At 53.2% G+C, this 130920-nt stretch overlaps 36 protein-coding genes and 1 non-coding gene across 37 annotated transcripts in view; 24 read left to right on the top strand and 13 right to left on the bottom strand.

The window, feature by feature from the left end:
* Nucleotides 1-11396: 11396 nt before the first annotated feature.
* SODALDRAFT_352189 (cytidylyltransferase) lies at nt 11397-13171 on the bottom strand. The gene has a single exon (XM_028613582.1). It carries the CDS (start codon nt 12909-12911, stop codon nt 11616-11618), a length of 1296 nt encoding a protein of 431 aa, XP_028464789.1. The 5' UTR covers nt 12912-13171; the 3' UTR covers nt 11397-11615.
* A 356-nt stretch (nt 13172-13527) lies between these two features.
* On the top strand, nt 13528-14884 carry SODALDRAFT_335200 (phosphoribosylglycinamide formyltransferase). The gene is made up of 3 exons (XM_028612393.1): nt 13528-14381; nt 14462-14483; nt 14538-14884. The coding sequence occupies exons 1-3, from the start codon at nt 13937-13939 to the stop codon at nt 14782-14784; spliced, it is 714 nt and encodes a 237-aa protein (XP_028464788.1). The 5' UTR covers nt 13528-13936; the 3' UTR covers nt 14785-14884.
* A 13-nt stretch (nt 14885-14897) lies between these two features.
* Nucleotides 14898-15419, top strand: SODALDRAFT_335199 (hypothetical protein). The gene has a single exon (XM_028612392.1). It carries the CDS (start codon nt 14935-14937, stop codon nt 15145-15147), a length of 213 nt encoding a protein of 70 aa, XP_028464787.1. The 5' UTR covers nt 14898-14934; the 3' UTR covers nt 15148-15419.
* On the bottom strand, nt 15364-18888 carry SODALDRAFT_212271 (AMP deaminase). The gene is made up of 4 exons (XM_028607286.1): nt 18764-18888; nt 17059-18593; nt 15862-16982; nt 15364-15797 (listed from the first exon to the last, which is right to left on the bottom strand). The coding sequence occupies exons 1-4, from the start codon at nt 18768-18770 to the stop codon at nt 15689-15691; spliced, it is 2772 nt and encodes a 923-aa protein (XP_028464786.1). The 5' UTR covers nt 18771-18888; the 3' UTR covers nt 15364-15688.
* Nucleotides 18889-19200: 312 nt separating this feature from the next.
* Nucleotides 19201-21736, top strand: SODALDRAFT_212205 (cation efflux family protein). Its single transcript, XM_028607285.1, has 4 exons — nt 19201-19228; nt 19340-20739; nt 20827-21131; nt 21258-21736. The coding sequence occupies exons 2-4, from the start codon at nt 19520-19522 to the stop codon at nt 21500-21502; spliced, it is 1770 nt and encodes a 589-aa protein (XP_028464785.1). The 5' UTR covers nt 19201-19228; nt 19340-19519; the 3' UTR covers nt 21503-21736.
* A 234-nt stretch (nt 21737-21970) lies between these two features.
* Nucleotides 21971-28154, bottom strand: SODALDRAFT_281380 (phosphatidylinositol 3; the record flags this gene model as incomplete). The annotated part of the gene is made up of 7 exons (XM_028608283.1): nt 21971-23167; nt 23232-23519; nt 23589-23795; nt 23853-24477; nt 24529-26234; nt 26298-27908; nt 27966-28154. The coding sequence occupies 7 exons, from the start codon at nt 28152-28154 to the stop codon at nt 21971-21973; spliced, it is 5823 nt and encodes a 1940-aa protein (XP_028464784.1).
* Nucleotides 28155-28448: 294 nt separating this feature from the next.
* Nucleotides 28449-29720, top strand: SODALDRAFT_298714 (proteasome component C5). Its single transcript, XM_028608849.1, has 2 exons — nt 28449-28692; nt 28750-29720. Exons 1-2 carry the CDS (start codon nt 28586-28588, stop codon nt 29435-29437), a joined length of 795 nt encoding a protein of 264 aa, XP_028464783.1. The 5' UTR covers nt 28449-28585; the 3' UTR covers nt 29438-29720.
* A 2232-nt stretch (nt 29721-31952) lies between these two features.
* Nucleotides 31953-33842, top strand: SODALDRAFT_361824 (hypothetical protein; the record flags this gene model as incomplete). The annotated part of the gene is made up of 6 exons (XM_028614414.1): nt 31953-31971; nt 32052-32111; nt 33165-33252; nt 33294-33430; nt 33537-33672; nt 33779-33842. 6 exons carry the CDS (start codon nt 31953-31955, stop codon nt 33840-33842), a joined length of 504 nt encoding a protein of 167 aa, XP_028464782.1.
* A 1230-nt stretch (nt 33843-35072) lies between these two features.
* On the top strand, nt 35073-36939 carry SODALDRAFT_280695 (hypothetical protein; the record flags this gene model as incomplete). The annotated part of the gene is made up of 4 exons (XM_028608251.1): nt 35073-35589; nt 35644-35703; nt 35767-36293; nt 36355-36939. 4 exons carry the CDS (start codon nt 35073-35075, stop codon nt 36937-36939), a joined length of 1689 nt encoding a protein of 562 aa, XP_028464781.1.
* Nucleotides 36940-37961: 1022 nt separating this feature from the next.
* On the top strand, nt 37962-39320 carry SODALDRAFT_335193 (HSP20-like chaperone). Its single transcript, XM_028612391.1, has one exon. The coding sequence runs from the start codon at nt 38351-38353 to the stop codon at nt 38966-38968; it is 618 nt and encodes a 205-aa protein (XP_028464780.1). The 5' UTR covers nt 37962-38350; the 3' UTR covers nt 38969-39320.
* A 222-nt stretch (nt 39321-39542) lies between these two features.
* Nucleotides 39543-39655, top strand: SODALDRAFT_t153. Its single transcript has one exon. It is a non-coding gene; the product is annotated as a tRNA-Tyr (tRNA).
* Nucleotides 39656-41779: 2124 nt separating this feature from the next.
* On the top strand, nt 41780-45918 carry SODALDRAFT_314701 (hypothetical protein). The gene is made up of 3 exons (XM_028609265.1): nt 41780-42514; nt 42579-44636; nt 44725-45918. Exons 1-3 carry the CDS (start codon nt 41854-41856, stop codon nt 45561-45563), a joined length of 3558 nt encoding a protein of 1185 aa, XP_028464779.1. The 5' UTR covers nt 41780-41853; the 3' UTR covers nt 45564-45918.
* SODALDRAFT_335189 (vacuolar protein sorting-associated protein 26) lies at nt 45559-47252 on the bottom strand. Its single transcript, XM_028612390.1, has 4 exons — nt 46875-47252; nt 46314-46786; nt 46063-46204; nt 45559-45995 (listed from the first exon to the last, which is right to left on the bottom strand). Exons 1-4 carry the CDS (start codon nt 47089-47091, stop codon nt 45862-45864), a joined length of 966 nt encoding a protein of 321 aa, XP_028464778.1. The 5' UTR covers nt 47092-47252; the 3' UTR covers nt 45559-45861.
* A 630-nt stretch (nt 47253-47882) lies between these two features.
* On the top strand, nt 47883-48724 carry SODALDRAFT_280655 (ribosomal protein L6; the record flags this gene model as incomplete). The annotated part of the gene is made up of 3 exons (XM_028608248.1): nt 47883-47958; nt 48166-48599; nt 48674-48724. The coding sequence occupies 3 exons, from the start codon at nt 47883-47885 to the stop codon at nt 48722-48724; spliced, it is 561 nt and encodes a 186-aa protein (XP_028464777.1).
* A 464-nt stretch (nt 48725-49188) lies between these two features.
* On the top strand, nt 49189-49866 carry SODALDRAFT_211974 (hypothetical protein). Its single transcript, XM_028607283.1, has one exon. The coding sequence runs from the start codon at nt 49354-49356 to the stop codon at nt 49810-49812; it is 459 nt and encodes a 152-aa protein (XP_028464776.1). The 5' UTR covers nt 49189-49353; the 3' UTR covers nt 49813-49866.
* Nucleotides 49867-49920: 54 nt separating this feature from the next.
* On the bottom strand, nt 49921-51183 carry SODALDRAFT_325522 (hypothetical protein; the record flags this gene model as incomplete). Its single annotated transcript, XM_028609993.1, has 2 exons — nt 49921-49988; nt 50043-51183. 2 exons carry the CDS (start codon nt 51181-51183, stop codon nt 49921-49923), a joined length of 1209 nt encoding a protein of 402 aa, XP_028464775.1.
* A 1784-nt stretch (nt 51184-52967) lies between these two features.
* On the top strand, nt 52968-55338 carry SODALDRAFT_335188 (vacuolar ATP synthase subunit H). The gene is made up of 3 exons (XM_028612389.1): nt 52968-53512; nt 53695-54223; nt 54384-55338. Exons 1-3 carry the CDS (start codon nt 53221-53223, stop codon nt 54994-54996), a joined length of 1434 nt encoding a protein of 477 aa, XP_028464774.1. The 5' UTR covers nt 52968-53220; the 3' UTR covers nt 54997-55338.
* Nucleotides 55339-55745: 407 nt separating this feature from the next.
* On the top strand, nt 55746-57805 carry SODALDRAFT_335187 (aminomethyltransferase). Its single transcript, XM_028612388.1, has one exon. It carries the CDS (start codon nt 55852-55854, stop codon nt 57334-57336), a length of 1485 nt encoding a protein of 494 aa, XP_028464773.1. The 5' UTR covers nt 55746-55851; the 3' UTR covers nt 57337-57805.
* Nucleotides 57806-59242: 1437 nt separating this feature from the next.
* Nucleotides 59243-61889, top strand: SODALDRAFT_211907 (Endopolyphosphatase). The gene is made up of 2 exons (XM_028607282.1): nt 59243-59689; nt 59810-61889. Exons 1-2 carry the CDS (start codon nt 59422-59424, stop codon nt 61852-61854), a joined length of 2313 nt encoding a protein of 770 aa, XP_028464772.1. The 5' UTR covers nt 59243-59421; the 3' UTR covers nt 61855-61889.
* On the bottom strand, nt 61890-62248 carry SODALDRAFT_211902 (hypothetical protein). The gene has a single exon (XM_028607281.1). It carries the CDS (start codon nt 62165-62167, stop codon nt 61925-61927), a length of 243 nt encoding a protein of 80 aa, XP_028464771.1. The 5' UTR covers nt 62168-62248; the 3' UTR covers nt 61890-61924.
* A 64-nt stretch (nt 62249-62312) lies between these two features.
* Nucleotides 62313-64863, bottom strand: SODALDRAFT_352174 (hypothetical protein). The gene is made up of 2 exons (XM_028613581.1): nt 64551-64863; nt 62313-64476 (listed from the first exon to the last, which is right to left on the bottom strand). The coding sequence occupies exons 1-2, from the start codon at nt 64630-64632 to the stop codon at nt 62330-62332; spliced, it is 2229 nt and encodes a 742-aa protein (XP_028464770.1). The 5' UTR covers nt 64633-64863; the 3' UTR covers nt 62313-62329.
* A 1243-nt stretch (nt 64864-66106) lies between these two features.
* SODALDRAFT_281347 (MAP kinase) lies at nt 66107-70420 on the top strand (the record flags this gene model as incomplete). Its single annotated transcript, XM_028608280.1, has 2 exons — nt 66107-69698; nt 69879-70420. The coding sequence occupies 2 exons, from the start codon at nt 66107-66109 to the stop codon at nt 70418-70420; spliced, it is 4134 nt and encodes a 1377-aa protein (XP_028464769.1).
* Nucleotides 70421-70673: 253 nt separating this feature from the next.
* Nucleotides 70674-71446, top strand: SODALDRAFT_211890 (hypothetical protein). The gene has a single exon (XM_028607280.1). The coding sequence runs from the start codon at nt 70927-70929 to the stop codon at nt 71404-71406; it is 480 nt and encodes a 159-aa protein (XP_028464768.1). The 5' UTR covers nt 70674-70926; the 3' UTR covers nt 71407-71446.
* Nucleotides 71447-73219: 1773 nt separating this feature from the next.
* SODALDRAFT_325516 (hypothetical protein) lies at nt 73220-75127 on the bottom strand (the record flags this gene model as incomplete). Its single annotated transcript, XM_028609992.1, has 2 exons — nt 73220-74752; nt 74837-75127. 2 exons carry the CDS (start codon nt 75125-75127, stop codon nt 73220-73222), a joined length of 1824 nt encoding a protein of 607 aa, XP_028464767.1.
* A 5627-nt stretch (nt 75128-80754) lies between these two features.
* Nucleotides 80755-81445, top strand: SODALDRAFT_361807 (hypothetical protein; the record flags this gene model as incomplete). Its single annotated transcript, XM_028614413.1, has 4 exons — nt 80755-80892; nt 80975-81030; nt 81130-81351; nt 81394-81445. 4 exons carry the CDS (start codon nt 80755-80757, stop codon nt 81443-81445), a joined length of 468 nt encoding a protein of 155 aa, XP_028464766.1.
* A 2565-nt stretch (nt 81446-84010) lies between these two features.
* SODALDRAFT_335181 (haloacid dehalogenase-like hydrolase) lies at nt 84011-85721 on the bottom strand. The gene is made up of 3 exons (XM_028612387.1): nt 85292-85721; nt 84952-85061; nt 84011-84600 (listed from the first exon to the last, which is right to left on the bottom strand). Exons 1-3 carry the CDS (start codon nt 85423-85425, stop codon nt 84098-84100), a joined length of 747 nt encoding a protein of 248 aa, XP_028464765.1. The 5' UTR covers nt 85426-85721; the 3' UTR covers nt 84011-84097.
* Nucleotides 85722-85971: 250 nt separating this feature from the next.
* Nucleotides 85972-88118, top strand: SODALDRAFT_298678 (hypothetical protein). Its single transcript, XM_028608848.1, has 2 exons — nt 85972-86080; nt 86170-88118. Exons 1-2 carry the CDS (start codon nt 86053-86055, stop codon nt 87816-87818), a joined length of 1677 nt encoding a protein of 558 aa, XP_028464764.1. The 5' UTR covers nt 85972-86052; the 3' UTR covers nt 87819-88118.
* On the bottom strand, nt 87820-91170 carry SODALDRAFT_352169 (mitotic control protein dis3). Its single transcript, XM_028613580.1, has 2 exons — nt 90945-91170; nt 87820-90882 (listed from the first exon to the last, which is right to left on the bottom strand). Exons 1-2 carry the CDS (start codon nt 91138-91140, stop codon nt 88124-88126), a joined length of 2955 nt encoding a protein of 984 aa, XP_028464763.1. The 5' UTR covers nt 91141-91170; the 3' UTR covers nt 87820-88123.
* An 8263-nt stretch (nt 91171-99433) lies between these two features.
* SODALDRAFT_341087 (hypothetical protein) lies at nt 99434-101773 on the top strand (the record flags this gene model as incomplete). Its single annotated transcript, XM_028613015.1, has 3 exons — nt 99434-99500; nt 99753-99833; nt 99996-101773. 3 exons carry the CDS (start codon nt 99434-99436, stop codon nt 101771-101773), a joined length of 1926 nt encoding a protein of 641 aa, XP_028464762.1.
* A 1684-nt stretch (nt 101774-103457) lies between these two features.
* SODALDRAFT_352167 (hypothetical protein) lies at nt 103458-105618 on the bottom strand. The gene is made up of 4 exons (XM_028613579.1): nt 104882-105618; nt 104677-104810; nt 104416-104534; nt 103458-104289 (listed from the first exon to the last, which is right to left on the bottom strand). Exons 1-4 carry the CDS (start codon nt 105173-105175, stop codon nt 103682-103684), a joined length of 1155 nt encoding a protein of 384 aa, XP_028464761.1. The 5' UTR covers nt 105176-105618; the 3' UTR covers nt 103458-103681.
* A 1308-nt stretch (nt 105619-106926) lies between these two features.
* SODALDRAFT_325510 (hypothetical protein) lies at nt 106927-107916 on the bottom strand (the record flags this gene model as incomplete). The annotated part of the gene is made up of 1 exon (XM_028609991.1): nt 106927-107916. The coding sequence occupies one exon, from the start codon at nt 107914-107916 to the stop codon at nt 106927-106929; it is 990 nt and encodes a 329-aa protein (XP_028464760.1).
* Nucleotides 107917-109141: 1225 nt separating this feature from the next.
* Nucleotides 109142-109948, top strand: SODALDRAFT_211647 (hypothetical protein). Its single transcript, XM_028607279.1, has one exon. The coding sequence runs from the start codon at nt 109380-109382 to the stop codon at nt 109908-109910; it is 531 nt and encodes a 176-aa protein (XP_028464759.1). The 5' UTR covers nt 109142-109379; the 3' UTR covers nt 109911-109948.
* Nucleotides 109949-114336: 4388 nt separating this feature from the next.
* On the top strand, nt 114337-117817 carry SODALDRAFT_335169 (hypothetical protein). Its single transcript, XM_028612386.1, has 5 exons — nt 114337-114662; nt 114730-115476; nt 115536-116263; nt 116320-116873; nt 116933-117817. The coding sequence occupies exons 1-5, from the start codon at nt 114480-114482 to the stop codon at nt 117490-117492; spliced, it is 2772 nt and encodes a 923-aa protein (XP_028464758.1). The 5' UTR covers nt 114337-114479; the 3' UTR covers nt 117493-117817.
* Nucleotides 117548-120248, bottom strand: SODALDRAFT_335168 (hypothetical protein). Its single transcript, XM_028612385.1, has 2 exons — nt 119605-120248; nt 117548-119540 (listed from the first exon to the last, which is right to left on the bottom strand). The coding sequence occupies exons 1-2, from the start codon at nt 119789-119791 to the stop codon at nt 117817-117819; spliced, it is 1911 nt and encodes a 636-aa protein (XP_028464757.1). The 5' UTR covers nt 119792-120248; the 3' UTR covers nt 117548-117816.
* A 417-nt stretch (nt 120249-120665) lies between these two features.
* SODALDRAFT_401887 (hypothetical protein) lies at nt 120666-124043 on the top strand (the record flags this gene model as incomplete). Its single annotated transcript, XM_028615334.1, has 7 exons — nt 120666-120806; nt 120905-121053; nt 121122-122163; nt 122242-122358; nt 122419-122977; nt 123113-123321; nt 123384-124043. 7 exons carry the CDS (start codon nt 120666-120668, stop codon nt 123627-123629), a joined length of 2463 nt encoding a protein of 820 aa, XP_028464756.1. The 3' UTR covers nt 123630-124043.
* A 1251-nt stretch (nt 124044-125294) lies between these two features.
* On the top strand, nt 125295-125855 carry SODALDRAFT_280794 (hypothetical protein; the record flags this gene model as incomplete). Its single annotated transcript, XM_028608257.1, has 1 exon — nt 125295-125855. One exon carries the CDS (start codon nt 125295-125297, stop codon nt 125853-125855), a length of 561 nt encoding a protein of 186 aa, XP_028464755.1.
* Nucleotides 125856-129296: 3441 nt separating this feature from the next.
* SODALDRAFT_281589 (SNF2 family domain-containing protein) overlaps nt 129297-130920 on the top strand; it is a gene marked incomplete at both ends in the record, with an annotated part of 5227 nt that continues 3603 nt past the window's right edge. Inside the window, 4 exons of the mRNA XM_028608295.1 lie at nt 129297-129725; nt 129786-129812; nt 130002-130089; nt 130192-130920. The exon at nt 130192-130920 is cut by the window's right edge and continues 3358 nt beyond it. Coding sequence (XP_028464754.1) covers nt 129297-129725; nt 129786-129812; nt 130002-130089; nt 130192-130920 — 1273 coding nt within the window. The remainder of the gene's footprint in view (nt 129726-129785; nt 129813-130001; nt 130090-130191) is intronic.

Here is a 130920-nt window from a genome sequence, read left to right as displayed (position 1 = left end):
GGATACCACGATCTAAAAACCAGGTATCCAGCTTCTTCTATAGTGCTCTCTCTCCGTTAAGTCTAATTATACTAATAAGTAGCCTATACTGCCTCTATAAGAAGAGTTCGAAGTTAGTTATCGAGGATAGTATATATTTATACCCTGGTATCGTTCTAGTCACGTTTTTATACGTGCAGGGATTATAGAATAGGGTAATAGTATCATCGCCGTTAGCGGTAGGATCTATAGAAAACAGATCCACGTTAATCCTCTAAAAAGGCCTTATTAGCCTATAGGTGGGTGGACGTCGCGATATAATTCTTTTTGCCTTACTAATAGCGTAAGCCTCGTAGTCTACCACTAAAGGTGCCGCTCTTCCTTTTAAAGCCACGATGTCTCCCACGCACCCTTTTAACAGCTATGCTAATACTTAAGAGTTAGCGTGCCCTAGCCTCTTATACTATAAACGGGCGTCGGCCACGCTTATAGGCTTTAGTTCCCTTAAGCTATTAAAATAGCTCTGCTATTACTGCTATAAGCGCTATAGCGTGCTATCGGTCGGTTTAAGGGTATATTAGCCGTTAACGTTAATTAACGGCAGGCAGGTATATCGGTCTATTACTAAGATATCTCTGTCAGTTATAAAAACAGCGTTCTGATCCTTCTATAACCTACGCGTTACTAGTAGCATTATAGGGTATCTATCTATAAACGCCACGCTCTTTAGTATAAGGGTATAAGGATATCCTTTTATATCTTTAACCTAAAGACGTAGGGTGCTATACCCCTTTACTGGATTAGAGGTGCCGCCACCTATCTAGAATCTGACGATAGTGGTGGTAGGCTAGAAGTCCTCGAGTAGGTGGCGTTAATTAGTTATATACCTTAGGGACCCCGAATCGATTAATAATTAATTAAAGAGGTTATTATTAACTACCTATTTAGTGTATAGAAGCGAGAAAACCGACGATAAAGCTACTACTTCTCCTATAAAATTAGAGGTAAAATATATATCGTAAGAGCTATCGTTAGAATCCTCTTCCCTATTATTAACGAAATTAGATACTTCCTTAGACTAATCTTTCTCTAGTGACTTAGCTTTAGTCCCTTTTACCATATTTTTCGCCTTATTAATATCCTTTTTAATATACTCCCTAAACTTCTTTGACTTAGAAGCACTCTAGCTCTTAATAATACGATTATAGCGTTCCACTACCTTCTTTATTGGCGTAAAGCCTTTTTAGCGGCGCGTCGGATGAATATTCGGGCAGGTACTCTACGGGTAATAGTAGCGTTTAGCTCTTCCTATCTTAACGTAATTGTAGATATATTCCCTTACCGAAGAATCCTCTTTTCTCTATTACTACTAACCTTCCTAATTCATAGGCTACTATCTACTATCTTTATCCTTTCCTAGGAATATCGTCGTATAAAACGATAACGCTATAGGCTTCTTATTAAGCCTATAAGGATATCTATAGCGTAACTAAACCGTATATTCGTTTATAACCTCTTCGATAATAGGTTAGTTTTCTTTATCTTCCCTTAAAATCTCTATAAAACGCGTCTTTAACTACTCTAGAGCTATAGTACCGATAGTCCTAAAAAACGCGTCGAGTTAATTGTTAAATGGGTAGTCGTAAAGAGTGAAAAGGTAGGGTTAAGTAAGGAACCAGGTATAATCACGATAGGATTATAATAGGGTTAGAACGTGGGTATAGCTGAAGAGTTAGATTAATCGCTGGCCTCCCTCTTCTAAGGGGAGGCTCCTCCGCTCCTTAAGACTATACTCCGCTACTCCTCGAGGACTACTTTATTTACTTCTTTAAGGGCTACCGTATTTACTACGAGGGACTATTCTATCTGCTAGTGTGATAACTGCTTTGTTTATGCCTTGAGGGGTCTTAGACTAGGCACGCCTGGACTCCTATGGGTTTACACTGGGGACTTATTATGACTACTGCTATAGGCACCTAATATAGCGACCTTCCCCGGATACTCTTATCCTTAGGAGCGCCCGATCCGTGCCGGCCTCCCGGCTCCTCTAAAACCTAGTGCCCAAATCCGTCCTCTAAGTCCCCCAGTGCCCCGAACTAGAGCCCTCCACGATAGGACCCTGATAGGTCCCCGCCTAGTTCCTATATAGAGCCTTTTAGGCCGTGGCTCTAACCCGGGTATATACTCCCTCTCCTTATTCTATCGATAAAACCACTAAAGATAATACCCTACCCGGGACCCCGATAGGTTCCCGGCCGGTTCCTCTACTAGCCCCCCAGTATATTCTTTTATCCTTTTAGGCTATCCCTTTAATTTATCTATAAAGACTCCTAGAGCCGGTGTTATATAGGGTCCGTTATTACTCCTTCCGTGGATTCGTAGCTCCCTTCTTTATACTAAAAATAGGTGCCTATATAACTGCTTTTTAGGGATATCTCGTAACCTATTATTATTCTCTCTTCCTATTCTTTTCTTCCTCTCCTATACTTAATTTTCCGATTATACTATTCTTCGTGAGTTTTCCCCTAATCTAAGATACTATATACTAACATCTTATAGTCTTCTATTAATTAACTACTATCTTATAAGTGCTTTTATACGTCTCTGATCTATAATACTAGTTAACCGCGCGGTATAGCGTAGTTACTATACCTTCCTAGGGAGATAATAACGATAATAATAAGCGCGCCGCTACTCCTACGAGTATAACGCGAGCCTCTAAGAGGCTTAAGACCACGGCTACGGCGTTATCCTCGTAGTCCGTTAGGTAGTCTACCCCGTAGTCGGTTACTTAACCTGCCTTATTATAGGTTATTACCCTAACTACGCTAGAGCCTCTTACTCCTACCGCGGCTACGTTATCGTCGACTACTACGCTACCGGTCGCTCCACGCTAAAGGGTAATAGATATCGGTATAGGCAGGGATCTAAGGACCCCCTGTATACGTTATACAGGTAAGTTAGTAACGATTAACTTTAAGGAAAAGACGTATACTATTAAAGCCGTAACCTGCCGATACGCCGATAACGGTCGGCGGACGAATAAGTGCCACTATTACTCTAAGTAAAATAGCCTAAAGTGCCGCGTTCCTTAAAGAGGCTCTAGGTTAAGCGACGCTAGAGGTTAACCGGTCGTTTACCGAGGAAGCTATAGCTACTCGGCGTTAAGCTAAGGAAGTTACCGACGCCCGCTAGAAAACAGCAGAAGATATCTATAAGAGGCTTAGTAGTATAGAGTCGCTCCTTATGTAATTCGTCGGGTTATAGTAGTAGCGTCTTACCGTTAAGTAGTAGCGGCTTAATATCGAGTAGTAACGCCTAACGATATATTAGCGCGACCTCGCGGCCTAGGAATATACGGCCACTGCCTTTAAGTAGATAGCTGCCCTTAACCTAGCCTAGGCTTAGGCCTAGGAAGACCTGTCTACGCCCTTAGGGTCTGCCTTAGCCCCCGCGGGGGTTAGCTTTATAGGTGATAATATATTTAGTGATAGTAGTGGCCCCGTGTAACCTTAAGGCTTTATACCGTAAGGTCCTTAGGGTCCCCTGGATCCTTATAAAGTGCCCGACGATAACGATATAGTGCTGACCTCGTTAGTGAAGAAGGGGAAAAAGGCTTTAACGCCCTCGACTCCTTTATTAGGGAAGAAGAAGAAGAAGTAGTAGAAGGCGAAAACGCCTTTATCTTTTCGGCCTTTAATACTATCCGCGGGTGGTGGGTAAAAGGGGGTAACGGTTACTGCTATGGGGTAGAGCTAAGTATATATAGAGGATAATAACGGTGAGGTGGCTAGGCGGGAGCCTACCCCTTTAGACGATGAATTAGTGGGATTTAAGGACGCCCTAAAGGGGCCGTGATAGTATATATAGAGGAATAGGTTTTTTTTTTTTAGGTTTTTTACTAGCCTTCGAGTTAGGTTTTTTCTTTTTTTTTTAACTAGCTTTAGGGTATTCCTATTATAACCCTAACGGTTCTAACTATAATCCAGCGTGATATATCGTTTTAATCGTGATATTCGTAAAGGGGAGGGATAAGGTATAAGGAGTAGGGATTATACCCCGGTTAGTATATTCGCAGGTCCCGATTAATATAGATAGATATATAGATAAGGTCGTAAGGGGCTATTAGCACGTAATAAAGAAAAACAGAGATTAAAAGCAGAACGCTTAAAAAAGAAGAATAGAGGTCGAGAGTAAAATACTCTAAGGAAGAAAATAGTAACCGATCAAGTACGCCTATATAGTCCCTATCTAGATTAAGGGGGGGTCCCTGCCTAAGAATTTTATCTCCACGACCCACTAAAGGGTTTTACTAGGTTAATATAGCCGATACATGCCCCGTGTCCTTATTAAGTTCCCTATAGGAATAATATATAAACCTATTAGGTTCCTAGTAAGTCTTATCATCCCTAAGGAAAAGAAAGGATAGGATAACGTCCTTATATCATGTCTATAGAGTCTTCCGTGGGAATAGTGTGTAAACCCGTTTAGGTCCCCGTAGGGATATTATAGGAACCTATATAGTCCCCGGATAGTCTCGCCTTAAAGTAAGCGTCGATAAGTTTATCGGGAATGTTCCGCTTTAGCTTTTAGGTATTCTCCTCGTCGCTATACCCTGCCTATTTAATTAGGTATTAACGTTGCTTACCTTAATATCAGTAGGCTAGGATAGCTCCGACCTCGTACTTATCTGAGTCCGGTTCGATATCGACTATAGGTGGTAGCCCCGGCTATAACCTATCGCGGGACCTTTATAGTTTTAGCAGAGAACCCGGAAAGACGTTATAAATCCTTATACCCTTCGGTAGTTCTAGTTAGTAAGCTAGCCTATACGTGCCGACGATTTTAGTTATCTTATATAGGCCGATAAACTTATCGCTAAGCTTTTTCGAAGGCCTTTTCTGCCGGATATTCTTCGTGGATAGCAGGATATACTCGTCGACCTTAAAAGAACGCTAGGCACGACTATTATTATAATACTATTCGTAGGAGGCCTACGCCCTTTTAATAAGGTCCGAGATAGATCGGCGCTAGGCTATAAGGTACTCCGCACGACGCTTTACTTTAGCGGCACGGACCTCGTCTGCCCTTAGGAGCTATACTTCGTTAGGGCCTTAAGGGTTATAGCCTATTAGGGTATCGGATAGGGTATAACGTATCGTAGAGTGCTACGCTATATTATAGGTGAATTCTGCGAGCGGTAGTCGGTTAACCTAGTTATCCTGTTCCTATAAGCAGAAAACGCGAAGATAGTACTTAAGGTTTTAGTTCTACCGCTCTATCTATCTATCCGTCTACGGGTGCTACGCTATAGATAAGCGTCGCGCGGTGCCGAGGCACCGATATAAGGTTACCTAAAAGCGACTTATAAATAGCGAGCCTTGGTCTGAGATAATACCGTTAAGTAGGCCGAAAGTGCGGAAAACGTAATACTATAGCGACTTAGTAAGTCCTTCTGCTATTAGGCCACTACTTAAGGGGATATAAATCGAGTACTTTATTAGGCGGTATACTACTATAAGAATAGTATCCCGCTTCCTATCTATAGTCGCGCTATAAGCCGGCGGTAGACCTATAATAAAGTTAATAGATATCTTTATAAAGGGGCACTAAGGTATTAGAAGACTCGCTAGTTCGCTATATAGCTTATAGTGCCGCGGCTTAGTATGCTAATAGATAGTATAGGTGGGCATAAACTACCGGATATCCCTGGGTAAATAATCCTAAAAGTAGAAGGCCGAAATCCTCTTAATAGTCCTTGTAACCCTATAGTAACCCACGCTAGGTCTATTATAGAAATACTATAGGACCTTTTAACGGAGGCTAGAGTAGTCTAGTATAAAAACACGATTCTTAAAATAAAGAATACTACTACTCCTAGACTACTATCCGTACGTGGTATCGTCGCTATGGGCTTCTCGCTAACGGGCGTAAAAAGGGTCTTCCGCTTACGTCTCTACTATCTCTTCTAATAGGGTAGGGGAATTAAGAGTAGGGATAATAGGGTTAGACTCGGGGTTAGTACGGGAACCACGCTAGTTCCCGATAAGGCCTAAAATAAAACGCCTCGATAAGGGCTCTAAAGAAAGATTATCCGCTTACGTCTTAACTATCTTTTCCAGTAAGGTAGGAGGAGCGGGAATAGCGCGGGTACTATACTAGGTTCTATATAGGCCTAAGATAAAACGCTTTAAAGCAGACTCTATAGAGGGAGAAAGGTTATCCGCTTATATCTTAACTACTAAGGTGGGAGGAGCGGGTTCTAAAAAAAGGTTATCCGCTTACGTCTTAACCACTAAGATGGGAGGAGCGGGAAAATTATAACCGGGGCTATTACGGGAATTACCCTGGTTTCCGATATAGCCTATAAAACGCTTAGAAAAAGACTCTACCGCCTTAGCCCGGTCGGTAACCAGGGCGCGCTTATAGGGCGTATATTAGGGCTTCCTGGATAACCTATCCGCGGGGTTTAATATCCCCGGGCGGTGCCGAATCTTAAAATTAAATGGGGCGAGCTCCTTAAGCTACTGCGCGTGCTACCCCTTAAGCTTCGGCTTATCAAGTAGGTGTTAATGGTTTAGGTGGTCTGTTAGGACTACTATAGGGCTCTAACTATAGGCCACGTAATGCCGCCACGTCCGAAAAGACTTAATAATAGCTATAAGCTTAGAATCGGGTGTGCTATAATTAAGCTCGGCGTCGCGGAGCTTACGAGATATAAATGTAACGGGTCTTTAGAGCCTATCCTCGGGCTAACTAATAACGGCCCTAATTATAAAAGTAGAAGCGTCGGGCTTAATATATATTAGCAGAGCGGGGTTAAAATACCGTAAGACCGGCGCTTTCTGGAATAGTAGCTTTATCTCCTTAAACGCGGACTAAGCCTGCGGGGATAATACTATAATCCCGGCGTGGCCCCTAGTGGGTCCCCCTTTAAGATAGTCTATAAAAGGGGCGGCTACCTTAAAGTAATTCTTAATAAAACGCCTATAAAAACCCGTAAAGCCTAGGAAGACCTATATCTTCTTAACACTGTTAGGGAGTTCCTAGTCGCGGATAGCCTTAATGCGGGCCGGGTCTATATATACCTTATCTAGACTATAGATAAACCCGAGGAATTTAACGTCTTTAGTCTTAAACTTATACTTATTAGGGTTAGTATATAGGGACCACTGCCTAAGCCTCGTAAGGACCTCGCGAACGTGCACACGGTAGGTAACTAAGTCCTTACTATAAATAAGGATATCGTTAAGGTTGACTATATAGATAGTATCGATAAGGCCCGTTAACGCCTAGTTAATATACCGTTAAAAGCTCGCGGGGGCATTAGTTAACCCGAATAGTATAATAAGGTATTCGTAGTAGCCGTATTTTATCCGGAATACCGTTTTCTACTCGTCGCCCTCCCGAATCCGTGACCGATAATACGTATCTTTAAGATCTAGCTTAGTATAGTATTACGCTAACGATAACCGATCTAGGATTTCGTGGATTAGGGGCAGGGAGGTATAGTCCTTAACGGTTACCTTATTTAACCCTCTATAGTTAATATAGAGGCGTAGCTTACCACCCTTTTTAGGGACGAATAGGATAGGCACGCCGGCCGGACTAGTAGACGGTCTAATCCACTCTTTTGTAACGGTATCCTATAGATACTAGCGTAGTACCTTTAATTTCTGCGCGGCGAGAGGGTAAATCGGTCCGTAGGGGGGCTTCTTCCCTTCCTCGATTTCAACGGCGTGGTCCTATTACTAGTGCGTTAGTAGCCGCCCGGCGTTTTCGACGTTAAAAACATTAGCGAAATCTTAATACTATTCCGGTAGCGTGGGGGTGGCTACTAGGTCCTCGTCTAGGCTAGGGTAGACCCCGTTTAAGAATATATCTTTATATCCCACTAAAGGGTTTTCTAGGCCGTTAAGGCCGATATAGCCGATACGTGGAACCCGCGTAGAACCTATATAGGTTAGAGTAAGAATAGACTTAGCTTATCTAACTGCCCTACGTAGTTCTCTCGGTAACGTGACTATACTAAGCTCTACGTAGGTTAAGGGATAGGTCTACGTGCTATATTACTAATTAACGTTAGGGTTAACGGCTATAAGCCATAGCCTCCCTAAGATAATCTTTACGCCCTAGGGATCGAGGTCTATAACGTGAAACTCGACGCGCTATATTTTCTTCCGATCCTAATAGTCGGTAGTAGTGATAATCCTATAGAGGGACTTAAGAGTTATCTTCGTTTATCCTTCCGTAATCCAGGATAACGGGATCGGGGATCCCTCGGGGACCTAACTAGGTCCTAGGAGGGACCGATCTAGTACGTTAATATCGGCGCCTTTACCGAGGAGGGCTAACGTCTACACCTATCCCCTACCTCGGCGAAGGGATACGTGTGTCTTTACTAGTATAGTAATAGGGGTAGTCCGAGGTGGGTATAGTTCCTAAGGCACCTTACCCGTGATATAGCTAACTGTGGGGCGGGATATAGATACCGGTTAGGTATTCGGGTTATTATTACTCGAACGCTATACCCGAGGGCTAGAGTATATAGTAGCGTAGTGCCCCTTTTAGTTATAGTTATAGTAAGTAATAGAGTCGAGGTACGATAATAGTCTAGGGCGTATAGGGTAGCTAGGAGTAGAGGTTAGAGCAGGCGTAGGGGTAAATATAGGGGTAGACGCGGGGACACTAGTAAAACCGTAGGTGGCCGTTTAGGTACTCTGTCCTAGGGCGCGCGAACGGAAACGACGTTATTAGGTAGTGGACTAGAAGTCTGCTCGAGTAACGGCCAGCCCGGCGTTAACAGTTAAAGCCTTAGCCCTACGGTAGGCCGGGGCCAGGTCTTAGTAGTCCTTAGGAACCCCTATAGATACTATATAGTCCTGGATAGGTAGGAAGACCCTTATTAGTACTATCTAAATCCTCTATTAGTCCGGGAGCTCGCCCAGTAGTTCTAACTCTAGGGCTTCCTACTGCTATATAAACTTAGCATAGGACTCGCCCTCTCTTTAAGATAAGATAGACTCGCTCTGGATCTATACCGCTACCTCCTATAAGCGGGTATTATTATCGTTAATCTAACAGAATAACTAAGCCTATAGTACGGCCTAGCTAACCCTATTAGAGTCGCTATCGTACTTATATCGTAGTTTAGCCTACTAGCGTTCCTTAAGGTGGTGGGGGAAGCACGATGTAATAAAGTAGTTCTTTATAGTGTCCGTGGGGAAGGACTAAGAGTCTAGGTTAAACCGTTAATTCGTTTCTTAGATAAACGTACGATACTTAGCCTAGGATACGCTATCTTATTTAGGTAAGGGGAAATTAAACTTAGCCTATATAGCGGACCCGTGTATAGAAGACGTTGTGGATATATTATAGGTATACTAGGATCCTATTAGGGTTATGATAATACGATATTAAGGTTTAGCTATACGATAGTGGATAATATCGGCCTAGTAGGAATCGATAGCGGGATTAATAGAGGCGGTAGCGGTAGTAGCGATAGTAGTAGTATCCGTTTCTAGCTTAGTAAGATAAGTAAGCTTACGTTTACAGTGGTTCTATGCCTTTATCTATTTAACGCGTTCGTCTAGTTATTTATCCGTTAGTATAGCTGGGTTAACGTCTACGTGCGGGGGCAGGTTAGGATCCTATATAGGTCCCGTCGTAGTTATAGGAGGAACGGGGACGGTGATAGGAGTAAAGGTAGTAGTAGAGGTAGTGCTAGCGATAGGAGTAGGTGTAGGGGCAGGAATAGGTGCCGGTACGGTGGTAAAGGTAGGAGTAATAGGAGTAGTATTGGTTCCCGGCGTGTTCCCGTCGTGTTCCTCGTCGGCGTCCTCTATAAAGGCGGTTTCGCTATCGCGTAGCTATCGCTTAAACTAGCTAGTAGCCTTATCGAAATCGAAGGTAGGATCGTTTATTTCGTGATAGTTAGATATCTTAGTAACTCTCCTTAACGGTCTTCGCGCCCTTAGAGGGTAGAGCGATTAAAATATTAAATAGGTAGTCGTAGAGAGTGAAAAGGTAGGGTTAAGTAAGGAACCAGGTATAATCACAATAGGATTATAATAGGGTTAGAACGTGGGTGTAGCTAAAGAGTTAGATTAATCGCTGGCCTCCCTCTTCTAAGGGGAGGCTCCTCCGCTCCTTAAGACTATACTCCGTTACTCCTCGAGGACTGCTTTATTTACTTCCTCGAGGGCTGCCTTATTTACTTCAAGGGACTATTCTGTTTACTAGTATAATAACTGCTTTATTTATGCCTCGAGGGGTCTTAGACTAGGCACGCCTGGACCCCTATAGGTTTATACTGGGGACCTATTATGACCACTACTGCAGGCACCTAACATTAATCCTCTATAGTATTGAAAGATCTAACGCTATAGGTCTTCGAATCTCGGTATAGCGATATAAAGTCCTAAAGCTAGCGCTTATAGGGTATTCTCCGTATATTTTATATATATTCTTCCTATCTCTTCTTAACTAAGGACTTCTAGGCAGCGTTAGTAGGTTTAAGATAGTCCTTTAGGGCGATTAGAATATCTTTAACCTCCTTCTTCCCCGTATACTAATCTTTAAGGTTAGGATTAACTATCTTCGCGATATAGTCGTGAAGAGTAGCTAAACCTTATTACTATTACTAATATTTATTCTTTTTTACGTTCCACAGCTTAAACTTACGATCCTAGGCATTATCTTCGTCACTTTCTTCTAGCTCTAGAGGTTCCGAGGATTCAAGCTATTAAGGACGTTTAGATTTCTTAAGGTCTAGATTAATAAGGTTAGAGACCTAGTTAGCGTAGGCCATCTGTATAATAGCCTTAATCTAATAACGCTATTCTTTTAGTAAGGTGAGAATCGTATAGCCTATTATAGGTAACGCCGTAGTTAAGGCTATCGTCTAACTAACTAGGACTATAGGGAAATAAACTATCGAAACCGACTATAATAGACCGATTAAATAAGGAGCGATAGAACGATATAGGACTTAAGCGAGTTAAGCAATTTAAATAAGAGGGGATTAAGCGATTTTTAAATAACGAAATAACGGTTATAATAAAGTAGGCGGACATAGCTAATAATACTAAACTAACCGCTATAGACTTAAGGTTATTTTGACTGCCTTAAAGCTACAGGATCTATTGGAATAGCTTCGTTTATTAGAACGCCGGGCTTATAACTGTTAGCATATAAATAAGGTACATAAAAGATATATATATGCATTAAAGAAGAGTAAAAGATACTCTGCGGAAATATCTAACTATAAGGTAAAAGGAGGGGAAATCGATATGGATACATCGGTCGGAAGTACTCTATCCGAGTACATAAATGGCGTAAGTCACACCCCGATAAGTGTGTGGTGGCATCTGACAATATCAATGCCGGTATAATAACGGGCACGGAGAACGGCGTATAATAACTAATTATAATATAACACAGTCTGCCAAGTTGCTTTGAATCGTTGCCGAAGACGGCAGTTCAGTGACCACCAAATGACTGGCTCAAGGGATGATGCCCAGACTCATGGATACGATACCTCGCCTAGAATATGGACTTGTCAGTGAATTCAAGATATTATACCCGTTGAAATTCGCTGGCTGAAACTGTCACCATCCCGCCAACAGTCAGCCTAGTTATCCCTTGGCCGCGGCGGTATCGGCCCTTCGTTGTCGCAGCGCCGTGCTGCTAATCTTGGACGAATAGTCCTGCCGATTCCGGGGTTCGACCTCGTCAAAAGCCTCCTGCGCATCCAGCACGTCAACCTCGTACACTTCCAGCTCCTTCCAGCCGAGACCTTTCCTCCTGTCATTGACCGCCTGTCCTCCGGCCCTCGTCTCCCCCGAGACCACCAGCGACTCGACGCGCTCGTCCGTAATCGTGGGCCCGAACGCGTCCTGGATCTCCACGCACTCCAACTTGACCCTCCCTTCCCTGAACTCGGCCTCCATACGACCCGGTTCCCTCCGCGTTACCGACCTGACCGGTCCCGTCCGGCCCCAGGTCTCACCCCACCCTTCGTCCCGGAGCTCGAGGAGCGAGGAGACGAAGTCCACCACCGCCGATGCCCGCTCGTCCCATGCCTGGACGTACTCGGCGAATTTCTTGTTCTTGAGCAGCGCGTCCCCCGTGATCCCCACAATGAAGCGGCTGCTCCTCCTCGTCGCCCCATGCTCCGGGATCCGCAGGAGGAGCGTCCCCGCAGTGAGCAGCAGCTTGTGACCCGGGTGCAGGTAGTCGAACGTGCCCCCGAGACACACCGTCTCGTAGCTCTGCGGCGTTCCCTGATTTCCCTGAGCCGACGCATTGTCGGTATTCGTGGCTGCCGGTGTGCCCGTCGCCTTGTCGTTCATGGTCAGGCCGCTCGCAACCGCGACGAGTTGGCTCCGTAGCATGGTCTGCCGCCCCTCGGCGCACTTGAGAAACGAAGCCCGGACTCGGTAGGCCGCCTCTCCTTCGGGGTAGAATATCAAGTTCCATGGTTGGTAGGCGCAGGCGAATGTCGCCAAATCGACCACGGCGGTGTTGTTGCCCACAGCAACGAGTCCCTGTGTCTTGTTCTCGGCCTCCCCGTGTCCTGCCTCCGGCTCATGGTCATCGACGAGGATGATGCGCGCGTCCACGGACCCGGGTCCGCCTCCCATTTCGCAGGGGATGCCAGCGTCTGCGCATAGAGCCGCAATGAGACTATAAAGCCCAGCTAAGAGGCTCTGAGCATGGAACCAAGAAAGATTCTTGTTCCGCGGACCGGCCCCGCTCAATACCGGGCTTACCACCGCAATGAATAACGTAGCTGGGCGGGCCTCATCTCTGGTTTTCGCCAGAGCGGCTTGTAATGAAGGTTGGTACGCTGCACTGAGTGAAGCCCGCGAAGCCGGCGCTGGGGGTGGAGGGAGAAGGAGCAACGAGGGGAGCTCTTCTCGGGAACTCATGGTCAATGGTGAGTTTTTCTTTCGATCTTTCAATACTGTTTGTTATGCGAGGCCGGCGCCTAAAGGCTGGTGAGACACGAGATGGACTTGTAGTGCGCTAGGGAACTCGCCGATGAAAGGTGCGAATGAGAAAGGGCTAAAGAACGCCTATGCATCTGTTGGTAGATCACAAGTCAAGCCCAGTCTACACGTGTAGAGAGTCAGATAGTGACACTCAAATACACCACCCGCCTTGTCCTACGTATACTGACATCGGGACGATGTGTCGTCACCGGCCGTAACCTGGTGGATTACCCCATCGCAGTGGTTAATCAAGCGTGCGGGGAGAGATGGAATAAGCACTTACTAATCAACAAATCTATCCAAGCAACCAACTCGATCTCTCTCACTCTGAGGCCAGAATGAGTGAGATTGAATGACATACCTTATTTTCTTTCTTATCCATTCAAAGTGAGACGATGAAACATCAACATAAAACACGCATACTCGTACATTATTCATGATCCCTTCCCCCGGTCAGAATTCGGCGACGTTGTTGGGGGGGGAAGAATGAACCGAAAGTCGGACAATCTTCCTCATACCTGGAGGTTGTTCAGGATCATTTTCAACCCCACTACGTGAGACCATGCATCGTGTAGAAAAAAGGGCCTGGGATAAGGTACCTAATGAGTTCTATCCCTGCCTGTAGTTTATGCTTATTGTTCGCAAAAAGCAAAACACAAAAACAAACTTAGACGCACCAAGTGAAGTGAGCTCAAGAGATGTACGGATACTTCGTAGGGTCGTTTTAGATTCAGTCATGTAGCAGCTACTGCGCTCTTAAAAAAAGCTTTTTCATGCCCCGCCTTGAAAGTCCCAACTTTCCCTCACCACCCCGCCTTGCTCTAAGCATCTAACCATCGACATAGGACACACAGGGCGCTACTTGGGACTTGGGCCAGGGGAGAAAAGAAGAAGGAAAAAAAAAACTGTGTTTACTTTTGAAAAAAGACCACCAATATTCGGAGCTCTCGGGCACTCACCACATGTCCAACCCTGACGTCAGCAGCGCCGGCACCGGCGCCGACGCCGACGCCGAATGCCGCCTGACCGTCCTCTGCAGCGGAAACGGAACCAACCTGCAAGCCCTGATCGACGCCGTGGCGTCCGGCGAGATCCCCAGGAGCCGCATCACGAAGGTCTTCATAAACCGCAAGACCGCCTACGCCGCGACCAGGGCCCACCAGGCCGGCATCCCGTCCGAGTACTTCAACCTGGTCTCCGGCGGGTTCCAGCAGAAAGGCGAAAAGGACGAGGCCAAGCTGAGAGAATCCCGAGCTCGTTATGATGCTGCCCTTGCCCAGAAGGTCCTCCAGGACAAGCCGGACCTGATCGTGCTGGCTGGCTGGATGCATGTCTTTGGCGAGCCTTTCTTGACGCCGGTCGGTGCTGCCGGGGTCCCGGTTATCAACCTCCATCCGGCTCTTCCTGGTATGACTGGCCCCTGAGAAGGCAGCCTCCTTGGGCTCTTGTCAATTAGATGCTAATCCTGCCGCTCTTCTGTTTCTTAGGCAAATATGACGGCGCAAATGCGTAGGTCTCTCTCTTCCCCCTTTTCCGGACGTTAATGCTGACTGGCCCCTTTAGAATCGAAAGAGCATACCAGGACTTCCAGTCCGGTAAGCTCGAGAACAACCACACGGGCATCATGATCCACTACGTCACCATCGAGGTGGACAGAGGCGAGCCCATCATGACCCAGACGGTCGAGTGCCGCCAGGGCGACAGTCTGGACGATCTCGAGAACCGCATCCATGCCGCCGAGCATGGTTTGCTTGTGCGGGCCACTGCGAAGGTGGTGGGCGATGTCCTGAGCAAGAAGTCCTCGAGTTGATAGTCTGAAAACAAGACAGACACCTTTGAAGACCATGTTGAACTTTTTATGGCGCTCAGCTGCTTTGCTGCTCCTCCTTCGATGCTTTTTACCCCCCCCCCCCCCCCCCCCCCCGGGGGATCTAGCTTGTGCCCTTGTGAATTCTCTACCATGCCAAGCGAATATTCGCTTTGCAAGGAAGATTTGTTTCTACCTGGAAGAGAAAGGAAGACCGAGAAAGTATGGGATGTGCGATGGCATGCTTCTGGCATCATTCTTGTCCGTCGTCATGCTATTGTGCTTTCTTTAACCACTGGGCTGATGGCCTTTTGCCATTATGGCCACTTAGTATCCAAGGCAACCAGCATCGGTATGCTTGGATGACTAGAGACACATGAGCAGCTCGATGGTGATCAGTGGCTATCTAGGTAACTAGGGGGTATGGGTAGAGAGACCATGGAAAAGCAGCTTGAAATGAGAGTTCACAAAACTGGACTAAAGACGTGGAACTAAAGACGTGAAACGTGCATATGAGGGCTGGTTCCTCCATTCTCATCCAGACTCTGGCAGAGCTTCGTTACTGGCTCTCCATTGCGCCTCACTGTTCAAATCTCCCGGACTGTTTTCTTGTCTGCTCAAGCCCAGCGAATCGAGATGGATAGAAACACATCTACTGCCAGTGCCACGTTTGTCTGCTTCATCCCTACTACGTGTCTGGTCATAAAATACGACTGTTCAGGGCTGGTACGCCAACTTCACTTATCGTGAAACCGATATCCATTACCCTCTAGCTGCGCGCAGAAAACCAGGCACAACTCTACATCGATACTCATACTCACACCCGCATGCCATAAAATGGTTCCGACAAGGACGCAAAACTACACGCCAGATGACAGAGATTCTAATCAGACCAGTCTCATGTCCCTCAACGGCCACTCTGTTCAGGGGCACTTTGACCCGTGCTGAGTTGCACAGGCGGCGGACTTCGAGGCTCGCTGGTGCCCGCGAGGTTATGGTTGGCGTATCGCTCGATCCTGTTTCCGAGAGTAAGCACGACATAAATAAACACGTACCCAGCAGCCGAGAGATTCCACCTACAGGGAGCGTTCGTCCTGAAGCGTCCGGTACCGGAACTCTTCTCTACGATCGGGGACGTTGGTCTTTACCATCCTGTTCCCCGCCTTGCCCGGGAGGTGAAAGTCGGGCCCTAGCCACTGTTCCTTGATCGACCTCTCATAGCCGCTCTGCTTGACCGAATTCTTGGCCAACTCGCACATGTCGACCGAGCTCAGTTTGTAAATCTGGGCGGCAACGGCATATTCCTCCATAAGGGGTTCCTTCGTGAAGGCAAACTGCAGGGGGTCGTCGGTAGAGAGCGAGACGTTGAGGCCCCTCCTGAAGTACTGGTAGAACGGATTCCGCTCATACGCCAGGAAGAGCGCGTTGTTGCTCAGGGGCGACATGGCGATGCCGATCTGCTCGAGGTAGTACACGTATTGCAGCAGCGGGACCTTGCGAAGCAACAGCCCATGGCTGATGCTGTGGCAGCAGAGCGCGGCAACGGCGAGGTGCTCGCTATCGCCGGCCTCGCCGCAATGCGGCCGCAGAACAAACGTGTTGAGTCCCCTGTGCCTTCGCAGTGCGTTGAGCGAGCCCATGTTGGCGAAGAGGTAGTAGATCCAGTAGCTGTAAGGGGGGTTCTGTTTAAAATCCCACGCCTTGGGCACCGGGAACTTCTTGAACAGACGCCGCTCGACCTTGCTCTCGTCATCCACACTGTCGAACCCGATGACCCTCTGGAGGAAAATGTGAAGCTTGGGATGGCTCGACGGGTCCTGGGAGACTTCAAACAGAGGCAGGAACACGTTCTTGACAACCGACTCGAAGTTGTCCATGAGACCGGTTGCCTTGTACACGTCGTACAGCCGGGGAATCTGGATCAGCCATCGCACATTGTGTGAATAGAGTTTGTTGTCAATAACCCATTCCGCAAGCTTATCCCACTCATCAAGCGACTTGCCGTAAATCGATATCCGCCACTCCACCATCTGGTATTTGCTGGACTCCAGGTCGGAGATGACTTCTTTTGTGATCTCGGCTAGGTAACGCCCATTTATGTAGTTGTCCGTCTTGAGGAAGATGGTTCGAAGCCGTGATTCACCTATGGGGTTGTACTTGAGGTTGAACTTGTCGAAGCGATGAAACGAGTCCGTATGGGCCTGCCGCTGCTTATTAGCGCCCAGTCTCCAATCGAGACGCACCCATGGTGAAGAAGTTCATTATTTTCAGACTTACATGCATGTCCAGCGTGTCGATACTCAGGTCGTAGGCAGTCAGGTTGATACTCTGAAATACCTCCGCAAGGGTAAGGTGACGGCCGTCCCGGAACAGCACGACCTCATCCGGGGACTTCTTCATCTTACTTTTGATGAACCGCAAGAGATGCTTCTGATTCATGCAAGCCGAGTGGTGCACGTGGGTATCGACTTTGCGAACGTTGTAGAAGTCGCGGTGCGGGACCTTTTTGCTATCCGCCGCCTCGAGTTGCACATTGAGAAGCGAGTAGAGGTTAAACCTGGCCTCGAGGTATTGTAGTCGGCGGAAAGCGAAGCTTTTGCTGGGACCGTCCGAGGATATGAGGAGGAGCCGGTCAAGATCCATGTAGTATTCCCTAATCGTGGGGACCTGGAAAGCGGGGAGATCCTCGCTCTCTGCATCTGCGTCTTCGTAGACTTGATACACACCGCACTCATCGAGCTTGAAGGTCATGGCCGTGGGTCTAGGGACGGGAAGGACGTCCTCCAGTACGAAGTCCTCCCCGACATCGTGCCCGGGCTTCCGTTTCTTGTGTTTGCGTTTCGAGGATCCCGTGTCAGGTTCGGTCGAAGACTGGGGGGACATAGCAGAGGGTGCTGCGAGGATGGCACTGTTTTGTAGGCTGTTCAGGGCGCTGTTGCCTGGAGTCGTCCCGTCCTTGTACATAGCATGCTGATGAGCCCAGGCCGGTTCCGGCGGAGGTGGGTAGATATCCCACGATGGGTCGTCTTTGGGGTTGTCGTCCGGGCCTTGAAACGAAGACGCGATATATCTCCGCCGCAGATCCAAAATGTCCTGCACATTCTTCGAAATAGATGCGAGTTCGGCCGTTACGTCGGGATCGGTATTCGCATCGTAGAGGCCTTCGGTGAGAGGGTCCGAGGCGGAAAAGGTGTCGCCGACTGGCACGACGATGTTGCGAGAGCCTCCAGCTCTGTCAGCCTGCGCTAGAAGATCTTGGGTACTTGATGACGTTGCTAAGCCCTGCCCTTCCATGCTCGTAGGGTACACTGAAGGCGAAACGCCGCCCGGCTGAGGCTGTGTCGAGCCCGTGGAAGGACCAGGCAACGACGTCCATGTAGAGACCTCGGCATCATGTTCGATGCTCCGCAGAGAAGGCGCACCGTCGCGAGATGCTGACATCGAGGTGTTCAAGACGGGACTTCCGCTCGGCGTTGTTAGAGGCCAAGTGCTGCTAGCGCCCGGCCTCTGTCCGATATGATTTCGCTGGTAGTACAACTTGGCATCCTCTTGGTTCATCCGGCGTTCGTCCACCGGGTCGTAAAAGGCGGTGCGTTTCGGCATATCGCGCGGTAGCATGCCTTCTTGCAACTCGCCCTCGTGCGGTAGGTCGCGAGAGGTCTCAACTACCAGAATTAAATCGTCCGCCTGTCCATCTGTCCCTTCCGACTCTGTGTCACCTCGAACGTTCATGTTGTCCTCGTCGTCTGACTCCGGGTCGGGATCCGGAAATAGAGCCCCCTGCTTGGGAGACGTAGAAGTAGAATGTGGATCTTCGTTTTTCGTCTGTACAACGAGACTTGTCAGCACCGTTTTTGATGTGGCTGTCCAATACCTTAGAGAGGATATGCGGAAGTAGGAGAGAAGACGTACCAATACCAATTAAACGTTACACACAACTTTCTCCGAGACGAAGAGAAAAAGGGGGAGGGCTTGGACCTACCAACCATGATGAACCTCCTCTGTACCAAATTTCAAGATTCCTCAGTAAACACGTGAAATGTCGGTGTATAGCAACAAAGGAGTACGTTGTACTCTGGAACGTTGGCAGTTGGTATAAGGGATTGGGTCCGACTTTGGGGCTTTGGGCTGACGAGAGCCAAATGCGTCAACCCCAACGATAAAGCTACCTACTTGGAGTACATATAGGGTTGGGAAAATATTAGCTCCCTACTCCGTACCGAGTAATGCTTACCTTATGCAGGGGACTGGTGACTCAACGCGGTGAGATCACATTGCCTAGGTACCTTACCTTCCTGGGTTCGCAGTTAGGTGCGTGCGATGTACGTAAGGATGGGAATCAACTTAGCTTATGTACACCGGCTACCCCACCCTTAGGCCGTTGCTTCCCGGCCCCCACCAGCCCCCACGTCTCGCACAGACCTTTTGAACAGTGCGTGTACACTAGGTACGCGTACCTTATGTACCTTACCTTACAAAGTAAGGTACCCCATTGTTCAGATAAGCATTAATCATATCGGAGTGGGGCTAGAATGACTCGCTAAAACTTACCGCCAAGCAAAAACATGCCCCTGTCGTCTCAATTCACCTGCACCACGCCGTCATTGCTCCCAATTGCATGTCACCCACGGTTCTTTTCAGGGGAAGGCTCAATTGACATCCTCTGGCCTCTGAAGTCCTCCAAATTCCTTGAAATCGGCTGGTGCGAAGCGGTGTTCGTCCGCCTCGAGAAGGCAGGATGAGCTCCCCCAGAGCCTCGTCGCAGCGTAGGCTCTCTTCTGTACTCCATCCCGACCCCGATCCTTACCCCTACCCCCTGGCTACTCACGGAAGTGGCACCCTTACGACGCTCATCCGTAACCGATCAAACGCGAGTATAAAGAGTATACGAGATGCCCAGACGGCCGGCAGAGCCCTTCACTTACATGCACCCGATGCCCTTCGTGGGCACGACGTCAACAGGGACCAAAATGGGGACGACACCGACGACACCACGCCCTTTCTTTGGTTCAGGAGCAGAGATCATGACATGGACGATGTCCATCCCCACCGTCCGACTTCCGAGGAGCGCCGCCTGAGCCAGCTTATTTTCAGCCCGCAGATGAGGAGCATGCGCCTTATCGGAAACAGCAACCCCCGGTATCAGTGGGAGAGATACTGGAAAACCCAGGACCAGCTCAAGGCCATGTCGAATCCCCTGCGGAAGTACTACGAGCGCAACAACGACCTCATCCGCATGTACCTGTATATCGACCAGTTGCTGGACTCCTCCGTACCTCACGAGCTCTTGAACGAGTACTCCCAATCCCTGGACGCGTCAGCGTTCCGCCATGTAGACGTTCCTCACACCATCTCCGAAGAATCCCGTCTGGCGGACAACGCAACTAGAGCTTCAGACGGAGGTGATGGGTCCAGTGCCACGGGTGTTGTCTCGCCGAGCGGCTCGTCCAACAACAAACTCAAAAGGAATCCGAAAGACATCTTCCGCTCTACTGAGACAACCCCCCTGCTTGTCGCTACGGATCGCGACCAGGCAGTCTGGGACGAAGAGGAAGGTCGAGCCAATGGCGATTATCCTAAGCCCGAAATTCCGTGGCTCGAAGGTGCCGGCCTGAACAGCAGCGATCCCATCGTGACCTTGGCGATCTGGGTCAATATGATTGCCAATGCCGTCCTTTTGGTGGCTAAAATCTTCGTTGTGGTTTCCGTCCCCTCCGTCTCCGTCCTTGCTAGTCTCGTCGACGCCGCTCTCGATTTTCTGAGCACTGCCATCGTCTGGATAACCACACGCCTTATAGCCGCGAGCCAGAATGACCAATTTCGATATCCCGTCGGCCGGGGTCGCCTCGAACCCATAGGTGTCCTTGTCTTCTCTATAGTCATGGTCACTTCCTTTTGCCAGGTTGCCTTGGAGGCTATTCAACGGCTCGCATCGTCCGATCACTCCATAATTCAACTGTTAGTGGTTGCTCACTTGTTTCCGCGCGATTCTTATTCCGGGTGGGGGGCATCCATAATGACATGCTAATCCCTGGAATCAAATAGTGGCGTCCCTGCTATAGGTATCATGATTGGCACTGTCGTTATCAAGGCTGCCTGCTGGCTCTGGTGCCGCCTCGTGAAGAACTCGAGCGTCCGCGCCTTGGGCGACGACGCCATGACCGACGTGATCTTCAACACCGGCTCCATCTTCTTCCCCATCGTCGGCTTCTACGCCCGCATCTGGTGGTTTGACGCCCTTGGCGGTCTCCTCCTCTCTCTGATCGTCATCATCAACTGGAGTCAGACTTCAATGCACCACGTCCGCAATTTGACGGGCTTCTCTGCTACTCCCGACGAGCGCAACCTACGTAAGTGAATTGGGTAACCCTCCTCTATATTTCAGCGGCGCCGAAACGTACTCCAGGCTTTATTTGGGGTTTTTTTTTTCTTCTTCTTTCTTCTTTTTCTTTTTCTGACATGAACGTACCCTCTAGTGTTGTATCTCACCATGCGCTTCTCGACTGCCATCAAGCAAATCCAGAATCTGCGCGCTTATCACGCCGGCGACAAGCTGTTCGTCGAGGTCGATATCGTCTTGTCGGCCAACATGCCTCTCAAAGATAGTCACGATCTCAGCGAGGTTATCACCTACTTCCTCGAATCCGTACCAATCGTCGATCGAGCCTTTGTGCACGTCGATTATGCCACTTATAACTTTCAAACTCACATCAACACGTAACAGGAGGACCCGCAGTGCCCTGGAGTTTGAATCCGACCAATGGACTTTGACTTCGACACTTACTATCATTGCCCTTTTTTTCTTTTTTTTCCCCCTCCCCTGGACAGAAAGCCCTAGAGGCGAGTTACTTTGCAAAAGACATTTCAAAGAAGGTATCCAGAGGCCACATGGCGCAGGCGCTTGCTAATTTGTAGATTAGAATGAGGGGTATTTGCACGGTGTCCGTACGTAGGTCTGAAATTAAAGTGACATGGCTAGTTGGGTGTTGTTTGGTGCATTATTTCCTGGAGTAAGGGGCAGTTTGCGTCTATGAGGTCTGAAAGGGATATGTTTTTGAACGGGTTACTCAAATGTAAGAGAGGGAGAAGAAAATAGAAACAGACAGAAGGAATGGGAGAAGGTGTTGGTAATCCTAAGCTGGTCTTCACCTGTCGCATTTTAGAATGGATCAGGGTTGACGCGACATGCTTAATAGGGAATCCCGTTGGTGAGAAGTTGGAACTGGTCGTAAATACCAGTCCAGTAGTTGTCGGCACTCTTCCGGATGAGGTCCCTGATGAACCCAGCGGCTTCACGCTCGCTGCGCTCCAAGACGAAGCGCTCCTTGAAGTGCTTGACGCTCTCCGGCTTGAAGCACGGCAGCCCACTGCCCATCATGAGCAGGACGATCTGACTCAGCTTCTCGCAGTACTGGCGGCTCGCAAGGAACGCCTTCACGCAGAGCTCCTCGAACCACTGGAAGGTCTGGTGATCTGTGGAGCCGCCCATGACGGCCATCATCTCGGCGGTGAGCTTGAAGGGAGCCCGCTCGAACTTGATGCCGCCGGGCGCAATGTCGAAGCAGAACCCAAAGTCAATGTGGACGATGTGACCGGCGTCGTCGATCATGATGTTGCCGTTGTGACGGTCCTTGAACTGCAGCAAGAAGGAGATGATCGAGTAGGCGGCCATGCTTTTGACGAAGTTGTTGCGGGCCTTTTGGAATCGGAGGGAGTCCTCGTTGCCATACTTGGAGATGAAGTAGTCGTATAGACCGTTTACGGCTTCCCTGCCGAGCATGTCGCGGGAGATGGAGTTGGGCAGCACCTCGATGACACCGCACCCCGGAGCAGTGGCCGTGACCCGGTACGGGTACACAAACACCTCCAGCCCGACGTTATGGAAAATGCCCCGGAATGCGCTGATCATCTGCAAGACGAGAACGTCCTGCCGACAATCGTCGCCGACCTTGAAGATGGCCGACTGCCAAACCTCGATCGTCTGGTCGTCCTTGGGCTGATTGCCGCTCTTCCCTGCCTCTTCCAGCATGTTCTCACCCTGTGCCGAACCTGCTTTATTCTTCTTGACCCGGAAGGTCGCCATGTACGGCGCCTTGGCGTGGCTCTGTAGTGGTTTGCCGGATTTGCGGTCGATACCGATGACAACGCCATCCGAGCTGATAGGCAGGTAGACTCCAACCTCTACCTTGATCTTGCGCAGCTCCTCCTCGATTTTCTGTTTCTTCTCGGGCTTCGGTCGCTTGATGAAGGGCTTCAGCTTTCCTGAAATACTTGTCACTTCATCAAAGAAGGCAAACTCTCGTTCGTAGAAGTCTCGGTCAACATCACTAAAGCTCGACACCATCTTTTCCATGACGGTATCCAGGGTCGGTTTTATGTCATCCGGCTGTCTTACTGTCAGTATCATGTAGGCCTAAAGATGGCAACGCGGTTTGGGGGTCTAGTCTCACGATTGTCCCATCGTCGTCCCTGTAGGCGTTCGCCTTCATATTCCAAATGATCTGGTGCGCAAACAACTGCGAAAACTGGGCCGTCTCCAGAATGTATCGTTCGACATATCCCAGTGCATCATAGCGAAGCGTCTGCACAATTTGAGGGACGTAAAAGAAGGCCACGTCGGTGGAATGGCTCTCTAACGCCCTCATCGCGTATTGTATCATGTACGGATTATTCCGGTAGGCCGGCAGAAAGTACGTTGCCGCCGTGGCTGGGTTTACAGGAGCCCAGAATAGCAAGTACTGTCCTTGTCAGCCTGGTCTTGGTGTGTGTGTGTGTGTGTGTGTGTGTGTAGTTGGTGGATGGCTTACCTTCAACTGAAAGCTGACATCTTCAGGCAGCGCGCCGTCTAAGAGAATGGGCAGGGCTTCTGGGTCGGACACTGCTATCGCGGGAAAATTCAAAAGCAGCCAGCGAACTTCCTTATGGATGCGTGGCATCTGGAATATCGTTGCCAGTTCAATAGCGATCGCTGGATCTTCTGCCCAAGCAGTCCTGACGAGAGGAGCGATAGCATTCTACGTCGAGTCAGCAGCAAACTTCTCGAAAAGACAATAGGAGCTAGCTAGCCTTACCTCTACTGAGGTCTTATGAGGGTTGTGACCGAGCGTGTGGGCTTTGTGAGGTTCCAGGGGGTGAACCCAAACGGAGAGACGATTGTACTCGTTCTCAATGAGCAGTTGCAAAAGCTGTTCCCTGGCCTGGAGAGAACGAGTATTGCCGGTGCTGTCCGTCGCAATATGCGAGACCTGTTTCAGTGCGGCCGCAACGTCCGAAAGAAGTCGAAGTTCAGTTTTCAGTTGAAGATTGTTGCTGCCATATGACCATCTCGGCGCGGCTTTGAACCAGCTGAGGCCGGCGGAGAGAAGCTGATCCTTCAGCCGCAACTGAGCAACCAATCCAATCGTAGTACAGAAACGGAGGACCTTCAGTCCGAAGAGAACGATCTGATACCTCAACTCTCTAGCCATGGGATGCGACGTTGACGTCCGAATTGCTTGGAGGGTAAAATCGAGCAGTCGGAGGAAGATCCGCTGGATGTCGGGACTCCCCAGACGCGTGGCATTGAAATGGCTACCGAAGAACTGGATTAGGCGCATATGGGGGGATAAGACGTCGTGGACGTGCTGCTTGTGCCTCGCAATCCCCTCGAGATCGCTAGGAGCTAATTCCTTGCGGAGGTAAAACGGATCGGGATGTCTGCCCAAGTTAGTTCGAGTGTCTCATGAAGCAAACGGCCGGGAAACCTACGCTAACTCTCGACTAAATAGTCCAAGCCCTCGTTGTATCGTGAATTCCCACTGTTGTGCAATTTCAGACAGGAGTCTTGGCTCCAGCCGCGGATTTTCATTGATGACACCGAGCCACAGCGAGACTCCCAGTTTGACAGACTCCCTGGTGAACATGGTAAACGGAATGCTCACGAGGTAGTGAGCCACATCAGACTCATCACGGTTAGTGCGACATAGGAGAGCAGCGGCACGCCGCAGTATGTCGCGGACCTCGCCGAGGCCCGCAGCTTTCTTGCTTTTCAGGCGTGCTTCAACGTGAGCAAGCGCTGTGGCTGCGTTGGTACTCTCTGAAGCCGATGATACGGATGACTGGGTGAACGATGCGCTGCGATTCAAGTGCATGAAGCTCACCAGCTCGGTGCCACGGTCAGGCAGCGTCTCGCCATATCGATATTCTTGGCGTGTCGTATACTGAGCGACGAAATCTGAAGCATCGTTGATGTTGCAACTCCCGACGGGATCCAAGGACTGCATCTTGTGGTCCGTAAATGGAATGAGTGACGCCAGCTCGAGCGCAAAGGATCTCCCAAGGGAGATATGCCCGTAAGCCCCCCCGTCGTTGAACTCAGACAGGTACGTCTGAAGGAGTCCCTTGACATCAAGGGGGGCGGTGGCGATAACACCCGATACCCATTGTTTGGCCTTGCGGTACAGGGCATCGAGCGTATGACGGCGGAAGTCGTAATCGTCGGAGAGAGCGACCCACACATCGCCCAAGGTGGACGTAAAGTTGGAGCGCGGAGAATACATATCCGTCTCAGCCTCTACGCAACTAGACCACATAAGAGACAGCAGCTCCAGAAGTGCAAAGAGGGAAGATCGATGGCACAGAGCGGATGGCACTTCCTTGATAATGCGGTCTGCACAGACGAACGCCGCTTGCTGCACTCGCTCAATCCGATGGCAACAATTGCAGAAAATGGTGGCCAGTTGAGCTGCAGCGTACTGTGCCGAAAAGCTCGAGTCGTTCCCTGCAAGCGTCTTGCGGAGATACCTATCAACCACAGCGGCCGCTACTTCTTCCATGGTGTTGTGGACATCATTCCGGTGCATGCTCGGCTCCAAGAAGTACGACATCACTTTTGTACAGTCTCCCGAATCCGCGCGTAGGCTTTCGACAAGGTAGGCCGATTGCAAGAAGATGACCTTGCGGTAGCTTAGCCCTTTTATGTCTCCAGCTTTGGTAGGAACCAAATTGATGAGTTGCTTCTTCTGCAAGGCCTCTCTCTCGGAACTCATCCCGCGACGGAGAACAGTGTTGAGCTCAATATCGCTTTCAATCTGCTCACCACGCTGCTCCGTAACCAGGGGCGGCGAGTGGATAGCCATCAGACGAAGTTCGTCGAGATATTGCCTCCCAAGGTCGGTCTGCGCGGCGAGACCGTGAACAACGATGTTGAACCAGACGTCCCTGAGCATCGCATGAGACTCGTCATCCGAAGATGAGTTGAAGGCGAGGTCGTTTGTTGACATAAGGACAGCCAGCGGCCGAAGCAGCTGAGCAATCTCCTGGGCAGCAAGTTGGAGGTCGGATTCTTTAATCTGATGAGACCGATGAACGTCGCCGATCGAGAGGATGCTCTCTAGGAGATGTTCCCAGTAGATATCGTAGAGAGGCGATCCTCTCCGAAGATTCGTGGACAGACGAACCCGGGCTTTCATCACCTAGCTCACAAGTCAGCTCCCATCCATCTGGGATTAGAATGAACAGTAAAGAGTCGCGCTTACGGCATCGAGAAGAAATGTCCTGTTTTCAACAACACCAGTGTGAGACATCTTGGAGTACAGTTTCAAGAGGGAGCGGAACTCAAGTTGCCCGCCCTTTAAAGCAAGCGCAGCCGCGCCAGTGATAATGCGGGCATCGATAGCAGGGTCAATCTTGTCAAGCTTCTGCAGCAGCATGGACTGCGCCAGGGCCGTGATCATCTCGTCGTCACATGCAGCGGCGATGCCACATACGGCTTGGATGACGTTTTTCCAGACGACAGAGGTCTCTTCTTTGCCATGGACCTGGAGGGAGATGCTGCTACCAGCCGAATGCCTCCCGAGATACACCGCACCCAGGCCGTCTGCGGTCATATCGCCCCCGTTGGCGCCGCTTGTCAGAGTCCTGTCTGAGCCGGGGCTCAAAACGTTGCCGAGTGTATACAGCGTAGTGATGACCGCATCGTGAGAAAGCCTCTGCAGAACGTGAGCGAGACATTTGGACGCAATGGCAACTGTCTCCGAGTCGGGGCCGGCTTGGACGATAAACCTGGGTAAAAGACGGCTGACAGATGTAGCATAAGTCGGCGAGATGACACAAATCAGAGCCAACGTCTTCAGAATAACAGAAGCTAGGACCCCATCGGCCATCTGGAGTGGATCTCCCAATGCCTCTTCTAGCCATGTCATGAGCAGGTCCGCATCGGCTGCATCTTCGTTTAGCAATAGGCAGTTGAGGTAGCTGATCAAGGCAGCTGACTTGACGGTAAAGGCGAGTTTCTGGTCCAAGGGCGACCCGAGTTTAATGAAATCAGCGCTAGCCTCAAGGTAGTTCATCTGGTCCATGGCCATAGTAGCATAGAAATCCAGCGAGCGCAAGTCCACGTCACGGTTACGGGGTGAAGAGGGTCGAAGGTCCTTTTTCCCTGTCAAGAGGAGGTCGAGGATGTGCGTCTTCTTGAGCAAGGTTGGCTCTGTGACCAGGAGCGAGGTGCCGGCGACAAGGAGCCACATGACGCTCCTCTGGAGGAGCATAGCTCCAAGAGGCCGTCCACTGGCGGAGTAATGGCGGACATATCTCTTCCACTCCTTAGTCTGGCGATCCGTGCTATGCGCATGCCGTATGGTTGAAAATGCCGTCTCGACGGCTATTAGAAACGGCTCTGACAGCAGTCCACTGATTCTCTGGATCAAAGCCAGCCTGCCACCCGCTTTCCAAAAGTCAGCCTGTGCTGAGGCAGCGTCGAGAAAGCCAATGAGGGAGACGGCAAGAGTCGCCGTTTGTATCGCATCTTCCAGGCTAGGGTCTTCGCTGTCGTCGGAATTGGCCGGCAATACGGCACCAGCTAGATGGCCCCATGCATTAATAAAAGCCCAAATACTATCCGAGACCGACTCCTCCAAGTCATGGAAGTTGGAGCCGAGGGACAACAAGGCAGCAGTGACATGGAAGGCGAAGGCTTCGGTCGGAGACGGCTCGACTTTCTTAAAGAACGGCGACGGTACAAAGACCTGAACGTGCGCTTCGCGGATATACGGTGCTAACTGGTGGGCCAGTCTTTGGGCACTTTGACCGGTCCTGACGGCGGGGGCAGCCTTGCAGAGAGCCAGGAGGACTTCGAATTCGCGAATAGTCTATGGGGGGTTCATCAGTCTAAGTTGGGTAAATATCGGAATAATGATACTATTCACCATTGGCACCCTGCCAAGTGAAGACGATTGCTTTGAACAGTGTCCATTGGTTACAGGCGAAAGCCTGCTTGTTGTATGGCATGCGCGGGCCAAACGGTCAAGGTCGGATCGGTCGAAAGATGTGGTAGAGCTGGCAGCAGACAACGCGGCGATCTTCTGCAGCGCTCGCTGCCGAATGTCGCGTGACATGGCGAAGTCAATCTTAAGGCGAATACATAAAGAGAAAGGAGAACAAGGTAAGACCACGAGGACGCGAGAGAATCAAAAGAAGACGACGCGTCCTACGGATCGACTCTACCACGGGCTGTCCTCAGAAGCTACGGGTGATCAAGGCGTCCAAACCCGTTTCCGGGTTGCTCGGTAGGTATCCACTTTTTAAGATTAGTCATATGGGCTACCCCCGGTCTTTCCCAGTCAGCCCATTACCTTACCTTATGGAGTACTCCGTACATTGCAAGGCTCCCAGCTTGACGACGCGTTTGCGTTGCAGCCTCACCAACCTCATCATCAACCAGACTCCGACTCCCCAACGATACCATCCCCCATTACGGCCACCACCTTTTGATTAATTGTACAGACACGAGAGTTGCACAGAGGATTCCGAAGAGTACGCCGCAAAGATGGCCGCCATGTTCAGCCAGAACCCCGTGATGAACGGGCCAAACTACTCATTCTCCGATGCGCCCAGGACTGCCAACGGCGAATTCAGAGAACACCGTTTCAACCCGTAAGCTTGAGCGTACTCTGTTTACGATGGCAAATTACCTAACACACACTTCCTCAGCTACTCCGACAACGGCGGTTCGACCCTGGCGATCGCGGGCGCCGACTTCACCATCGTCGCCGGCGATACCCGTAGTACCTCCGGCTACAGCATCAACTCAAGATACACTCCCAAGGTGTTCAAGATCGGCGGAACAACTTCTTCCCAGGACGATGCTACCATTCTTCTCTCCGTGGTAGGGTTCGCCGCCGACGGCGAGGCTCTGAGGGATCGCCTCGACGCCATCTGCAAGATTTACCGGTATCGCCATGGCAAGCCCATGAGCGTAACCGCCTGCGCGAAGCGTCTATCGACTATCCTATACCAGAAGCGCTTCTTTCCGTACTACGTCCATGCGATCCTGGGCGGTCTGGACGAAGAAGGCAAGGGCGCCGTCTTCTCGTACGACCCCGTTGGCAGCTACGAGCGAGAGCAATGCCGCGCTGGCGGTGCCGCAGCCAGTCTTATCACTCCTTTCCTCGATAACCAAGTCAACTTCAAGAACCAATACGTTCCCGGCAGCGGCACCGGTCATGATCTCAAGGAGCGCGAAGTCGTCCCGTTGGTACGCCGGGATGCTGAGATTCTAGTCAAGGACGCGTTTGATGGCGCAGTGGAGCGCCATATTGAGGTTGGTGATGGGCTGCAGATGATGACAATTACCAAAGACGGTATCGAGGAGGTGCTTCTGCCGCTGAAGAGGGATTAGAGCGTTCTGCCCAAGTGCAGATGCAGGGACGTTGGGAGGGCAGGAACCCGTTTTCGCTGTATAACATATGTGAGGCATGGTAGTAATTTCATCGAACCGTTGAACGCTGTGTTAGGGTCCTGTTGCTGTGGGTCATGGCGGCTGAGGAACGATCAAATTGAACTTCCGTCACGGAACTATTCGGGTAATAGAGGTCTTCGACAGCAGAACAGAACACAGCGAACCCTTGCCTCGGGATCTAAGTTTCCAAACATTTCGCAAATATCGGACATGGACAATCGGAAAGCTTGTAAGGACTCTTACCTGAAACTTGGAATTGATTCGCTGCCCCTTTGCTCTACTATCACTGGTTCCGAGCGGGATGAGCTCGTCCAAGGGACTGGAAGTAACTTCCGCTTCGTGCCGTCTGGAGTGTATAAGCTACGTACGACATGTCTCGCAAGGAGAAAGGGATGCCATACATGAGCCTCATCGATCGCCATCCAATGGCAATTCAGGAGACGGCCAAGTCCACGTGTACAGCTGCAGCATTATTACGAATAGTTGTGTCGTGGCACGGTGTGGCTGCAACGTGATACATTGCGTCCTCATAGGTCCCTGCAAAGGTCGAAGCTCTCAACATCGGCTGACGCCGATGTAACAATGCAATCCCAACGAGAGAGTTTCCAGGACCAGTAAGGCCGCCAAGACAGGCCGCAGAGCGGCCCATAACTGATGGATTTAACAGTTGACCTGCCTAAAGATGGGATCTAAAGACCGGGCAATTTTTGCCCCATGCATCAAGGTGCCTGCAGGCATTGCGTTAAGTTTCGAGCTAGGAGATGGTTACCACTGTGGTCGGCCTGGCTGGGTTCTGAATCGGTCGCTATCGGATTGGAAGGTTTTTATCAGTCTCTGGACAGCGACGAATAACACCAGACACGGGAAGAACCCTACCAGCCTTGTCCAGGCTCACAGAGTAGATCGCTGGACAAGCCGACCTGGAAACTGAGCCAAAACATGTAACAGATGGGGTACAGGCAGATAGAGGAAAGCCTCACCTCAACCGACATGTCGATGGATGACCAAGCTCGGCTCAAAGTCCTGGACCTAACTGATGACTTGAACTCCCATGGACTGACACATGAGATCCGGGCGCATACCCAACATATTTTTTACCGGAGAAACGGTGCCAATGGCATCGCATTTTGACAGCATTTTGGGGGTTTAGTCTTTCTCGTTTCGAACTTGGGAAGATGAAGATTCGGGGTAATATTACTCAGTACCAGCACCTGGGCAGGCAATAGGTACGATGTACGCAGTACTACTTTCGATCCGTAGTACACGTGTAGTCGTCCTTACGTGCGCTTGTCTGAACATCCGCGGGGTCCGTTCCGAACCAAGGAATTGTCCGAACTCACAGTGTACAGCTATTGGATCAGGCTAGGGGACACCGCGCCAAGAGGCGCAGAATGATACCCGTACGAAAACCGTTTGACGACCGCATGTCCAACCCCCGTTATTAGTCCCACTCGACTGACTTCATGCACCGTTCAGAGAGAACTCTTGAGCAAGCAAGTTGGGAAATATCGAGTAACGCCACAAACCATAGTCGGGACTGGTAGAGGAAAGATCGGCAGAACCCCTCTCAGTGGCAAGTCCAGCACTTCCAACTCGAGACAACAGGTCCCCATAGTGTAGTTCTATGTACTCAGGATCGTTGGTAGGCACTAATATGTTAACTACCTCCCCCTTGCAAATGCTTCGCAGATGTTAGCCCTTCTCGGCCCGGCGCGTCTACCCTTTTAACATCGGGCTCCATGGACATAGCGTCCAGGACTCGGCCAAAGTACATCGCAGAATAGCACGTATTAATTAGTGTACACGCGAGGCAAATCTAATCACCACGCAGCTACTTACCTTACGATATCAGCAGGTAGGGGGTTTTAAATTTTTTTTTTTTGTGACATTTATTAAGGTTCCGGAGGAAACCGTCCGGCCTCCCTTGGGCCCCTGGAAATGGAAATTGCCGGTCTGACCTGGTCTGGTCTTATCCAGGGCCTGGCCTGCCTGCCTTGGGGTCCAGCCAAATAAATATATAGGTAGAGGAATTGACCTGGAGATTGCCGTAATAAAATCTTCCACCGCGGAGCAGGCTCGCTATATTTGGTGTGGGAAATGGAGGCAACCTCTTCGTACAAAGTACACGTACAGTGGGTAAGCAATAATTTCGGCATATATCAAATATCAAGCGATTCGTTTCTTTTGCAAGATAACATGGTTTTGCCCTGATAGAAAAGTGTTCCCCAAAAGCTTCGAAGCATTCTACTTTAGGGTTTCCCGAAACTTTTGCTCACTCACTGTACTAGTAGGGGTTATTACCAGGGGGTTCTGTAAGGAGGAGTTGTACGTGTAAGGAGTGGGGTCCGGGTGATTAATATGGGAAACCCAGGATTGGGAATCGAGATTTCAACAATCCCATCCCGGTGGATGAGTGTACCCTGTACTCTCGCGATACTTGCGAAGTATGGAAAATATGTCTTCCCTCGCTCTTCGTATGTACCTACGGTACATAATTCAAGGTACTTCGTGCTCATACGTAGAGGCAGTACGTACTATGCTCCACAAGTGCAAGCGTCATCTCAAGTCTCCCGGTGGAACCTCCTGCCTTGGAACAGAAGCAAATCGGCTTCAGGTGGCAAAATATAAGGTATCTTTTGAAGATGGACATGTTTTCCATTTGTAGGGCACACTTGTACGAAGCACTTCGTACTTGGAAAGCTACGTACCTTATTTCATCATACGTCTACCACGGTATCTTCCAGGTTTGGAAACTTCGATAAGGTAGTACGTGTATACCAGGGACGGGGCGGATGTGTCACTAAGGTAGGTATTCACGAACATGGTCGCAGCCTACATATGAAATCTACGAATACACGTATACGATATGTACGAAGTCGATGTTATAAGCAATGGTAGAGAGGTTTCAGATGCGACACGCAGAGGTTGTCTACCTAGTGTACGGTACCTTAGGCAATGGTCCAGGGCGTGCTCTTCCTTAAGGTACATAGGTAGGTAAGGTAAGGTACAGTGGTGTACATTATACAGGTACCTATGTACCTAGTCCGCGGGCTAGGTCCAGACCTCGTGCCTGCACCATGGTATCTACGGTACGATAAGTAGGTACCTATTAGAGACCCGAACGGAGCAGGCGGTCATCTTCCCGGGGTTGTCGGCCTAGACCCCGGCACTTTTTTCTTTCTTTTTCTTTTTAACTCTCGGGTACGAATCCCGATAAAAACACCAACAGACGAACAAAATCTCCTGTGACTTTTTGGTAGAGACATCACCACCGTTGAACTTCAAATTTAAGGTAGTCAAGACAATTATTTGCTGGTTCTCCTTAAGTCCCTTCTTCCGACCGGTTCTTGCGCACACCAATTATTACACCCGACTCTGCAACGGTCCCTTGAAATCTCAATCTACACATGTAGGTAACTGCCTACCTACCTATCTAATTACCTCTGCTGTTGATCTACATATCACTCCTCCGTACTTTCGTACGTACACCAAGTGTGGCTAAGGTTAGGTAGGTACTCCGTACCTCGCCCCGACGGTATCGCCCGCAGCAAGGATGCGGCTATTACTGGTGTGGCTTGCCGCATCTGAGCTAAATGTGACGCGTGTCTTGACAAAGTATATATACTTCAGAGATACAAAAGCTCAGGTATCCACCATTGACCTGGAGTCTCCTCCGCCGCCGGCGGTCCCCCCTTTCTGTCGCCCCGTCTCTCGTGGATCGTCCTCTCGGCGTCCCTCCAACAACCCCTGGCGCCGTCCGTCTACCTAGCCTTTGGCGTCCAACGCTGTCCTGAAGCATAATGTTCGTCTACACGCCTACTATTCTTTCGCCGCCTCGTCCATGGATGGGTCCGGCCCTACTTGGTCTGGCCCTTGCTGGCATTGCCCCGAGCCAGGGCCCTGCAGGTTTTGTCTGGCTGCGAGACCATGCCCGTTTCTCTTTCTCTCCCCTTTCCCTCCCCTTTCCCTCCCCTTTCCCCGTCAACTAAATTATCTCTCCCCCCGAGTTTGTCACCCGGACTTTGTGCCCCCCTCCTAGGAGTTGGTCAGCGGCCCACCAAGCCACACTTACACTGCTGGTTATACCAGCCCAACTTGCTTCTCGTGCTTGCCTATCAGTACGAAGAAATGATCCTCGGTCTTCTGTTGCCACCCGAGAACATGGTCGCCCTTCTGTTACCCAAGAGCAACGAACCTACTCTTGATAACCCAGCATTCATTCCCACTTGTCCAGGAAGTCTCCAAGTCCTCGTTAAGCTAGCAACCGTCAACACGTTTTAGGCTCCTGTTCAGCGACCTCACTTTCGTTATTGGCTGTTCCACCTACATCCGGGATTCCCCATAGGTGTGGTGACGATGGCCTAGCCCTTACAAGACTCACATGTACACTACATACCTACATACCACCCTTGCAGTTCCCCATTCTAGGCTCTTGGTTCGGCTCGCATACGGCTCGCTAAGTTGAAGTCTCGGTCGGTCCCCTGTCCAGTTCTTTTGTGCCCTGAATCCGACTGGTCGAAAACAAACTCGTTCCGGGGGATTACACTGATCCGAGCACAGCAGAGTTGATAGCAGGTGATAGGGCGGCGAATCCAGTTGCGGCGTGGCGACCTTTCGTAGGGGAGGCTCTTTTCTTTTCTTTTCTTTTCTTTTCTTTTCTTTTTCTTTTTCTCTTTTGTTTTCTTTTTTGGTCCCTTCTGTCTCTTACCCCTTATTCTGCGTCGGCATCCCACTCTTTACTATCTCCGGTAGACGGGGTCCCATCACTCGACCCCCCCCCCCCGTCTAATGTAGTCGTGGCCTTGGGGGTCCCATCGCCCACCGGCCCATTAGTGGTCAGCCCTCAAGATCAACTGCCCTGCAAGTCTTCTCGAAGTTGTGGGCAGCAGGGTTTCCAAAGGTATCGAGCGAGTACAGAGCATCCACCCGCCCACAAAGGGACTCGCTCTTCAAATCCTGGTGGCCGGCACCGCCATTTTTGTCATTTCATCACCGACCTCTTGTTACCTTTCCTCGAGATCCAACGCCTAGACTTGCCCTCACCAGGTGATAAATCTCGACACTGTCCTCATTGCTATCCTCGCGACCAGCCAACGCGAACAAGCCTGGAGCGAGGGTACCACTCGACTGCGACGTTCCAACGAAGACAATCTACGTTTCTACTTGGACTTCCGTCATCTTCGCACTAGGCTTTGCTTGCGCAGAGTCGAGCCGACGACGTGCTTGGGAATTCGGCCGTGACACCAGTCTGCCTGCCTTTCCGTTGCCTGGGTTGGCTGTTGGAGGACAACCAGCCGACTAGATACGACATGAACTTTTGTGAAGACTATTTTGTCGTCTGGTAGGTATCTTCGCGGCACGAATGGGAGATGCGCTCCCCCCGTCCATCTCTCCGATAACCGCAGACAAAGTCTTCAGCGCGACTTGTAGTCATGTACGTGTAAGACAGACTTCCCCCCTAGCAGACTGGAACGCTCAAGGGTGATATGGTCGCAGCTCCGCCAGTGGAAAAGGTATTAACAGCAACAGCAGTACGCCATCACCAAACTGTATTTACTCTCGTCTTTAAGCCGCCATGGCTCAGCCTCCCGACCACGGCCCCTCAGGGGCTCTGAACATGACTGGGATGGCCAACGCTCTTCCCCGAGCTAGCAGTTATCGACCGGGTTACCCTCCAGGGATTCAACAGCAACGACCTGGTCCTCAAACCTCATCTACTCCCGTATTACAGCATATGCCTGGTCAATACGCACATCACTCGACGGTACCCATGGCAGTCCACCCTTACTACCAACCGCCACACTCACACGCGCATCCGTTTTACGGAGGCGCTCTCCCCACACACCAGCCGCATCCTCGGTTGAATGTAAGCTATTACCCAACCCATATGGTGGTCAACCAGCACCATCCAAGCCACATAGGGGGTGGTTATTATTATCCCGTCCCTGCTGCCGCTTTCCCACCACCTCATTCCATACCCAGTCCTGTCGTGCAGCATCAGAGCTTCGGAACGGGGGCGATGATGCAATTTCAGCACGGGGAGAACCGCCAGCTGGATGAATCGAATCATCTCTCTGGACCCAAACCTAGTGGTAAGATACGTCGCAGTCTCCCGCTCGCGGGGCTGAAGCTAATGGGACGCGAAGAAGCAACAGAGGGTAGACCAGGGGCTGTACGCGGCCCGCCCCGAAAACCACGACAAAGCGGTACGAGATTCACGTTCCTTTAACTGCAGGTCTCTCCGAAGGCCTCGCTGATGATATAGATAGGCCACGCTATATGGATAGGGAATCTGCCTCCCCAGACGGACTTGATGAGCCTCGTCCATCACGTTGCTAAGGAGGGACCGGGTCTCGAATCCCTTTTTCTTATATCCAAAAGCAACTGCGCTTTTGCCAATTTCAAAGACGAGAAAACATGTGCGGAGGCACAGAAGAAAATCCATGATTCCAGGTTTCAATCGGTTAGACTTGTCAGCCGTCTTCGCAAAAGCACGGTCGAAGGAGCCACAGGCATGACAGCCCCAACAGGTCCCGCAGCGTCCTCTGGGAGTCAAACCCCGCGCGAGGCACCGGCGGAATCTGTTGCAACAACAAATACTACGAAGGGAATTACCACACCGTCGACGGAAAGCAACCAAAAGCAGACCGAGGAACCCGATGGTTCGGCACAGAAAGACAAAGAGAAGTTTTTCATCCTCAAGAGCCTAACTGTCGAGGATTTGGAATTGAGCGTCAAGACTGGCATTTGGGCAACACAGTCGCACAACGAGGAAGCCCTCAACAGTGCCTACTCTGTGAGTGGTCATATGTATTCGAGACGATGCGAATTTTCAGACCTCCTGACCTACTTTGTAGTCTGCCGATAACGTCTACCTTGTCTTTTCTGCGAACAAGTCCGGCGAATATTTTGGATACGCGCGAATGACCTCCCCTATCAACGACGATCCATCTGCCGCCATCGAGTTTGCCCCGAAATCGCAGGCTACGGACGACGTTGACCTGCCGAAAGCGATTCCCACCGAAGCGACAGAGTTCGCGCCGAAGGGGAGGGTCATAGACGACTCGGCAAGGGGGACGATCTTTTGGGAAGCGGAACACGAGGATTCGGACAGCGCAGACGACGAAGCAGGGAGTGATGTCGGCAGCAGTAAGGCTGGGGACCAGGAGGACGGGAACGCGAAGACGTGGGGAAAGCCGTTCAGACTGGAGTGGCTGTCAACGACCAGGCTGCCTTTCTACCGGACTCGGGGCCTGCGGAACCCTTGGAACTCGAACCGGGAAGTGAAGATTGCAAGGGACGGCACCGAGTTGGAGCCGTCGGCTGGCCGGAGACTGATTGGACTTTTTAATCGTGTACACAGTCCAGGGCTGGTTCCTCCCAAGGCGCAGCCTGGCATGACCATGGTGGCAGGATATCCGCCTATGCGACCACCCTACTGACAGGGCTGGGTGGTTGGATATGCGGGCGCACTGCAGGTCATTATGCGGTCAATTCAATGTTGCTAATCACATCCCATGGCTCGGCCTGCTTCCTTCCCCTCGTCGTATCTCGCCCTACTTACTACTTGAGACCACGGTTGAGGCCACGGTTGCGACACTGAAGGGATGGGATGGTCCCTGTGCTACCGTGCGAGCTACGGGTGTTGGGTGTGAGATGGAACCTAGCCACCTCTCTACGTGTGTAGTCAACTAGTTCCATGACGTGGACGGTCGTGACACATTTCTTATGCAGAACTTCCGAAAGCCCTCATGACACTAGACTTTCCCCAAGGGCCCGCCGCCGAATAACGAATCGGCTATTAGTTTAGATGGCCCCGCAGTTGTTACGTTCGACAACGGTTGGATCAGAGTCAAGCCATCAATTTGACGAGGAGCATACCATCGTCGTATTGTGCTACGAAGTTGTCTGACCATGTTTGTGTGAACTCATCCTGTAATTATCGTTGTCACCATCCGATTGCATGCCGTGGGCAGAACGGTGGGAGAACACGCTGACGTCATAGTTTTGGCTCGTCGGTACGGAGTCATAAGGTATCTTTTGTTATGTAGTTACTTGAATAGCTACCTATTTAATATGAGTTTCATGGTACCTCGGTATCTCAAGCCGATGGCTTAACCATCAACGAACAGTAGAAGCCAATCATACCTCATCATTTCAAGACGAACCACCTCTTAGCTAAGGTACCTTAGGTAGGTAGGCAATCTACCTACTCCGTTACAACAGTTCACAGCATCGACAGCATGGCCCATGATACCCTGGATAGTCGTAAGACATGCGGCAAACTCTAGAAGCTTCATATCATCAATTGGGCGTGTTTTCATTCAATTTGACTTTGTTTCTTACACGAAGTCGCAGCAAGACGTACCCAGTGTGCGAACGGAAGGAAGGTCCTAGTGGTACCTTCTGGAGTCTTCTGTCTAGTTCCACGTTGCATGATGAATGATGAGGTGTTCATCCAACCGTCATGACTTCATAGTAGCTTCTTGTATGATATCGTGCCTTCTAGAAGCGTAATGCAGCTTCGAGGTCCCCGTTGGGGTGACTGGAAAGTGCTGGTCGCATCCGAAGCTTCCTCGATTTGACTTCGACGGCGGGGTTTCAAGAAGGTGCGTGAAGGTACGATGAGCCAGCAAACGAGTATAAAGCAGGCCCCCCAGAACCATCCCCAGGTCTTCTCGTTGCACTCAGAAGGAGCGAGCAAACAAAAAGCGTCCCACAAGCTTCATACTCAGTTTCATGCACATCGCGAGAAAAGTCACTCCAAAGAGACTTCCACGCCGCACCTTCAAGCCGTCCACCACAATCACCACACTCCACACAAGACCCTTCACAACTCTAAACAACGACAAAATGGCGTACTTCCCTCGTAACTTCTACGGCTCCGATACCAGCTTCACCCCGCTGTTCCGTCTCCTCGATGACTTCGACACCTACACGCGTTCTCAAGGAGACACCACCCGGGGCAAGGGCAACATCGCCTTCCAGCCCAAGTTCGATGTTCGCGAACTCGAGGATGCCTACGAGCTGCACGGCGAATTGCCAGGCATCTCCAAGGAGAATGTCTCGATTGAATTCTCCGACCCGCACACCATGCTCATCCGCGGCCGCATTGAGCGCTCCTACACCGCCGGCACACCTCCCGCTGGCCTGGTCGAGGACACCCAGATGAGCGGCGCCATCACCGAGGGAGGCGAGAAGCCAAAGCTTCGCCAGGCATCCGTTGAAGAGGAGTCCAGCGAGCAGGCGACTCCATCAACCGTTGCCAAGTCGGAGGGAACCAAGAAGCAGCAGGACCGGGCCAAGTATTGGGTCTCCGAGCGCACCGTTGGCGAATTCTCTCGCACCTTCAACTTCCCTGGACAGATCCAACAGGATGGCGTATCTGCTAGTCTCAAGGATGGCATCCTCAATGTCCGCGTCCCGAAGACTCCCAAGCACGAGGCTCGCCGCCGCATTGCCATCGAGTAAACGGGCGGAGGGAGCTGGGACTCGACGCAAAAAGAAAACACCCTACATCGCTGTACTGTTTTAATCCGACATGACGATACGACTCACACAAAGCTACCGTTGCTTGGCGCTGGTGTTAGTTTGTTCTAGTTTGCTTTCATTTTAAGTGAGGGGTTTCTCCTGTCGATTACATTCCTTTCTCAAACACAGTGAAGTCATAAGAAGGACCTAGGGTGTTTTTAGCAAAAAGGGTGCGCTGTATAATAGGGTTAATGGAATGCAAACATCTTTCTCTCCAAAGAGCTAGCATTGACATGGTATGTGCAATAGTGCTGCTGAGAGAGACGTTCAACATACTCCCTGGGCTATTCCTTCCTCTCCCGTCGTCCATGTAGATTAGTTATCCTCGTCGTTTATCATCGTTCTGCTTTTCGAACCCTCGTCTATGGAGTCGTTACGGAGGAGTGTCCGAAGAAGAAATGCCGCAAGGTGGAGCAAGTCGTACTACCTCGAAGGCACCGCATCCGAGGGCCAGACGGCACTAGATTGCTCGTCCCCTATATCCAAAACTCTTGCAGCTACACAGTATCGCTCGCTCCGAATGGTGTAGTTGGTTTATCACGTCGCACTGTAATTGTGCCCTGAGCAAACATGTTCAGGACAGTAACCATTATGCGAAGGTCCCTAGTTCGATTCTGGGTTCGGAGAATTTTTGTTTCTCGTGCATGTCTTTTTTGCCTTCGGTTCATGGTGTTTCCCTGGAATCGATTCCCCGCCTTTCCCCCCCCCCCGCCCTCCCCTTCTTAATCTCTTAATAACAAGGATAACGTAAACGTGTCCGCTGTTTGGTTTTCGCCTTGAAACCGACGCGATAATCACGTGATCTGGCGTCTTGGGCTGACGCGTAGCCAATTTCTGGAGTGGTGGAGTCAACAACTCCCCGCGTTTGACTCCTGCCTAAACCACATCTGCTGCACCTGTGTTGTTCGTCTTCCTTCAATCTCGCCACGCAAGACTGGCCATTGGATTTCTTTCCGCTATTTAGAATCTTGTGAAATTTTCGAGAGTCACAACTACCAGGTGTGAAGATGACCCAAGTCGAGGAATACGATGAGAACCACAATGCGGGTGATGGTGGCATGACCGGCCCTGGTGCACCGACACCCCTTTCTGCTCTCGAGGTAGGACACGCCCAGAAATTCCAAACAATTGCGGATACTTATTCGGTTTACAGGGTGTCGCCGGCTTGACGAAACGAGACATCCAGCTTGTGGTCGATGGTGGATTTAATACAGTCGAATCGGTCGCGTATACTCCACGACGGACATTGGAACAGATCAAGGGCATTTCAGAGCAGAAGGCTGCCAAAATTCTCGCCGAAGGTATGGGGGGTTTTCTTTCTTTTTTCTTCTCTCATGGTTTTCGTGCGGCAATGCGATTAATTTGCTAATACCACGGCCATACAGCGTCGAAGCTTGTTCCCATGGGATTCACGACAGCGACTGAGATGCATCAGCGACGCAGCGAACTAATCTCCATCACAACGGGTTCGAAACAGCTCGACACTCTGCTCGCCGGTGGTGTCGAGACCGGGTCAGTGACAGAGCTGTTCGGCGAATTCCGGACGGGCAAGAGTCAGATCTGCCACACCCTGGCCGTCACATGCCAACTGCCCTTCGACATGGGAGGAGGCGAGGGCAAATGTCTCTACATCGATACAGAAGGTACCTTCCGTCCCGTCCGGCTGCTAGCCGTGGCCAACCGGTTCGGTCTTTCTGGAGAGGAGGTCTTGGACAACGTGGCATACGCACGTGCCTACAACTCGGATCATCAGCTCCAGCTGCTCCAGCAAGCATCGGCCATGATGTGTGAAACGCGATTTTCCCTACTCATTGTGGACAGCGCCACGTCGCTCTACAGGACGGATTTCCTCGGCCGTGGAGAGCTGTCTTCCCGGCAGACGCATCTGGCCAAGTTTATGCGGACCCTCCAACGCCTCGCGGACGAGTTTGGGATTGCTGTTGTGATTACCAACCAGGTTGTCGCTCAGGTTGATGGTGGACCGTCCGCAATGTTCAACCCCGACCCCAAGAAGCCCATTGGAGGTAACATCATCGCCCATGCCAGTACAACACGTATCAGCTTGAAGAAGGGCCGAGGGGAGACGCGAATTGCCAAGATCTACGACAGCCCCTGTCTACCGGAGAGTGATTGCCTCTTTGCCATCAATGAGGACGGAATTGGCGATCCCAGCCCGAAGGATCTGGAGAAGGACTGAATTTAGTGGGTTTAGAAGAGAACCATGGCAGACGGATATGTGCATCATACACGGTACGGCGTCGGGATAGCTGGAATGATGTGGTTTGCTGGCGTTATTCTGGGGCTAGCGTATGCTCTTATAGTTTCAATTATATTATAAAACGGTATTATGTCCGTCTCCCTTGTCTTCCAAAAGCGATATTCTTTATTTCTTCACATGCTCCGCCTTCCTTGACTCTGATGGCCAGGTGTTTCAAGGCAAAACCAGCCAGTGACCATATATAAGAAAAGTGCATAATTCCTTCATCATTGTCATCTGTCACACCTTTGTAATTCGACTTTGAGATCATATTGCCAGGAGTTTTTACCTGTATTTCGCAGCTTAATTAGTTGGTGTCTACCGGTGGACAGTGTATAGAGGTTTGTCTCACTGTACGTGTAGGTATATTGTGCCCTTCGTAAACAACCTGGAAGCTTACTACCATTTCGGGACTAGCGCCCTCTCATTTGCATATCTCTTTGAGCTTTGCATCTTCAACGCGACAGGGCTGTTCCTTCATTATCAAGGAATCTATCTTCGTTGACCCAGGACTCAACTTCAACATCGCGCCAATACACTCCAACCACCAGTCAACCCCTGCCACTGGATGGCGACGAATGGGGCCAGGATGGACTCCCGGAACACGCAGTATCTCTTCAAGGAGACTCGTATCAATCTCGAGACCGCCTCCTCGGCCTTAGTCGTCAACATCCGAGTTCCTTCCCCCACCGACGGAAGAACAACGTCCCGAAAAGTACAGACATCCGAAAAGACAGCGAACGAGGAAGAAGGCACATTCAGGCTGAAGAACTTGGCAAGAGCTTCTTCGGTGTTCCATCGCAAATGGCACGATGCGCCCCGCAGTTTTCTCTGGCGGGTGTTGGAGGACGATTCCGTCCTCAGCATTCGGGCCATCGATGTCTGTAGGCAAGAGAAGGACCACGATGCGCCGCTGGTTCTCAACTTTCGCTTTGCCAGCCCTATCCAGCCGTCCTGCGTCGCCTTTGCGGATCCTCGGGAACACGATGCCTTGAGTATTTTTGTCCTCGACCAGTCCAACTACCTCTATTCTTTCACCTTGCGGCCTGACTACTTTAGAAAGCGGACTGCCATCGAGGCCAACCCGGGAGAAGCATGCAAGGTCTACTTGCCATCAGTATTCACCTTCAAACATCCCCATCGAATGGTCGCCGCAACCTCCGATCGAGTTGTCATTGCCCTTCACGATGGAGGCCTCGTGAGGTTGGACAGGAACAGATCCGCTGACTGTGAGTCGGTTCACCTGATAACGTACCCAGCGTCTCGTCGATGTCATTAGCTAATGTTCTTTAGCCATGGCGAGCCCATGGAAGGAGACGATTTACAATGCGCAGAGTTGGACCCAGGGTTTACGCAGCTTAATCCCCTTTCAGGGCAAGTCGCCCGTCTGGCACGGCAAGGTCAATATGGAGTTGAACGCCGCCACATCGATGCAGGCCACAGATCTCGGCCTGGATGGCGCATCTTTCCTCTTTACCGTTTGCCTCGACCACCGCATGAGAATATGGAACCTCCACACGGGCCAAATCCTCTTCACGGGCGACATTCTGAATGCTGAACGAAACGTGCAAGAGGTGGGCAAATGGACCATTGATCCGTCACACACAAATCTTCTTCGGGTCGTTGGAAACACCATAGGCGCGAGGACGTGCGCTGTGTATTCTCCGATTGGCACTGGAGAGTTCAAGTTCTGGAACATCAAGGCGCACGACGCGGACACCATCTATGTCGAAGACAACTACCCCGACGTCCATTTTGTCCCATCCTCACCCTCGCTTTCTGACGTATGGACTCTGGCCGACTTTGCGCTATCCACCCCTACTGCCGGCGACATTCAGCTTTGGGCCTTGTGGAAAAACAACATGACATACCGGGTCCAAGAGGTGGATTTGGATCGAGAGAATATGGCAGAAAGCTGGGACAACGGCTGGGCGTCGGTCGTTACTGGTACTTCGACCGAACCGCCCCAAACCTCTGGCCCCAGCGATCCAGTCAACGTGACTGACAAATGGCTACGTCTCATTCTCGCGCCTGGCCGATTCACTAAGACGACACTGGAAACGGCTTTGTTGATCTACGAGAAGGGTCTCGGTGCAGCCAAGGACGAGACGCCAAGGAGCCACAAAGGACTGGCGGAGTCGATTTGCTCCGTCGTTGCGTTCGGCGCAACGCTTGATCGGAACTCGTCGAGCGACATGGGCTACGAACAGTTTAGAGCCAGCGGGGAGATTCAGTGGCGACGTTTCCACAGGCTGCTCCTCGAGTTAGACAAGCAGCGGGGCGAGGCGATCTCTCTAGATTTTGACCCTCACAACGGCTTGCCGTGGGTGGTGTGCGCTGACTCTCTCTCTGTCATCCGTGACTGCAGCGGTCTCGAGCGCTTGTACCACAATCTGGCCCGCCCAGGGGAGGGCGACAAACAGGCTGTCACACTGCTCTCCACCGGTCTAGGGTTCTTGGACGCGTTTCCGGATGCCATGGTACAACTCTGCACTGCGGCGTTACGCTCGGAGATTTTCGAGGAGACGGCGCGGACGGACTACGAACGTCTCCAACACATCTGGGATACTACGTCCTTCTGGCGAAGCGTTAGCGACGAGGACTGTGCCCAGGTCACGGATAGTTTTGGCCCCAAGTTCGGGCTCGTCACGATGGATCTATATGGCGAGATCTTTTACCTTCTCTCCCCCGACATGGACTCGAGGAATCGAAATGTCCGCCACCCTTTGACCGGTTTCGGAAAGAGGGTCCTTGTCAAGGCAGTTGAGGAGATGGTTGACATGCTGTGGAGGATTTGCTTGAGTCAGTTGCTGTTACTGATCCACATGGAGTTCGATTGGGAGGACGAGGAAGACATGCTTCATAAACGACTGGATGTCGGAGCAGTGTTCCGACAGTACCTGGACTGCCTTCGAAGGTTGGATCTCCTGCGCTGGCTTGCGGGGACGGAACTCACAGTCCCTCTACATTCCAGGGGAGAACGATCAGGATCCATCTCCAACGGCTCTCCAAAAGTGACAAAGAAGAAGGACGACGAGGGCCAGGCGATAACAGCTCTTGAGGATAACATTGGCCACCTCCTGGGCTTCCCCGATGCGAACGGCGAGTCCCTTTCTACCGGCCTTACCGAGGCCGTCGTCAGTCTTTGCGCTGCCGACAGCGACATTGAAGTGCCTCCAACCCTTATCCAATGCTCTCTGATCCGGAGTAACCGGGCCGACCTAGCATTGGAACTTGCTCCCTATTGCGACCAGACCCCCTTTGCCGTATACGTGCAAGGCCGAGTTTTCCTCGCGCTCAAAGACTACGCCTCGGCAGCCGTCAGTTTCCGGAAAGCGGCTGTCGGAATGAGTACGTCCATCCCATAGCACCAGCTCACCAGTTTACCATCTTACCATCATGTTACTTGCTGTCCGTTGCGATGCTAATTTCTGTCCAGGTATCAACGATCGATCTCTGGATCGACATAGCAGCGGTCTCTTGGACGATACCGAATGGAACCTTCTTCACAAGGGCCCATCTAGGTACTTCTGTCACATCGTGTCCCTTTTTGAGAGGGCCAGGGCCTATTCCTACGTGATCGAATTCGCAGGACTCGCATTGCAATTCTCTCACGCTAGCGAGGAGGCTGCGCTGGTGAGGTCCGAAATGCTAAGCCGCCAGTTCAATGCTGCCACGGCCACCTCCCGGTTCGACGTGGCCCATTCTAGCCTCCTATCTATGAAGGACAAGGCGCTGCGGAACTCATCCCTACGGAAGTTGTTGGATAGGATGTGCGAGTCGCATTACACCAACGATCTGGTGTCACTCCCGTTCCCTGGTCTACAGGACGAAATCGACAGCATTTTGGCTCAGAAATGCAAGGGTACCATGGATGTCGTCAACGGGGTGCCATATCATCAGATCCTCTATTCGTGGAGAATCGCCCACAACGATTATAGGGGCGCGGCCTCGGTACTGATGGATCGCCTGCAGAAGTTGGAGCACGCGGGCGAGGGCGACAAGTTCGTTGGGGAGGACACCCTTGACACTCCGGTGACGAAGCAGTACCTGCTGCTCATCAATGCGCTCAGCTGTGTTGAGCCGAAGCAAGCGTGGATCTTCTTGGAGGAGCTTCCGCCTCCCAACTCCCGGGGAACCGACTTCCAGGCCGAGCGCAAGGTCGTCACGTTGGCTGACCTGCGCAAGCAGTATCAGGATGAGCTGGACAGGATCACGGCGATCCAGAATAATCAGTTTGGGTTTGAGGCAGGGGACGAAGTCGTGGATATTCTGTAAATCTTTCATCTCGGTGCATAATGATTGCATTCGGTAAACCAAACGAACAAAACAACAGGTACCCGCCGGAGAGCCTAGATACCCGACGAACGTGGACGAAAATGGGATTTGGGGTAATAAGTTTTGTTTGTAGGTCTGGCCTGTTATTCTTCTGAGAGACGATGCCCAAGGGGCAAATCCATTTATCAAAGCCAACGCCGTGCCCATGCCAAGGATATAATGAATGAAAGAAACGCAAAACATTGTACACAGCATCCTTGGACACCAAAACAACGAGTGTCTCCTGCACCATCATTCACTACGCCGCCGGTACTGATTCAATCCTATTCCGACTGTTATCAGGGGCAGAGGGTGTTAGCTGGTTGGTAGTCACAGCGTCGGGTGCTTGGCGGTAGAGGATGATTTCGGACTGTTTGAAGTATCTCCGTGCATCTGTTATCGTGGTTAGTCGAGAATTTGGGCGCATTTAGCTGCAGGGAGGGAAAGAGACTTGGTTTACCTTCGTCAATGAGGACCAAGCTGAGGTAGTATCTTGTGGAGAACTTCTTGTTGACGTCTCGGAAGGTTGGGGTGAGGTCGAAGCCGCCCAAAAAAAGTCGGATGGGGATGGTCTCTCCTCTTGACGGGGAGCCGTCCATGATCTTCCCAAGGCAGAATTAGCATCCGAGCATGTTCTTCCAAGCAAAACAGCACCCCTTGTTGTTTCCGGGCCCGCGGGGAAGAAAGGGGAGGGGGTTCTTCATAACTAACCTCAAAGCGCACGAGCGTTTCACTCTCGTTATATTGATTCGGCGCGGCGCCAGTGGTCTCCCTCCGAATTATGGATAGCTCCATGTGTTTAATCTTTAATCTGACAAGCAGGAAGTATATCCTGCCAACAATGACGTCTTTAAGATGATACTTGCTCTTGGAATACTCAAACTCGATGTGCAGGCAGTCCTCGATACCGACATCCATCTTAATGGACGAGTTTATCTCGGGCGGGATGCGATAGCTGTAGACCCAGATGTCCTTCTCCCGGACCACATCAGCCATGCGCCGCGAGACGGTGACGCGGACAAAGTATCGCAACTTGACGTTGATGCCATTGTACGACTCGTACTGCTTCTCGACGTTCTTGAAGTTGAAGTCGAAGGTCTGCGGGTGTTGGAGTTCGCCCGGGGCCGCCAGTTCCTGTACGAGGGAGAGAAATTCGTAGTGGTTGCCGCGGTCGAAGAACATCTCTGCAGAAGAAAAAGAAAAAAAAAAAAAGGATGTGTGAGACGAGGTGTTACGCAGTCTAATGGGTGCAGCAAGGACTGGCTGCCTTACCTATGGTGCCAATGAATTGGACCTTGATGCCGGTATGTTCTAGTCGCTTGCCATCCTTGGGTCTGACGGTCACGGCCCCCTTGACCGATTCGCCGTCCATGAAGAGAGGCGCCTTCTCTCGACGGTTCTTGTCGAGCTTGACGTCGACCATGGCGCGATCGTCGGCATCTTCAAGGACGATGTCGATATCGACCGGGGTTGCGAAGAAGTAGGCCATTTCGATGAGCAACTTGGCGGAGACGAAGAAGAATATAGAACCCTTTTGGAAGAGATGCGAGGGCGTTCGGTGGTGCAGATGTTAGCGACGTGAGAGATTGATTACTTTTCGTCGCAAGCCAAGCTTCCTCTTCAATGCTCTGTTTCCGGTACGGATACACAACCACCAGTTGCATGGGAGAGGGGGAGGTCCGCATAGCTGTTCCTGGTCCTTGCGTAATTACATTACCCATTGGGGTCGGTGGGTACCTTTCCACGTGACATTCTGAGGCAGACGTGGCTTACATTGTAGAGGCATGTGGCTGATGGCTTCGTCTCAAAGCTCCGAACTCAGCATGCACGGACCAAGCCGAAATCTGATGGTAGCTTCCTTAGGTAGCTAGGTAATCACGTGCCGCAAACCCTAGGATTTTTTTTACTACCCACCAAGCAAAAGTGAAATCCACAAGTCGCTTTTTGGACGAGCGACCAGCGTTCCGATCTCACGACAAGCCTCAACCTCGCCCTCCGCCGACTTCACAGCACCCCGCCGCCAAACCGCCAAAATGAGGTACATTCACTCTTCGGAGACCCTCGAGATCCCTGAGGGAGGTATGTTGCGACGCTTACATCTCCCTTCGTGATGCCCCGCCTGCCGGCGACGCACCGCATCGCGGACGGACCGAAGTTCATATCGATTGAAAAGCACTGGGAACACATAACAATGTTCGAGTTTGGGCGTCGATATGGGAAGAAGTTCAGAAGTTTAGACTGTGGATGAGCTCGCACGGAGCAGAAGTGGCAGGCATTTGAATGCGTGCTGACTTGGATTCTCCAACAGTCAAGGTTCACATCAAGTCGCGCCATGTCACCGTCGAGGGTCCCCGAGGTATGTCTTGATGGTTCCCGTCCTTTTTTTTTTTTCTTTTCTTTTCTTTTCTTTTTTTTCCCCCTGCCCGGCCCTGCTGCTCCATTGTATTCCCCTCCTGTCCGCAGGCTTGCCCTGGCCATCGCAATTGGACAATTAGGCTTGGGAGACACATGATTCTTTCTTCTCTTGCTCGAAATTATGTTCTGACGTTCTTCTGCCACATAGGCAAGCTTCAGAAGGACCTGAGCCATCTCGCGGTCAACTTCGGCCGGCCCGAGCCCAATGTCATCTCCATTGAGCTGCACCACGGCTCCCGGAAGGGCGTCGCCACCCTCCGTACCGTCCGCACCCTCATCAACAACCTGATCATCGGCGTCACCAAAGGCTTCAAGTACAAGATGCGCTACGTCTACGCCCATTTTCCCATCAACGTGAATGTTGAGAAGAACACCGAGACCGACCTCTACAACGTCGAGATCCGCAACTTCCTTGGCCAGAAGATCGTCTACAACGTCACCATGCACCCTGGCGTCGACGTCGAGATCTCCAAAACGCAGAAGGATGAGCTCATCCTGACCGGTAACAGCCTGGAGAACGTGTCGCAGAGCGCCGCCGATATCCAGCAGGTCTGCAAGGTCCGGAACAAGGATATCCGAAAGGTACGCTTCTTGGGTTCTCGCTTTGGTTCTGTGGGTATGTCTTCCGAAGGAGATGCTGACTCTTTATCTCGTAGTTCTTGGACGGTATCTATGTTTCCGAGAAGGGCAACGTTGTGGAGGAGTAAATCAACGGCTTGGCGGGGTAAAATCAACAAACGGAGTTTTCTTTGCTTGCATTTTTGGGTCTCTTCAAAGAGGAGTGGCAGGGCTTATCTTGGCGGCATGGCACGTTTTGTGGCAACAGGGCTACAGGAATATACCACCAAAAGCAAGGACATGACCATTTCTTCGGACAACCCAATTGCGCATTCCCCAGGCCCAGACCCAGACCCCGTCGATCCGTCCCCGGTGTGCTACGTGAGATGGAGCCAAGCCCATGACAATTCCGACGTCTGAACGCATACCTGAACACAACCAACGCATATTCGTTTAACCATGATGTCAATGGCTGGAAACATTTCTGACTGATGCAGGCTACTGCATGACTTCAACGATGTTCCTTTTTTGATGATGTTATCTTAATGGGTGGTTTACCTGATTTCAAGCTTCTCTTTAACCATGTGAATCACACCAATACCTCACCCCTGACTTGTCATGACTTGGTGGGAGCAAACAACAATTAAAGGGTCCATTGGATAATGCGAGTGGCATGTCGGGATGTGGTGTATTTATAAGAAGCTCTTGAAATGACGCTCCGAAAAAGAAATAATAATAATAAGGCTCAATCTCTATCGTCGAAATTTCAGTGCATCAGATGCCACGCTATGATGCGGTTGTCGACAGCACTCGTAGAATTGGCGCACCAAGACGCCCATCATCCTCCAAACCCGTTGGACGATGTCATCCCTCTCTTTCCCTGCGTTTCCATGCTCAGGCACTGGTATCGATCGTCGTTGCCGTTTCATCTTCTTCAGGTCGTAGTCGATTCTCGTGTTATATAAAGGGCCTACAAGGCCAAGCGAAAATGAAGAAAAAGAAAAAGAGCCTCCCATTATACCTTGTGTCCTGCACCCCTTCGTCGCTTCTTCGTCGACCCCTTTTCGTTCCCTCTTGGACATGGTACCGTTTCCCGAACGCCGTCTTGATGGTGGTTGTTGTTGATATGTACTTCGCCCGACGGAAGTGGCGGGCCTCGGTCTCGGAAGCTGGGGTGTTGTCCGAAAGAGGAGGCGACATGTACACTTCATTAGTCGTTGCCGTTCATGCTGGATGATATTCTCTTTGTAGTTGTTGTTGGTGGTGGTGGTGGTGGTGGTGGTGGTGGTGGTGGTGGTGGTGGTGGTGGTGTCGTTGTTGTTGCTGCTCTTCTTATCTGGGCCCGCTATCTCCGTGAGTACCGGGACGAGGCCCGGCCATCCTGCCGTGTTCTGCCTCCGGAGCTGGCGCTACCTAAGTAGGAGGTCAGGTACGTGCGCCGCGACCGCGCATCCCAGGAAGACTCACTATCGGTGTACGTGTAGTACGAGTCCGTGTAACGGGAGCGGGAGCGCCGGTCTCGCGGCCGGTCCCGATCCCGGTCCCGATCCCCGGCCTTGTTCTTGTCTTTGCTGCGCAGGTGGAGCAGCGCCAGCAGGGTCGCAGCGACGGCGCCGAGCCCCCACCACTTCGCGCCGCTGGATTTCCTCTTCTCCTCGTCGCGGCGGTTGCCGGCGGACGAGGGCCCGCTGCCGAACCACCCGGAGTGGCGGTCGCGGCGGGTGTAGGTCGACCCGGGGCGGCTGCCGGCGCGGTAGCGTTCCTCGACGACGTCGACGCGCTCCCGGCGGCGGTCGTCGCGTTTCTTGGCGCCGCCGCAGAGCAGGCCCCAGAGACCGCGGACGATGCAGCAGAAGCAGAGGAGCATGAGGAGGCCGATGCCGGCTAAGCTGCCGATGACGATACCGGCGATGGCGCCGGGGCTGAGTCCTCCGCCGGCCGTGCCGCCGTCGTCTTCGTCGGGGTGGCTGGGGACGGCGGTGGGTGTGCCGGTCGGGCTTTCTGTGGTGGGTGCGGCGCCATGGCCGGTGGACGCGGCGCTGGTGCTGGTGACGCGGTAAGGAGCGGAGTACTGGGTGGTAATGGTATGCCCGTCGGTGGTGATTGTTGTGGAAATGGCGCCGCCGCCGCCTCCTCCTCCTCCTCCTCCACCCCCTTCATTGTCTAGACACTGACCCCACGAAGCACAATGCTGGGTCGACAGGCAGCAAACCGGACCACAGGGAATCCATCCCGGCTCCTGCGGCACGCAGTCTTCGCCGGCGGCACCTGTCGGGTGGCTACCAGGCTTGGTGATGGTACTGGTGAAGGTGTTGGTCTCGGTCCATGTGGTTGTGGAGACGAGCCAGCCGCCATCCCCGGCTCCTCCTCCGTCGGCAGCGCCTGGGGCGCAGGTGGCCACACCGTCGACATAGACACACACGCCGTGGCACTCGGATTCGCAGCTTCGAGGTCGGAGAAAGCGAAAGCCGACGTTGGAGTAGCCTTGATCTGCCAGTTGTAGCGGGTAGGGAAGGGCGGCGGCAGGGACCGGGAGGGGCGAGGCGAGGAAAAGTAGGGCGAGGAAGGTAAGCGGCGGTGAGGCCGGTATAGAGTGTAAGCGGCGCATGGTTCGGGCCGCCCACTTCGCACCCCTCTTTTGTTCCTCGAAAATAGCGCCCGAGAATGCGGGGAGAGGGCGGAGAGAGGGCGGGGAGATTTTCTTACTGGGGGGGACAGGGCGAGAAGGTTTGCTAGCGAAGATGGTAAGGTGAGACTAGCGGAAGCATATGAAGTCGTCGTCTTGGGCCGCCTGTGTTCTCTATCTTTTACTGTCTCTTGCTTCCCCCGTCGTGGTTTCTCGGGTCGCTTGGAATGCGGGTGTGAGAGCTGGAATTCCGTACTCTGGGTTTGATCGGGTCTGATTGGGTTGCGTCAGGGCCGACAGTCCCTTGTTCTCATCTCTGCGGAAAGAGCCAAGATTGTCTTTTCTGTAAGAGGATCACGAAAATATGCGATTGAAAGGTGGTGTCGGAGTAATGGAGTGAATGCGACGATGCGATGAGATGATGAGGAAGATTGAGAGGTGAGGTGAGAAGGAGGAAGTTGGGTGTAAAAGGTGAGGCGACCGTGAAGACAGGCTTAGACGATGCGACGGTCTAACAAACAGGCGAAAATAGGAAGAGGAAAAAAAGAATGCGACTTAGGTAATGGGAGTATCAGGACTTACGGGAGATTTAAGAGGGCGGTGAGAAGTTTTTTTGAGTTGGAACCGTTTAGGAAGTGTGGGCGTGTTCCATTCCCAACCTCCTAGCTTTAAGATGTCGGGCCGTGGTTCGTTTCTGGGTGGTGGTGGGGGGATGGAGGTGGTGATGATGGCAGCCAACCTCCTCGATTTTGTCGATTTTGTCGATTTTGTTGATCTCGGCCTATAGCTATAACGTCCGGCTCCCCAATCAGCGGTTCAAACAACGAACTTTTTTCCGTTCCTGAATTTCCTGCAAAGGGGGGAAAGGGAAAAGTGAAGGGAAACACTTAACGGAGGGATGGGAAATGCAAGGTAAGTGTGGTGGGAATTGATTTCAAATGCGAAAAAAAGAAGAGGCAAGAAGAGCGAATAATCGGTTCGTCTTCTTTTTCGGATCAAATCCCTTTGTGCGTCTCTCTGCGTCTCGCTGCGTCTCGCTGCGTTTCTGGCTTCCTTTCCGACAACTGTTCCTGGTGATCGCTTCTTTTCTCTCTCTGCTTGTCAAGTGATTGCGGGGATTCGGTACTCGAAAACCCTAGTGGTCTGACTTCGTGCTGTTGATGTGTGCTTGTCTGCTTCTTGCTTCCGTAGCTTACATTTTTGATGCAAGACAGCTGGCACTTCCCAGGGGTCCCGATCCCATTATACGAAGGACAAGCTTTGGCATTCGACAACAAGAGGGGGGTGGGGGGCGCTTGGTCGTTCACGGGGCAATTATCGGGATCGACGATTGATGGGTAAGGTACGGAGTACATTGGTCCGTATCTGTTATCTGTAACCGTTGCAACCTACCTTAGCTTACCTAAGTAGGTAGGTACCTACCCTGCGGATGGCCACGTGACTCTTCACGTATCGTGACCTTATTTTAGGCTACCTTATACAATGGAAGTGGAGACAGAGTTAGAGTACAGTTGGATTCCAAATAGGCACTTGTAGTGACAATCCTGAATTGTGCAGAAATCTCGTATGTGTGATTACGTCAAGCCATGCAACAATTGACTTGTCATGTTGGACGAACCTAAAATCATGCCGGACGGAGCTCTGGTAACTGGGTGATACTCGGGTACTACACGAACACCGGGAAAACCACGGCCCGCTAATTGTGGCTGAACATGAAATGGGAGTACCTTTAGCTGCCGTTGAGCCACTTCAGTCATTCCCGCCCGCCGAGCTCTCTCCTGCAGCAGTCCGCGAAAGCCTACAAGAGGACTACGTCAACTTCTTGTCCACATCGAAACTTGTGTTGAAACCTCGTGTTGAAACCTCGTTCCCACGCGCAACAGCCGTACCCCCTACAGGCGGAACAGACCAGGAGCCACAAGAAAGCGTATCCCCCCGTACCATCTTCTCTATCACCCCCACCGCCCTCAACTCCTTTAGTGCCTTTCGCCAGGGTCGTGGCCCCTTCCCACAGCCGCCATGTTGGTCGACCCTCCCACCTACCTCGCTTCCCTCCAGAGCAACATCCGCCAGAGACCGATCCCCTGGGATGGCGCCGTGAGAGCAGGCACCATCACAGAAGACCAGCTGGCCCGCATACGCGCCGTCGACAAGGCCAAGAACCCCGACGTCAGAAAGCAAATCGTGGAAGCCGACCTCGATGGATACTGCTCGCTCTTCCTCGGCGACAATGGCAAGCCGGGCGCCTTGCAGGGCAAGAACGCGAACGTCATTCACTATCTCCTCGTCTTGCTGAGTGATCTTCTGCAAAGTACGTCCCTCCCTGCATCTTTCGTACACCTCGTGTGCATTTACCCCGTCTCTACCTCACATGCGACGTTTCCGGCCTCTACTACGATGCTCAATTAAGTCTTTGATTGCCTCCTGTCTTGCATTACATATTTCTTCTCTCCATATCACACCGTGCCAGTACTCACCGTTCTCGCGCCGCAGCCGTCCCGGCCCTCTCCAAAGCCCTGTTAAAGACTGGCGAACCCTATAAGAACTTCCTTCCGCTCCTAGCGCAGTCCAACAGCTCGGAGGACCCCATCCCTCTCCTCACAGCCACCGCCCTCACCAAGCTCATGGCAGCCTCCCGAGACGAATCCCCAGCGACACATCACGCCCTACCCATGCTCTTCACCTACTACTCCGGCCTGTCCAAGAGCTCGGACGCCGGTCTTCAGGACATTGCGGTACAAGAATACTCCTCCCTGCTCTACGGCCGTGCCTCGAGGCAGCAGTTCTGGAACCAAAGGAGCGAAACGATTGCGCCCTTGGTTGACATTCTCAAGACGGCGGTCGGCGTCGGAAGCAACGGCACGTCCTCGGCCAGTTTGTGGAACGGTAACGGGTCGGGGCGGAATAACGGCTTCGAAGGCTCTCTTGGGGGTGGCGTCGGGCTCCAACTCCTTTATCACGTTCTCCTTGTCCTGTGGCAGATGAGCTTTGAGGCTCGGGACATTGGTGACGACCTCAACGAGTGCGTTTTTCCTTTCCCTCCGTTTTCTTGTTCTCGTTCTCGTTCTCATTCTTTTTCTTTTTTTTTTCTTCCTTTTTTTCTTCTTTTCTATTTCCTTTTCCAACCCCCCTGCCCTACAGATGACACCCCGGCCGGACAGCAACGCTGACGAAATCGGTAGTGAGTACGACATTATCATTTTGTATACGCAACTTCTTCGACTCTCCCAGAAGGAGAAGACGACCCGCCTCATTGTTTCCACCCTGTACAACCTTCTCGAGGCCAACCGGACGACGCTTTTACCGACGGCTGTTCTTGCACGACTACCTGTGCACCTGCAAAACATGACGGGCCGCCATGTGACCGACCCGGATCTGACGGACGACCTCCAGAACCTCAGGGACATGCTGGAGGAATATTCCCGGACCAAGACCACCTTCGATGAATACGTCGCCGAGGTCAACTCGGGCCACCTCCGATGGTCCCCGCCGCACCGCAGCCAAGTGTTCTGGGCCGAGAACGCACGCAAGATCATCGAGCACGAAAACGGAACCATCCCTCGCAAACTCGCGGAGATTATGAAGAAGCCGTGGGACAGCGACAAGCAGGTTCTGGCCATCGCGTGCAACGATGTCGGTGCCCTGGTCCGGGAGGTGCCCGAAAAGAGAAGCCAGCTGGAGAAGCTCGGGTTGAAGACGAGGATCATGGAGCTCATGGGCGAGGCGGACGAGAACGTTCGATGGGAGAGTCTGCGAGCGTTGGGTGGTTGGTTGAAGTACAGCTTTGAACGTTGATGATCACGATGTTTGGGTGGCCGTGGTAGAACGTGGAGTGCTCTGGAGAGAGCAATTACTCCCGTATATTATGCACTTTTTGTAACATTCTTTATGCTTTTTATTTTCGTTTCCTCGGCGACGGTAGCATTCCCCTTGGCTGTGCCGATGGGCAACGGGACTAGGGATGTTTCGGCAGTCATGCGTGTTAGGGAAGGGGATCTTCAGGGAGAGATATTCGAACACTGTTCGTCATTGTGCACCTGTGGTGTAAGGTAATGTCACGATGTGTGAAATTGACCATTTGGACACTGCACAAGCCATGGACGGAGAGTCCGATAAACCGTTATCCTGTGAGGCGGAGTACCTACGAGTACTTCGTAGCATGAAAGCCTTTGTACGAAGTAACGCGCCATTGCTCTGATTTGGTTGTAGTCGTGGTGTTTTGTCCATCGAATTGCCGAGTCGGTGTAATGTAGGTAGGTAATTCCCATCTGCACCTCCGAAGCCGGCCTTTACCGGCTAAGTACCTTAATAATTACCTACCTACATAAGGTAAGGTATCTACCTGTATGGATATACGTGTGTACAAAGTAGAAAAGGAGACGGGACCGGATTTTGCGACCAGGGTCGGCACTGGACCGCGGCTTACCGTAGGGACCCGAAGATAGGTGAAAAGATAAGATACCGTCATAATTAAGGTACCTAAAGGTAGCTACGAAGTTACGAAGTACTCCGTATCCGTAGGCCGCACGAGGGAGCCTCCAATTCGACCTCCCACTTTCAGAAGACCTGATTTCCACTCTTCTTCTACCAGGCAAACAATCACTCGTCTGCCCGGGATATACAAACACGTTCTCAATTGCAAAAAGCAGAATGACTCGATCACGTTTGGCGGCGGCGGCGGCCAAAGGCCTACGGCCACTTTCACGTACCTCGCCGTCGGGGCCATGCCGGCAAGCAATCCTCCTTACTGCCTACACTAGGGCAGTAGCCCAGAGCAGCCCGACAACGAGCACACGGGCTGCTGCATCGTATGCTCTTTCCGGGCTCCGATTGTACTCCTCGGTCACCGTCACCGGTCCGGAAAAACCGACCCTCGAAGCCCGCAAACAATGGCGTGAGCAGCTCGCGGACTTCGCCAAGCAGGACAAGACGCCTCTGTACGACTTCCACCTGGCCCACGGCGGGAAAATGGTCCTCTTCGGCGGATACCACATGCCGGTGGAATACGCGGGCTTCTCATTGGCGCAGTCGCACCATTTCACGCGCGAGCACGCCTCGCTGTTCGACGTCAGCCACATGGTGCAGCACCGGTTCACGGGCCCCGAGGCGGCGGCGTTCCTCGAACGCATCACGCCGTCGACGGTCAGCGACATGCCCATCAACAGCAGCAAGCTGAGCGCGCTCCTGTGGCCCGGGACGGGCGGCATCGCGGACGACACCATGATCACGCGCACGGGCGAGCAGGAGTACCGGCTCGTCAGCAACGCGGGCACGCGGGAGAAGGTCCTCGCGTACCTCGTCGAGCAGACCAAGGAGCTGCAGAACCCGGAGGACGGCGGCGACGCGTTCTGGTGGGAGGTCCTCCAGGGGCTGGGCCTCCTGGCCGTGCAAGGGCCCGAGAGCGAGGGGATCCTGCAGCGGGTGATCGACCCGGCCGAGGGGCTGGATCTGAGCAAGGTCTACTTCGGGCAGACAGTGTTCGCGCGGCTGCGGGCGCGGCGCGGCGGGGAATGGGTCACGCTGCCGGGGCGGGCGATGATCAGCCGCGGCGGGTACACGGGCGAGGACGGGTTCGAGGTCAGCTTCGAGTCGCCCGGCGAGGAGGCGACGCTGCTGGCGACGACGATGCTCGAGACGGCCGGGCCGGAGAAGCTGCGGCTGGCGGGTCTCGGGGCGCGGGACAGCCTGCGGCTGGAGGCGGGGATGTGCCTGTACGGACACGAGCTCGACGACAGCACGACGCCGGTGGAGGCGGGGCTGTCGTGGCTCGTGCCCAAGGAGCGGCGGACGGCGGGCGCCGGGTTCCACGGGGCCGAGGTGATCGCTTCGCAGCTGGTGGCCAAGAGCAAGGGCGGGGCCGGGGTGGAACGGCGGAGGGTCGGGCTGGTGGTGAAGGTGCCGGCGCGGGAAGGGGCCGAGCTGTTGACCAAGGAGGGGGAGAAGGTCGGGGTTGTCACGAGCGGGGCGCCGAGTCCGACGCTGGGGAAGAACATCGCCATGGCTTACGTGCGGGACGGGATGCACAAGGCCGGCACGGAGTTGGATGTCGTCGTCCGGGGCAAGAAGCGGGCGGCTACGGTGACCAAGATGCCGTTCGTGCCGAGCAAATATTACAAGCCCGCGACGTCTGCATGATGGTTCTTCGTACAAGCAGAAGAAAAAAAGAAGAAAAAGGGAAAGAACAGGTTATCGGTTACGGCGCATGAGGGCAAGTGGCAGGCTGGACGGGGAGCTGAGCTTTCAACAAGATCGATATACCCGGAGTCTCGCGACGCGTGTGAGACACGATGGATTTGATTTCTTCTGTTGTTTCTAGCTGTACGGGTATCTTTCTGATTTTCCACATAGACGTTGGGAAAAAAGAAGAAAACAAAACAAAACAAAACAAAACAAAACAGAATACGAAGAAGGGAAAGGATGTAGCCACGATTACCATGGGAAGCCACCGTGGAATAAATTCGATGACGACCCTCAAACGAGCGGCCTTTCTAGATAATCTTGCAATATAACCCTCGAACGAAGCAAGCGGGAAAAATCAAATTTACTTCGACTGGTAAATGAGGGTTGGGTTGCGAATGTAGAGAGAAGAGAAAATTTCCGGGAGGACGGAGTCGCCAGAAGATTGGCAGTTAAAATGTATGGTACTGTGATTATGTAATGAGCAGGTGTTAATCCGTGTAAGTAAGTACCTTATACGGTGTCGGACATTTTGATATGAATGGAGGGGGTTGGCGAGAATTGGCATTGCTTCCTCGATTACCTAATAAAAGAAGTTCTACAGAGTACGACGAAATAACCAAGTCTCTCAGTCTTTCGTATTTTGTCTTGGTCTCTCGGCTCTTGTGTCTTGTTTCTTGTGTCGCGGCCTGGTCACGGTGAGCACAACGGCAAGATGGCGAGTTTCTTGATTGGGTCTCCTTCATCGCTTCTTTCCCGAAGACTCCATTTCACGAACGGAATTGCCGCCTGCCCTAATAATGAACCAGCCGGACTAGGACGGGGCATCGTGTCGGGTTCGTCGTGTGCTTTACGGAAAGCTATCATGTACATCGTAGTGCGTAGAAGCAGGAAACTGACGGGTTCAAGTGACAGTATATGTCTGGTTGGATAGTAGGACAAGAGCGAATGAGAGACGAAGAGCGAGCCACGTTTATTTCGTGATGCTGACACGTGGGGTTAAAGCTGAAGGAGATGGGCCCATGACTTTCACGACTTTCCCAACTTTGAGACGCTATCAGCCCCAGCCCCTCTCGTGCTCATAAGGTAAGGAAGGTATGGAGTACACGATAGACATGCAACGCACCTTGATGGGCTAAAATACGGAAGTAGTGGCCCACCTACAAGTGAGTGGGGAGTGACAACGAGGAGAACAGTGAAAACAGGGTTCACAGCTATTATACCGTACCTTAATGTAGCTAATAAGGTATTGTAGCTATTGTACCCCGTTGGATGTGGGGAAAACGCACCCCGAGGTAGGTACCTAGATAAGGTATGTACCAAGTCATTACGAAGCGTTCTTGGAGAGAACGTGTGTGTGTGTTTCGCACCTTATTACTTATAGGAACAAACCAAGGCAATCAAACTTCGTACACGGTAGCGACGGCCAAGACTCCCGTCTTTTCATCGCGTGACTTGACTTGTGTACTAATTTCCCGACTGGAGAATGTTAAGGGGCCAGTCTTCTGAGTCTGGTTATGACGTTGGTCATGGTCCCTCCTTCTCCCTTCTTTTATCCTTCACGAGACGAGGTGATACTAGGCGACTGATTAGATCATCAACACGAATCGTGCGCATCGTACTTTCCTTCCAGATGCGAAACCTTCTGAACCTCAACAACGCCACTCGACGACTCGCTGCTTAGGCTTTATACGTACCTACGAATCCGACGACCGACTTCACCGAGACGCCAACTGGTTGCTGGCCAAAGCTGACTACCTTTACTGACAGCAACCGAACCCGATTCTCCAACGGATGAGAGCCTCTCGACGACTACTCCGTACGGAGCATGCAGTTATCGCCCGTTAGGTGAAGAAAGGGGATGGATAGAATGTGAAGAGAACGCGTTTTCGACAACAACAGAACCTACACTCAGCTGTCGCCCTTTCACCCTTTCACCCTTTCCATTTCTCTTCCTTGCGACCTGGAAACGTCTAGGGAACCTGTACCTCGCATTCGATCTCTTCCCAAGTTCATCTGCAAGTCGGCGGACGGGAGGACACGATGCCGGTTCCAGTATTCCGGTGCCTGGCAGTCGCACTGCTGCTACATGTCGTCACCTTGCAGCCCTCCCAGTCGTCTGGAGGTGTCTATGTGCATGCAAACCCACTGCCTATCATCAACCTCACCGAGGGCCAGCAGCAGATTCTCGGGCCATCATTTCCGGAACCTCAACCCCCATCGAGACACGGGAATATCGCGACGCAGGAGGAACAAACCCAGACGCAGGTGCAAGAACGCAAGCTGCATGGCAAATTCCTGCACATCACAGGTGCGTCGTACTTTTCGCAGAATCACCTTACTCTTTTACCTTTACCTCCAGAAATTCCCCACGCATTTCCTCTCGGCGCATCCGGCTGACAAGTGACGTGACCCCCCATCCCCCATTCAGACTTCCATCCCGATGCTTTCTACAAAGCCCACTCGTCCACGGCTCAGGGCGCCGCCTGTCACCGCCGAAACGGCTTCGCGGGCTACTACGGCGCCGAAACATCCGACTGCGACTCGCCCTGGACTCTCGTAAACGCTACATTAGACTGGATCAAAGCCAACCTCGCCGACGACGTCGATTTCGTCATTTGGACAGGCGACTCCGCCCGTCATGACAGCGACGAGAAGATTCCCCGCAACCGGGACCAAGTCCTCGGCTCTAATCGCCGCATTTCCGACCTCTTCTTCGACACTTTCCAGCACCCCAAGTCCAAGAACCGTATGGTCATTCCCGTCGTTCCGAATCTCGGCAACAACGACATGCTCCCTCACAACATCTTTCACCCCGGACCTAATAACTGGTTGGACTGGTACTCAGACGTTTGGCGCCACTTCATCCCCTATGACCAGCGTCACACCTTCCAGTTTGGCGGCTGGTTCAACGTCGAGGTCATACCCAACTCGCTCTCCGTTTTCAGCCTGAACACCCTGTACATGTTCGACCGCAACGCCGCCGTCGATGGATGTGCCCTAGCCTCCGAGCCCGGCTATCGGCAGATGGAGTGGTTGCGCGCTCAACTCCAGCTGCTGCGCGGCCGCGGCATGAAAGCCATCCTTATAGGTCACGTACCGCCCGCCCGAACGAACAGCAAGCAAAACTGGGACGAGACCTGCTGGCACAAGTACAACTTGTGGCTCCGCCAGTACCGCGACGTCGTCGTCGGTTCGTTCTTTGGTCACATGAACATCGACCACTTCCTCGTCCACGACACTGAGGCCATTGATATGAACTTGGTCAAGGGCGTCGACCCCGCCACCACGGCCCCCGACAGCCTGCGAGGCAGGCAGATAGTCAAGAAGTCGAACTATTTACAGGAGCTCCGGGACAATTGGTCTCGCATTCCCGAGCCGAAATTCGACGCGGTGGGTGAGGATGATGACGACTGGGACGACTGGGACGATGAGGACCATACAGACCACGAGGATGACGACAATTCGGCGAATGCGCGGCGGGGAAAGAAGAACAAAAAGAAGAACAAAAAGAAGAACAAAAAGAAGAACAAAAAGAAGAAGAAGAAGAAAGGACTGGGAGGCAAGTTCGCAGAGAGATTCCACCTGTCTTTCATCAGTCCGAGCGTCATCCCCAACTACTTCCCAACCCTGCGAGTCTACGAGTATAATATCACGGGACTCGAGGACGCACCAGTCTGGGCCGATACCTTCAACGCGGCCCAGGACTCCCAAGAATTTCAAGATTCTCCGGAGGACCAGGATGCGCGAGACGAGTTCTCTTGGCGGGAGGAACTGAGGCGCGATGCCGATACGACGGGGACGAAGGGCCAGAAACGGGGAAAGAAACAGAAAGAGAAGCCTCGGGACCCGAAGTTGATCATTCCAGATCCACCATCCAAATCGTCCCCTCCGGGCCCCGCCTACTCACCCCAACCCCTTACTTTGGTGGGCTACACTCAGTATTTTGCCAACCTGACTTATATCAACAACGACGTCCCGCAAGATTTGCACAAGGCCGACGAAGACGAAGCGTCTTCTGCCCGATGGAGTGACGGCATCCACGGGGGGGAGGAGCCGAGGTCGAAGAAGCCGGACCCAAAGCCGTTCGAGTTCGAGGTCGAGTACAGCACCTTGACCGATAAAATATACAAGCTATCCGACTTGACGGTGCGCAGCTACGTGAAGTTGGCGTATCGGATTGGTCGACATGCATCCGCGAAGCAGGAATCCGTTGAGGATTTTGAGGCGGACCAGGATGGTGATGAAGATGAGGAAGAGGAAGAGGGAGAGGAAGACACTGACGAAGAGCCCAATGTTCAAACCGGCGACGAAGAAGAGGCCGAAAGGGACGAGGTCCTGCCTGACTCCAAAAAGGGAGCATTGGGGAAGAAGGGGAGAAAGAAGAAGAAGAAGAATTTCAACAAAGTGTGGCTGCATTTCCTGCGTCATGCATTTGTCAATACCGTGCCCAAGAAGAAGCTCAAGAAGCTGTGACCTTGGGGGTTTTTTTTTATCTTTCCTTTTATATAGCCATCTTATAGCTGGAAGTGGCTCGAATGTCGTTTTATCCACGACTGGACCAACTTTTTTGGTGGCCAAGTTTTGAGTGGGACAAAAGCATGGAACAGAGGGAATGATGATAACGGCGAGGCGTTTGGGCGATTGAACATGTCAGAAGGAGAAGAAAGAAGAAAAAAAAATGAGATACCTTGGGATTGATTACATGCACAAATAAATGGTCAATTTGCGACGTCTCGAGGTTCATGAAATTTTGAGCGGCTCGTCGAGACAAATAAACCCCATTCATTCCCCTGAGAGTAACGCAAAAAAGGGACAAAGAGGTCTCATTTTAATACCCGGTCCGAGATGTGACCTGGAGCTCTAATAATACGACACGGACCCTCCAAATCCAGCTTCCTTCCTCAGTCGACGCCACTTTCTCCTCGCAAAAAAAAAAAAAAAAAAAAATTCAATCTGACTCGCTGCTGTCATCATTATCCGAGAACCCCTCAAACTCATCCTCCCCATCGTCCTCCCCGGGCGGGAGGTCCTGCTCCTCGACGTCAAAGGTGGCGGAGACGTCCCACCTGTCGCCGGGGGCGCGGCGGCTGACGTACTTGACGAAGCGCAGGGCGCCGCTGTCGCGCAGCACGAGGGTGAGTTTGTTCCAGGCGGCGGCCTGGAAGAAGAGGATGTTGTCCTCGTCGCCGCTGGAGCGGTAGATGGCGGCGTCGTTCTTGTCCTTGGCGCTGTTCCTGGTCTTCTTCTTGGCGTGGCTGGTGCTGGCGGACTCGCCGTTTGTGGCGGTGCCGCTGTGCTTGTTCTGCTCGGTCTCTTCGTCATCGTCGTCGTCTTCTTCTTCTTCTTCTTCGTCGTCGTCGTCGTCGTCGTCGTCGCCGGCCATGTAGACTTCAACGCCGCCTACTTCTTCTGCTTCCGAATCGTGTGCTTCCGCTTCTTCCTCGTCTTTTTCTGCCTCGGTGGCTTTCGCTTTGCCCTTGCCCTTATCTTTCCGATCGTCCTTGGTTTTGGCTTGACTCTTGGGCTTGGACTTGGCTTTTGCCTTGCCGTTGCCCTTGCCGTTGCCGTTCGCCTCGGCTTCGTCTTCGTCTTCGTCTTCTTCTTCGGCGTCGCCTTCATCGTCATCGTCACCCCAGCCAGTCGTCGGCGTTATACCGAGATTCAGCTCGAGGCGGGGCTTGCCATCGTGGCCGGTAGCGAGGGTGTAGTCGTGACCGCGGCGGAAACGGCGGGCGAGCAGGTCGTGGTTCTCGATGATGCAGCCCGTCGCGGTCTCGAGCCAAACGCGGAACTGGCGGCTGGGGAGCAGGACGTCGAGCAGTTCGGTGATGGGGGAGGAGGAGGATGCTTCCTGCGATGCGCGCGGCTGGTCGGGCCCGCTCGGCTGCTGGTACAGGAAGCGGTGCTTGTGTGGCGGGTTGGAGACGCGCCAGGGGGTCTTCGCCTCGATGGCGGGGCTGCCGCCTTCCGGCAGGGGGACCCTCTCCTGGGCCTCGACGTAGTGGCGGAGCCGGGCGGCGAACTTGTTGGAGAGGAAGTTGGGCAGGGTGATGCTCGAGTTCTCGTCGAAGTGCTCGGCGATCTGTTCCAGGGCGTCCGGGGTCAGGTAGGTCGGGGCGAGGTACTTGACGAGGAAGTCGAGGTCGGTCTCGTCAAACTCGTCGAGGCCGATGGAACCGGATGCCTTGGTGTTGTTGTTGTCGTCGTCGTCGTCGGCAGCACGGGTGCGAGCGGGTTGCGGCTGGGCCTGCGGAGCGTCGTACTGGGCGGGGTTCCCCTGCAGCTGCATGAGGCTCGAGTTTTCGGCGAGCTTCTCTTCGGCGCCCTCGACGTAGCCGTCCTCGCCGACTTGCGGGATGTGGAACCAGCCGCTGATGGCCAGTCGGATGCGGCCGCCTTCGCGGTCGAGCTGCTCGGGCGAGTCGGCGTGGTAGACCTCCTCGACGTCGTGGAACGACTCGCCCGGCTGGACGGCGAAGAAGGAGAGCTGGTTCCAGGCCGGGGGGATGACCTTGGAGGCGTCCGGAGACGGGGTCTTGGCCACCTGGCCGTCCCCGCCGGTGATCTCGCGGACGGGGTAGAGGCGGAGGGCGCCGCCCCATTCGGGCTTCCAGGGGATATCCGGGTCGGCGAGGTAGAGGATGTAGCTGACCTTGCGGCTGCCGATGACGTCGTCGTGGCAGAGGAGGTAGCAGCCCGGGGTGTAGACGTTGATGGCCATATCGGTCTTGCGGCCGCTCAGGGGTCCGCAGCCTGTAATGTGGGAGACGTAGGAGCGGAAGGCGTCGGAGTAGAGGGCATCGCGTAGGCTGAGGAGAGAGGGCAGCTTGGCGAGGGCGTCGTCGTCGAGGCCATCCAGGTTGGCGAGGTCGCCCGACTGATGGATCTTGTAGATATCGGTTTCCTTGGGCGTGAAGGACACGTTCTCGCGGATTTCGTCACGAACATGGCGGAGGAGGTTGTCGTCGACGAGGTCGTGGATGACGGCATGCTTGTAGGGAGCCGACTGGGCGTATTCGCTTGTGTAGGCATCGAGGACTTGGGGATCGAAAAGGCCGTTGCGGAATCGGGGTTTGACCTGCTCGTCGGTCAGGGCTACCGTAAGGGGCGTTCTGTCAGTTCGATGGGTGCAGGGCAAGGCGAGAAAAGGGCGCAATAGTCAGTCTCACCGGTCTTGGAGCGCTTCTTCGAAGAGGCGGAAGAAGATGATTCCCCGGGCCTGTCGGCCAGGGTCTCGGCCTTGCGTTTCATGATACTTCCGTGTCCCAATGGGGATGCCAATTGATTATACGGAGGGAGTATTGGACTTGTCGGGAGTATAAGATATAAGATATAAGATATCAGGCCGTGGGAGGAATGGGGGAGGGCAAGATGAAATTTTCGCGAATTGGAAGCTTATACGGAATACACAGGAAGCAATATATGGATAAGGTACCTTACCCACTGTACGATGTACGGAACACAATCGCATGATAATTTAATGGGTCGACCGGTACCTAATGTAGGTACCTACCTTAGAAAGCTCGACAAAACCCGTGAAGTACTGGGGTACGTACTGTCCTTTGTGTGTTGTTGTGCCACCTTTTTTTTTTTTTTTTTTTTTTCTCTTTTTCTTCGACTGATGAAATACGGAGACCAGACATGACACGAGTTGACGGCTTCAGCATGATTATATGTACTTTATTCGTTCTCCTCGTCGTGCGTCGGAATTCAGGAGGACCATGGACGAGGAAGAAACTGGGTGTTAGGGGCCAATGATAAGGTGCGAGTGTTAGTGATTCTGAGAGCAAGCGTAGGAAACCCAAGGGCAATTTTTGAACAGTATATAACTAGGTATAAAGCTGTTACGATTCGAAATGTGTTTGGTTCTTGGTTTTGGCGCCGATCATCAACGTTTTGATTTCGACGAGCACGACCGATGTACGGAGTTGGAAAAAAAGAAAGAAAAAACCCTCTTGTATGTTCGATCGCGCCCGATCGCGACCGACAAGTGACATCTCAAGCGAATTACTCCGTACCTTAACGAATAATTCCCACCCTTCCACACCGAAACGCCGTCTCTGGAGAGCTCTCTGGAGTACACATACAGAGAAATAATAAGGTAGGTAGCTAAGCTACCTGCCGTAACGCTACTGCTACTCTACTAAGGTACCTTACCTAACGGTATACTTCAATGAGGTACAGTACCTCTGAAAGGCAGCATCCCCCCACTAAAAACCCCGTCCTCCATAACCTGTGCGGTGTACAACGTACTTCGTCGAGAGTACCCCATACTTCGTGCAAAAACTCTGCGGCTCCGGATACCTATGGCTTTGTCTATCCGAACTCGCGTAATTAGCTGGCTATCGTAGGTACCCAGTGCCTAAGGTAGGAGGTAGGTACGAATAGTGGACCCTTTTTTATGTACTCTGTACCTTAGCTTCAAGCAGCACGTCCATCCAGAATTATTATCAATCTCGGAGTCGCTTCCTCTCTTCTCCTCTCTACTACGAGTCTGCCACCACCACCACCACCACCTCTCCTACATCTTCAATCTTCCGACTTTTGACCACCACAACTCCAAATACCCCAAATTCTCCGTATACGTGGAGAAAAATATCGATTACACATGGCCGACGCCAATCCGAAATGACATTCTCCCCCCTCCTCTCGTCGCCCACTCGAACATCTCGACACAGGTTTCTCACCTCCCCTCACATCGCCATCGCATTCGTTCCCCTACTACATGACGACCGAGCCTTCCCCCCGGGGCATCCGCTTCTCCGGCGGGGAAGAGGAAACCCGCCCAGATAGGATGAGGTCTCCCTGGGCCCCGTCCGTTGCCGTCGTCGATCATCCCGACAACCCCATCTCCCCGGCAGACCTTCGCCCCGACGACCCCCATGTCCAACTACCTCTACCGGACGACTTGGGCTCGCTCCAGAGATACGAGGCCTCCGCCCACGCCGGCTCCATGTCGTCCCTGGCCCAGTCCGCTCCTGCCAACGGGACGAACAGGAGCCTGCGCGCCTCTGCCGCCTCTGCCGCCCCTACCGTCTCTGCCGCCGCCGCCGCCGCCGCCCCCGATGCCGCCGAAGTTGTCTACGCACCGGTGAACGGCGCCTCCGCCAAGCCCCAGAGGCCCAGCGCACCCGCGAGGACCCTTTCCAGCACCTACGCCCCCCAGAGAAGGCCCCAGCCACAACCTTCCTTCGTCGAGTCGGTTCGGAGCCAGAGAGCCACCCGCCCGCGGGCGAGCGAGCGGTTTCGTCAACAAGAGAAGGCCTACGTGCAGCGGTTGCGCCAGGATTACGGCGACGGATATCCCTTCGACGGCTACTCTAGCGGCGGCATGACCACCATGGGCGACTCCGACTCCGAGGGCGAGACCCCTTCCTCCGAGGGCCCCTTCGACGAACGCTACGAACAAGAAACCATCATGTTCTACGGCAACGACGACCTGCAGCCCACCGAGGAGGACATCAAGGACCCGGCCAACCGGGAACGCCTGGAGTGGTACGGTATGCTGGAGGCGGTCCTGACGGGCGACGTCGTGCGCCAGGAAAAGAAGCGCCTGATCGGCTCCTCCGAGCAAGCCGTCGGCAAGACCGCCCAGAAAAACGAGCTGTGGCTGGGCCTCCGCTCCAAGGCCTGCGGCAGGCATCTGCCCGTCCAGAGGCGCATGGTCGAGGAGGCCCGCTCCTCCTTGGACCGCGGCCTCGACGACATCATCAACTTCTCCGTCAAGGGCGAGAGCGAGGTCGGCAAGCCCCCCAGCGAGCAGGTCAAGGACATGATCAAGAAGATCGACAAGTGCGAGAGCCTCTACCCTTCCTGGACCTCGCTGGCCGCCGAGCACAGCCTGGCCAAGTCCCCGCTCTTCGAGGAGGCCTACGAGGCCATCGTGTCGTGGCACAACACCAACGAGCTCATCAACACCGAGCTCGCCATCCTCCAAAAGTGGGTCGGCAACGACGACCTCGACTTCACCCGCACCCGCCAGCGCTCCCCCGTCGGCGAGGCCATCCCCGACGAGACCTCGTTCCTCGACCGCCTCATGAAGGAGGACGGCCTCAAGTCCATGTACGACGAGGTCCCCGCCGACAAGAAGAACGGCGGCCAGACCCAGAAGGGCATGCTGCTCGGCATCTCCATGGTCGTCACCAAGGCCAAGAGCACCGTCATCCGGAACTACGCCGCCTTCCAGAAGCGCCACCTGCCCTACATCGAGGAGCTGCTCACCCTCATCAGCTTCCCCTCGCGCCTCATCGAGGAGATCATCCGGATACGCCTGGCCTACGCCAAGCGCGTGAAGGAGTCGGCCCAGCAAAACTCCCTGATGCAGGACCAGATGATCTCGCAGTTCCAGACGCTCCTCAAGCTCGCCATCCGCATCAAGCTCGAGTACGTCGCCATCGCCCAGCCCGAGCCCGGCTGGGACCTGCCCCTCATGATCGACGACTCGTTCGACCAGGTCGTGCTCGACGCCCTCCGCTACTACTTCAAGATGCTCAACTGGAAGCTCAGCGGGAACAAGAACACCTTCAAGGAGGCCGAGCTGCTGTTCCAGGAGTGGGATTTCGGCAACGAGATTGGCCGCCACCTCCGCGGCGGCGACGTCGAGGTCGCCGAGCAGTTCAGCTCCCTGACCTTCAAGGCCATCAACCGCCTCAGCATCACCTTCGAGAAGGAGCTGCAGGTCAAGCCCAAGGAGAGCGCCGCCGACATGAGTAAGAGGTACAAGCAGTGCCTCGACTCGGTCCGGGTCCGCCAGAGGATGTTGCAGCGCTTCTCGAGGATGCTGAGCGACAGGTACGAGAACGCCTCCGACTTCAGCATCGCCTTCTCGCCCGAGAAGCTCCAGGAGTTCTACGACAGGCTCATCGCCTCGGGCCATTTCCAGGTCTACACCAACATGTACGAACACGACGGCATCTACCTCATGGCCTCGTCGTCCCTGGCCGAACGCCAGGATGATATCCCGTCCATCCTGGGCATAACCGCCCCGGAGCAGTTTGCCGACGGCGAGGACGAGCCGTACCTGCTCGTCCTCCGCCCCGAGAACCCGCCGCACTGGTTTGGCGACGTCGTCAGCTTGTCGGTCGGCGAACAGAACATCGACGTGAAAAGGGGCCACATAAGGCTCGTGGCCGCCGGGTCGCAGAACCGGCTGGCCAACGTCAGGCGCGCGTTCCTTGACGCCGTCGACATGCACGTCGACCTCGTGGTGGAGCAGAGGTCCAACCTGCACAAGGTCAACACGAGGCTGATGGAGATCCGGAGGGTCTCGTACAAGCTGTCGAACAACTTCATGGACAGCGTCGAGACCATTCGCAAGCAGACCAGGGGCAAGGACTGCCAGGAGCTCATCCAGACGTGCTTCGTCTTCGCCACCGAGTTCGGCCAGCGGTCTCTCCTCTACATGGACAGCAACCGGAAGCAGATGAACAACCTCAAACTGACCAAGCTGGCCCTGGACTGGGTGAGCTTCATTTGCGACGACTGCGTGGCGTCCGACCGCAAGACCTTCCGGTGGGCCGTCCTGGCGCTTGAATTCGCCATGGGCATGACCCGGGGCCGCCACATCCTCGCCCTGGGCGTGGACGAGTACGCCAAGCTGCGGGCCAAGGTGGCCGGCTGCATGTCCCTGCTGATTTCGCACTTCGACATCATGGGGGCCCGGTCCAACCTCGCCGCCCAGGCGGAGAAGGAGCGCATCGAGGCCCTCGTCGGGCAGTTCAGGCGCCTGGACAAGAACCGCATGCTCGGCGACGAGGAAGCCTCCAAGTACATCACGGAGCAGCGGCTCGAGGAGCTCGAGAAGCTCAACGAGGGCAGGCGGATCAAGGAGGCCGAGAGGCAGGCGCTGGGCCGCGTGCTGGAGGCGAACAACGAGGTGGACCGGTCCCTGGCCTACCTGTCGTCGTCGGCGACCAACGTCACCATCCGCTGGCAGCAGGGCCATTTCGTCGGCGGCGGCACGTTCGGCAACGTGTACGCTGCCATGAACCTCGACTCGGGCCACGTCATGGCCGTCAAGGAGATCCGGCTCCAGGACCCCATGCTTATCCCCACCATCGCCGAGCAGATCAAGGACGAGATGGGTGTGCTGGAGGTCCTCGACCACCCCAACATCGTTTCGTATTACGGCATCGAGGTGCACAGGGACCGCGTCTACATCTTCATGGAGTTTTGCGACGGTGGTTCTCTTGCCAACCTGCTGGAACACGGCCGGATCGAGGACGAGCAAGTCGTCATGGTGTATACTCTGCAACTCCTCGAGGGTCTCGCCTATCTGCACGAGAGCGGCATCGCCCATCGAGATATCAAGCCGGAGAGTAAGTCAAGCCCTCCCTCGTCAACCTGTGCTGTGCTGTGCTGTGCTGTGCTGTGCTGTGCTGTGCTGTGCTGTGCTGTGCTGTGCTGTGCTGTGCTGTGCTGTGCTGTGCTGTGGTTCCATTCGATTTTTCGATTCGACAATGATGCTAACGAGTTTGTTTCCCCCCTCTCTACTTCAGACATCCTCCTCGACCACAACGGCATCGTAAAGTACGTCGACTTTGGCGCCGCCAAGGTGATCGCGCGGCAGGGCAAGACGCTCGTGCAGGGCCTCAACGCCAGCAAGCCGAACAAGTCGATGACGGGCACGCCGATGTACATGTCGCCCGAGGTGATCACGGGCGAGAACCCGGGGCGGGCGGGCGCCGTCGACATCTGGTCGCTCGGCTGCGTCATCCTCGAGATGGTCACGGGCCGGCGGCCCTGGGCCAACCTCGACAACGAGTGGGCCATCATGTACAACATCGCGCAGGGCAACCCGCCGCAGCTGCCGAGCGCGGACCAGCTGAGCCCCACGGGGCTCGACTTCTTGCAGCGGTGCTTCACGCGCGACCCCCGGAAGAGGGCGTCGGCGGTCGAGCTGCTCCAGCACGAGTGGATCATGACCATCCGCAGCCAGGTGGTGGAGCCGCCGACGCCGAGCGATGCGAGCGGGTCGGGGCACTCGGTGTCTGGGTCCAACATGGGCTCGCGGACCAACACGAACGAAGGGTTCTGTTAGGCGCGGAATCCGGAGACGTGACGTCGACCCCCCGCTGCGGCGGCAGGCCGGCGGCCCTGGATGGGTCCATGGCCTTTTGGCCGATGTAGAACGGGGTTACATCGCTGGGCGGCGGCCCCGTCAGCCGACGTCGTCGTCGGAGTCGGGGATGTCGAGTCCTCCCGGTCCTGGTGGTACCTTTCCTCCGAGGCCGGAGGGCGAGACGGCACAAGATGCGGCGGTTGGTCGGCGGTCTCGGGTATATCCCGCGTCAGCATTGCATTCCTGCTGACCACGGGCCCCGTTCTATCGGCCGAATCATCGGGGGTTGTGTGTGTGTGTGCCCTCACCTCAACCCACAACAGGTGCAAAAGACATGATCATCCATTCCATTCGTTCTCGGCAACAAACAAAAACGATATAAACACAAAAAATTGACCATCAGCGTCGCGTTTTGGAGTTGTCCCTTTTCACGAACGTGTCTCTCTTCTCTGTCTTTTTTTTTTTTTTTTGTATCTCTCGAAAGTATGTTGGCTGGAGCTATGCTATCACGTCACTGTACCAGGACAAATGGGAGGGCAATGGCTATTCTTCAGTGCGTATATGGAGGGCAAGTCTCAGAGGGGATGGGGGAGCCGGGTAACAAGAAGGGGGGGCGGGGGGACAACGATGAGATATTTTACGTTCCAAACTCGGGGGGTATGTGGAGAGGGCATAGTATCCTGGTAGGAACAGGAACAGGAACAGGAACAGGAACAGGCAACAAGAGAGAACTCAAGCTGTTGATGATAGGGTCAAAGTTGATGAGTTGCGGCTTTCATACGTTTCGGAGACTCCCGGTGGGAGCTCAAGGGAGATGTGGTCTCGGGGGAGATATCACCTCCTCACTGAATATGTGTGAAGAAGAGCAATCTAATGAATGGACATCTCGAGAGTTTTGGTTTCTCGCTGTTTCTTTCTCGTTTTCACTTGTCCCCCTTTTTCTTTTGACCATTTACCCCCTCTAATCCCCACCCCTCCTTTCTTTTCCGTTTCTCTTTGCTTCCTTTGGTTCCCTCGCCGTCCAGGGCATCCATTCTGCCTCGTTTCAATATGCCTTGCCGCATGATTTAGGCAAGGGTATGATTACTTCCCTGTAAAAGAAACAACGACTAATTATGGCAACCAAATACAGCTCTTCCTCGTCCACGGGCTGGATTCCGCACGTTAGGCGAGCTGTGAGAACCCAAGGATGTAAATTAAAAGACAGAAGTTCTCCATCCATTCAAGCGGGACATTAGCAGACAACATATTGCGTCTTTGAATTTAATGTCCCTGAACACTCGATTGCTATAATTAACATATTGGTGGCGAGCGCCGTTACATCGAGAGGGGGCTGAAGTTGGGGGCAGTGATATTCGAGGAACGACATTGGGCGTTGCTTAGGCTCTTTACGTTGCGAGAACCCCCCTTGGCTATATCAACCGCCTTCTATGCATCGTGGGTACTTGATTTGGGGGGGGTGGGGGGGGGAGTTCCTTCGCTCGTTATATATGGTACGATTGACATTATGCCTCAACCACACAAAGCGGAAGAGGCGCCCCTATTGAACCCCCCCCCCCCCCCCCCCCCCCCCCCCCCCCCCCCCCCCCAACCGACCCGCCGGTAACCATAGTACACGTGTAATCGTAAGGTACCTAGCATTGTTTTCCAAAGTGGAGTTGTACTCGTGATGGGGATGGACCCAGGCCGTTGATCTGCGGCGTGGTGTATTAAGTCAGGGGCTTCGTTCGATATACCCTATACCTGTCTGCCCAGTACATAATATGTAAGGTACCTTGCTCAGTAATTCCCTCTTGACTCTTAGTGTGCTCCGTACCTCCGTACATAGGGCCGCTTAATTACTCCGTATCCGTGGACCCAAAGTTTGGTTTCGGTCGAATTAACCAACGGCCCGTGCGGATCGTCGACCAGTCGATCGGGGCACCCAAGTCCATGGACTGACATGGTACAGAGTAATTACACCAAGAAAGAAACTCACGTGCTCACGGTCAGGTCAGCTTCCCTTGCCCTACACACGGCTCCTCGACACGGCTCCTCGACAACTGCTACGAAGCCCTGACAAAGACAGTAAACGGTAAGGAGTGGGCGCGGATACGTCCAGCCAGTTCACAGTGCCTTTAAAACAACAAAACAACGCAGAGAAAAAGAAGGCGAAGATCATAGAACGAAGACGGGTGGACCACAGCTGCGAGGAGCTCATTTTACAATAACTGATATATTTCTTCGACTTCTGCGCTTTCTCCCCCTCTCCCTTGATCTTCATTTTGGGTCCATCCCCCTTTTCGCACTACAGGACTCGATCGACGGCCACGCAGTTCTCCCAAGAAAGGCCCGAAAAAGGAAGAAAAGAAAAAACCCCCCAATAGCTGCCAGGCTGAGCGATACTAACTATCCGCTAATTATCCGCCGCATTCCGCCCAGAAACGCCGACTCGACCGTTACTGACATTAACTGATCTCATTACATTATTCAAGGCACACGTGCCGTCCGCTTTTTTTCTTTCCTATGACGCTGGAGGAAAAGGAAACAAATGGTTTCTTGGTATATGTGAAGTAAAAAGGGGTATGATAACCGGGGTGCATGATCCTGTACAGCAAAAGGTATCATGAGCATTGCAGGCTACGGGAAAGGGGGGAGGGAAGTAAGGGAATAAGAACGAGAAAAGAAGAAAAAAGAAAAAAAGCACGTCAAAAGAGCTCTTGTACAATGCGCAGATGCCAAGGTATCTATTAAAATAAACCCCCCCAAGGCATATTTGTATGAGGAAGATGTGGTAGCCTAGCACCTTTCCCCGTGAAAGTCCTGTGGCGTCATGTTCGTAAACTGAAATTGCTTCGTTCTTGAGTGTCCCGGGGGTGAGTGGTCCGAAGTATCGGACCAGTTATACTCAGTGTTGCCTCCCGCATACGGCAGGTAAAAAGCCGGCCCCATCGCCGAAGAGGGGCCAAAGGATGGCGTCGAAGGCTGGCTGCCGGAGTTTTGCATCACATAGGCCGCTAGCCCCGTGGACAGGGTTGGGTACTCGGCATCGAACCTCCCCAAAACCGGGGTGACAAGAGGCTCATCCGTAACATTGTAGCCGTAGCCTGCCAGAGGCGGCTGGCTTGGGAAGACCGCCCCGGGGAAATGGTGCGCCAACCCGGGGGTGTCAGGGGGCGTTCTCATGGTCGGATCCAGCTGAAACGGGTTGCCCATCATGTCGGCCTGGAAGAGGCAAGACTTATCCTGCCCCGAGGACGGCGACGTCGTGGAAGCCTCGGGCTCCACCATCTCATGATGGGTGCCGAGAATGGGCGTGTTGGGAGTCGGCGGGGCGGCCGAGCTATGCGGTGTCGACGCTGCCGGGGTCCTCGACGCCATCTGCAGCAGCATAGTCTCTTGGTTTCGATCAAAGAACATGGGCGATCTCGGCGCTGCGCTGACGGGCTTCTGAATCCCCCTGGGCAGGCCGCCCGTGGCTGATGCCACACGGCGCATGGGGCTAGGGATTTCCATGCGCCTTGACATGTCGGCGTTGGTCTTTATGCCCGATAGGTTGTACGAGCTGCTCCGCATACATCCGAGACCGAGCTGGGCGGGGCGCTTGGTATTGCGGCGGCTTGCAATGTCAATGGCAGGCGACTTGAACTGAGCGCCGGGCCCCGTGGACATGGGAGAATGGGCCGAGTCTGGCGAGAGCTGGTCCAGGTCGATGCCGCCTTCCACACCGACCTGGTCAGTCACCAGACCACCGTCCACATCGGCCGAGGTAATGCTCGAGGCGGAGTGTGCGGTTAGCGACGCGAAGTCATCGCCCAGCTGTGCGGCGCCTCCGAAGCCGGAAAACGACCCATAAAGGGCCGTGTTCGAGGGGGCCCGGGCGACAGAGGGGAATCGTTCCGGTAAGGAAATCCCGACGGTCCCGTGATGGTGCTGGTCGAAGCGGGATGAGGCCATGGAGGAAAAGTCGCATGAGTCGGGGGTGTAGGACATGCTATCGGTCGAGCAATAGTCCTGGAACGATGGGTTGAGGGATTGGAAGGCGTCCGAGTTGCACGACTCCTGCTCCAGTTCGGCGTCCTCGGAGGGGTTCTGATCCGTCTTCGCCGGCCTGTTCGAGGAGTCCAAATTTCCCGAAGAGCTCGGCGCGCTTAGCGGGGGAAAGGGTGCGGCAGAAGGGCGCAGATCATCGTGGTGGTCACCGTCGGGGTAGTACTCCTGGACCGCGTCGTCGTCCGATTTGTCCGACGCTTGTTCGGATTTCCGCCTAACCTCGTTCTCCTGCGTACGGCGCTCCTGTTTGGCCTTGGCTCTTCTATTCTGGAACCAATTCTGCGAGGGGGTGGTCAGTCGGGCATGTTCAGAACAAGAAGCAAGATTATGAATAAGATGGAAAAGGCGAAGGGGCCTGCGCACGTTAATTCTCGCAACGTCTACTCTCATCTCCTCCGCGAGCTGTTTCTTCAAATTGCTGTTCGGTTTGTTGTTTCGCTGAAACTCGCGCTCGAGCTTGTCGACCTCCTCCTTGGCCAGTCTTGGCTTGGACTCGGTAGTCCTCCCACCATGGTGATCATGGTGGATCAAGGCTTCCGGCTGCCATGGTTCAGCGTTACGATGGTATGGTATGGCGTGGTTCATGGGATATTGGCCGTGGTTGTAGGGGGCGTAATGGTAAACGGCAGCAAAGTTGTTGGGAAAGTACTCCATCGCTGCTGCGTCTTGCCTCTCGGCGGAACCGATTCCAAATTCCCCAAGAGGCTCGGTTCGATGCCTCGTAGCTCGTGTTGCTTCCCACTCCAGTCGATGGAGATAAAGCGAAGGGCGAGGTTTTGTGAAAGAAGATTATAATCCGAAGGTAGGGAGGTAGAGAGAAGTCAGAGCCGTGAAATATGACAACCCGAGTCGCAAGAAGCAATGATGAGGGCTCAGAAGAACCAGCGACGGGGGCCGTCTCTTCACTTTTAAGGAAGCAGGAGGGAGAAACGGGAAGAGAAGCCAAGAGAAGAGTAAAAGCAGTGGAGACGAAATTAGTGAGACAAGCTTTCGTTGAGTGGTCTCCCGAGGGAATAATATGACGATTAAGAGGGAGGTAGGAAGAGCTCACGTTTCCCTGGATTTGCGCAGGTCTGAGGACTGAGGGGAGGAAAACAAACAATGAAAAGAAGCGAGAGACGGAAAGCATGCTCGGTTGAAGGGGCTTAAGGGAAGATGTACGGAAATTACCACTGGGCGCGTTTTCTGTCGTGAGGGAACATGGGTCCGTCGAGCTAGGGGGTGGTTCGGTGATTCGGTGGCGGCAACGGGTCCAGGGCGGGGAGGCGAGCAAGGGGGGTGTGGAGGGGGGGGAGGAAAGCCTCGAGGGGGATGGGGTGGGATGGAGATGGAACTCGGAACTCATCAGAGGCAGAGGACATGGGGGAGGGCGATTACTTTCCCCCTTTTTACTCCCCCTTGTTTTTTAAGGTTCTTTTTCACCGTTGGCCGTCCAGGTACCTAAGGCAAGGTACAACGTACAACGTAGACGAAGCCATGTACAACGTACTACATACGGTACATACCTACTTCCTCATATCGTGAGGGGGTACCTGAGGTGTTCCCAATTTGGGGTTGTCGATCGGGATTGGGTGTGGTTCCCGCGTCGACAAAGGCCAGTCATAGTCAAGAACGTGGGAGAGTGAAGCGCAGGTGTCGCCAGGAACAGACTCGGAAAGTGGGAAAGTCAAAAAGCCCCAGGGGCGCAAGGGAAGCTCGGACGGGTTTTTTTGGCGGGAGAAAAAAAAAGGGGGGGGGGGTTGTGGGTTGTCGCCTAAGGTACGTTGTATGTACGTTGTACCTGGGCAAACCCCCCTCGGCCCCTAAGGTGTCCACCACTGCAGCCCTGACCTGACCCGACCCCTGTCGACCTGGGAACTGCCTGCTCAACACTGTACCTTGAAGGAACCTAAGTGGGCGGTGCTCTTATTCGTATGTACTTCCTCCACCCCTGGTCCTCAGCCATCCAAACCCCTACCTGCATGTACGTGTACAACGTACACCATCAGTGCTGTTGTCGCGTCTGCATGCTCCAGACCCAGAGCCCATCAGGCTTGGCGGTCGCACACGCCGGGGACCTGAACGGACGGAAGTCAAGTGAGGCCTGATCTGATGGGAGAGGATGTGAGCGAGGGACGGATGGTGGGGAGCGCTTTTTACTTCGTACCCCGTATAGCTCGATGATCGATGAAGGGTGGAGGAAGCATAGGGCCAAAATAAGCAAGGGATCGCATCCGTCGGGTCCCCACGCTGCCTTTGCACCCGAAAATAGGAGTCCTGGATGCAGAGAAAGAGGGAGTGATCAGAGACGGCCGAGAGGAATGGATTTTTTTTTTTTTTAACATTTACACGGTTCCCTTCCAATTAGGTCAAGGTCAAGTAGGAGCGTGTCGCGCGATGCGCCGCGTTAAATATCGGGCGGGCCATGGAGAACGAAGTCTTCATCCCTTTGGTAAATCTATATCTTTTTCTGGCTGAAATGGAGCATCTGGCGTGAGCGGTGGTTCGGTGGTAATTAGTGGGTGGACACGGCTGAGATTGAACTTGATACCAAGGGATAAGTCTCGAGTTGGCTCCGCCGAAGAGGGAGGAGGGATGTGAGATGAGGTGGGAAGTTGATGAAAACACGAAAGGGAGTAGATGTGATGTGACAACTCGCCTGAGACACTATAGGTAGCATGAAAACATCCTTCTAAAAGCCGACAACCGCGATAGGGAAAAGAAGCGAGGGCAAGGCAGTGGTCGCGGGGTTCTCGACTCTCGTCGACGCCGCTGGCAGGAACAATTGGGAGCAATTCATTCCTTCGCTACCCCAGCACGAAAGCAACGTCCTATGCAGGGCAAATCGAGGCATCTATCTCTAGAGCAATCTATGAGCAGATCAGATAAACCCGGGCGGCAAGTCGAGTCCGATGGTGCGCTCCAGCGAAATTGAGATGGGACGACACATACACATACGTTGCACCGTCCACCCAAAGAGAATCAAGTCCGTGGAGCTTTTGGTCCTCTACAGGTATGGACTCAGGTACTCTGTGCCCCGAGGCACAGCATGCATGAGATGCTGCACCATCCTGGCAAGGTACGGACCACGGTATGCAATTGGATCAATTGGTGAAGGTTTAGGTAGGTTACCTAAGGTACATATGTTACTCCCTCCGCCGAGGTGCGATGCACCCATTTGAACTATGTTACCGGCAAGAAGGCACGACCCATGCCCAGCGCCTACCTTATCATCGATCGAGGTCCTCCCCATTAATGCATTCCACTGACCGCAGTTCTCGCTCACGTCCGTCTATCATCCATCCGTCTACCATCCATCCGTCTACCTACCCACCGACGAGTTGAGGACGGATTTTCGAATTTTCGGATTTTCTCAAGAGGCACAGCCCACGGATGCAACCACAATCATAACATCCCCGTCATGTCTCGGGTAGTGGGAGCCTGGAACCCCCCCCATGAGATCGTACGTTGTAAGGCGTGCGTCAGACCTGAAGTGGATCTCCCGTCGCGTCGCCAGCGCGAATCCGCGGTCGACAAACATCCTGTACGTTGTACGTAACTAATAACTAAAAGATAAGACGGGTCGGTCGGCTCACCTATCTTCACCCTCGGGGACCACTTGATTAACTGAAGGATTGGGTTTTTTTTTTTTTTTTTTTTTACCTTCGAATGCCACGGACCATACTGGCGCTTGCCCATACGTTCACCGAGAGACCCCTCAAAATGAACGCCTCCATCGTTATCGGAAACGGAAAATCCCAGTCGCTACCTTATCACACCACATCGCGGAAGGTTGTTGTGTGTTATCTCCCCTTGCTTACATAAGGCGGCTACTTCGTTTTCGTTCTTCGTACAACGTATCTGTACATCACACTATACGTTGTACAACAATAGGTACGAATAGGATCAGCACAGAATGGGCCGATTGAACCCCCCGCCCTAACTGAGCAACCGGTGATCCCGACCACCTGAGAGCTGGAAGTCAACCCCCTCATCGCCAGATCGGCACACACACATACATACACGTACAGCTTTCATTTCACATCGACAACCCAAGTTGACGTACCAGCTACCGGCACCAGCTTGGGTTACACGTGGCCATCCTACTCCGTAAGGTACCCTGTAGCGTCGATTCCTGAAGAGAAATGGGCAGAAGCTAACTCCGGCAGCTCACCGCCACCGCCAGGGTGGCAGTTGCGCACCCTAACACCCTTCTGGTCCTCCGCTGAAATTGACTTGCGCCCAATTGAACACCAAACTCCATACAGGGTTACACTGCAAAGCCGCATGGCAGGTTAGTTGAAGTTATTTCTGTCACCGGTCTATCAAATAGGTCACATTTTTCATACCGCGATGGATATAAAGTGCTTCGTACGAAGTACTTCCCCCCAGGGTAAGGTACATTGTAGTTACAACGTACCGGTATGCAGGTCATCGTGTTCATAGGCGACGGTCCCAGCCCCAGACACACAACACCCACCCCCCTTCCCCCCAGTGCTCGCAACGCGATTGGTTGTTTTGTTGGAGGAGAGTGGGTGTGAGACGGCGGCGTTCCGCAGGATGGTTCCCCAAAACGTTCAAATTTGGCGGGACCCGGCAGAGCGACGAGATGAACGGCGACCTAACCCCTGTCGCTACTACCATCCGGCATGGAGACGGAACCCTAGGCGCTCTGTCAGGCCCTCTGTCTTTTGCACGAATGCGTTTTTCCCTCCCATCTTTTTATTATGTGATCTAGTAAGTGAGTTCTTAGTGAGGTTAATAAAGAAAACGTCAATTCTGCTCAAACGCTGACTGGGCGGTCTCGCGTCTCAATGCGGGGGGATTCGGAGATCTTCACATTCTGTCGCAATATCCACACGGCTTTCCCGCTCGCTCTGCCCGGTTGCTCTTCCCCTCAGAAAAGAAGCAAAGGGCTAGGCATACTGACCGCTTGCTGCTCCTCAAGCCGAACACGTCAGGCGACTGCCGCCTGGTGCCTGAGGCGAAATGTTCTCAGTGCAAGCCGGTCGACGTTATGCGGTGTGGGTATCGGACCTTGATGCCCGACGGTCTGGATGTCTCTCGACAGCATTGTCACGGCTTACACCTGTTGTAGGATTCTCACTCCAAAGCCCATCCATCCGCCGTTGTTGGCCATCGAAGAGGTGTATCCAGCAATGTCAAACTTCGTCCGGATAAGGCCGTGCCATAGCCGTACCCGTATGACCTGTGCAGCCAGCGGTCGAGTGACACCTAAATCGTACCAAGTACAGCTCCAAATCCGTTCTCCTGCTGTCCCACGGTGCAATTGGAACCGCGGAACAAAGCATCCTTGCCGCGCATCATCCCGTACCGTAATGTACACAGATTAGGTAGGTCTTTCTCCCGTTGGTAGCTGAAGGGGGGCCTCCTCTGGCTGCATTGGGCCACCATTCTACCTCGGTAGGGCAAGTACCATTTTGCGCAGTGGGAGCTTCCGAGGTACTTTCGCGCTTCACGTATAGGGAAGTACCGCTCTCGGAACTAGGTAGCCTGCTTGGTATGTGACCACACCACCACCAAGAAAACATTGTCGAAACTGACGCCCTTTCCCCCCAGGTCGTCCAGATCTTCGAATCGGGACGCCCGACGCCAAAAAAAAAAAATCTCTTTCAAAAGAAAAAACCCCCGGAGGGGATGAAAGAGCCCCTGCTTTCCTCACCATCCCCAGTCAACGAAGCACACTCGGCTCGACTCGAGTTCATGAATGGGGGGCAATGGCTTCGATGGGTAGGTGATGTAGGGATAGAATACTTACAGTATTTTCCTGCACGAATATGCCCTTTTCCATGTTCCGTATAATAACTCAACAAGCGAAAACACCAGCGAGGAACGACCGGGGTAAAAGACAGATGAGCCGACCCTACGGGCACGGGCACGGGCACAAAACGAGAATCAACACCACGGAGCATCTCAGTGCTACCATGCCAGGAGTCCTCGGCAACGGGAAGTGCCTACTAGACCCTGCAGACATGGGGTAACTGCTCAGTAGGGGGTGGTACGACCATGGAGGGTTTACTCACGGGATTCTACCAAAGACCACACAGCGCCCAGCAATACGTACCTACACGTACATCGCACTTCGTATGAGTTCCACCTCTTGGCGACCCTTGGCGCGCTGATTGGATGACATTGCACCCCCTGAAGGATCTGGCGGTCACTCTTATTATTTCGCTTCTTCACCCCACCTACCTAAGGTACAACGGTACATACTGCACGTAATGTAAAAAGAGACGAGCATCCCTCGTATCATGAGGTCTGCCCCTTTTTTTCCTAGCACGATGGGGGAGAGGGAGCCGCTGTACATATGCAGGCCCTTGGACCTCGCCTTATGCCAGGCCTTATCTCAGCCACACTGTCGCTCCGTGCGATTGACTCCCGATTGGCCGCGGTTACCACCGCGCGCCTCGCATCCTTTGGTACCCAGTCAAAATCATATCGTCGAGTCATGAGGACAATTATGCTCTGCTCTAGAAGCTGCTTTCATGATCTCAACGGCAGCCGGGGAGGAACGGTATATGCATTTTCCCGGTCGTGGTCCATCATCACACATTATTGTGCGGAGCGAACAACTTGAGATTGGCGAGCCATTCATTACCCACGGGGGGACAGAGAGCACTTCGTATATGGGAGGGTCAGACTCTGTGATGTGACAGCGCTCTCTCTCTCTCTCTCTGTAACTCTGAAACCCCCGGCAACATTCCGCTGCACCATTCTCAATCGCCTTGTTTGAGGGGCCCGCTAACTGAGCTTATCCCTCCACCTTACCATCCTCCCGGGTGGATGCTCGTGCTCAGCGAGGCGCGCCCGAGGCCGAAATCGGAATCCCATGGAACTATCTTGGCATCTATTTTCGAACTCGGCCGTTTCTTCAATTTGTGCATACATAGGTAGTACATATATCATGGTGACGGCTCCAGCGAGTTTGGTCATGTCGAACACGGAGAATCCCCCGTCAACCGTCACAGCTAATCGGCGCGAGGATTTCCCGGGTTTCGGATAGTCTCTCCTTGATTCTGTGGGGTAATTAGTAGGTATTGGCTTTCCTTGCTGTTTTAGAGTGTTTCATAAGATTGTGATGGATAACACTTTAGGTTGTTTTGGTTTGGGGGCTGGACGAACGACGACGACGGACGGACGACAGACGACAACCATGATGACTTTTCCGTCAGTTGCAACGTCTCCGACTCGACTACACGTGGATGTGAGATCCTAAAGGTCTAGCTCGACCACACTGCTGGGAGGAGCGAGGGGGCGGTAGGTTTTTTTTTTCGTTGGCGTTAACCATCCTTAGCCCGATCAGGTTCGGGAGCGATCAGGAATGTGGGCGGGCTGCCACGTGCGAGCGGACTTTGCCTTGTGGTTCAGTACGAAGTACCTTCGTACATCTCATTCGGTGAACCTAGTTGGACGAGAAGATTACCATCGCCCGCACCACCCCCACCTCACATCTTCTGTCCTTCTCGGGTCTTTCCAGAGTCACTTCGCTTTTCACCCATGTACTTTAGTGCGTGGGCCGGGGGCATCACTGGCAACTTGAACATTTGTGTACAACGTACATACATATTTCCCCTTACAGGAGTATCCTTGCGATGCTTGTGGGGAGCTGGGCAGCGCTTGGACCTCCGACACGTTTTTCGTTCGGGGGTGTACCCACTACCTGATTGTGCCAAGCTACTACTACACCCCCTATGGGGGTTCAAATTACTTACACCTCCTCTGAACGTCAGGGATACGCATGAATTTTGTCTTATTATCTCGGGACCATCCAAGGTTGACTGACCAAGGGACGACCTCGTAACGTACGAATTGTACCTGGAAACGGATCCACATGCTGCGGGATAGGCATATGAATGACGTGTGGTTTGATTGAAACCTCATTTCATGATGCACGTAATATGCTTTTTTCTTTCTTTTCCTCCTCAATGCGACACCACGATACAGGTTTCTGGTGGTTAACTGTGGTCCAGTGGCGATCAAAATAGAAGGAAAAGAAACGAGACAAAGAAAAATAAGATTGGCACCGGTTAGGAGGAGGAGTGGGGAGCTGTCCCCCATCTTCTGGTGCCTGTTGCTAAGATATTCGTACTTTCGTCCGATTTGTTGCTCTCCGTTGGAAGATGGTAATGATATCCGCTCCGCTCCCGCGCTGCTTGAATACGTTCACAGTCACAGCGAATTATCCGAAAGGAGGATGAGGCTTTGTCGCCCGGGGCACTGGCACCGGCGTCCTGCTGGCGTAAATCGCGTCTTGGCGTGATCCGAGGACTTGGGCACGATGGTCGACCTACAGTACGAGGTGACCGTGCTCGAAATAAAAGAGGAAAGGGGGGGGGCGTGGGAAGAGGCTAGATTGTACATACGAACTGAATGCCAGCGGGGATGGCTCCCTCGCCTGTTGACAGGCTGCCGAGGGCAGGCTTGCGCGCCTCTGTGGGGTCTGAGGTAGGTGAATAGGTGATTACATACTTTGGAATTGTTTTGTTTTGTATGTACGCAGTGATCAACCGATGTCTTTCATCTCGAGTCTCAGGGCTGTCCGGCCTCGAGCCAATCATCCACCCCCGGGGACCGGAGTCGAGGTTGTACAAGGCTCGTCCATTGTTACTCATATCGCCGACCTGAGCAACGTGATGGTGTATCACTGCTTCTTCTTGCTGATCATCTACCCATTTCCTGCACCTGTCCGTGACGGGGACTGCATTTTCCCACCCATCTCAACCTTCTTTCCACCTCAGAGGGCGGTATGCATGCCACGACTATGGCTGTAGTTGTGGTGCTGTTCATGGAGGGTTGGCTCCTCCCTGCGCAAGCCGTTCGATCCTGGCCTGCAGATTACCAAATCCCCTTCTCATTTGATCATCAGAGCTGGTTGTGTATCATCGCTTCCTTTTGCCAGGTTCAATAATCGTTACCACGCCTTAAACGATCATGAAAATCTGCCATCACCTTTGTATCCCCCGAGAAGAGCACATGGGGGTCGGCTTTTAATCTCGGACGGCAACACACATAAAAACGAGCAGCTGCTAATCTTGTGATCCTTTCCGGAGTTTGCGAGAGCCGGAGGGGCTCATGGACCTGGGCTTCCCCGTCAAGCGAAACTATGAGTGCACCAACCCGATGACCTCCGCAGCTCGGCCTCCTTGCCCGAAGCGCATTGTATTCTGGCTAACGATTGCCCACTAGGCTCCGGCAGCAAGGACTTTTGACAGTTTCTCTCGTGACACTCACTCGCCGGAGGGGACATGCAGGTACGCAGTACGAGTGTGCCGTTTTCTTGGCGGTATCACTTTCGGCGGGAGCCTCGAGCTCGGTATCTATGTACGACGGGCTGCGGCCTCGTCGTGTAGTTCTTCCCTTGTCAGTCAAGAAAGCGAACTGAAGGTCCCCGAGAACTGACTGAAGTCAGCTTGTGTTACAGACCCTGCAGTCTTGAGGGTCTAATTTGATCCGTCTTCCGATCAACTCGACATTATGTTGATATCATAACGAATCGTACGAATATGCCCGAATCCGGGAAGAAGTAGACGGGGAAACTGGGCAGGTGGCTAAGCAGCCGGGACGGGTCAAGATTACATCTCGTACTCTATCAACAGATGTGATGCGAATGCAAGTCTATCCTTTCTATGTGCGACGCGCGGGAGGGACATGCGCATCTGAGATCTGCAATGTCGTCACTCCGTCCTTGTATCCCACCACTCTGACCGAGCTGAGATCCTTGACAATCCAATCCGGCTCCGCGGCGGCGACCTGCTCCAGGGTGTGACTCGTGACCAGACCAATGACTTTACAGCCAGCGTCCTTTCCGGACTTGATGCCCGCCGGGCTATCCTCCAGTACGAGAACCTGCTTCGTCGGGTCCTGCAGACCCAACTTTTCCCGACCCATCACGTAACAGGTTGGGTCCGGCTTGCCGTTGAGGACAGACTCCGCAGTGACGAGGTGCTGGGGTCGAGGGAGGCCGAGGATGCCGAGCCACCCCCCGACGAGGGGCTCGGTGCCCGAGGTGACGATCGCCCAGGGAGTGTTTTCCTTCATCAGGGACTCCAGGAGGGATCTGGCGCCGGGGATTTCCACGGCTCCGTCGGCGTAGAGTTTAGGCAGGCGGCCTTCCATCTCGCAGACGTCTAGACGGTCAGGGGGGGGGGGGGACTTCCAGTTAGCTGTTTCTGCCTCATATCCTCAGACTTATCGGCCCACGTTCTTCGGGTCAACTCATCCGCATTATAGGAATAAAGATTCTTCAAGTTTATGAAAGCAAGGGAAAAACAGGAAAGGGAAAGGGTAATGGGAGATTTAAGAAGACGAAGAAACAGAAGGGGCGGGGATAAACAAGGGAGAAGGACGGGGAAAGGGATACGTGTTTCTCTCTTCTCATGCGACATCCAAATCGTCACCACGACGAAGGGATGGAAACGAAATGAGGACAGAAGAGGAGAGAGAGACAAGGCCGACCATGCAGAGGGCACGTAACTTACACTCCCAATTTGCTTTTTCTGGGGCCAGGATCTTCAGGATGTCGATGCTGCGGCGGCCATGTGAGGTCTCAAGGATGACATTTCCAGGAACCCCAATTTCTTCGCCGATACTGTCAAGGGAGAGTAAGGCAATACATGTTAGCCATGCCATTGATACACGCATACCGCATGGGTTCTCCGATCCTTTGCAAGGGGTCAGGGCCGGGTGGATGTCGAATATCTCAACCTGAACAGCCGCAGATGCAGATGCAGATGCAAGGGATGAGGAAGTGATATGAGACTTAGGTTCATGCAATGTCGTGGAAACGAAAAGACATGAGATAAGAGGCTTTATACTTGCTTTGTCCAGTGTTTGATGACGGCAGGTGTCGAGTCGATGATGGTGCCGTCCATGTCGAAGAGGAAGCCATCAAATGGGACGCACTCAGGAGGCGCCTTGAAGGTCTCGTCAAGGTTTTGTTCGGCGGAGCCCATGTTACCTGAGAGCGTCTAATATATATATCTATATGCCGAGTATACGTTGGAAGACGATCTGGGATTAAGATGGACGAGAAAGAGGACCTAAGTAAAGGGAAAGGCGTCTTTTCGGTTGCTGACGTGAGACGGCGAGTATATTAGGAACAGTTGACTCGTTCTCTCCGCGGATTTAGGAAAGATGAGAGTGTAAATTTTATAATGGCCTTTCTACCGGTTTCTGGGGGTTCAGAGACGTGAAGTAGAATATGACAAGGTGAAAATTGGGTTGTGAAGATTCGATTCATGGGCTCTGGTCCGTATGTGATTATTGGACGTCCGTCCCTCCGTCTTCGTATCCGTGGTCTTGATAAAGCGGAACTTCCTAATAAGGGAAAAGCCCGCCGTTGTCGTCGGCTCCTAATTAGTCAGCAACACTGTAAGGTGGGCCGGCGGGCGGTGAGGAGGAACGTGGGGTGAAGAGGGCGGTGAAAGCGGGCAAAAATGTTCCACCCACTAAATTTTTATGAGCAAGTTCCATGTTACAAACCACCAGCCTGGGGGGTTTTTTTTTCTCGCAGCGGTGACCACGGACCAAAGACGGCAAAAAGGTAATCACACCGTCAACAATACCCCGAACGAAAAACCATGGCCAACGCGATCAACAAGCCAAAGAGTCAGTATCTCTTACATTGTCACGACGGTGGCTATTATACCCGTCGTAGGCCAATGAATTTCCAGCTGACTTCAGACTCCTCCATTCAGGGCCCAAATCCAAGCGGCAGCCCGCCCGCTTGCGCCATAAGATCGAGAAGGCATCAGCGGCCAAGCAAAGGAAACAGAAGAAGTTGGCCAAGAAGAACCCGGAATGGCGCTCCAAGTTGAAGAAGGACCCCGGCATTCCGAACCTTTTCCCCTACAAGGAGAAGATGCTCCAAGAGATCGAAGAGAAGCGCGCCAGGAAACAGGAGGAGGCCCAGAAGCGTCGAGAGATGGCCAAAGCTGCAAAGACGGGTGCCGCAACGCAAGAAGAAGAGGATGATGCGGACCAGATGGAAGACGCGGACGAGGATGCCGAGTTCGACGGTGCGGATTCCGACATGATGGTGGACGAGGATGGCGACGAGGAGGTCGACGAATCGAATCCCATGGCAGCGCTCCTGGCAAGCGCGAGGGCGGCCGCTGAGAAGTACGACCGAGAGTTGCAGGACGACGGCATGGACGACGACGGCGATGGCGATAGTGAGGACGGCCAGCCGCTGGTCGACCCGGCATTCAAGAACGCCACCTCGCGCAAGGCCTACGACAAGGTCTTCAAACAGGTCGTCGAACAAGCCGACGTCATCATCTATGTGCTCGACGCCCGCGACCCCGAAGGCACAAGATCACAGGACGTCGAACGCAGCGTCATGGCCGCCGCCTCCGGAGGCAAGAGGCTCATCCTCGTCATCAACAAGATCGACCTGATCCCCCCCAAGGCTCTGAAAGGCTGGCTTGCCCACCTGCGCCGATATTTCCCCACTCTACCGCTCCGCGCCTCGAACCCGGCCCCCAACGCACAGACCTTCAACCACAAGGACCTGACCGTGCAAAAGACCTCCGCCGACTTGTTCCGGGCCCTCAAGTCCTACGCCGCCAGCAAGCAGCTCAAGAGGGCCATCTCCGTCGGCGTCATCGGCTACCCCAACGTCGGCAAGTCGTCTGTCATCAATGCCCTGCTGGGGAGGCTAAGCGGAGGTAGGGGAGGCAACCCCTCCAAGGCCTGCCCGGCGGGCGCCGAGGCAGGCGTGACCACCAGCATCCGCGCCGTCAAGATCGACAGCAAGCTCACCCTCCTCGACTCCCCCGGTATCGTCTTCCCTTCGTCGTCGACCTCCACCTCGGCCGGAGGCGGCCTCGTCTCCCTCAAGAACGCCTCCGAAGCCCGCGCCCACCTCGTCCTCCTCAACGCCGTCCCGCCCAAGCAGATCGACGACCCCATCCCGGCCGTCACCCTACTCCTGAAGCGTCTCTCCGCATCCGCCGACCTCATGCAGAAGCTTCTCGACGTCTACGACCTGCCGGCTCTCCTCCCCAGCGCCTCGTCTTCCGGCGGCCCCGACATGACCACCGACTTCCTCGTCCAGGTCGCCCGGAAGCGCGGACGCCTCGGCCGCGGTGGCGTTCCCAACTTACATTCGGCCGCCATGACCGTCATCAACGACTGGCGGGACGGTCGCATCCAGGGCTGGGTCGAGCCGCCGGTCCTGGCCACCACCGACAACGTCTCCTCGACGGCGCCGACGGGAGTTGATGCGCCCGCTCCGGACCAGAAAGTTATCGTCACGGAATGGGCCAAGGAGTTCAAGATTGACGGCTTGTGGGGAGACGACGGTGAGGGTGAGGCGCCGGAGACTGACGCCATGGAGCAATGATACATGCTATGAGAGGGTTTGGGGTTGAAAGACTGTGGGCTCTACTTTACTTTCCGGGTTGATAGATACCTTTCCTTTCTTTTGATCTCTCAGACTGCGTGGTAAGGCGTTATAAGGTACAAAAAGGGGCCAATACATATGGGAACTTTTGGTTTGAACGACGGTATACTCGTCTTCATTTTCAACACATTGAATGTTCGCTGTAGCCACAGATGTTCACATAATTAGCCAAACCCTCCCGCTTCTTCCTCTTTGGTTCTCCTCCCCAAGCACAGCTCTTCAATCGATTTCTCTGCGCTTCCTAATCACGGCTTAACCAGCTCCATCTTCACGCCCCTCTTGCCCGTCTTCTCATCCATGTCATCCTGGACCCGCACTCGAACCTTCTGGAAAAGTTCTATTGTCACAGCCCGGCTTCCCGACGTCGTAAGGACATAGTTCTCCGGGTCGAACGTGCTCTCAGGCTCGGGGGTCGCCAAGTCCCGCAGACGAATCAACCCCTCGATGCCGAACCGCGGCACGAGGACCACGAACCCGTTGCTGAAGATCTTCATGACGAAAGCCTCTTCTTCGGCTTCTTTGCCCCTGAGCGCCTGCCCGACGTAGTACGCAATGCTGGCACGCCCGGCCAGCTGCGCGTTGCGGTGCCGGACGTTGATGTTCTTGCAGATGGCCTCGAGGCGGCCCCGGCTGCGGACGGCGGGGTGCATGGGCTCGTAGCCGATGGCGGCGGCCAGTTGGCGGTGGGCCTGCAGGTCGGCGTAGCGGCGGATGGGCGAGGTGAAATGGGTGTAGATCTCCGAGGCGAGGCCGTAGTGGCGGAACTCCGGATACGACTGGGTGCCGGAGCAGAAGTACTCGGCCGACATCATGCAGCGTGTCGCCATGATGCGGACGAGGGTGTTGAAGAATGTGTCGGAAGGATCAACGCAGGCGTCGAGCGAGTCCGCGAGGGCCTTGCTCGAGTCGACGTGGAGCTCCAGGCCCTTCTTGACCTTCAGCTGGTTCGTGAGCTCGTCGAAGTTCGTCTTGGGTGGCGCTGCGTGGCGGCGGAGAATAGCGGTCTGAGGAAAGGCTTCGTAGATTTTCCTGGCTACGCTGACATTGGCGAAAAGCATAAACTCCTCGACTAGTGAATTCGTATCGAGCATCTGCTTCGTCTTCACGTCGATGGGATCCGACGTCTCCGATTCCATTTGCACCCTGACCTCGGGCGAGGACAGACTGAGGGCGCCAGCGTCCAGACGCTTCTGCTTCAGCTTTTTCGACAGCATCATAAGGGTCCGCATGCCTTGGGTTAGGTCGTCTTGCTGGGAAGCGTCATCAATCCTCAACTGCGCTTGTTCGTAGCTGAATGCCTCTCTCGACTTGATGACCGACTTAGTGAAGCGGGCGTTCACTACGTCCGCCTCTGGGGTCAGCTCCCAAATGACTGAGAAGGCGTACCGCTCCACGTACGGCTTCAGAGAACATAGGTCAGTGCCCAAGAGCATCGGCAACATGTCAATTCGCTTGTCAACCAGATAGACCGTGGTTCCCCGAATGCTCGCCTCTGTGTCCATAGCCGTGGCGGGCTTGACAAAGTTGGACACGTCGGCAATATGAACGCCCACTTCGAAGTTTCCATTTGGTAGCGGCCTGGCATGTAGAGCATCATCGATATCTTGACACCCGACGGGGTCTATGCTGCAGATGAGAAGACTGCGAAGATCCTCCCGGCCTCTCCAGCCGGGATCATCCATGCTGGCCGGAACTTTCCAGTCATGGCCTTCCTTGGGGAGACAATCGAGAACTGTTCGGGGGAATGGCCGGTACTGAACATCATATTCAAGAAGTAGGGCTTCCGTCTCGGCAGCCTTGGTTTCGAGTTCGCCCAGAGAGCGCACGAAATGACCCACAGGATGGCGGGAATCTCGCTCCCAAGCGTCGATAGTGACCAAGACGCGCTTGCCGAGGAGCTCTCCGGACTGCCTTGTCCGGATCCGGATCTTGGGTATACACTTGTCCATGGGAATCAGGAACACGTTTTCCTGGCGTCGACCCTGAGTGCTGCTCTGACTGGTAGATGAAGGGTCGATGTGACCGACGTACTGGCGCCAGTTGCGCTTGATCACGCCGACGACCTTGGCGGTTGGCTGAGGACGACCCTCCGTGCTCTTGCTGTGGGTTTTCTTAACTTCCTCCTGCAGAGCCTTGCGCTCTTTCTCCGAAACGAGGTCTGAGCCCTCCTCATTGTCGGCGTTCTCATTTTGCGTGATGGCCTCCTCTTCAATGATCTTCGTGGAGGGCTCCTTCCATTGGTCTTTCGGAAGAACCTCCACCACAACGACATCGCCGTTGATGGCGCGATTCATGTTTTCGCGACCCAAGAGGACGAGCGGCTTAACGAAGGCGGGCACCTTAATGGACCCTTCCAGGTAGTTGTAAGGGGAGACATTGAAGATGCCCTGATGCAGAAGGCCAGCCTTGACACCAGTCATCATCCTGGAGAGAGTGTAGTACTCCGGGTAAAGGAAACTAGTGCGCTTGTCGAATTCTCCTCCCTCCCGCGCTTCTGGGACCATGTCAAGCAGCCGTTCAGAGTCCTCCAGTCCTCCAACATACTCAGATAGCGTCATGGCATGAAGGCCATCGGCCTTAGCTTTGGCGATACAGTCACGATCATCGCTCAGCATGACGATTGCCGGCAGATTTTTGGACTTGCTGGACTGCGCTAGGTGCTGGCCGTACCACTTGACAGCCCTTCGAACGGCGCGGTCATTGCGGTCGTTGACCGTCTCGTTTGGTTCGCGATGGATATAAGTTTCGAGGCGGAACTCGTTAAAGAAGACGTAGAAGCGCTTATCCTCACTTTTCGTAAGGCCAACCAACCGGTTGTAGAGTGGCAATGACCGGTTTCGGAGCTCTTCCAAAACAGTCTGAAGAATGATCACGTCGTAAAAAGCCGAGCTCTGCTCAAAAAGGTCCATGGCATTCAGAAGTGCATTGGTATCAGGGAGGATATAATGTCCCTGAGGGAAGGCCTTGGTCCCCGCCGGCTTATCCGAAAGAACGAATGGTACCGCTGCAAAAGGTCAGCATTATGAGGCACATATAACGAGATGAAGCAGTTCTTATGAGACTGACCATTGCCGGCGGCATCTCGAGGAGCATTTTGAGGGCATTGCCGGCAGAGCTTGGAAGAGCACGGAATGTCTTGACGTAGGTAGACTTCGCGTACGATTTTTTGCACTTTCCCGCTCCTCGTTGAACGAACGTATACCTTGCTAGATAGGTTTGAGGCGAATGAGTCGGCCTCAAGGGTACGTTTGAGGCTGGTCATGTTTGCCTTCTTCTGTCTTTCTTGCTGAAATGAAGGGATGTTTGATATTGCCAAGACGTGAAGGCGTGAAAATTGGTGGGGATAAACCTCTAGCCGCTGACAAACACCGAACAACCCCACACCGAGACGGGGCTTATCTAATCTCTAATATTTCTTCATCAATGGGTCACAGACTACGTAATTAGTAATTAATTACTCAGATTTGATTCAGTCCCTTTCGAAACGGGTTACAAGAAGTGCTTTTTCTTGTTCCCGACGTTACACAAGGGAATTACTAGCTGGGTACTTGACCTCAAAGCCGTTATCACGTTTGGACGGCACCTCCTGACATTCGCCTCATATAAGATATCGCTCGATGTCGAAATTATTTTACAGAAGAAGTGTAATATAATACCCTGAGTTTGTATCTATGTCGGGACACCACAGAGTCTGCAGGGGCCACGCGGACAAAGAGGGTCAGGGCAAGACAACTTTCGGAATACACCAGACTGCAGCCGGGTAATGCGGGGGCCGACAAAAATAGCACCGAGCCACCTCCGTTTCTTTCCCTCGGGGTTCGAACTCATCCTTATTCATCTCTGCCTCGGCTTTCCACCTTTATTTTAGCTTCTGCTTTCACTTCTTCATGGTGTTCTTTCTTTCTGTTTCGTGTTCTCCGTACCTTCGCGGTGCTTTCTGGTATTCCGGTGCGCGTTTCCAGCATCCTAATCCTCCCTATTGTTATCGTTATTCCCGTATGCATGAGCATGAGTGAGACGCTGAACAGGGCCTGCATGTACCGCAAACCCACGCCGGCCACAGAGAAGACATCTATCTATCAATCTGTACGTTATGCCCGTCTCGTGTGGGCCGGGTTCAGCTCAGATGAGGCCCGTCGAAGCTTTGGCGACTATATATGCCTACATACCTTCCTCAGCCTACGGTGGAGTATATGTACGGAATACCTACCACGTCCATCTCCACTCGGGTCTCATTAAATTTCCACTTTCCACTGTTGCAAGTCCCCGGCCCATTCCGCGGCTTGGCGAGATGGAACGCGCGGAAAACAGCGGAATCTTCTGTGGTAACTATCATTGTATTTTTGCGACCGGGTGACATCGAGGGCGGGGTCCCGATTTCAAGGTCGAGTCGCGAACGGTGGCACCTTCATAAACCACCCACTCGCGGGATCTTCCACCAATGCCTACACTTGTAGTGATCTCGCAAGCTAGTCACAACTAAGGAACGACACTCACGCTACAAAAGTCCGCAAGGAAGTGACGTCAGTAGAAGATAAACAGATACAGCACGTGGGCAAAAAGAGTGAATTAAACGTACGCAAGCGCGTTCAACCAAGGCGCGTGGCGTTGAGGACGTGATAAACTTACGTACAACCCAGTAACAAGACACTAGATGCTCGACCTACCCACCTTTCCATCACAAGTATCGCGTTCATGCTAACGTGGGTCCCATGAGAAACACGCATATCTGACGAGACATCCATACCCCTCATAAAGAAAGAATCTCGAAAGACGGAGAGATATCTGGTGCCCACCACACTTGACCAGGGGAATACGCATTTAGTACCGCTGCAGGAGCGGGTAACAAGGGATAGCTTAGTTTCCGCTGTGGTGGTGTGTCCACCCGGACGGGAGATGGTGGATACGATGAGGGCCCCTCGGACGAAGACAATCAAGCCTCTACTGTCGTTTCATTCCGGCCTACTCGACGATATCCCACATGGCAAATAGTGCGAAAGTCGCAGCAATCGACGAACGGCGTGACATACGTATATGTAGACCAGCCAGCACCGAACGCCCATCCGATGCTGTTGTGCTGGCACGGCTCGGGTCCTCACCATCCTCCATCTGACCTCCCCGCCCGAGGAAAAGGGCTGGGAAGTCTCTCACCTTGGTGCCTACATAAGAAACTTAGTAAGGGACCGTCCTCTTCATCTGACTCACAGCACGAACAGTGGAGTACCAGGCTGAGTGATATGGATGCATCTAAATAGTCCTGTCAGGCAAGTGCATTTGCATGCTTCTGAAGAAGGATAGGGGGGGGGGGGGTTAGTAAAGTGGTCCTAATGTAACTGCGGTACGAAGAAGTACTGTGCCGTACGTAGCTGATGTATTTGTAATCAACCACTCCTGTCGCGTCAACCACACCTAGAGGCAAAGCCAGCTTCGCTCCGAATAGTACGGAAACACTGTAGCCGGCGTGCTTCGGATAAAAATATCTTTTTTCTTGCTTACATGCATTTCTCCTAGGGTATGTTTAGTTGACGGCGAGAGAAGGGGGATGACAAGGCCGGAGGACTTGAACTAGTGCCTTCTACTTTATCATCCTTTCTCCACGAGCCGGTTCATCTAGAATCTAGTTCAACGGCTTGGGTCTCGGGTGTGGCGGGAGATTCCTGTCGCCAATCTGTGCTGTGCCACTGGGCCTGCCGCGTCGAGTTCTTGGCTGCGCCCATGTTCGCAACGCGCACGCGACACGGCTCGTTCTATTTGATCGATGATACGGCATGTGAAGAGACGAGATGAAGGGTGTGTTGAAGGGCAGCCAAACATGGGACGGGGTCGACGAGCGGTAAAGTGTCAGCGAGGCAAGGGAGAGAAAAGATGATGTTCGAGGGATGTTGATGGATGGATGGATTGAAGTTGATGACCGATTGGTGGGCAAGGCACCGTTAGCTAACGGCGACGGTTAGCGTCTCGGAAAGAGGTGGAGAACGGGTGAGCTATGTGGAGACCCGCCGCACCGCATGATGTGCATCATATGCCCCGTGCACACAAGGCAGTTGGTAATTAGCGTCTGGACTAGAGTTAGTGGGCGAATCAGACTTATCCCTCTCCTCTCTTTTTTCTGTTCCCTCCTCCAATCTCATCCCTGGAGAAGTTCAAGTCTTTCACACACCATCTTTTGGAAGATTGTTCCTCATTATCTCCTGACCAGTCATACCTCCGGGTCTAAGCCTGGTAGTCCGAGATCTACCAGCCTTGCTCAGTTGGTGTGTGTGTGTGTGTGTGTGTGTGTGTGTGTGTGTGTGTGTGTGCGCGAGGTGTGTCTTGCCGGTTAAGTCACATGGACGTTAGGCTTTGGGCCAAAGAATCCGGATGTGGCTTGTCTGGGAAGACGAGCTAATTAGTAAACGGCGCGTTCAGCGACGCGACTTCTCGCGTTTCAACGACACCAGACGGATAGAGTGGTCGAGCCATCTCGGACTCGGGCATAAGCCAGGAAGACCCCGGAGGTAGAAGGTGGCAGCCATCTTGAGGCCAAAATTATGAAGTGGGCTGTAAGGATATCTTTTTTTTCTTCTCCAACGGAATAAAATCAGGAATAATAAACAGTCTCGGATGAAGCGTCTATCTTCCAATACAGGACGTCAGATGGTCTTTTTCGGCCTCTTGTCAGCAACTTGTTTATTCCCCGTATATGTTGGCACCAAGCTTCAGCTGTGGCGTTATTCGAGGGGCCAATCAGCGTGTTGCTCCCCGGTAGCAACAGACTCGGCTGAGTGGTGAAGCTTTTGTGGTTAATAATAGGTAGTAATACAGCATCTCTCGAAGTTTGGTCCAAGTTTCTGGCAAGGCTATGTATGCGCTGAACCAACGAGACAAACACGACTAATTACGCCCATGGTAGCACAGGATTCTGCCGGGCCGACGCTGGAGAAATGAAGTGGAGCAGATAAGCAATAGCACAGTGGGCAGTTGGGAGTCGCTTAATATCACGATCCATAGGTCAGTGTTACTTTCCTCGAGGCCCTTTGAGCGCATGGAATCCCCGTTAGCTCGGTGCGCTTTACTAATCTAATTTCCGGACGCTGTTGGGATCTATCAGTCGATGCAATGGCGTGTGATTCTGTCGGAAGTGGCTAGGAACTTGCGCTGAATTGTGCGAAAAAACCCTTACTGGGGCTATGAAGAATACTTTCTCTGGGTACACCCAAAATGACAAGACAGAATGACAATGGATGCTGGGATTTCATACATGTCTTTTGGAGGTTGTTCTTGAGCGTACGTAGTGCGCACCAGTATGGGCTAAGCGCTAGTGAGAATCCTCCAGCCGGTGAGATAATTTTCGTGAGTCAATCCATACCTAGGGCACTGGGACGAAGAGGGGCGAAGCGGATTACAACAGTCGGGTTTTATTTGTAAGCGGTAGCGGGATGAATGCGACGCGGCCGGTCAGACTGTGGACATAACAGGAAAGCATTACCTCTGGAGGGTCATGCCAGACGTTTAAGGGCTCTATTTTATGGAATCGAGTTTTATCATCGCTGAGGCTCGCTTATGAATGGTGTTGGATCAAGTCCAAGTTGAGCGCGAGTTGAGTTATCGGGGATGGGAGATGAAGTGATAGCACCTCCTAAGGTATTATGCCCTCGTTGCCTCGCTGCCCTGGTCCAGTCATTGCCCGCCCAGTGACACCTACTTGGATGGGTCTAGTGAGTATACATTCATATCCAATGATCAATCGAGTTTTCCGAGTACCTAAGGTAGGCTGAGCAGGAGGGAGGTACGTAACAGGAAATGAAAGAAAGAGAACAGGACTTCCTGGAAGATGACCCGAGGTCCACTTGCTCAGGAGTGACTCGGCGGCACAGTTAAAGAAACCATCAGAGGAGAGATTGATGCCTGCGGCGCATTGCTTCACAGGAATTAGGTAATGTACCTGATATTATATGTATGAGCACGAGGTATCGAATATCGTGGGAAATGAGAAGGACATTACGACAGTGGAGGGGGGATGGAGGTATTTCAGCACAATGGGGAACTTTCGGCGACGGTAAGGTCGGTAACGTTTGGGTGGGTGCATTTCCAATGTCGAGAGTACCTACAAGGGGCATCGTTCCACCAGGCTCCTCCTCAGAAACCCCACAGACATCTGAACTTTGAACTTCCAAATTAAATGTTTGAAATGTTTCTTGATATCAGACTGCATTGCAAGTGATCTCGCTTTCATATTAGATCGCGCACGCTTTCTTTGTTCACGAATGCAGCCCTATGAGCTGTGACACTTGGTGTCCGGCGGCCACCCCCGAGTGCGACCACCGTGGTGTTAATGAGGTGTGGCTGTGAGGGGTGATAGGGGTTTGATGGTGATGTCGTGTGGGATGCTTCGTTCCAGCGCTGCGGAGTTGGAGCCGGGCCGCACCTAGGTCGGGGTACAGAAGCACAAGGGAAGATGCCATTTCGTACGCACAACATACTGGTCTGTACCTAATTAATATTAATATATGCGTCTCCTACCCTTCTCGGCTGAAACTCGACACCACTTTGCCTACAAGGGCCGTGCTGGCAGGTTTAATAGTTAATGGAGGGAGGCGGGAGGTTCGGCAGCACACATATGCGCTGGGAATCTAGCCGGGGTGTGTGGTGTGAAAAAAGTAGCAAAAGAGCTAGAGAGTACCTTATTATACGGAATCGAACGTTGTACATTTGTAGACGGAGAGTACGGAGTAACTAATTGCAATACCCAAACGAGGACACAGACGACCACCCCTACATCGTAAGGTACGTTGTTGTACCTTCGAAGCACGAAGCACATGGATGCCCAGCGTGCAGAATACCTTATGCCCGCCAACAGTTCGGGAAGGAAACCCTGACTACCTAAAGGTACCTAACGTAGGTGCCTAGGACTTCTGCTCGAGGTTCTTCGTAGTCGGGTCTATCGTTCCAGAGATCTGATTATCGTATTACCTACCTTACTCTGCACCGCCTGGTCGTTTTGGTCTCTACCTCGTAGTGATTTCTGTCTCAGATGCTCCGTCGTGGCTTTCGAGCAACTATCGCTTATCTTCTCGATGACCCTTGGAACTGTATAAACGGATACGGACACCGAACGCGATTGAGTCAAGGTAGGTTATTACTTCGTAACTAAAGACTTGCGACGACAGGATAATTGGGTAGACGCGTCATTGCTGGACAGTGCATGCACGGGCATTGTTCGGTAAGGTAAGGTAGAAAAGTACTCCCTCTGTACATACGTACCCGTATCCAAGCCTTAAGGTACCTTTGTTCTTCGGGCAACCTTGGCAAGCGAGGTCCACTTTCAATCGTTTTCCGTATTGTACACTATACTTCGCACGCTGAAATAAACCCCTGTCTCGCTTCGTAGTCACAACCCCTTGCTCCCCGTACTCCCTTCCCACCTTGCCTGCCCCCTGTTCCTTGTGGGTGCTGTGGAAGGCTGTCGCTCCCCGTCAGAGAATAGATCTCGCACGGTCCCCACTTAAACGTTGCTTTTCTGCCCAGAGACCGCTGACACCCGACCGATGACTCCAGCTTTCTTCCCCCTCCCTCCTTCCCACACCCCCATCCATCTCGTCCCGTTAGCCCATCTCCATACCATACCCATCCATCACCCAGGACTGACGACAGCCCAAGGGACGCTTCTTCAACCCTCAGCCCTCCGCCACAGCCGCGTTCCATCACTATCATCAGCCTCGTGAAATTCAACGGTTTCGTCGCAACGCAAAGAGCTTTTTTGTTCAGTAATTAACGCGTCCCCGTCCCCGTCCCCGTCCTCGTCCTCGTCCTCATCCCGCCGAATCCGCGTCGCACGCCTCCGCGCTCGCTGGGGTTTGATGGATGCAACGGTCGGCTCCACGGCTGATTTGCGCCCGCGCTTTTGCGATCACTCAAAAACTTCTGGCTCTTATCCCGTCGCTGCTGTTAAACGACAGCACCGCCGTCCGCCCCCGCTTCTATTGAGAATTTCGGCACGTCTTTCCGTGTCACTGCGATAATAGAGAGGGCGATAGCAAACCTTGTCGCTGTTGCTCGTATCGCATATTCGTCGCTCGGCCTTTGTTTATTACCTGATGCCATCATCGTTTTCTCCAGCCGTACCCTTAACTCAACTTTGACGGTAGCCTACAGAGTCTGCCCATCATCTACTTAGTTTCACTTTCCAGGTAATCTGAAGAAGTTGTCCGACGCTTTGGTCAGTTTTCTTACTAGTATCTACCAGCGCATCTTCAACTGCCTTAGCGCGCTAGCGGCGAGGAGAAAAAAGAGTGGCTGCGCCACAAAACGACGAACCACTTTACCATCGCCCTTCATCACACGGCTGCAGTTGACAAGTCGCAACTATCCGACCTGTTTAGTTGTGGTTCTGCCTTGCGTCTTGCGTCTTTGCATCTTGCCTGCCTGGGTACATAACCGACATCTACTTGTATACCTACGTATACATTCTTCGCACGCGGACCAGCACGCAAGAAGCACACACCCCCTCTTCCGTCCATTCTTTCCCGCTGCGCTGTACATCCATACCATCCCCATCCCCATCCCCATCCCCATATCATCTCATACTACCCATACCCATACCGATACCAACCATCCATCTCCACCACGCGCACATTTGAGCGATCCCCTTCCAAACAGCCATCGACAACCGCCAAGCCGACCAATCAGTACCTTAAACAACTTTATTCTCCTTTACCTCAAGTCGATTCCGAGCAGTCTATCGAGATCACAAAGCCGGACAGTTCCAAAACGAAAAGAAAAGCAGGCCCTCCATCCATCGCTATTAACCACCCTGTTACAGCAGGAGAGACTCGGATCAGAACGATCAGAACGTCCGAGGAATATCTCTTCATAACGGCGAAATACTTTTTGTGTACCAAAGTATCTATTCCTCGTCATCTTTTCTGCTGCCTCTGGTTTGATTCATTTGGGTTCATCCCGCCCACGAGTTGAAATTACCCCGACACCCCCGCTCATTTCGCCACTCGCGCCGGAAGTACTCCGTACTGGCTCTAAAACCGGATACCAAGGCCCAGACCAAACCCGAGAGACCCTAACCTGGCCTATCGCAGCTCTGGTTCTCGGTTCAGCTTCCTCGTCCAACACAATCCCCCCCCACCTACCTATTTACTACCACGTCCCTCAACCTCGGAGCTTTTCCTACGTGCATACAACGTACCATACGCGACTCCAGAACGGGGGAACAAGACACCTGCTAGTGTTGCGGCTTTGCGTTCTCTTCCTATATCCCCTTTATGGTGGATTTTTTCGCTTTCGCAATTTTGACTTTAGTCAACGGATCGCATTTTGTCGCTCATTCATCTGTCTCGCGCCAAGTTCAGGGACGGACAATCATTCGGGATTGCGCCAACCGCATGCACGAGTAATCCCGCTGCATCCATCCCTCCGCACCACCCTGCTCCCCCGAACTCCGGGATCCCCTCGTCGCGCAACCCTTTCGAACGACTAGTCCAACTATATCAAGACACGTCGTCGTGGACCTACGTCCAACTGACTGCACTGGCGAACGTACGTACGAGCACGTCGGCGCACTCATGTTCTCCACACAGCCAAACGGAGCTGATAGTGGCACAATCAATCCCGCTGCCCTCAACACCCCTGGTATGTCCCCTCCTCGTTCTCCAAAAAGCCATTCCCTCTACGCGTGCGTCGCGCCTTTCCCGTATATTTGCCCTGGATCTACCCTCTTTCCCTCGACGCTCTCGCGATCCCTACCCAGGGATGACCGGGACTCGCGACGAGCAATATATGTTCACGCGCGCCGTCGATGGATCCTCCCGCGTATTCATTCGCGATGGCTCCTTCATTAGATTTGGCTTCATATGATCGGCCATGCTGACGCCCTTCCATCAGACCCATTGAACCCGAGGTCCCGCGGCGTCAAGCGGAGCCGGTCGCCCGAGAACTACCAGGGGCCTACTCCTGGGGATGCCGGTACGTCTTACCTTTTCTCATACATTCCCTCCCCGCGCTTTTCGCCAGTCGTCGTATCCTGTGCGTGTGTCTTGCCGTTGCCTCGCCCGGCAAAGTCGTGGCCCTGCGACCGCTGTGTTGGTGCAACCAAGGCTAACTTGGCGTCCGTCGCCGCGATGATAGGTAGTGATTCCAATCCAAGAAAACGAGGAAGACCAATGAAGTCCAGGCCTGTTGGGAGCCTGTCGGAGTCTGCCGGTCAGGCTCCGGTCGCCAACGTGCACCCGGCTGTCGGCCCTCCGCACACCCCGCACAATCCCAACGCTCCCTTGCCAGGCCAGCCCGTTGCATACGCGCCTACTCAAACGTCGCCTCCTCCACCTAAGCCCACGCCGACGAAGACGCCTACCTTGAAGGCCCTGCCGACCGTTCGGGATCACACGACCGACCAGCTGAACACTGCGGGTGATGAATATCTTCCGCGTGAGATTGATGAGTTTGGGGAGAAGAAGGTAATGCCAAATGGGCAGTTGCTCGGCGGGCGGACCTACCGCTGCAGGACTTTCCACGTCCCAAACCGCGGCGACAAGCTGTTCATGCTCGCCACCGAGTGCGCTCGCGTTCTAGGCTATCGCGACTCGTACCTGCTGTTCAATAAGAATCGGTCTCTGTTTAAGATCATCGCGAGTCAACCCGAAAAAGATGATCTTGTTAGCCAGGAAATCTTGCCGTTTTCATACAGGTCTAGGCAGATTGCCATCGTTACGGCGCGGTCCATGTTCCGGCAGTTTGGTAGTCGCGTCATCGAGAACGGCCGGAGAGTTCGTGACGACTATTGGGAGACGAAAGCCCGCAAGCAAGGTTTCACGGAAGCCGACCCCGCCGGGGAGAAACGCCCAGGCCAGGCCAAGGCAAGAGAAGCCGCCGAAGCGCAACAACAAGCCCTGATGGGAGGCCCTCAGGGCGAGATAGTTTACAGCAACGCGCCGGCGCAATTTCCTGGGGCTCCTCCGCAGCCCCAGATGGTCCAACCAGGTATGCTTGGAGCGCCGACGACGGGTAACACGCCGAGGATGCCCATGATAACACTAGGTTCAGACCTCAATGATACCCGAGCCCGGGACTATAGCAGCGTCAACCTCAAGGGCGGTCCTCGACAGGAGATGACTGGCCCCCCGTACCAAGACCAGACCAGGCCCACTCCGCAAGGCGAGGTTAACGCCCAGGCACACCACGCTGCTGAGTACAACCGGGTCATTAACCAACAACGGGATATGCGCCATAATTACGTCCAGGACATTTGGAGGCGTCCTCATGAGCAGCCTCAGACGACAAGCCTGAACCACATCATGGGCACGTCCGAAGCTCCCGTCCCCACGAGTCGTGCCGCCGCCCAGTCGCCGCACGCGGCGGCTGGTGGAATGCCCCAGCCTGGACTGGTCCCCAACCAAAGCCCTCAGCAGCTCTTGATGTCGAATCCCTCCTCCTATTCCCAGTCGACACATGCGCAGAGCCCAATCAGTCAAGCTCCAATGAGAGGTATGACACGAAATTCACCCTCGATGAACAACAGACCAACGTCGTCGTTAGGCTCGGGAAGTCAGCAGCAAGGTGGTCAAAATTATCACTATCCTGGAAGCTCCGGACAGATGTGGTCGCAGACGGCTCAGACGCCACAGCAGAGCTACTCGGGCTACACGACACAAGCTCAGCAGTCCCATCCGCAGCAGTCGCCTGCCCCTCAGCTGCGCCATTCCACCAGCGGAGTGCAACCCGGCATGCAGTTTTCGGGCATGCCCGGCATGAACCAAAGCTACAGTTCGAGTCAGGGAATGTACTCGACCGACCAGACACCACGCCAGTACATGCCTCAGCCTAACACTGGCGCGCCGGCCGTCACCCAAGCCTGGTCCAACCAGCAGTCGCCCCCTGCGCAGTGGTGGGCTAACCAACCTCAGTAATCGCTAAAGCGCAGTTCACATGGTGGTTATGACCTCACATGACCTCACGAGACAGCGACGTCTTATGCTTGATTCCCCAGTATTCCCAGCCCTTTTTTTTTCGTCTTCGTTTGTTTCTATATATATGTACGGCAATGGTTCGGCAGGCTGTTTTTATTCTGGGGCGAACCTTCTGCCTCCTTCTCTCTTCAGGATACCCAAACCCAAGCATTCAGTTGAGCAGAGATCTATCTCCCATGAGTTCGGACCACCAGTTTGCGAGCCAGCATACATACCGCTGGTTTTTTAATATGGCCTATATCGGTACCACGAAACGTCCTGATAACCCATGTTCTCCTCAATCGGGGTTGGGCGCGCGACAGGGGGTCTACGTACGTCCGTACAATTTCCCAACGGTGTATCTCCTCTCATTGTTTTGGCCTGTCAATCATGGTGAGGACAAGATGCTATATCATTCGCCTCTACGATCCACCGGACCGACTTCTCCACGGCTCGCCGGGCGTCCACTCGATAACAGTCTTATTTGACAATACAGAAGTGTCTTTTCGACACTTCGCGCGGCGAGTTGCTTCGTTTGGACTCAACACTGGTACGGCCGCCCCGGTTTTCCTCGCATTCCATGAAATCCAAGATACCCAACCCAGGCCGGCCTCCTTTTTTTTCTTTCTTTTTTTTTTCTTCAGAGACATAACGACAACCCAAGGCCGCCCTCCTTCTTCGAGCTACAACAGCGGTCGTCCAGTTTCGTCCAGGTCGAGCTTGGGTGGCTTGCAGCGCAGCAAGGTTCTCTCCTCGAGATGAAGGGGTTGGGGAATTGAGACTCCCGTTTCTGGGTCCCTCGTGTGCGGTCTCTCAAGGTCTTCTGGCCTGACTGCTAGTCTTCGTCAACTTTCGATAAGCAGAAAGACCTGTTCATGAATGGATGGGGCCTTTCATGTCGAACTTACAGTACCGAGCGATAAGAATGAAGGCGGCTTCTAGGACTGGATCGGCACAGCCTCTATGACGCCTGTTTCAACTGTTGGATGCGAACTCGTGTTACTTTTCTTAGTGGGGAGGCGGCAATTGTCATCTGCAACTGGTGCATTCTTCCTTTCCTGGTTCGAATTGGTATTCTTTGGGAGTGCAAGGTACTGCACATTATGGATGGGCTGGGGGGAGTTTTGGCTTCTTCTCGGCTGGGAATTGGCAAGGATTCCTCCTACGTGGGCTCGGGATATGTTTTTCTTTTTCATTTCTCTCCGCCCCCTCCTGTCTTTTTCCTTTATTGACTCCTCTCTTTTATTTCTATCTTTCCTTCTTCTTATTATTATTTTGTTTCTTTTTAGTTTATTAGGGAAATTCATTCATGTTTTCTGTTGGAGGATTTTGGTTTGGTTTCTTTGTTCACTGGGTGGTTTTCTTCTTTTCTTCCCCTTGGCCCTGGTTTAGTTCTCTGTTCTTGGGACATCACCCACCAAGTTGCATGGCCCTTCCACCTTTACGTATGCTCTTGATATTAACACCAAACGTACATGTCCTTTCGGCCCTCGGCCCCTTTGTTTCCCTTTTCTTTGTCTTCTCCATTCTGTTTACTCTCGGGGGTGTTGCTTCGAGTAGGGCACACAAGTAGGTGACACCCAGGGTTGACGGGTTGATATTTATTCTGTCGAGGCATAATAGAGCGACGGGGGGGGAAGGGGGGGGGAGATCTCAATTTGACACTTGTCGTAATGCGATATACCATTTGTCATGACGGAGTTCAGAATCACTAAATTATGAGGTAGTTGTGACCCCTGTGTGCTCGCTCCCTTCTCAAGAGCTACCTTGACATGCACAATACTTATATATGCCCCTGGCACCGCACGAGGAGGTTGGCGGAAGCGACTAGAGAAGGAAACTGCTGAAGCCCAGCGGAACCAGTCCTTTTCAGTCGCTCTCATCGCCATCCAAGGCCTCGTCCTCGTCCTCGTCCTCGCCCACCTGGTCATGCCGGTCATCATCTTCAAGAGCATCCTGCGTCTCGTCCCCTTCCGTCTCGGCAGCTTCGTCGTCGACCTCATCCACATCCTCATCCTCCTCCTCTTCACCCCCCTCTTCACCCCCCTCTTCATCGTCATCGTCAACGTCATCGTCATCGTCATCGTCATCCTCTTCCTGCTCGTCCACCGCGGCAGTCTCGTCCTCAGGCTCCGTCTCGGCGTCATCGGCAGACCCACCACCCATGGCGACAGCCGCGGCACCGGCTGTAACAAGCGCTGCAGCAGCAGCCACAGTTACAGTTACAGGGACGGTCCTGGCTTTTTTGGCGCGTGGTGGCTGGTCGCCTCCTGCCTTTGCTGCTGCTGCTGCTGCTGCCGTGGCGGCGGCTGGTGGCGCGGTGGTGAAGGTGTCGTCGGCGCCGCTTGGGGCGGATAGAGCGGATACATCGGCCATGTGGGAGTCGTCGCCGGCATTGCCGGGTGCGGTGGAGGACGTCCCTGCCTTTTTGCGCTGGCGGTAATCGACCCGCTTGGCGCTTTTCATTTGTGTGTATTCTATAAGGCGTGTGAGTTGTGGGTATGAGGTGGTAGAGGGACAGTTGGGGGGAAGAATTGCCATCCGGAAATGATATGACATAGTGCCGGCGGGAAAGGAGAAAAGAGAAAAGAGGAGCGACATACTAGCAAACTCGGCCTCCAGGGGTTCACGGAGGAAGGAGAATTCAGTGTCATCGAGGGCCTTGAAGACGTGAGACGCATCAATGGTCTTTTTGCCGGCGTTCACAGTGTGGTCATTCGCGCTGTCGGCATCAAGTCAGGAGGGGGTACTGCTCTACTCGTCACAAGTTCGTAGACCATGTACGATGCGCACGCCAGAGACGACTAAATGCCAGCGACATGATCAAGGGAGGAGAAGGGGAAACAGGGAGATTAAAGACGTACTGACTAGCCAGGTAGTTAACAAAAATGGTGGCGCTCCTGGTGAGGGCCAGCACTGCGCTGCCTTGAATCTGTGTATTTGGAGCCAGAACCCCTTTGGCCAGACGCGTGATTATGGACCTGGGGAGATTCAGATCCTAGGGAGAGGAAACACATTAGATAAAAGTCGGCCCAGAACGATATCTGCTTGGAGAGAGACGAGACATACCTCGATTGTGATGGTGTCCTTATCACTCTTCTCTTTCGGTTTTCTTTCCTCTGACCCTTTCTCCTTCTCCTTGTCTTTGGACTTTTCCTTCTTCTCGTCTTGACGCTCGGGTCCGTCAACGTGAGGTGCAGGGGTAGTAGACTCCGAGGCGGCTGGTTGGGATGCGGCTGTCGTTGTTGCCTGCTCCGGGGCAGAGCCGGCCCCTGAAGAGTCGGGCCTGTCCTCATCCATGACTACGAAGCGGGCGACGGAAACGTCGCTTTTGCGAGATTGGTCGCTTTCCCTTGGGGGCATGGCGTTGAATGAGACGAGGGACTGCCTGCCTGGAGATGTAGGTTGAGAGGTGTACGAGGGCGGAGGGGGCGCAAGTTGACCGGAATATGGGTTGGGGCTTAGTTACGACGACGACTCGGTCCGATTCTCCATATGTCTTTTCGTGTGGGCATATGAGATGGGCGGTATGAGACCACAGGGGATGAGTTGTCAGCCAATCCCGGGAGTTATGAGGTGTGAGCTTTGAGGTATCTCCGACAAGATCTGGACCGGACCGTATGAACCGTCAGGGACGCGAGCTGAGATGAGGGCTGCTTCTCATGAACTGAACTGAACGATGCAATTCAGTGAAAGCCGGGCAGATGGTGTTTATAATGCGAGAGAGATTTAACCAATTAAAGGCTGTCGATCGTTAAGCTGAATCAATGGTGTTGTGTTGAGCAAGTCTAAGTCTTTTCTTGTCGGACCTGTGGTGAGAAGCGCGTCGTCGTGACTTTACGTTTTAAATGCATCTACACCGTGCTCCGTACCGTATCTAAGTTGTCCAATTGGCCCCACTTCGACGTATACTTAGGTAGCTCTGAGAGAAATCACTGTACATCCAGTGGGGCTACACGGTACCTCTCGCTCTCTCTCTCTTTAGACCCCCCTTGGTGTCAGTGTACATCGCCGTCTGGACAAGAAGCGTCCTGAATCCCAATGCTGGATAATATTCTACTCCGACTCATCATTCTTAGGGCGCTTACGGTGTTTAAGGTAGGATAAACAGGTACAAGAAATATTACCGTATCCAGACGAACCCATAACTCCAGGTACGTACTTCAAGGGTTGTCCTCCAACATGTTCATCATGCGAAAACACCGTCAAATATCACGCGACAATGGACAGCTGGTTGAGATGGGACTGGTCAATTATTGGCAAAGAACAGCTGCACGGCCAGCACGTATCTGCTGCTAGTCGTGTAGAGCCTAGCTAACTTCGTACGAAGAAAAGAAAAGAAAAAAGAAGAAGAAAGTCGCGCGTTTCTCTCCAAGAGACAAACAACAAGTTGTGCGTTAAGACAAACAAGAATGCGACCACATCGTGGGGGCCGAGTCATAATCTTTATGGCATGAAAATTGGGGGGGGTATCTCGGACGTGAAATGAAAAAGAAAGAAAAGGCTCAGGGCATCGACTCTCCCAAGCAAAGTTCCTCGTCTCCATGTCTCGAAAAATCATGGTTTCGTAGGATGTAAAGACGGTGCGGTGCGGTTGTTTCGTCATATATAAACCACTCGTGTCCGCGGATAGCATCGATGCACAAGAATTCCTGCGTACCTTACCTATGCTCTTCGACCACTCCGATAAGGGAAGTCACGTAACCTCGGGCGTATGGAAACCAAGGTACCCTGTTGGTGACCCTCTGTTTCATCCGAGGATCTCAAGTAGCTAATGCTAGGTAGGCCTGACGTGCTCCCAAGGTGCCTACAACTTGCGCTGTGCGGGCTTCTCTGGCCCAACTTGTATCTGTAAGATGGGCGTGAAATTTGGAGTCGAAGTAATAAAAAAAAATCAACGTAGACAGACACGTCATATTTGTTGGTATCTGTGCCGTCGACAACTCTGGGGCCGCTAATGGGGCTCGTGAGCCTCAATGCAGCGGCATTCACCCAAGTCAGGACGGTTACCAACGCAATCTGACTCGCTAGTATATTCCAGCAGTACAGCGCGGAGGGAAGCCGTCCGTTATAATAAGGGCAGTTCGTCGAGTCGATCCCCGTTACTCGAACTCTCAACCGATAGCACGTCCAATCTCGCACTCCCGGACCCGAGGCCGCGGCGACAGACCGCCCACCAGGGCCTGGTCATCCAAAGACAACCTGCCCAGAGCCGAGGAGGAAGAATGGACACGGTCGCGACGGTGCTGCGCCGGCAGACCGGAAGAAGACGAAGAGGGGAAAGGCGGCGAAGAAGGCTGGAAGGAGTGGTGCGCCGGGCGGACAAACTGGTCCTGGGACGACCGCGGCGAGAGCTCGGCATCGGTGAAGTCGCGGCTCGCGGCGCCCTGGCTGTGGGCGTACCCGTATCCGTACCACTGCTGGCTGCGCACGCTGGCCCCGCCGACGCTGAAGCTGCTCCGCACGCTGCGCGATCGGCCGGGGCCGGGGCCGGGACCGGGGCCGCGACGAGAGGCGGCGACGCCCGCGCTGCTCGGCGGCGGGTATTTGGAGAGGCGGGACGTCTGCCGCCTAGGGCTCGGGATGAAGGCCTCGTCGCCCTGGACCGTCTCGTCCGTGAGGCCTGGGCGGGCGTTGGGGGCGCGGGCGAGGACGGGCGTCGGCGGGACGTCGATGCTTTTCTTGCCGCCGGTGGTGTCGGCGCTGCTCAGGACGAAGGATCGGGGGGAATGTTGTTCGCCGGAGGGGCGTGGTGCCTGGTAGACGACGACGTTGGCTGGCCTTTTCACGGAAGTTCTCGGGGTGAGGTCCTCGATTGCGACGATGGACTTTTCGAGCGTGTCGGGATCATCTTTTCTTTTCCACGATTCGATCTCCTCGTCGTTGATGGGCGTGATGCCCCGCTGGGTGAAGAGACGCGAGCCCTTCTTGTAGCGCCAGCAGACGAAGACACTTCCCGCAATGAGTACGATGGCCAGAACCGAAAAGGTCGTGCTCAGAGCGATGGCGAGAGTCTGGTCGTCATCCTTCTCAGGCGAAGCTTGCCCGGCGTCGACGTTGACGGTCATGGTGTCGAGGTCCTCCGGTGCTGCTAGTGTCGTCATCTTCGTCTGGATACCGACGTCGAGCCCTAACTAGGAAAGAATGAAGCGAATCTGCTGTCGACCTGTCGACTCGGGGTGCGTGAACGCGATTTTGCTGCCGGAGGGAGGGGCTTCGTTGTCCTGAGCCACGGCAAACGGGACAAGATAAGGAAGGGTTAACGACGGCCTGCCCGCCTCGCCCTGGTGTTGGAGGACAGTGGCAAAGCCATGTACATGCAATGTAATGTAATGTAGTTGGTGGCCGAAACGAAAGGAACAAAGAGGACCTTTTAAGCAGAGTAGAGGCGAGACCCGGGTGGTGATTCGCTCGCTCTACGTCGTAAACTTTCTGGGAACCGGTAGTAGAGCTGTCGCTGTAGCAATGTCTAGTCAGCACGAGAATCCATCCCAGGTGATTCACACACAACATAATTGTGTTAAAAAAAGGAAAAAAAGAAAGAAATTAAGTTATGGTTGCTCTGTCGGAGGGCAAAGATTGAAGATTGACATGGCGGGCCGTGAGCTGTCGGACCAAGTGGTGCGTCCCGCCCCAGCAGCTACAGGTATACCAGGCCATGCCGTTGCCTCTCTACCCAAAGCTTCCCATACAAAATTTCCCTGACAATTGCCATCGTTGCCCAGGCGGGAAGATGAAGCAGAAACCAAGGGGGTTCACTAGGTAGGATAGGACTAACTGTACTGTGCTGTACTGTGTATAGAATGAAAAGCTGCTTGGTAGAGGCAGCAAGGAGAGAATGAATCTCCCGACTCCAAGTTTGACGATGGGGAGTCGGTCGGCCAGGGGGTTGGAGACAGACCTCGGAGGCGAAGAAGGGAGGGCCGAAGGAATAAGAGGTGGTTTAAAATGGTGGGCGCATGGGGATGTTCTATATACCAGGTACGAAGCAATCTGTTACTACCTTACCTACCTCCCTTGATTATTATCACTTCATCGGCACTTACGGCAGGATCTTAACATAAGGTAGGAAGGAGAGCAGGCCAGAATGGTACCTTAATTAGTGGTCAACTAGGAGAATGCACCAGCACGGACACTCTCAGGGAAGCCCACAGCTCCACCGCCATGGTGCATGGTGAACCTAGAGGCTTCTGCTGCATAGGTGATGCATGATAAGACAGCTTTGCAAGGAACGGAATTTTTGTCAAAAGGTACGGCCGGGGACCGATGGAACAACACTAGCTTGACGTACCATGCTGCTGCGCAAGTGGTTACAACGTACATGTCCGTATGCCCTTCGGTTCGGAATAGGTGGTGGTAGGGTAAGCTAAGCTCTCGTGGTTGGGTGGACATGGCTGAAAGAGAGTGGGAGAGTGGGAGAGTGGGAGAGTGGGTGGTTGAGTGGATGGATAGGTGGGTGGGCAACTCACTGGGATTCAAAGAATTCAAGACAGGTTTTCGAGAAGTGGATCTTCAGAATTTGTACCGAGTTGTTCTGTCTTACCCCTGACCTACTGACCGATTGGCGATGACATCCCCGCAGCGTGGAGAGGCCAGCAACCCCGCCTGTTTGACCTGTTTGACCTGTTTGACGTTGCTGCTTCGGGGACGAATCGACATCGGACAACTGGGGACGAAAGTACGAACTGTTCAACGGGAAGAGAAGCTGCGCAATGGACGGCCAAGAAAGCCAAACGCCTTTTTCCAACAGACTCTCTCTCTCTCTCTCTCTCTCTCTCTTTTTTTTTCTTTTCTTTTTCTTTTCTTTCTTTGCTTTCTTTTCTTCTTTCTTTCTCCGGCCGCTATCCGGCATGCTTCCTTCACGCCTCCCTTCTTTCTCTCGGGACCGCCGCTGCGGCTTGATTTTTTTTACGCCAACAAGACGACGATGCAGGTAGCGCTAGTCAGGTACCACTCCAGATCGACCACCGCCGGAATGGAGTCTCTGCTCTTTTGCTGGTGCCATGTGTCCCTGGGAATCCAGCCTTCTGCTGCATGGTCAGCGCTGACCGTCAGGTACAAGTACGTTGTACAGACAAGCGAGCGATTGCACGAATGAGAGACGGGCTTCGATCTTCAAGTAGAGGGATGAACAGGGCGTACTTTTCGTGCCCCCATATCCGTACATATGATAATTACCTACCAATGCGAAGTAGTCCATACCATTGGTACTCCATACTTCGTAGGTAAGGGTATATGTAGCGGATAATAAGCAAGGGAGCGCAAGTGTGTAGGTGGGTGAGAACGGAAGGCCATTGGAACTTGAGTACATATGGTGAGGAGGTGGGAGGTGGGAGGTGGTCCAATTCTTGGCCAACACCCTTCTTTATTACCAAGCAAGTACAACTGTACCTTACCTCTCCTCTCCTCTTCATTCTTATCTTTTCTTTTTAGCCGTGAACTGAGGGGTTGAGTCGAATCCAGAAGGGGTCGTGAACTAGCCCAATTCGGTCATCGCATCTCGTCGCTGGCAATCGCGTGGAACTTCGTAATAAGCCACCCATCATGGAATAGCAGCGATAAAGGCATTTCCCAAGCATCAGAATTACGGTCTTGAGAGAGCATGTGTGCCTGTGCGTTGATCGACAGGAACATGGCGCCGGCCTGCGTACATCCGTGCTCACCAGCTAGAGACTGGACGATCTTCGGTGACACGGCAGCGTTTCTTTGCGGATGTGAACGTGAGCTAATTAATACCTAACCTACCTCAAATGGCACCATAGCATGTAGGTGTGTAGGGGTGGATACCCAATGTATGTACGAACGAAGTGTAATCGATCATCTCCTCGGTTTTGTCTCACAACGGGCGATCGCAGCAGAAGTCGGACATCAAGGCTAATTGCGTCGTACTTCGACTTCGGACTTCGGACTTCGGACACCCAAACGGGATGCCGATGCCACGCTTGTGGTCTTGGCCCCCTGTCCTGATTTGGCTGGTCTGGAGCGGCCCGTGGGAGAATATGAAAAAGCGGGTTTGTTTCAAAAGAGGCTGGGGCGGAGAGGCGGTGAACGACGAGGTGAATGGGAGAAAAGCAACGAACGAGGAACAATTCGCCTCGTCGCTTACCTTATGGAGGCGTTTGGCCAGCCCGTAATTAATACAGTACGAAATACCGATTTTCTATGATGTTTGCCCAGGTCACACACGGTGTTCGCTTCGTACCTGACAAGACTCGTGACACACACATTCGCTACAACAGGATTACCTTAGGTATTAATTACTTCGTACTTCGTACCTACTACGTAGCGTGGGACTCATTTCGGATAACCAAAAACACGGATGGCCCATGTAACTCTGAAGGGATTTATTCCGATCTCGGGTCATTCTAGAAAGCGACAGATTCTAAGATTCTAATAAAACGTTCTCGTGCGTGCCGTGCCGTGCCATTCATCGCGACACTTGACTGACTGTGGTCGAAGCCTTTGGAGTGTGTCTACTTCACACAAAGTATTCTACAGGTATCCGTAAGAAGGACTGAGTACGACAGGAGTGGGGTGGGTACAACGTAGATAATGCTACCACTGGACTACCTTATTGATCGAAGAGCGGGATTGCTTTCTCCGTGTGCACAGATACGACACCTGAACAGCCTTGAGCTCGGTCTTGGCAGATCAATCTTGCTCGTATAGGTAAGATAGGTGTCAAGTTATACGTTGTACGCACTACACTCTCAGATCGCAGTTTGATCGAAATAGATATTAGAATCGCCAAATGTTCACCTCACCGTCCACACACCGGAGCGGGCCGTTCCCCGTTTCTGGAAATGCGCTCGGGAACGGTCGTAATAAGCAAGGACGTTTTTGCTTTCAATGGGTGGATTTGTTGATAGTGTGATCTATTCGGAATACTGTATACAACGTAACCACGCACCCAAGAACCAAGATAAATAACCCCACCTTTTTCTCGAACATTGAACTTGATTTTTAACATCCAATGTACGGATACCATCCCTCACCAATGTGACCCAAGACTCTCTTTGCTCGCGACGGGAAAGGCTTATCCGGGTAGGCTGTCTGCAATCGTACAGGCCTTCAGCCTGTCTCGTGCTTAACAAGGAATTGCTTCTTCTATCATGACTGTCTTATTTGGTTTGTACGGGGTAGATATCTTGACTTGTTTTCTACCCCACCTGTCACAAACCTCCGCCGTTTTGTTTCTTTTCTTGGTAAAAGCAAGCCAACGAAGGAGACTTTACGGACGATAAGCGAAAGGCGAGCCCGGGACCTGCCACTACGTAGTAATTAATTATAATTCTCCCCGCAACACCATTATGGGTCTCTGGGGTAATTTATGCCTTCGTTGCTTCTGAGCTTCGTGACAGAGTACCTTATAAGATATATATTACATATGCCGGACACGACCCACCCGATATTATCAACCAAACTTGGGTGGGCCGCCATGTCATGTCTCCTGAAGCTGGGCAGTTGGGTCAAAAGACCACGAACAAAACACGAAAGCGTCTTGTACATTGGCCGTCGTTCCCCTTGGCCTATCCTGATGACGCCGCTACCCGTAGCAAGACCCGTCCATACACCGTACTCCCAGATATCCCGAGACGTCTCTGAAGCACTCTGGTCCCCGGCCCCACCTCACGCAGGTACCTACGCAACCGTGTGTACATAGACCTGGGGCGGTAGCCCGTTCACTGCAGGTGCTCTCTCTCCAGGCCTTTCAAGTTGTGTCGCAAATCTTAAATGTACGGGTACCACGTGAAGTACGGACAGGATTTGAAAGTGCAGGTCCTGTACGGGCTACTCATAGGCAGGGAGGATTCTCCCCCACGCTCTCACGCTACTTCGAACCAAGGACAGGATATGTGTGACCTCCAGAGTAATAAAGTGCCGTCCGGCATTCTAACCATAATGCCAAGGTTATATCACTCGCTATTACAGATAATCTCTGGTCGGCTGCAATCTTGCCGATTAATTACGCCGAGATGTCCCGGCTACATGCCGAACATATTCGAATGTAGATAGGTAGCTACGAAGTCTGATATGTTCCATAAACCTTCTCCACGTAATTAATCCTAGGTATGGTGCACGAGGCTAATCCCCATCGTCGGCTATTATTCGTACATACGAAGTACGTTGTAGAGCTCTTAATTACCTCGTAGCCGCTTTGGGTCTCGCTACCCCTCTTGTCAGAAGATCTAACCTCGCGAAGGCAACCGAACTCCATAGCTATTGTCAGATGCCCACAGCCACCTTATATCGAGGTGTGACAACCCATATTGTGTTAGACGTGTGGGGTCCCTCGATCCTATATACAGTGAGTGAGCAAAAGTTTCGGGATAACCTAAAGTAGAATACTTCGAAGCTTTTGGGGAACACTTTTCTATTAGTGGCAAAACCATATCATATCATAAAAGTAACGAATCACTGGATCTTTGAAATATACCGAAATTATTGCTCACCCACTGTATCCACACTTATTTACCCTAGGTAGTTTTTTCCTAATAGTTAGACATCCCCGTGAAGTACCACGAACTTCACGTAGATAAATACACACACAATTTTCCGTACTTTATTGTCTTCTGACAGCTATCAAGGTCGACGTGCTCTACTAGTCTTGAGTGCGCTCGAACCCTGGTCCTGCTTGAATCTGAATGTGGTGTTGTATATACATACCTTAGCCAGGTTATCCGTTTGAAGGTACATAAATAAGCAGGTGATAATGAACGCCTTAGCCGCATCCAAACGGTCTGGTGACCGTTTAGTGGCGCCCCAACGGCATTCTTGGGTTGGGTAACCAGGTCGAATACATGCGAGTGTGTGTGTGGTCCTCACCACCACCCCCATCAACTTCTCCCACTTCCCGCCAGCATGCGAGACTCAGCGCCACCACTACCAGAGCTTTAGAGATGCGTAAAGCCGTCGGAGCATGGAGCTTCCGTGATTGGCGTGCCTGGACCTTTGCGTCTTGTGGGCGGAATGAGGCAACTGAACCACGAGTTGCTCTTGGGGGAGAGTACGACGAAGTACAAGGCGAGAGTTGACATGGTGATGGTCGATCAGCATGGCGATTTATATATCTCTCGCCTATCAGAATCCTTGCACCATGGTTTGGGGTGAGAAACTCGTTTTCTCCAGGAAAGCCCAGGCATTGAAGTCTGCCAAAGCTTCTCAGAGACTGGAATCCCCCCACAGGTCTATCCGGCCATTTTGCTACTGTTTGCTGCTTACTCTCTCATCTTTACCATGGCCATATTGACGAAATCGAGGCGTGAACTAGAAGGAAAAGAATTCCCACGTATCGTAGTAATTACGCATAAGGTGCTTTCTGTTTGGGTACGATGTTCAATGAGCAATTGTGAAACGAACAGAGACGTGTGTACTTATACTACTTTCGCCATGCAAAGTGAAATGTGGCTTGTAACAGGCCCGTGAGGCGGTGCAATAACGGCCGACGCGTCGGACGCCACACGATCGCGTGACGCCATTCCGTGCAACAAATTGACTTCGTTCCACCATCCGTACCCTTAACTGGTCCCGAGAACCTCTATCAACATCGTACCTACACATGGCATATTGTTGCTGGACATTCTACCTTCGTATACCACCTTTTTGATAATCCTTACCTCTGGGTATTTATCAATGAATACAAACCAGTCCCCGCACACCGGACCCAATGTCTACTTGTAGGCCCGCTGCTTCGCCGGACGCGTCACATCCACCATCGAGGATCCTCACACCAAGTTCCGATAACTCTTTGAACCAGAGCCATGCCAAATCCCTCGATGGCTTCGACGCGAAGGGGAGACAGGGCTCCAGTGCGCTGGAACATCTTCTGAAGCCCTCAATTGTTGTCAGGGTTGGTCATTGGCCAAGCTTTTGTTCTTCGATTTCTCTTGTTCCCCCATGACTGACGACATCCCAAGCCGCACCCTCCCGACGTCCTGGCGAAACCTTGCACTCTGCAACCAATTTTGCTGCTTAAGCGACGGCACCTCCCACTCTCCCTCCTCGATCTGTCTTCCCCTCACGGAAATCTGCATTCGAGCCGCTTCTATGAATCTCACATCAAGATACTCGACCTCGAAGATCGCATGGCTGTGGAGCCGAGCGTTTTGATCGCGCGGAACGAAGCAACGAGGGTTATATACGCTATTGAGAGGAGCGATGCTAAGCTATATACGGTTTGTAAACTGGGATCGTGGGTCGACGTGTTGGAATTGTCCAGCGCGGCGACTGTGTCGAACAGGCAACTCTTACGACCCGGGCGCCCCGCTCTCGCAGACATGCCCACCGCGCCCTTGACCACTCCACATCTCCACAAAGAACAAAAACAGAAACGGCTGGCTATTGAGGCCCTACAATCTGTCGTGCGAAAACGCGGCCGGTCGCAGTCGGTCTCGGCTTTGGAAATTGCCAGAGCAGAGAAGCGGTCCATGTGCGACAACGGCCGGCCCTCACCCCCTACCTCGTCGAATCTCGATACACCCGAGGATTCCGACATGCCTAGGAATCATACTGGACCACAGGACATCGATACGCTCGAGCATCAACCACCTGATGCCACAGTCCCAGGAGACTCGGCGACCTCGGAACTTCGTGTTCCAACCACCCCCGATGATGTACTCGACAGGCTCAGGGCGCAATACATGGACGCCCTGTACGCATCCAAGGTATGCGGAAGAGACTCGTGTCTTTGCGATATGGTTGATGCTGATCTACGCCGACACAGGGATCCCTGGCGTACTTTGCGAAAGGGCCACTATCTCGAGCGAGGGCAGCATTCCATCTTGATTGCGACATGGCATTTAACATGAGCGACTTGATCGATTTTCTTAAAAGCCTTATTATGACTACGGTACAGGTCGATAAGAAGTACAGAGAGACCATCCCGGACATCATCGCCACAATGAAAACGCTTATCGAAACGTCAGACGAAGAAAATAAACCCAAGAAGAGAAGGCCGAAGAAGATGAGGATTGGAAAGGACGGGCTATATCCCTCTGAGGAGAGCCATGTCCGTGAGTGGTGGACGGCGAACAAACTCGAAGCCTCAGAAGAAGACGGCAATATTCCGGGGGCTTTGGTCAAGTCGCATGTGGACCTTCTGCGCACCCGAGAAACGCAGCTCCAAATGATACTAATTATGGAGATCCTGGCTCTGGAGCCATTGAGGGCTCAAGAGAACGACGTAGAGAGCCAATTGCCGGGGCTATCAGCCGCTCCCGACTCCGACAGCAGAGCGCCTGCCGCCCAGACCTCCAGGAAACGAAACAAACATAACTTCCCCGTCCTTGTAGACGTACATGCCGATCGATTGTGCATCTGGCAGTCGACAGCATCTGACGAGCTGAGACTGCTCGAGGATTCACAGGTCATAACACAAGCACCGGGGCAGCCGGCTCAAAAGGCGTCCGCAGATCCCCTGAAGGACTTTTGCACAGACATTATTCTGCCATTGTAAGTTGATCTTCCCAAGGCCTCCCGTGTACAAGCCAGAGCTAACTCGCACAAAGCTTTGCCGCCCGTTTGCCTGAGCTTTGTGACTCCATCAGCCGCAAGCTGGGGGGACCCGTCATAATACCACCAGAGAAGCCGGAAAAGCCCAGGCAGCCTACTCGCTCCTCCGAGGCGAGACCGAAACCTGGCACCGCCGCCAAGCGACCTACTCTCTCATCATCGGCCTCGAAAACGATTGAAAGAGCCCTGCATAAGGAACAGTCCAGGCGAAGCGTTTCTCGCGGCCCGAGCAGCACCATTGCATTGATGCGGTCGGCCACCTCCGCCGTCATCCCTGGCCTCAAGCGAGAAGCCAGTGAACAAAATGCGTTGGGGGGCCTGAGCCGAAACCCCGAGCGAAACATGTCTCATGACAGAACGAGGTCGCTTTCTAGGAGCAGCAGCTTGACGGCACTGGATAACCCCAGAGCGCAGAAGAAGGCCATGGTTGAAGCTGAGTTGAAGAACGCTATTGACGCCATCAGGAAACCAAACCGGGTGTTGGTCGGCAAGGCGATCGTGGAGGAGGCGGCTGAACGCAGGACGTCTGGAGGCTTGTCGCACATCAAGAGTACGTTCAGGCCCAGGTTGATTTTGACGCCTCTCGATGGTGCTAACAGGTGCCCGCAGAATCCAAAAAGCCGACTCGGCATCCTCTTTTCCAGACGGTCCAGGTCAAGGCCACACCAACAAACAATCGCTTTCGAGACGCGCTTGCCACAGAGGCCCGTGGTTCCGACATGCACATGCCGAAGTTGGGCTTGCCGCCGTCAAGCGCGTCGATGATCCCCTCTACCGCTCCAAGACGAGGCACGAGGGATGCGTTGGAAGCTGCGCCATCGTCTGCTATAATGGCCACGCCATCCAAGCCTTCCGCTTCGTCTCGGGTAGATGTCTCTGAAGTCGCCTGTGTTCCAGGCTCGTCGCCTCTGATGGAAAGAAAAGCCGCCAGACTGCAGCAATTAGCTTCCCCGACGCACGCTGCAACACAGAAGAACAGCATTGCAATCTCTGCCTCTCCTATGGCCGATGGAGGGATTTTGGAAACGCCGGTGAAAGGACCGAGATTCTTCACTTTGCCGCAAGAAGAAATCTCCTCTACACCTATCAAGAACCTGAACAACCAGACGACGACAAATGGGTCTATATACGAACGATTAGGATGGGATAATGATTATGATGATTTATAATGACAAAAATAGACAACGGTACGGGCGTGCATGGCTACGGCGCAAGTGGGAAGGCATGGGGTTTTCGAAGTATTATATTGCATGGGGCGTACGGGGAGTGTGGGTTTGGGTGGAAATTCTCACGGGCGTGGATTATATGGCCCCCCGCGTAGCCATTCTGTCTGGCGCTCTCTCGGTTTCAAAGCTAGGGACGGGAAGGGGCGTCAAGGATAGCGGGATCCAAGGCACAAACGGTAGGTAGATAGCTCTTGATTAAGCAAAGGGGGGGGGCCTCCATACCTAACTTGACGCGCGTTGAACTTGAATTATCGGACTCCTACCCCCCTAATCCTCCGCTCCATCTTCTTCGGCCTTTAGATCATCCACAACCATAATTGGCAACTCACGAACATCAACATGTTCCTGCGTTCCCAGGTCAACCACCCTGATCGCCTCCATGCCGACGATCCCTGCCCGCAGGGCGACGAACTTGAGGTCCACCACATGACAGGCCCCGGGGGCGAGCGGCCCAACCCGCGTGTCAGGACTCAGACACACGACATCAGCGGCATCGACGAGCGAGTTCCGTTGCATGGCATGCACGACGTTCTCGTCCAACACGGCATCGGCGGTTTTCCGGCGGTCGGCGGCCGTCTTGCCCTTCTCCGCGGCGGAGGGCGGGCGAACGACGCGTACATCGGTACGCCTGCGCTTCGGGAGCGCCAGGAGAGCCAGCTTGCGGCCAGGTGGCGCCGCCGTGGCAGTAGCTGCAGCAGCAGCAGCAGCACCACCACCACCACCACCACCACCACCAGCTGCAGCCTTGCCTACGCCGGCGCGGTTAACGACGTAGATAGTCCATGTGAATGGTTCGCCCGGGAACAGAGGCCCCGGAGGTGCGCAAATGGTCATGGTGAGACCCAGGTCCGGGATGGTGGTCTCGGTGCTTCGGGCGGTGGCGGCTTCAAGGGCCGGGAGGGCGTCCGGGCGGCTCACGGCCGGGGCGATCAGGGACTCGGAACCGCTGATGGAGAGCTGGGAGGGGCGGTGGGCGCGTTGGAGGGGCGGCTGCGTGGCGGAGCCGAAGCCCGGGTTGACGGGGAGGGTGAAGTCGAGGTTGGTGGTCCACGCCAGCGTGAGCTTGGGGGTGCAGATGCCGGAGTCGTCTTCCATGGTGGCTTCGATGGAGACGTCGAGGTTGCGGGTCGGGGATCTGGTCAGCATTTCGGCTTGCGCGGGCGCCAGGCGGTACAAGAGCGTGACGTGGTCATGCGCCGCGCATTTATGGGGTAGGGACAGTCCGGCATGGTAGTTGAGGTCTTGGACAACAGTGTCCTGCGCAGTCAAGGTGACCTTGTCTAAACGGATACGGATGCCGGCGTCCTCGATGTGAGATGTGAAATCGACCTCCAACATTGCGATCAGGGCGGGGCTTGGCGGGATGGTGTTGGGGCGGGAAAAGCGCACCCTCGTGTGGATGGCCGGGAAGATGTTGAGTTTCAGGCTGGGCTGGGCACGTAAGGGCTTCATAAGACCCCGCGTCTGGGTGACGGGAGCCACGCGGGAGACGCGGAGAGCAGAGAGGCGGGGCGTGACGCCGCCCAGCGCAGGGTCTGCGTTGAACGACTCGAGCAGGTTGAGGCCGGCCGGGACTCCGCTACGCATGTACCCGTCGTTCGTGCCTCCAAAGGGGCTGCCCGTCGCATCCGCTGGTTTCAGATTCGCCGAAGCTCGGAAGACGACGGATGGGCTCTGGAGGCGGACCCGCGGTCTGGCAAGAAACACGGACAGTTTCCAGACGGCGTAGATGTGCGGTTGCTGCTGCGGGTGGTCTTCGCCATCTTCGTCGTCGCTGTCCTCGGCGGCATTGACGACGATGAACGGGTCGTCGGTGTCCTCAACGACGCCTTCGAAGATGGTGTCGGATGCAGGCGGGGTGTCTTTCCCAGCCGATTGGCCGTTCACCACTTGGGCTTCGAGGGAAATGTGTAACCGGGTCAGATAGGAGCGCAACGTTGCCTCGTCGAGTAAAGGAGCGCGTAGTATGAGGTGTACGTCGACAGTTTCGTCTACAGAAGCCAGTCAATTGATTGAGCCTAGGGCTTCCCGAGAGCGAGTAACAGTCTAACAGACCAAAGAAGAGTTCTTGGCGTTTCTCTATGGCGTCAAAAAGATTCCCCGTGTCGTCAGCATCTTGAGAGGCTTCCTCTAGGTCTAGGTTGGTCGCTTTTGGGATAATATAGGACAAATGTGAGCTCTCGATGATATCGAACGGACCCCTCCCAAGGGCGTCACTCGATGCACCATCATCAATGGCCATTCTTGATTGAGAGTTATATAATATGTCGACTTATATCATGAACATGTCGTCAAAGGGGAATAGGGAGTCGCCGGAGAATTCGGTCAAGAATAATACGAGGCGACGAATTCGATCAGTGAGTGAGGAAGAAGAAGAAGGGGAAGTCCCATCCACACAACGGCCTATGTAATGGCTTCAGCTTCAATGGGACCGCAGAATCCTGTGTAAAAATGACCCACGCGGGCCTTAAGACGAGAGGGGAGGAGGTTGTAAGATTGCGAGGGGATCGAGTGGTCTTGAGGTTATCGTCGCGGTCGTCGTGGTCGTCGGTGAGGTATTGAAGGGATAAGGTACTTCGGAGAGGTACCCGTCGGTCAAAATGTCGAAGCACATTACCTAAGGTACCTTATGTAACTACCTACCTACCCGGGAGGGGGGGTTTCTAGGTCAGAGCTCGGACAGAGACTTTTGCTCTGACCAGAGCCAGGACAGAGAAATTTCTGTCGACATGATGTTCTAAGACTGTTGACAGATTGACCAGTTATCGGGCTCTGTCCTATACCCCCCCAAACCCGGGTAGGTAGGTACGGCACCTACCCCCCTGACGCGATTACCTCATCTTCTTCGCCACAATAACTTCCAAACTACCTAAACTAGGTAAGGTCTCCAGCCACAATGTCCTTTCAGGTCGCAGTTTTCCCTTCCAATTCCTCTGTCATCGCCTCGCGTGTTGTTTAAAGAAAAAGAAAAGAAAAAAAAAAAAGATTCGCATCTTACACACGCACGACAGCCCTCGTCTTCACCCTCCACATCGAATTTTCTTTCGGATTATCCACTGTATAGGAGTAATCTACAGCTACGCATCTCTCCTGGAGATAGTATTTTCAACGGCACGATGAACGGCGTTGCGAGCCCGTTCCCCCAACCGGGGCCGTGGCAAGAGCATCGCACTCCTGATGGCCGCGTCTATTATTACAACGCAATCACCAAGGTCACGCAATGGACCAAGCCAGAGGATATGATGTCTCCCGCAGAGGTATGCTACATTTTTCTTTCTTTTTTCTTTCTTTTTCCTTGGCTTATTTCTAATCCAAAGTACCAATCTCACTGTGATGGCGGCTAACTTCTGTGCAGCGCGCTCTCGCGAACCAACCGTGGAAGGAATACACTGCCGAGGGTGGTCGGAAGTATTGGTATAACACTGAAACGAAACAGAGCTCGTGGGAGATGCCCGAAGTCTATAAGAATGCCCTGGGAGCAGCCGGCACACCCACGACTCCCGCGTATGTCCTTCCCCCCCTCTTCCGGCCCACACTCTCCTATAAATAACATCATCAGCTAACCGAATCAGGGCCCCGATCCCTTACAATGCAGGTAGTGCGATCCCGGCCTCCGGCCATGATCATCGTGACGGCCGCGATAGGGAACACGTCTCTGATTCGCGCCAGTCAATGTACGGCGGCGACGCCCCCGCCAGGACTTTCGTGCCCGCCAGCAACGACCCCGAGTACGCGACTTTCGAAGAGGCCGAGGCTGCCTTCATCAAGCTTCTCCGTCGAAGCGGTGTCCAGGCAGACTGGACCTGGGAGCAAACCCTCCGGACCATCGCCAGGGATCCCCAGTACAGGGCAATCAAGGACCCGAGGGACAGGAAGGCCGCCTTTGAGAAGTACTGCCACGACGTGATTGTGCAGGACAGGGAGCGCGCCCAGGGAAGACTGAACAAGCTTCGCGCTGACTTCGAGACGATGCTCAAGAGACAGCCTGAGATCAAGCACTATACTCGCTGGAAGACGGCTCGGCGCATGATCGAGGGCGAGACCCTGTTCCGCTCCACCGATGACGAAAACGAACGCCGTCAGTTGTTCGAGGAATACATCATCGGGCTGAAGAAAGCCCACCTCGACCAGAAGGCTGGCTCGCGCAGGTCCGCTATGGACGGACTCATCGAACTACTCCCGAAGCTCAACCTGGAGCCCTACACCCGCTGGTCCGACGCGGAAGGTATCATCACTTCCACTCCCCCATTCCAGCAGGACGAGAAGTATAAGACCCTGAGCCGGTTTGACGTCTTGACTGCCTTCCAAAATCACATCAAGTCGCTCGAGCGTGCCTTCAACGACTCAAAGCAGGAACAGAAGAACAGGAAGTTCCGTAGGGAACGCCAAGCGCGAGACGGATTTTTGAGCCTCCTGAGCGAGCTTAGGAAGCAGGGGAAAATCAATGCTGCCACCAAGTGGAGCCAGTTCTTTCCCCTGGCCGAGGACGACGATCGCTACAAGGCCATGCTGGGCCAGCCAGGCTCCACGCCTCAGGAGCTCTTCTGGGATGTCGTTGAGGAGGAGGAAAAGGCGCTGCGGACGCCAAGGAACGAGGTTCTCGACGCCCTTGATGTAAGTCCAGTATCCCGCTCTTCCGAGCTTTGTTCGGTTTCTCTAAGCTGCATGGTGTATTAACGTTGCATTCGTCAGGATGAGCGGTTTGAAGTCACCCCCAAGACGACGTTTGAGGAATTCTTCGAGGTTGTCAGAAAGAACCGGCGCACTGCTAACATTGACCGCGGCATCCTGTCTATTATTTTCGAACGCGTAAGTACTTGGCCATCATCCCAGATCTAGCCCGCCCTATCGAACTAACACAAGGCCTAGCTCCAAGAGAAGAAATCTAGGCGACCGGAAGAGGATAGGCACTCTGAACGCCAACAACGACGGGCGGCCGACGATCTACGCGCTTATATGAAACGGGTGGAACCTCCCATTGTTGTCGGCGATACTTGGGAGAAGGTCAGGCCACGGCTGGTGGACGCACCTACCTTCCAGGTTGTAGGCTCCGAGGAAGCAAGGATTGCGGCCTTTGATAAATTCGTCCGTCGCCTGCGCGAGAAAGACGAGGAGGCCGAGAGGGATCGTCGTCGGCGCCGAGACCGCGTCTCGAGCGAGCGTGATGCATACCGGGCCCGTGAGAGGGATCATTCGAGAGGGGAGAGGTCTCATCGTCACAGTGGGCGGCCTGGTAGGCGCAGCCGTAGTCCGGAAGTAGATGCCTACGAAGCCGACAGACGGAAGGCCATCGCCGAGCGAGAACGAAACCACCGCAAGTCGACCATGGCCGAGAGTCTCTTGTCCGCCGATCGACGGCCCTCGACCCCGCCCCGCCGCGATCGAGACCATCGTGAGCGAGACCGTGAGAGGGAGCGTGATCGTGATCGTGACCGTGACCGGGAGCGCGACCGGGAGCGGGATCGAGACCGTGACCGTGACCGTGACCGTGGCCGTGACCGTGACCGGGATAGAGAGCGAGAGCGAGAGCGAGAACGCGAACGGGACGTGGTTCGGGATAGAGACTACGACCGGCCCCCCGGCCGATCCCGCCGTGGTGATGACACCTTCTACGATCGCGAGAGGCGCGACAGAGAAGACGAGCGCGAGCAAACCTACCGACGCCGGATGGGGTCTTATGATGAACTTCCATATGGTGATGAGCGTCCAACTGGTTCCCGTCGTCGTAGGGACGATGAAGACGACGGACGTCGGGAGTCGAGGGATTCCAAGGTGAGAAAAAAAAACGCGCTGTACCACATGTGTCCGCATACTCTTGCTAACAAATCTTCCAGCGACTGAAAAAGGAGCCATCGGCTGAACGTGGCCGTACTCCCGCTCGTGATGGGGTCCAGAAGGACGCGTCTCCTGCACCATCGGCAGCTAAGGAGCCTGCTGTCAAGGAAGCCGTCAAAGAACCTGTCAAAGAACCTGCCAAAGAACCTGTCAAAGAACCAGTCAAGGAACCAGTCAAGGAATCCGTCAAGGAGGATCCCGCAATTCACTCTGGTTCTGAGGAGGGCGAGATTGAGGAGGACTAAGCCCTCCTCTGGTTCCCCGACTGCCCAACGTTTTGGCTGCCGTCCCCGCCCTCTTTGCGCCCTTGCTAGTTGATGAGCTATGGGACCGAGAGTCTTTTCGAGTACGTATCGGAAACTACACTACATATCACTGCAGTCATAGTGGGCGAGATGACATGCGGCATACAGATCCCTCGACCACATTCTCGGCGCCCCCTTTTCACCTTCAGTTACAGTAGTACGTCGACTGGAGATCTTGACCCAGGCCTTCACTCACCGACAAGCCGATAGCTAGCTAAAGGCTTCAGCGTTCTATTTTGGTTGTGTCTCAACACATCGAACGTAGCCCTAGTATGTTTCTTCCTTGATTCGGCGTTTTTAATGCACATAATTCTAGTCGGTGAGAATATCAAGAAAAATATTACTACCACATCGGAGCTCAGCAATACATGTAAAACATAAAAAGCTCGGTCCGACAGCGGCCCTTCTGATATATTCATTTCTGTCTCTTCTCGGCTCGCAAAGGCGTCGCCAGGTACGTCGGTCCCGGGCGCGCTCTGCGGCAAACCTCCCTGTTTCTCACTTGGGTGAAAAACTGACGGCAGTCATCCTGCTTGATCCATTGCCCCTCAATCTACGAAACACGGTTTGTCTCTCTCTTTCCCTCATGCCCCCGTTTTTCGCCTCTCCAGTCCCTTGCACCAAATCTCGTCGCATCTGACGCGATGCGATGTTGGAACACAAAAGAGAAAGGCAAACAAAAATCCGGAAAATAAACTGCAGGCCGATGAAAAAAGCGAGTGCTGCCGGTGGGCGGCTAAGCCAGGACCGAGTTGGTTTCCGGCATCGCTCGCCGCATCGCAAGAAGCAAGCTGCGAAGAAGGAAAAAGAAGGAACCAAAAAAGACGTGCAGTGCAAAAATGAAAAAGCCAACATGGCCTCCATCCAGCCCCTTCCTCCAGACAAACCGCAACTTCTCGTAGGACCAGGCAACAGGGGATAGACTGCCGTCGCCGTTGTCAGTCGTCGTCGGCATCATCTTCGTCATCCGTCATGGCACAATCTCCTAAACCCGACCCGTGATCACCATTGCCGGAAGCCCGTTTCTTCGGCTTCATATGCTCCCCTTTTTGAACGCCTAAAACGCCTCTATGCCATGCTTCGTAACCGTGACCCTGACCGTGACCGCGTCGGTTAGGGGTGGAATCCTTAGGGATGCCCTTTTCAACTCGTTGAGGGCTTGTCTACCTCGTCCAAGAAGAACTAGCGGAGGAAGAGTTTTGTCAGCAGGATGCATGCATACCACCGGTGAGAGAGACAGAGAGAGGGGGGGGGGAGTAGGAACTTACGTAGTTGCCGCTCAGCTTCTGTTCGGTGTCGAGCTGAGAGCTGTTCTTGTTGATGCGAGGACGGAAGTTGGTAGGATCGCGGCGGAAGGTGACGTCCAGGTTCTTGAGGAAGCTGTTGCAGCCAGTGAGCAGCGACTCGGGCCTGTTGGCGTGCGCATCGATACCCGGCTGGCCGTCGAAGACGATGACGCGGTCAGCGAGATAGGTAGCCATGATGAAGTCGTGCTCGACGACGAAGGCGGTCTTCTTGGCGTGCATGATGAAGCGCTTGATGACGCGCGACGCGATGATACGCTGCTCGGAGTCCAGGTAGGCCGAGGGCTCGTCGATGAGGTAGATGTCGGCAGGCATGCCGAGGGCGAGCACAATGGCGACGCGCTGCAATTCACCACCGGACAGGTTCTTGACCTCCTGGTCGATGAAGTCGTCCAGCTTGAGGGGTTTGACGACGTCGGTCTGGAACTGGGGCGACAGGAAGGCGGCCTTGATCTTCTTGAAGAAGAGCTGGCGGACGGTGCCCTCGAACTTGGGGGTGATGGTCTGCGGCTTCATGCTGATGCGCATCTCGGGCATCTGGGACTTGGTGTCGGGCTTGAGGGCGCCGGCGAGCAGGCGACAGAAGGTGGTCTTGCCGGTGCCGTTCTCGCCCATCATGACGATGATTTCCGAGTCGGTGAACTCGCCGGCGTCGATGCGCAGACGGAAGTTGCCGAGCATCTTCTCCATCTTGGGGTACTTGAAGGCGCGGGACCTGTCGAGGGCGTATTCTTCGGTTCCTTCGGCGATACGGAAGGTCAACGACTCCTCGCGGAAACGCAGGTTCTCGGTGGGGATGTGGCCGTCGAGGAAGATGTTGATGCCCTCGCGGACCGACTGCGGGAGGGTGACGACGCCGTAGACGGCGGGCCGGCCGTAGAGGACGCAGATGTAGTCAGAAAGGTAATCGAGGACGGACAAGTCGTGCTCAACGACGATGACGTAGCCGTTATCCCGCAACAGGGAGCGGATGATACGGGCGGCGCTCAGACGCTGCTTGACGTCGAGGTAGGACGAAGGCTCGTCGAACATGTAAACGTCGGCCTGGCGGACACAGACGGTGCCGATGGCGAAACGCTGCAGCTCACCACCCGACAGCAGGTTGATCTCACGGTCCATGATGTGGTTGAGCTCCAGAGTGTCGCAGACCTCGGCCTTGTTGTCCATGTTGCTCTGGGCATCGATCAAGGCCTTGACGGTCTTTTGCGGGCCCCGGACGGCCTTGGGAATCTGGTCGACATACTGGGGCTTGACGACAGCCTTGAGATCATCTTCCAGCAGCTTGGTAAAGTAGTCTGGGCGACAAACAAACAAAGTCAGTATCAAAGGCGATGAAAAGAAGAAGAAGAAGAAGAAGAGGGTGATAAGCGAAAAGAAAAACTCACTCTGCAGCTCGGAGCCACGGAAGTACCTGATGACATCCTCCCAGTCAGGAGGATTGTCATACCTTCCGAGGTTTGGCTTGAGCTTGCCGCTAAGAATTTTCAGTGCCGTGCTCTTTCCGATACCGTTTGTTCCTACCAAGCCCAGGACGTTGCCCGGGCGGGGCATGGGCAAACGATGCAGCTTGAAGGAATTGGCGGAATAACGATGGGTGACCTGGGTCTCCAGATTGGTGGGCAGGTTGATGATGGTGATGGCGCCGAAGGGGCATTTCTTGGGGCAGATACCGCAACCGATGCAGAGCGACTCGGACAGGTAGGCGATGCGTGACTCCGGGGAAACCTCGATGCAAAGCTTGCCAGAGCGGACGACGGGGCAAGACTTTTTGCATTCCTGTCGACACTTCTTGGGCTTGCATTTGTCGCTGTTCACGATAGCGACACGGGTGAGTTTGTCGGCCATCTTGTTTTCCTTTTTTTTTCTTCCTTTTTTTTTTTCCGTTCTTTTCCTGAGCTATTGCCTTTCACGATCTACTACGCGGTATGGTTGAAGGTGCGCGAGGTGGCGATCTTGTGCAGTCTGCAGCCTCCGCGGGGTTAAAATGGAATGATGCCGATGGCGGGGTCGATGAGCCGCCTCGAGCGCAGATCTCGACAGCGAAGGAAAAGAGAAAATATATATCGGTAGAAAATGAGATGATGACGAGGAAGGACTCGGTTTCTCTTTTTCCCCCTTCGATGTCGGGTAAATGCAGGAGGGGAAGGGGCAGTTGAGGATGAAGAAGAAAAAAACAGGTTGTTTGGGTTTTAGTCCACACCGAAGAAACAACCAACCCCTCCACGAATGAATCGAACGGCGCAAGCTGGTCATCAAATTTTAGTGGTCTGTGAATCGCCCAAACCCGGCGGGGTAGGGTAGTGGGCAAATTGCCCCGCCTTTCTACGGTACTCTGCAGTCGACCGTTGTCTACCTTATAACGGTGCTCCATATGTTGCCAGTACATCAACACGATCCCTATGAGTTTATGAGTTTATGAGTTGAGATACTTTGAATAATAAAAAATATTTTATTCCAAACGGCAATAGCATGTAAACATGGGTACCTATGGATTATTAAGGTATCGCCCGCGGTAGAGAATGTGTGGCGAATAGGTATATTCCGAGCGAGCTGGAGTTGAGGCGGATACCCTTAGGTAAGGTAGGTAACGTTCATGACCTCTCGGCCTTGTCTGCCTAGGTACGATGGTATAGATGCTTCAAACAGTGAGGTTGACCGCTAGTTGAGCACGTCTTGACAATTCCAACTCAATATGTCGGAGAGCTTTCCGCTGGTCATACTACAGTATCACTTTCTGCATGTCGACCTCCTCCAGATCAGCCAGAGGCCCATGCCAAAGAAGGCCAGGAGAAAATACGAAGAACGTCCTCATTAGACTAGCTGAGCTTCATGATAGCGGGATTATCAGGAGAGCTATACTTCAGCTGCGCGGCATACTGGGAAATAAACAAGGAACTGAAGTCTCATCAGACATCAACCCAACAATAGTCCTTCTTGGCTATGTAGAGACGAGCGGCAATGATCTTGAATGTTCAGATTCAGACTGAGAGAACATAGGTAGCAACCTCTCCCACTGGGCAAACACCCCAAGAGTTCCCCACGTTGAATTCAGCCGTGGAGAAGCCCAAGAGACCTAGACACGAAGAGCTGGGCGGAGAATGACGCTTGGTGGCATATTCCCGGAGATATATGTCTTATCCTAGCGGAGCGGCTAGCGCGAGGGACGAAGGACCAAAGCGTCAGCGCGTAGCTGATTTATTTCAGAGGCGACGACAGTTTCAAGGGCCTGCCTGCTTAGAGACGGGGGGGAAGGGAGTGGATGTGGATGTGGATGACTATCAGACGGAGTCGGGAGCATTGCAACCGCTTACCAAAGCCTGTCCTACGAAGTAAATACGAGTATGACTGTGTACGGGATACGGATCCCGAAAATTCTAAAGCCGTTCTCAGCAAGGCCAGTAACGCCGTGCACACCGTACAAAGAGATTATTAGTACTGTATGGACAAGTCCGTACGGAGCATTACTCCGTGTGTATTGGGACATGACGGACGACTAGTCACGTGCGCCTGCCATTGGTTTCGCTCTTTTCGATGGCTTGAGCACTGTGGTGGTGGTTGGGTATAGGCGTTTGTCCCACTTTTCCAGTACTTCCGTACCGACCTAACCTAACCTACCTACCTTACCTACCTTACCTACCTACCTAATCAATTCTTTTCTGCTGCCTCCACCATACCGACCGACTGACCTACCTCATGTTCCCATATTCCAACGCACCTCTTACCATCCAGGCCCGAATCCGCACCACACCCCCGGTGTCCCATATCGTAGGGAACCTGTGATACTTTTCCCCCCAGATTTCTTGAATTAAACTACATGGCTACTTCTGCCTAGGGGCATACCTTTCATGAATCGTAAGTTGCCCCATGTCTAACGTGCTTGGCCCCTGCCTTGTCGTCGCCTCTGTAGTCGCGAGGCCATCACTTTGATCTCGGAGCTGGCATCGGCCGACACGGTATCTGCCTCCGGCCGGCCCCTAGAGCCCGTCTGAAGATTTATTTTTGATGAAATTGATGGTTGTCTACGACGCGGATGCCGTTGTGTCTTGTCGAGGCCCGTTTGGCCAGCCCGGCGGGTTCAATTGCAATTCCATCATCTCTCAGCCTCGACTTGATCAATATCATCCCGCGATGCGCTCATGATGCTATGCTGGCAATTGTCTACTTATTTCTCTCCCCTTTTCGTCTTTACCGGTCGCTTAATTCTGCTGGCTCTGTTAATGCCTACGGTTTGCAAAGTTTTGCCCGTCCATGCCTTACTGACACGGTTTCCATCCAGCAGACTATCCCGGCTTACACCGTCACGATGTCTAGCCCGATCCGAGATGGCTCTCCAAATGGCCATCCGTCACCCGGATCGGTCTCTAGCTCCCCCCAACCCGTTAATCACCGCAGGAGCGATAGCGAGCTCTCCGATACACAAAATGCCGGTGCCTCTCTTGCCGCGTCGCCGTCCCCCGACCCGGAAGATTCGACCGTGTACGCGAACGGCGGTCACGACTTCGCCGAGAGCAGTAGCTCTACCGATGAGAACAATGCATCCGATGATGCCGACTTTGATATGGATGATGAAGCAGACGATGATCTTGCTACTGCGCAAAGTGACGGCGCTGGTGACGCGAGGTCGAGCTCCAAGAGCTCCAATAGCTCCTCCAGGCCTGCCAAGCGTAAGGCTGCCGTTGAGGAAGACGCCTATATCAAGGCCAATCCAGAGCTATATGGCCTGAGGAGAAGTGTACGATTCTCTCAGTATCCTTTGATTTGATTTTTCTCAATGCCTAATTTTCGCCAATAGGGACGGCCAACCCAACAACGAAAAATCGTGCGTCTCCCCTCTGCTCCTTTCCCTCCCCCCGTTCTCCCATCCTCCCATCCTCCCATCCTCCCATCCTCCCATCCTCCCATCCTCCCATCCTCCCATCCTCCCATCCTCCCATCCTCCCATCCTCCCATCCTCCCATCCTCCCATCCTCCCCGCCTTCCATGCCTCTTATCACTGACATAACCTTAGATTGAGTCAGACGATGAAAGCGACTCTGATATTGTGCCCGCTAACCGAAGAGGTGCGAAACGACGTCGCGTAGAGACATCTCAACGATGTGAGTACCTCCTCTGCTCCAGCATATTCCCTTCCACCTCGACCGGCCCTCCCCCTACTGTCCCCTCCCCTTCCACTGCTAACACATAAGTGTTCCCTGAAGCTTCCAAACGTACTACACCCGCGCAACAAGCGTCTTTCAATGATTCCGACTCGGATACCTACGGGGGAGCCCGCGCAAAACTCTTCCGAAAGAAGGCCCGTCGTCAACGGGAAGCCGAACCATCGTCGCTTCTCGTCGAGAAGCGTTGGTCGAGCCGTCGAGCCGCCCAGATTCAGCAAGGCGCCTACGAAGAAAGCGATGCCGAAGAGGAAGACGAAGAGCCCGCTCAATACTACTATACGGAGGTAGATAACTCTCCCTACATCGACAAGGTGCTGCGGCACCGGCTGAAAGACGACCTCGAACTTGACGAGAACGTTACTCGAAATGACTTCGAGTACTTCATCAAATGGCAGGGCAGATCTCATCTACACGATACGTGGGAGGACCTTGACACTCTACGCAACACACGTGGCTACAGGAAAGTGGAGAACTATTACAGGGTGGTTGTTGAGAACGAGCTATATATCCGCTTCGGATACGATGTGCCGCCAGAGACGAAGGAGCAGTTCTTCCTTGACCGTGAGCGTGCTGAAGAGGCCCTCGCGGACTACACCAAGGTAGACAGAGTCGTCGCTGTCCGAGATGGCGAGGAGGAGACCGAGTATCTCATCAAGTGGAAAGGCTGCTACTATGACGAGTGCACCTGGGAGGCCGCCTCCGCCATCAGCCAAGACTTCCAGGAGAAGATAGATCAGTTCCTGGACCGCTCCTCCCGTCAGTGGGTCT

The sequence above is a fragment of the Sodiomyces alkalinus genome, assembly GCF_003711515.1.
Source record: "Sodiomyces alkalinus F11 unplaced genomic scaffold SODALscaffold_8, whole genome shotgun sequence".
Classification (NCBI taxonomy): Eukaryota; Fungi; Ascomycota; class Sordariomycetes; order Glomerellales; family Plectosphaerellaceae; genus Sodiomyces; species Sodiomyces alkalinus.
This window is presented reverse-complemented; position numbering and strand designations above follow the sequence as displayed.

Coding starts and splice junctions, on each gene's coding strand:
- SODALDRAFT_335199 (XM_028612392.1), top strand. CDS start 14,935: ATGCCAAGCGAATATTCGCTTTGCAAGGAAGATTTGTTTCTACCTGGA.
- SODALDRAFT_211647 (XM_028607279.1), top strand. CDS start 109,380: ATGACATCCCCGCAGCGTGGAGAGGCCAGCAACCCCGCCTGTTTGACC.
- SODALDRAFT_335188 (XM_028612389.1), top strand. CDS start 53,221: ATGTTGGTCGACCCTCCCACCTACCTCGCTTCCCTCCAGAGCAACATC. Junction 53,513..53,694: donor GCTGAGTGATCTTCTGCAAA/GTACGTCCCTCC, acceptor CTCGCGCCGCAG/CCGTCCCGGCCCTCTCCAAA. Junction 54,224..54,383: donor ATTGGTGACGACCTCAACGA/GTGCGTTTTTCC, acceptor CGAAATCGGTAG/TGAGTACGACATTATCATTT.
- SODALDRAFT_298678 (XM_028608848.1), top strand. CDS start 86,053: ATGGCCAACGCGATCAACAAGCCAAAGA. Junction 86,081..86,169: donor CGCGATCAACAAGCCAAAGA/GTCAGTATCTCT, acceptor TCCTCCATTCAG/GGCCCAAATCCAAGCGGCAG.
- SODALDRAFT_352167 (XM_028613579.1), bottom strand. CDS start 105,175: ATGCCCCCAAGGGAAAGCGACCAATCTCGCAAAAGCGACGTTTCCGTC. Junction 104,535..104,676: donor GTTAACTACCTGGCTAGTCA/GTACGTCTTTAA, acceptor TGATGCCGACAG/CGCGAATGACCACACTGTGA. Junction 104,290..104,415: donor CCTGGAGGCCGAGTTTGCTA/GTATGTCGCTCC, acceptor CACGCCTTATAG/AATACACACAAATGAAAAGC.
- SODALDRAFT_211902 (XM_028607281.1), bottom strand. CDS start 62,167: ATGAATGGGGTTTATTTGTCTCGACGAGCCGCTCAAAATTTCATGAAC.
- SODALDRAFT_352189 (XM_028613582.1), bottom strand. CDS start 12,911: ATGAGTTCCCGAGAAGAGCTCCCCTCGTTGCTCCTTCTCCCTCCACCC.
- SODALDRAFT_352169 (XM_028613580.1), bottom strand. CDS start 91,140: ATGACCAGCCTCAAACGTACCCTTGAGGCCGACTCATTCGCCTCAAAC. Junction 90,883..90,944: donor TCGAGATGCCGCCGGCAATG/GTCAGTCTCATA, acceptor GACCTTTTGCAG/CGGTACCATTCGTTCTTTCG.
- SODALDRAFT_335169 (XM_028612386.1), top strand. CDS start 114,480: ATGTCTACTTGTAGGCCCGCTGCTTCGCCGGACGCGTCACATCCACCA. Junction 116,264..116,319: donor ACAGACATTATTCTGCCATT/GTAAGTTGATCT, acceptor ACTCGCACAAAG/CTTTGCCGCCCGTTTGCCTG. Junction 116,874..116,932: donor AGGCTTGTCGCACATCAAGA/GTACGTTCAGGC, acceptor AGGTGCCCGCAG/AATCCAAAAAGCCGACTCGG.
- SODALDRAFT_212271 (XM_028607286.1), bottom strand. Junction 16,983..17,058: donor TCGACACGCTGGACATGCAT/GTAAGTCTGAAA, acceptor AAGCAGCGGCAG/GCCCATACGGACTCGTTTCA. Junction 15,798..15,861: donor CTTCAGGACGAACGCTCCCT/GTAGGTGGAATC, acceptor TCTCGGAAACAG/GATCGAGCGATACGCCAACC.
- SODALDRAFT_352174 (XM_028613581.1), bottom strand. CDS start 64,632: ATGAAACGCAAGGCCGAGACCCTGGCCGACAGGCCCGGGGAATCATCT. Junction 64,477..64,550: donor GAAGAAGCGCTCCAAGACCG/GTGAGACTGACT, acceptor CCCTTACGGTAG/CCCTGACCGACGAGCAGGTC.
- SODALDRAFT_335181 (XM_028612387.1), bottom strand. CDS start 85,425: ATGGGCTCCGCCGAACAAAACCTTGACGAGACCTTCAAGGCGCCTCCT. Junction 85,062..85,291: donor GTCATCAAACACTGGACAAA/GCAAGTATAAAG, acceptor CTCCCTTGACAG/TATCGGCGAAGAAATTGGGG. Junction 84,601..84,951: donor AGAAAAAGCAAATTGGGAGT/GTAAGTTACGTG, acceptor CTGACCGTCTAG/ACGTCTGCGAGATGGAAGGC.
- SODALDRAFT_211890 (XM_028607280.1), top strand. CDS start 70,927: ATGTTGGCTGGAGCTATGCTATCACGTCACTGTACCAGGACAAATGGG.
- SODALDRAFT_211974 (XM_028607283.1), top strand. CDS start 49,354: ATGCCACGCTATGATGCGGTTGTCGACAGCACTCGTAGAATTGGCGCA.
- SODALDRAFT_335193 (XM_028612391.1), top strand. CDS start 38,351: ATGGCGTACTTCCCTCGTAACTTCTACGGCTCCGATACCAGCTTCACC.
- SODALDRAFT_298714 (XM_028608849.1), top strand. CDS start 28,586: ATGGCCGCCATGTTCAGCCAGAACCCCGTGATGAACGGGCCAAACTAC. Junction 28,693..28,749: donor AGAGAACACCGTTTCAACCC/GTAAGCTTGAGC, acceptor ACACTTCCTCAG/CTACTCCGACAACGGCGGTT.
- SODALDRAFT_335189 (XM_028612390.1), bottom strand. CDS start 47,091: ATGGCCTACTTCTTCGCAACCCCGGTCGATATCGACATCGTCCTTGAA. Junction 46,205..46,313: donor AAACGCTCGTGCGCTTTGAG/GTTAGTTATGAA, acceptor TGCCTTGGGAAG/ATCATGGACGGCTCCCCGTC. Junction 45,996..46,062: donor CTTGGTCCTCATTGACGAAG/GTAAACCAAGTC, acceptor CCACGATAACAG/ATGCACGGAGATACTTCAAA.
- SODALDRAFT_212205 (XM_028607285.1), top strand. CDS start 19,520: ATGAGCTCCCCCAGAGCCTCGTCGCAGCGTAGGCTCTCTTCTGTACTC. Junction 20,740..20,826: donor GATCACTCCATAATTCAACT/GTTAGTGGTTGC, acceptor GGAATCAAATAG/TGGCGTCCCTGCTATAGGTA. Junction 21,132..21,257: donor TCCCGACGAGCGCAACCTAC/GTAAGTGAATTG, acceptor CGTACCCTCTAG/TGTTGTATCTCACCATGCGC.
- SODALDRAFT_335187 (XM_028612388.1), top strand. CDS start 55,852: ATGACTCGATCACGTTTGGCGGCGGCGGCGGCCAAAGGCCTACGGCCA.
- SODALDRAFT_335200 (XM_028612393.1), top strand. CDS start 13,937: ATGTCCAACCCTGACGTCAGCAGCGCCGGCACCGGCGCCGACGCCGAC. Junction 14,382..14,461: donor CCTCCATCCGGCTCTTCCTG/GTATGACTGGCC, acceptor TCTGTTTCTTAG/GCAAATATGACGGCGCAAAT. Junction 14,484..14,537: donor AAATATGACGGCGCAAATGC/GTAGGTCTCTCT, acceptor TGGCCCCTTTAG/AATCGAAAGAGCATACCAGG.
- SODALDRAFT_211907 (XM_028607282.1), top strand. CDS start 59,422: ATGCCGGTTCCAGTATTCCGGTGCCTGGCAGTCGCACTGCTGCTACAT. Junction 59,690..59,809: donor CAAATTCCTGCACATCACAG/GTGCGTCGTACT, acceptor TCCCCCATTCAG/ACTTCCATCCCGATGCTTTC.
- SODALDRAFT_335168 (XM_028612385.1), bottom strand. CDS start 119,791: ATGGCCATTGATGATGGTGCATCGAGTGACGCCCTTGGGAGGGGTCCG. Junction 119,541..119,604: donor ACGCCAAGAACTCTTCTTTG/GTCTGTTAGACT, acceptor TGGCTTCTGTAG/ACGAAACTGTCGACGTACAC.
- SODALDRAFT_314701 (XM_028609265.1), top strand. CDS start 41,854: ATGGCGACGAATGGGGCCAGGATGGACTCCCGGAACACGCAGTATCTC. Junction 42,515..42,578: donor CAGGAACAGATCCGCTGACT/GTGAGTCGGTTC, acceptor AATGTTCTTTAG/CCATGGCGAGCCCATGGAAG. Junction 44,637..44,724: donor GAAAGCGGCTGTCGGAATGA/GTACGTCCATCC, acceptor ATTTCTGTCCAG/GTATCAACGATCGATCTCTG.